Source organism: Mustela erminea, chromosome 6, assembly GCF_009829155.1.
Source record: "Mustela erminea isolate mMusErm1 chromosome 6, mMusErm1.Pri, whole genome shotgun sequence".
In the NCBI taxonomy this organism is placed as follows: domain Eukaryota; kingdom Metazoa; phylum Chordata; class Mammalia; order Carnivora; family Mustelidae; genus Mustela; species Mustela erminea.
In genome coordinates, this window is record NC_045619.1 from 48,146,259 (window position 1) to 48,290,437 (window position 144,179).

General features: G+C 37.9%; 3 protein-coding genes across 10 annotated transcripts; all 3 read right to left on the reverse strand.

Moving 5' to 3' along the window:
• Positions 1–3,701: 3,701 nt before the first annotated feature.
• On the reverse strand, positions 3,702–18,735 carry SLC35E3 (solute carrier family 35 member E3). Its single transcript, XM_032347081.1, has 5 exons — positions 17,908–18,735; positions 16,930–17,040; positions 12,266–12,424; positions 8,999–9,081; positions 3,702–4,592 (listed from the first exon to the last, which is right to left on the reverse strand). Exons 1-5 carry the CDS (start codon positions 18,307–18,309, stop codon positions 4,406–4,408), a joined length of 942 nt encoding a protein of 313 aa, XP_032202972.1. The 5' UTR covers positions 18,310–18,735; the 3' UTR covers positions 3,702–4,405.
• A 6,834-nt stretch (positions 18,736–25,569) lies between these two features.
• On the reverse strand, positions 25,570–71,215 carry NUP107 (nucleoporin 107). 6 transcript variants are annotated; one of them, XM_032347084.1, is made up of 29 exons: positions 71,013–71,214; positions 70,170–70,307; positions 69,188–69,279; positions 68,661–68,747; positions 67,742–67,857; positions 65,415–65,559; positions 60,852–60,955; positions 57,023–57,150; positions 56,264–56,312; positions 51,264–51,335; positions 50,767–50,855; positions 48,596–48,674; positions 46,157–46,270; positions 44,044–44,134; positions 43,817–43,893; positions 41,328–41,387; positions 40,510–40,655; positions 40,341–40,389; positions 36,914–36,983; positions 36,375–36,493; positions 34,948–34,986; positions 34,474–34,624; positions 34,035–34,147; positions 33,139–33,241; positions 32,497–32,657; positions 31,604–31,729; positions 29,682–29,795; positions 26,239–26,406; positions 25,570–25,888 (listed from the first exon to the last, which is right to left on the reverse strand). In XM_032347084.1, the coding sequence occupies exons 3-29, from the start codon at positions 69,261–69,263 to the stop codon at positions 25,781–25,783; spliced, it is 2,754 nt and encodes a 917-aa protein (XP_032202975.1). In that variant the 5' UTR covers positions 69,264–69,279; positions 70,170–70,307; positions 71,013–71,214; the 3' UTR covers positions 25,570–25,780. The 6 variants fall into 6 exon arrangements, with proteins under 6 accessions (XP_032202975.1, XP_032202973.1, XP_032202974.1 ...); XM_032347082.1 differs by lacking the exon at positions 70,170–70,307 and having other exon boundaries at positions 71,013–71,213; XM_032347083.1 differs by lacking the exons at positions 70,170–70,307; positions 71,013–71,214 and adding an exon at positions 70,572–70,769.
• An 18,426-nt stretch (positions 71,216–89,641) lies between these two features.
• RAP1B (RAP1B, member of RAS oncogene family) lies at positions 89,642–134,309 on the reverse strand. 3 transcript variants are annotated; one of them, XM_032347107.1, is made up of 9 exons: positions 134,116–134,308; positions 100,947–101,022; positions 100,336–100,418; positions 98,927–98,995; positions 97,736–97,792; positions 96,467–96,607; positions 94,210–94,353; positions 93,221–93,337; positions 89,642–90,969 (listed from the first exon to the last, which is right to left on the reverse strand). In XM_032347107.1, exons 3-8 carry the CDS (start codon positions 100,390–100,392, stop codon positions 93,251–93,253), a joined length of 555 nt encoding a protein of 184 aa, XP_032202998.1. In that variant the 5' UTR covers positions 100,393–100,418; positions 100,947–101,022; positions 134,116–134,308; the 3' UTR covers positions 89,642–90,969; positions 93,221–93,250. The 3 variants fall into 3 exon arrangements, with proteins under 3 accessions (XP_032202998.1, XP_032202997.1, XP_032202999.1); XM_032347106.1 differs by lacking the exon at positions 100,947–101,022; XM_032347108.1 differs by lacking the exons at positions 89,642–90,969; positions 100,947–101,022 and having other exon boundaries at positions 93,216–93,337; positions 134,116–134,309.
• Positions 134,310–144,179: the final 9,870 nt, after the last annotated feature.

Here is a 144,179-nt window from a genome sequence, read left to right on the forward strand (position 1 = left end):
ATGCCGGAGCTCCTCAAGGCTTGGCTGTAAATGGTCTTCTTGTTTTGTACATGCTTCCTAGGTGAGCCCATCCTGATCGGTGTTTTCACCCGTATCATTCATACCCCGTGAGCTCCCCTCATACTATCTCCATTCCAACTAAAACATTTCCTGACTTCTAGACCTGTGTATCTGATTATTTGACTAACATTTTTTTAAAAGATTTTATTTATTTATTTATTTGACAGAGATCACAAGGCAGAGAGGCAGGCAGAGAGAGAGGAGGAAGTAGGCTCCCCACGGAGCAGAGAGCCTGATGTGGGGCTCGATCCCCGAACCCCGAGATCATGACCTGAGCCAAAGGCAGAGGCTTAACCCACTGAGCCAACCAGGTGCCCCTTGATTAACATTTTTAACTGGATGTCGAAACCAAGATGACAGTGTATGAACTCATCCTCCTCCCCCTTCCCATGCCACACCTTGTCTTGTTTCACAGAAGGCACCATTCTGTCTTGTTTCACAGAAGGCACCATTCTGTCTCAGCAACACCAACCAGACCCAATAATCGGTGATTCCTGACTTCACCTCTCCCATGCCCTCTATTTTCAATCCATCTCCAGCCAGGTTGATGCCATCTACTAAATTCTCCTGGATCTGTCCACGTCTATCATCTCACTGCCACCAGCCCTTCAAGCTATCACGTCTCGGTACATTGCCTTCCAGCTGGTCTCCTAGCATCCCTCTGGTTCTCCTTCATTAGTTTCAAAACAAAGGGGTTGATTGCGACAACACTCAGAACACTCCCTGTTGCTCAAACTAGATTCCTAACATGGGCTGCAAGGTGTTCTATGGTCCAGAGGTCAGCCTTCCTTTCCAGGCTCATGCCACACTGTACCTCCCCTTCCTGAAATGTAGCCTCTCTACTGCATCCCATTTGTAGTTCGGCTCATCATAATTCCTCCAACCCATGGGCCTTTGCATGTGCTATTATTCCTTTTTACCAGAATGCAATCCCCTCCCTCTACATATCTAACTTCCATAAATCCATCAGAGCTCAGCTCAGTCGGCTTTTCTTCATGGGCACCCTCACAGACAGCCAATTCTGGACCAGATTCTTGTTATATGCTCTAGAGAAGTACGTGTTTAGCATTTATCTGAATTTGTCATCATAAACTCACTTCGTTTTTATTGAATGCCTTATTTTTAATGTCTTTTTTTATTTAATTAATATTTTCTCTGCTAGAAAGTATAGCAAGTAAATCCAGTTCAAGTTTGGGACTAGAAACGCCAACAGAATGTATCGAATAAGTCTCGTCTCCATTCTTTCTATCAGACATTCACCTTTGGCCATTCTGTATATTCATTCACCCAACAACTACTTACTGATGGAGTCAGTGGAATTCTTGATTAATGCTATTGCTTTTATTTTTTTAAAAAGATTTTATTTATTGGTCAGAGAGAGAGAGCGAGCACAAGCAGGCAGAGTGGCAGGCAGAGGCAGAGAGAGAAGCAAGCTCTCTGCCAAGCAAGGAGCCCGCTGTGGGACTCGATCCCAGGACCCTGGCTTAACCAACTGAGCCACCCAGGCATCCCAGTGCTGTTGCTTTAAAAAACAAAAACAAAACAAAACAAAAAACTAGTAACTTATAAAATGACATGGTTTAAAAAGCATTTTTAAAAATGAAACAGGAGAGGGGCACCTGGGTGGCTCAGTTGGTTAAGGGGCTGCCTTTGGCTCAGGTCATGATTTTGGGGTCCTGGGATTAAGCCCTGCATTGGGCTCTCCGCTGAGCGGTGAGTCTGCTTCTCTCTCTGCCTCTGTGATCCCTCTCTCTCTCTGATTGCTTTCGCTCTCTCAAATAAAATCTTTAAAAAATTTAAAAAAAAAAGTAAATAAAAATGAAACAGGAGAAAGCCTGTTTCATTTCAGAGACAGAGTTCTCCTTTAAGGTATATTATTTTTTTTAAGATTTTATTTATTTATTTTAGAGAGAGAAAGCATGATTGGGGGTAGGGGTAGAGGGAGGGAATCCCAAGCATGGGACTGATTCCCCACTTAAGCATGGAGCCTGGCACTGGGCTCCATCTCAGGACTCCAAGATCAGGATCTGAGCAGAAATCAAGAGTCAGATACTTAACTGACTGAGCCACCCAGGCACCCCATGTTATGACTATTTTTAAAAGATTTCATTTTTTAAAGTAATCTCTATACCCAACACTGGGCTCGAACCCACAACCCCAAGATCAAGAGTCACATGCTCCTCTGACTGAGCCAGCCAGGTGCCCCTGTGTTAAATTTAAAGTAGCATGAAAATTTTGTATTAGATTCTGCATTTTTGGGAGCTGCACAGGCCAGCATTACCACTGCAAACACACACAGGTGCTCTCCTTCTTTCACCGGTTCTATAAAGTTCTGACACACAATATGCAAGTAAAAATAACAGGTTCTCTTTATTTGTAACAGGTAAAAACTGAAGTTCGGCCATTTAACACAGAATTAAAAACAAGTACAGTTACATCTGTAACAAAAAGACAGTGAGGGTTCCTCCACAGCACAGTTTCTGTGGCTGCGCCCAGTTATTCCTCCAGGAATTTCCTTTTCAATGGGAAGATCATCTTCAGGGCAAAAACTGTTGATGAGACTCCAGTTCCAGTGGTAGGAATTTTATTCATTTATATATACACATACCCTGACCCGATCTTGCTCTAACCTTTTTATTGCCTTCCTACTGACATCAGTCATTTATTATAAGCCTGCCCAATATGATTACACCCCCCAAGTATTTACAGTTAAAAAGAATTTCCGCATAACACAAATCAACTCAGTTGTTCATATGGAGAAGTCACGTAATCCTTGCTGCATGGAAATACTTTTCTCCAGCTTTAGGGAAATAATTATATGTTAATTTAAACACATCCAGAGAACATTTCTTAGACAAACATAATGCCTGAGGCTCATCTGGTAAGAAAGATAGCTTCCTAGTTCTTAGCACAATAAAGTACATCTTTAGAAACTGAGAAGAATTAAAGAATATTTAAAACAAAAACAGAAAATCACACACACTAGTCACTTGACAATTGACCGATACCTTGAAATTCTGTCAAAACAGATTTTCAGTGAGGTTTTTCATTTCAAACAGGCCAGGGGAAAAAAAATCCTAAAAGGTATATGTAACATTTTTAAAAGAGTTATTTATTACAAGAGGGACTGTTGTCAATATTGTGAGAAGTTACCAACAACAGCTTTTAATGCTCAACTGTGAAGAAGCTGGAAGGCAGAAACACATTTTGCAAGGAAATGTGTGGCACTACATTGCCTTCGGTCGAAACCCTGTATTTCCCTTGTAAGCTAATTTAAAAAAATTATCTCCTTAATAACTAATGGAACTGGTTAAATATTGACTATTTTTCTACTGCTCTTTAAAAGCTTTCCACACATTTTCACCACGTTTCTGCTTAATGTTTGAATAGTATTTGCCCTGACTTTTGCAATGACAATTTTCCTCAGCCACCTTAGAAAGAGAATCCACTACAAAGCTTTCAGTGTCAGAGAAAGCTCCATGCCAGCCTCCGGTGTGGAAGGGAGGGTGACAGCAAGGAGGTGACAGCAAGAAGTTACCGAAAGGAAATGCTCAAAGAGGCCAAGAGAACAAATGGGATAAGACACTTGCTCAGTTCCATCCACCGTCTCCTCTTTGGGCCATTTAAACATGGAGCTGTTCTGTTTTTTTAACATCCGATAGTTTCTAGAGTTCACTGAGAGCTCAGAAACAAGAGAATACTAATAGCAACTGCAGTGTTCTGGATAACATGTAACTTCTCCTATCCATTTTCTCTGAAAAAAATGGTACTTTTAGATTTGGATTTTTTCTTATGGGCTTCTTTCCTATGCTTTGCTTTCTATACATGCTATTTCATTCCCGTTAGTGAAATAAGCAGGAAGTTACACTAGACAAACTAAAATAGAAACGCTAGATTTAAATTCTGACTCGAACACTTTGGCTGAAATTATAAAAGAGCTCACACTGGGGGCAACCTATAAGTAAGCAGAGGAGTCCTTGCTGTCCTTCCTTAGAAGGGTCTGAACACTTACAAACCACGATACATGTGTAGTGCGGTGATCTGGACCCCTCTGTCCCTATTATAGAACTTTAATTTCATGTATTTCATTTGGTATAATCAAATCATCCGACAGACTTCATATAACCAGTCCTGGAAAAGAAGCATGAGCCATGGTCTTAGAGGTATTCTAAAAGAGAAAGTCCTATTTATGAATAAAATTTCCTTTGTGTTACTTCTTGCAAACCATCATTCAGTGAATTTTGCGATACAAATTTTTCCTCTTCTATGAAAAGTAACTTGCACACTCAATTAACATTTTTAAAAATCTTCCTGGGGTGACTTTCTCTTCTCCACCAAAACCTAATTATGGACGCTGTACCAGTTTACTCTTACTTCCTTCCTGTTCACTGAGTTTAAAATGGGTATAGGCGAGAATGCCGAATAATGTGCATAACATGCCGAGACCCTGATTAATTGACAATGGATCCTTAAATAAAACATAGCCTCCAAATAAAGTAATGCAGAACTTGAAGTGTCCAAACATGTTATAGCTGAGGTTTTTGGCTAAGGATCAACAAAACCAACAAGGTAGATTGTGACAGCCACACACTCACACACACACTGAGAAGGGAAAGCAAGCTAGATGTTACATTCACACGGGCGCGCACACATTCGTGTGAAACAAAGCCTTCCCGTGGCTGGAGAACTGCAAGAAGCACGGACTGATTCACACAACTGCCTGAAGCACGGACTGATTCACACCCCCCACCTCTCCGCCCCCGCCCCCATACAGGAAACAAGGACTTCGGCCTGGGTCAATCCCAGGCTTCAGCAACAGGGACCCGAGACTGCCTCAACCACCTCGACTATCTCTCTCCAGAGCAAAGGGGCTATGCTATAAGGCTGGAAAGGAATTGGGAACAAGGTATAGAGAAGCTATTTTGCCCAGCAACTTATGACTATGTTTTACAGTGCTCTTTCTAATAAACTTCCCCTGGCAAATGCGGGAGATGCGCGTGGCACCAGAGGGCAGACTCAAGGTAAACACACCCAGCAGGACTCTGTTTGGGAGGGAAACGCAGGGGGCCATGCTACCTGCGCGTGTCCCCTCACATCATCAGGCATAACATTTACCTTCACTGCGGTATCATTCTTCCCATCCTGCAACTGTTAGGGCCCAAGGATTTCAAATAACTTAGATCACCGCATTGGGAAGTGGCAGAGTTGGAGTCCGGACGTGGACGGGTCTATTTAACTCCGACTTCACGTTCCAGTCTGGGGTGCGGCCGGCAGTAACATGCCACCAGATTCAGGCTTTCCAGACCTCTGTGCTGAAGACAGACTAAACACGTACCAAGCCTTCAAAAATCAGGCTTTCCATATTTCACACGTTTTTCCACATAAATCAGGACTTCACTATGTTTTCAGATGTCTACTGTGTAGCCGGCTATTCTTCCAGTAACGCTATTCGAAATAGCTACCAGGGGCGCCTGGGTGGCTCAGTCGGTTGAGCGTCTGCCTTCCGTTCAGGTCTTGATCCCAGGGTCGTGGGCTCAAACCCAAAGTGGAGTCAGGCTCTCTGCTCAGTGGGAGGCCTGCTTCTCTCTCCCCTTCTGCTTGCTGCGCACCACCCCCCACTGGCTCGTGTGCTCTAGTGCTCACTCTCTGTCAAATAAAATTTTAAAAATCTAAAAAAAGAAAGAAAAGAAATAGCTGCCACTCTGTGCCTCAGCTTCCCTGCCTGTACAATGGAAACTGATAAAAGCGACCTCACGGATTAATTAAGCTAATATATGCACCCTGTGTGTCAGCAGCTGTCAACACCAGCATTTATGCATGATACACACCTGCCGGGGGCTTGGGGCATCTTCTTGGGGCAACACTCCCTGCAACCCCGACCTGCAGATGTGACCAGCGCTGACTGATGGCAGAGGAGAGTGACAGCTGCAGGGCCGGGCCGGGCCGGGTGTGCACACCTGGGCCTTCTGACCTCTCCGCTCCTGCTCTGTTTTCTGCCGGTTCCTTCCGGGCAGGAGAACGCTGGCCGTGTGACCAGGGGATCTATGCTCGCCTGACCCACCAGATGGCATTTCCTGAGGGACAGAGGCTCTTCCCCAGGAGCTAATTCTAACCGTTAGGGGACAGGCTTCATTTTCCACAGGGAACTATCTGAAAGCCACTGGTTCTAACACTTCAGTGTTAGAATACTCCTCAGCCCCTTTTTAAGTAGCTCATGATCTGTGGAAGACAGTTATGTGAGAAGGAAGGCATATGTAAAGAAAATTCTTCAGTGAGGTAAAAATAATAATAATAATAAATTAAAAAATATATATATACATATATATACACACACTTTCAATTAAATAAAAAAGGAACACTCTACACCTGATATTTCCAATTCCCCTCTCTAGTTCCCCTCACTGCCCCAGTCAGGCTTTCCCCCGATGCTCAGAAAGCTCTTATCAGAACAGCAGCGCCCTCCACCTTCCCAAGGCCCCTCCTCAATTCCTGGCCTTCCTCGGCTTGACCTGTCAGTGGCATTCAACATGGCTGACCCCCTCCTCCTCACCCAGGGGGTTTACAGGGCTTCCCTCCCCTACCTTGGTCGCTACTCCACTGCCTGTTCCTCTCAGCTCTGGAAAGTCGACACGGATGGGACCCAGGACCCAATCTCTGGGCGGCTCTTCTACTTGTTTACTTGATAATTGGCCTCCCTGCTTCAAACAGCCTCCACACAGGACACCTGACTGTCCCTGGAACAGCTGCAGCTGAGATCCCGACCTTGAACTCTCAGACTTGCTCTCCCCACAGCTCCGCACCCCCAAACCTCCTTTGGGCTTTCTACTTCAGCTGCGGCAGTGCCATTCTTTCAGTGCAGTGCTCCTCAGCCGGGGTGACGTTGCCACCAAAGAGGACTAGGCATCTTTCGGCTGTCATAATTGGGAAAAAGGGGGCGCCACTGGCACCCAGCAGGCAGAAGCCGGGGTGCTGCTGAATATCCTGGAGTGCACCCGACAGGCGTCTGCAAACAAGAACTGTCCAACCCACACGGTCAACTGCACTCATGCTGAAACACCCGCTTCAGGCCGTCCTCAACACTGTAGCCCAGAGTGATCATGTTAGAATGTAGATAAAAGCTCGTCCCTTCTTTGCTCCGAGTGCCAACAGCTTCCCATCTCAGGTGCAAGCTCTGCTCAGCCCAGCGCCCTGTTCTGCTCAGAGCCTTACTATTCCCCACGCTGCGCTCTCCCTGCTGCAACCTCGAGGCCTCCTGGTTGCTCGTCAGGGCCTCCCCGCGGCTCCCTCTGCCAGGAACACTCTTCATCCTGGTCTGCATGGGGCGGCTTCATTTCCTCCAGGTCTTCACTCCAAAATCCCCTCCCTATAGATGCCCTCCTGACTCTCCCTGTGAATTTCAACTCAGTCCCTAACATTTCAGATTCTCTTCCCTGCTTTACTTTTTGTCCTTGGCACCTCACAGTATCTGACACTGTACATGTATACGTGAATTTTTTTCTTCTTTAGTCTCCCTCACCAGAAAGGAAACCTGGGAGAGCAAGGATTTTTGCTCACGCCTGTATCTCCATGCCCAACATATGGTAGATACTCATCGTGGAAGGACTTATTAAGTCAGTGCATGGTTTATAGTGGTTGTTCAATAAACATTGGTTGAGGGGCACCTGGGTGGCTCAGTTGTTAAGGTTGTCGGCCTTTGGCTCAGGTCATGATCCCAGGGCCCTGAGATCGAGCCCTGTATCGGGCTCCCTGCTTAGCCAGGAACCTGCCTCTCTCTCTCCCACTCCCCCTGCTTGTGTTCCCTCTCTCACTGTCTTTCCTCTCTGTCAAATAAATATAATCTTAATAATAATAATTTAAAAATTTTAAAAAATATTGGTTGAATGAATGAATGTTCTTAATCAGGGCACAGCACTGGATGCCTTGATTCGGCAGCAGGGGACAAGGTCGGGGACTAGACTCTGTGGGTCCAAATCTGGATACCAGACTTCTCAGCCATATGACCTTAAGCATATGACTTAACGTCTCTGCACCTCTGCTTCCTCCTCTGCAAAATACAATGATAGAATTTATCCGACAGAGCTGCTTTGAGAGTCCGATGCCTACTACATCTGAGGTGTTTCTTTCCAACAGAGCCTGGTGCAAGATAAATATTTACTAAATGTAGGTTGTTTTTTTTTTTAAATCATTCTTATTATAACTGTTGTATTTATTGATAGTTGACAAATAGGTTGCTTTTTTACTTTGGTGACATCTCAGCATTCACTCATTTAAATAGATCAGCACACTTGGATATGATGTTACTAAACTACCTCTCTGAATTGGGGAAATCCTTCTTTGCCTTTGCTTAAGAGTGGAGAAGGAGTGAAACGAGAAAAGAAACAGAATGACAAGCAAAATGTTACAAATGATTCAGACCTTTGAGGCCTGATTTCATTTCTTGATTGGGAAGTAATACTGAGAAAAACAGGCACACCCATATCCAAATAAGTACAAAACCATGTTCAAAAGTCAGATGTCAATGGTCTGAAGTTATCTTTTTGTTTTTGGATTGGCTGTACCTGTACTTTAATACTACAGGGACTGAAAATTGATAAAAACAAAAAACAAAAAACAACAAAACCCAGCGTCCATTCCATTATCCCCTCAACAAGTATTTATTTAACTCCACTATAGGCCAGGCTTGGTGTTCTATGTTGATTTTGATAAGGGTAAAGGTCACTTACTGCATAAGAAAACTAACCTATTTCCCTGGCTCACCTTTCTTTAAGTTTCCATAGAGTCTAATGTGGAAAGATACAGGAAAAGACTGAAGATCAGCCTAGCTACTCAATTTAGAACACGTAATAGTAAATGCAAGACTCACAGAAGGAAATGAATGTGACAGAGTTTGGGAAAATAGAAAAGACAATGCATTCATGAGCCGTTAGGAAAAGGATACGTGACTGGTGACGTGTTCCCAATGATCCAATATATCGATAAGTTCACCATGAAAGCTATTACTCCAGAAAGCAGCACCATAAGCTACAAACAAACCCAAAGAATCATTAATGTAAAGCAGTTGCGATCATTATCATCATCAAGTAAAAATCCATCTCATTAGGCATTTCTAAAAACTTAAATAACCACCATTAAGAACAAGAGTTTTAAAAAAATCCATTTGGGAGACGGCAAGAATTGAGGGTAAAATAGAAGAACAAATAGTATTTGGAAATGTAATTGTCTACAAGGTGCAATAGAAAATTCTCCAGTAACATCCTGGTTGAATGCAAATTTCCAGGTTCACTTTTCTTATCCATCTGAAGAAAATTTATTTTGTAATAATTTCTAATTATAAAAGTAATACACATTCCATATAGAAAAATCAGAAAATAAAAGATAAGAAAAAAGGTAAGGACTTTTATCATCCTAACCACCCACCACTGTTAATACCTTTGTATGTATCCTTGCAGATGTTTTTCTATTAATTGCTCATATTTATCCTTATTTAAATTAAATCAATGGGTGTTCAGTGGTTTTCCATGACCTTTTGAGGAACAGAATAGGGTCTTGTCCTCAAAGAGCTTGGAAACCACTTGACGGCATACTAAAAATCATGATAATCATAGCTGGCACTTACCCGGCACTTATGATGTGCCAACAACTGTCCTCCATGTTTTACATATATTAACTAGTTTAGTCCTCACAAACACCCATGAGGTAGTAAAATATTATCCCTTTTCACAGACGAACAGAGGAAGGAAAAGCACTTTGCCTTAGATCACACAGTAGTACGTGGTAGGGTTGAGGTGAAGCCCAGGCAGACTGATTCTGGAGACCCAGTATATAACCCATTCCACTGTGCCACCTCTTAGCCACAAGAAAGCCAGTGAACTCAGGGAATAGGTAAAAGGGTCTGGAATGCTGCCTCATGAAGAGACGAACACACAATAGATTTTTTATGAATCTCTAGGCAGGAGATATCCTTTAGGGCTCGGGGAGGGAGTGGATGTTTGGACCTTGAATGCATGTACAGATTAGACAAAGAAGGGGTAGGACTCCAAGCAGTCGCAACAGTAGGGGCCAAAGCACGGCTGCAAGAAAGCACAAGACGTGTGTGTGGGACGTGAAGAAACTGGCTTGGCTGAGGATGGGGGACAAAGTGGCTGAGCCCCTGTGGGCCCCTAGTGCATCCATTCAGACCTTTCTCACTGTTGTATTTAAAAGATTATAAAGTCATATTCTACTTCCAAAATAAGAGAATCAGATAAAGTATCAGTTATGATTTGAATTATTAAGAAATATAAATTCTAAAGAAATAATGTCGTATTTGAAGAGTCCTCTGTCCCCTGAGGCTTTTATCAGCTTTTAGATCACGGAGGTCACAGGAGGACTGAAGGAGCTGGATTTGTGTCCTATTTAGGTAACAAAAGTAACACTTCATTTGTTTTACCACAGTGAGTCCGTTATATTTTCAACGAAGAGCATTAAAGACTTAAAAAACTGTTTCTAGAAATATACTGTTGTTAATTTTATTGAGTTGACAGAATGTTACACAAGTACTCCTTGATGACTTGAACCATCACTGAAAACATAATTGCCGGCTCTACTTTGAGGCAACGATGCCCTCTAGGGACCTTAAGGAACGAAGGTGACTCTTTTCTCACTCAGTGGACTCAGACTGCTATGCTCTTAGTTCCTCTGACTTTTTGGGGGCCACTTTTCTTCTTCGACTCTGTCAGGGGGCCTATCGCAGAAAGCCCCTCGTTCTGGTTTAAGCTATCTATGCTGCAAGAGTGTGAAGACCAGGTAACCAAGACGGCTAGCACTTTGGTAAAATTAAGAGGAAGTACTACCTGAGAGACGGACAAGTGATTTCTACCGTGGATAAAAGGTTATATGCAAAGTATGTGAACTGGAAACCATCAGCATTTGCTCACAGGCAGCGGAGCAGAGCACCTGAGAACGTGGGTTTTGGAGTCAGCATGCTTGGTCTGCTGACTGATTGTGGGGTCTTTTTTTTTTTTTTTTAATTTTTTTTTTAACTTTTTTTTTTTGTTTGTTTATTTGACAGACAGAGATTACAAGTAGACAGAGAGGCAGGCAGAGAGAGAGAGAAAGGGAAGCAGGCTCCCTGCTGAGCAGAGAGCCCGATGCGGGACTCGATCCCAGGACCCTGGGATCATGACCTGAGCCGAAGGCAGTGGCTTAACCCACTGAGCCACCCAGGCGCCCCTGATTGTGGGGTCTTAAGTCAGCTCCTTACATCTGCCCCTCAGTTTCCTCCTCCTCTACCCTAAATATGAGGATAATGATAGCAGTCACCTAATAACGTTGTTATGATGATTAAATAAGTTAACATTTGCCAAGTGTTGGAGTTGTTCTCAGGATAGAGTGAGGGCTGTGCAAGTTTGAGAAATGATCACTATCAACAAACAAGCTTTTTCTGCGTACTGTGTTCCAAAGGTTAAGGTTGTGGGAAGCAGAAATTCCTTCCCTAAGGAGGGGGGTTGTACTTTCTAACTTAAAATGTCCCCAAAGTAAACCTCCCTTTGATCTGGACATTCTGCTCTTAGAACTCTATTCCAAAGGAAAAAAAAGCGCCAGTTCCCAAAGATATATATAATAAGGCTGTCTACTGCAACACCAGATCTATGATACGGACACTGAACAGAACGTCTGAAGAGATGTTCATGAGGTACGAAGCGAGAAAAGCAAGATGCAGAAAATTATTTTCGTTATGACCCCACTTTTGTCAAAGAAATAAACATTTAATTTATGTATATACATGTGTGTACATTTAATTTATGTATGTACATGTGTGTATGTGTACTGTTTACATGCGCATGGATAGCACAGAGCAAAATATGGAAGAGCACACACTAGAATGTTAACAAGACTTACCTCCAGGGGCAGAGATGGGGAAATGAAATGCTGAATGTGTGCGGGGAGGAGGGCTGGGGAAAAGGAATCCATGATCAAAACAGCATTTATGACACGAGTCCGTGTCTATAAAATTACACACACACACACACACACACACACACACACACACACGCTGTGCCTCAGTCTCTTCATCTAAAAGAGAATCCTTCGCTTGCCTCCCTTCAAGGGTAATTATGAAGATTAAATGTGAGAATGGATCTGAGATCGTGCTCTGAAAACTAAAAATCGCACTAATAGCAGAGGGATGATTCTCTTGTTTCTTAGCGAAACAATGAGAACTTACCAATGCAGACAGTGACCAGGGGCCAAATATTCCTCCTTCTCCGAACACTGGCTCGAAGAAGGGCACGGCGACCAGCAACATGGCGGAGGACATGGGGGCCTGGTAATACAAGAGCTGCATGGAGTTCACTTGCAATTCATGCTGCTTGGCTCCTACCCACTGAAAATCAGGAGAAGAAAGGCTTGAGGTTAGGAAAAAGAACCATCACCACTTAGTAAACAAAAGATGTGACTCCAGTCACCAGGATGGGAACATGGGGCAGGGCTGAGGGAAGCAGAAATGCCTAATTCTTCTACAAGACTCCAAAGATCCATTTTTTTTTAAAAAAGATCAATAATATACAAATGTCCTTGAAGCACCCTGGATGAAAGGAGCTTTGCAAATTCAATGTATGACAATCTATTTTCTTTTCGATTATAAAGAAGGAGAAAAAATATCCTCTCTTCCCTGCTGACCCTAGTAAATGGGGCAAGTCAATGAATTCATATGGGGGGGGCACGAATATCAGATCTTGGGAAAAGGAGTGGACATTTAGGTGACCAGCAGGAACAGAGATGTAGTGTTAGACTTCACGTCTTTCTAAAACTGCTCCCCCACCCCTCAAAAGAAGTAGGGGGTAAGCAGGGCAGACTAATTAGGGATTGACAGGAACCTCAGCGATCCTGGCTGCCGGTGTGGGTGGCTAGAGTATTATGTGAGACCTTTTCATTAATGTAAGAAAACCCAGACAATGGCAGAAGGAATTTTCTTCTTTCTGGATGATTTTACTGTGAGTAATCCCCCATGAGTACACTAGAAGAAATTAGGTAATTGCAAATCATTTTAAAAGACTGTATCAGGGGCACCGGGGTGGCTCAGTTGGTTAAGTGTCTGCCTTGGGCTCACATCATGATCTCAGGGTCCTGGAATCGAGCCCACATCGGCGGGCTCTCTGCTCTTCGGGGAGCCTGCTTCTCCTTCTCCCTCTCCCTGACACTCACCCTGTTTGTGCGTGGGCTCACTCTCTCTGTCAAATAAGATAAAATCTTAAAAAAATAAACAAATAAAGATTGTATCATTCAAGAGGTGCCCGCGTGGCTCAGTCAGTTGAGCGTCTAACCCTTGATTTTGGCTCAGCTCGTGCTCTCAGGGTTGTGGGATCGAGCCTAAGTTGGGTTCCACACTGAGTGCAGAGCTGGCTGGTCACTCTTCCTCTGCTCCTCCCCCTGTTCACTCTCTCTCTTTTTCTAAAATAAACAAAATCTTTTAAAAAGATTTTTTAAAAAAAAACCTATATTATTCAGGAGAACCAACACCTCAAAACCTCAAATCCCATCCATCCTCAAAATGTTTCACAAATATAACTAAAAGGAGGCTTTAAAGAAGGCCTGACAGGACTGGTTGAATACGATCTGGCAGGAACAGCCAAGCTTTTGAATAACTGCTCCTACATAATTCTTTTTCCTGTAGATCTGGGTATCCTGTTCTATAAACTCGAAAGCTATAGAAATACACCAAGACAAAAATAGAAGAGCAGGAAATTGGAAACATACTCTGCCCGCCTTCGCTGAGAGTCTTCTGTGACTACGAAGGACAAAGAACCAATTCTTCTGCGGCCTGCTCCTGGGAAGGGTACAGGGAGCAAAAACGGAGGCAGAGTGTGGATGCCCGCCCCTCGGTTTCTTTAGCAGCCTCACTGGATAGCTGCGTGTGTGACAGAGAACCGCCTGGAATGGTGGCTCTTCTCAAGGCCTCCATTTCTCACTACACTGCTCCCTGGCTTCTTCCCACCATCACTCTAATGCAACTGCTCCCCCAAAGGGCACTCTCACCTTCAGAGGTGACATCCCTCTGCCCTCTTCCTGTGGGGGCTGTCTGCGGAACAGGCAAACGTCTCCTGGAAGACCTTGACTTGTGGTCTGCACTGTTTCCTCACTCACGTCTTCCTTCATTGACTATATGTAAGGCAGATGTCCCATCTTTTTCTTTTATCTCCCTGACTGATCTCACTTACACCTGAAGACATCTCCAGCTCTGACCTCCTTTCTCAGGGCACCGCGAGTCCCCAAACTCCAACAGCTTACCGGCTGCCTTCACTTACACGATCTGCAGGGACTGTTCTAAAGCCAACTCAGTACTTACCTCCCCAAATTAGCTCCTCCTGTGTTGCTCCCATCATTAAAGACCTCATCTCCCCCAAGGATGAGATGCCTTCCTTTTCTCATTCTACATTCTGTCCGGTACTGCTCATTCCTTCTCCAAAAGGTTCCTGGGCTCTGTGTTTTCCTCTGCATGTGTTTTCCTCTCCCACTTTCTGTCCGGTGCCTTCCTGTCTTTCCCTTGAACCACAGACAGCCTCCTAGCTGCTCATCTGTCACTGTCACCAGTTACTTCACTGAAACACAGGTAATGATCAAGTCACTCCCCCGCTCCCCCAATCTAAACCCCTTCCTGGCGCCTGCAGGATAAGGAGCACACTTCCTCAGCATGACATTCAAGACTGTGCCATCTGGTCTTGCCCACCCTTAAGCCTCAGGTTTCCACAAGGCAACTAGAATCTCACCAAATCCATCAAGTTCTCCAGAAATGCTCCGTATGTCCACACATCGTTGCAAAGAAAGACCTCTGCTGTACTGCTCTGCTAAGCAAATTCCTGTGGGCCCTTCCATTTAAATCGCTAACTTTTCCATGAAGTCTTAACCTCACCACTCCCTTGTAGAACTGCCACTTCCTCCTGGATGTTCCGTGGAACTTTCCTCAGACCCTGAGCTACACTGCGATTAGCGCTCTACATGTGTTTCTACCATGCTGGATTTTAGTTGCTTTTCATCTTTTTATCTTCAAGGCTGAACATCAAGCAAAAGGAATGTCTGCTGAATGAATGCCTAAGGGAATCTGCCATCTTTCCACAACTAAAGCTATTACCTTATCACTCATCTTTTAACTCCTTTGATTGCCCTAACACTATAAGAAGAAATAACTTAGAAATTACACCTGGATACAATGGGAAACTACAGCCTTTTTTTTTTTTTTTAAGATTTTATTTATTTATTTGACAGAGATCACAAGCAGACAGAGAGGTAGGGAGAGAGAGGGGGAAGCAGGCTCCCCGCTGAGCAGAGAGCCCGATGTGGGGCTCAATCCCAGGACCCTGAGATCATGACCTGAGCTGAAGGCAGAGGCTTAACCCACTGGTGCCACCCAGGCACCCCGAAAATACAGTTTTAAAGTGAACTTTTGGGGAGTCCTTAACAGTACTTTTACTGTTTACTAATAATAGAAAACTCTGCCTATTAGTTTGTCCACAATCATTCCTTAGTCAATCCCATTTCAAATATGTACCTGAGGGATACAGAATCCTAATCTACAGTATCTATCTTTGATTCTAATCTACAGTAATTTTGAGGCTTGTGGGGAAAATGGTCATATTGGCAAGGACAGTGAATACTCTGAGTTGAATTTATGTGTCAGGAATACAAGAAATTCTGATGTTCAATAAATAAAATTTTTTGTTGTACTTAGTAAATAAGTAATCCCTCTTGGGCAAAAAAAAATCTGCTTAACAAAAAAAGAGGCACAGGAATGTTCACTTACTGTATCTAATAACAAAATTTAAACTCACTGAAGTATATCTAAGCAAACCTTCTTAAAGCACAAGGGTGAGCTTGCTCTAATTCTTCTCTGTAGTGAGAGTATCTTGAAGCCAAATGACAGCACAGCGTGGTCTTCCTGACATTGGTCTCTTATTTACACAGCTCCTTCCCACTTAAAAATGTACTCAATCCCACAATGTCTATACAACAATGTTTCTGAAATGATCAGTACTATAATGTTTCAGATGCTAAGGCTGTATTCTTAAACCTGTAACATTCATAACAAGAACACCTTAGTTTATAACCAGCAGATATTTGTGGGGAAAAAAAAAAATCAGTTACACAATTTGGTTCTGACTCCCCATGCAGGCACACACAGAATTTCCAGTCCAAGGTTTTCAGTATAGAGAAAATAGTTTCACAGCACCCTACACCAAGTTATTTTTCCCCACTACCTAAGAAACAACAACAAAAAATACTTGCTGAGATTTTACGGTAATGAAGTGAGTGGATCCAGGCATAAATTTTTAATGAGAGCCTCCTATAGGCAAGGCACTGGGATACAATAGTACCAGAAGTGAAATACCCATTGCTAGAAAATATGGATATAGACAAATCATTGGAAGGTGATGTACAAGTACTGTCAGCAGCATATTTTTTGAGGAAAAGATTTATAAATCTCAAATTTTCCTTTCCTGTTCAAATTTTGGAAAAGGACTTGCTCCTTCATAGTAATCTTATAATTAAAGAGTAAATCACAAATTTCACCAGTAGTCTTGGTTTCAAGAATGAAGTCTTATTACTTATTTTGTAAAGATTTCCCAGATAATGCTACAGCATCCTCACAAACTCAGACTGTGAAGCACGGATATTATACACTTACAACAGGTAGGGAGGTACTTGGTGAGCATCAAACACCAAAGTTTCTCTGACTCCTTTCTTCTCTTCACCTTGAGTCAGACAATTTATGCAATTATGTTTTCTTCCCAACAGTCTATTGTCTCTATACTGTATTTTCTAAACCTTGGGATACAGCTTCAAAATTTATGAAATCTGCTAAAAAGGCACATAAAGAAAAAAAAAATTACCAACCACTTGATAAAGGGATGTAACTAAAACACCAAGAGCAGCAAACACCATTCCAAGGAAATTAAACTTCACATCGTAATAAGAATTTAGGATTACACCTAAGGTTATAGGAATCTGTAAAGAAAAAGAGGCAAATGTTGTTCAGATTAAATTCATGAGACATAAATGTAGTATTTCTTTCATGTTGTCTTACAAGGTTAATCATAAAAACATCACTGGGAAACAATGAACCTCTATAATTGGATTTTTTTTCATTTGAAAAAAACTGATTTCTTCAAAATGAAATAAGTTAATTCTATATTTATGTTCATATTTAATTCTACTTAAAATTCTGGGTAAAATTAATGAGTCAATGCATTGCAATTTGCAACAAACACATTAAACCTGCAAGTACAGAGGACCCCCCCCTCAAACTAGTGTCTAAACAACCCATAAGCATGAAGGTTTAACAAAAGCATTAAGAATTTAAATACTGTAAATTATTAAGTACTAAAATTATCATCTCCTTTTATTTAAAGACACAAAAAACCTCTGCAGTATGTCGCTGCAGACATACTCAGAGACATATTGTATATTGAATCTTTAACGTTTACCATATAAGATTTTATTCAACTGGATCAAAGGAGGGCCATTTTTCAGTTTGAGATTTTGCAGATATTCTGAAACGCTGAACTGCATAACGCAATACAGCTTTCTTTTCTTACCAATCACAGCATTTACAGATTTCCATCAAACAGTAGTTACTAAAACTTAAACAAGCACACTCTTCTGGGCTAAGAGCCCAACAGAGTGCCAAGATGACTTTATTCACCTCTCCCAAATAAACCTGAAGTTCACATGGCCACAGATGACTCATTGGTGGATTTCAAGACGATGGGGAAAGAGTGTGGCACAAGGCTAAACATTCGAATTTCCCGGGGAGAAAGACGGTCCAGGAGATGGACTGGTAAAGGTGCGCCTTGCCAAGCTGAAGCTACTCACCAGCGTGAGCTGTATTTTGGTAGAGAAGGTTTTCTTGTAGCAGAGGGTCTGGATGACTATGATGACCGGCGTGGTCATGGCCTTGGCCAGCTGATAGGTGCCTATGGTGTTATTCTGCAGAGAGAGGTTGGTGAAGACCACGAAGCCACAGAAGCTGAGGGCCAGGAGGAGGAGTTTGGAAGGCGGTAGACTTTTGGGGGCAAAGATGTCCAGCTTCTGGCAGATGTACAAGCCCAGCCAGGTGACCACGAAGTGCACCAGGGTCAGGCTCATGTTAGGGAAGCCGTGGTGCACATAGATCCATTTGTTGAGAAACACGATGCAGATGGACACCAGGAGGTTGAGCAGGAGCCCAGCGGCGATGCGCCCGTTGCCTCGCATTCGGTCCGCAAGCGATGCCATAATCCCGGCCAAGCCGGGGCCCTCCAGCCCCGGAGAGGGATGCCCAGCCTGCCTCCCGCTGCTCTCCCCCTCCTCCGCCGCCGCCACGTCCTCTCCGGCTTCACGGTCTGGCCCGGGAGAGGCATGCACTCTCCACGTCCCGGGCGGGCAGCAGCCTCAGCCGCACACACATGCTCCGCCGCCGCCCATTCAGCTGGTGACGACGCGGCAGCACGTCCCGCGCGCCCCGCCCCGCTCCGCCCGCGACCACGTGGTTCGGGGCGCCCGAGCTTCCGCCCCCGAGGTGTGGATGGGGCGGTCTCTACCCTGCACAGGCGCGTTGGGCTCGGCGTGAGATTGAAACCGCGTCCTCGGTCCCCTACCTCCTTGGTGGCCTAACGCCAGCTCTGGTTGGGTCCGTCTGGGACCCCTCTCTTGATGTTGCACTTCTCCTGGGTGTCAGTTGACTCACTCGCTAGACAGCTGCTTTCAAGCTGGTGGAGTGCTGACGCTATGGGCCAGTTTTATGTACGAGACAGGTTCATAGCCAAAGAAGGGACAGCATTACTTCTTGGAAGCTTATTTTTAAACATTTTTTAAAAAGATTTTATTTACTTATTTGACAGATAGAGATCACAAGTAGGTAGAGAGGCACTTATTTTTAAACATTTTATCTTAACAATCAAAACATACAAAAATAGCATGATGAACTCATACTTATCATCGTTAGTACACCATTTCGATTTTCTTTTTGAATCAATGTTGGGGCTTTTAATTGTTCTTGAAAAATAGCCGGCTAACCTAAATGTCCTGATATACTTGGTTAGCGTTGTATATAGTGACCTACCATATTTAAAATTTATTTTTATCTATTGTCCTACCACTTACTGTAAAAACGCATTTGGGTTTTTTGTTTTGTTTTTGTCCCTTGATTAGTCTTGCCAGTAATCTGACTATTTTAAGCTTAAGTTTTTATTTTATTTGGAGAGAGAGAGAGCGAGAGCACGCAAGCACATAAGCAGGGGGAACAGGCAGCAGGAGAAGCAGGCTCCCTGCGGAGCAGAGAGCTGGATGGGCTATGGGATCCCAGGGCTCTGGGATCATGACCGGAGTCTGAGCTGAAGGCAGACGCTTAACCGACTGAACCAGGGATCCCATAGTTTGACTATTTTATTGGCCTTTTCAAAGATTACTTCTAGTGATTTTGATTCAGGTTATTTCCTTTTTTCTTCTTTTTCTCCCTAATTCCTTGAATAGAATGTTCAGTTAATTTATTTAAAAATAAAAGGACTTTGGGGCACCTGGGTGGCTCAGTGGGTTGAGCACAACTCGTGGTTTCACTCAGGTCATGACCTCAGGGTGAAGAGATGGAGCCCCTAGTCTGGGGTGCTGAACTCAGCTGCCCAGAGTCTGCTGGAGTTACCTCCCTTCTCCTTTCCATCCTCTTTGCTCTTCCCCATGCTCACTTGGGGATGGGCATGCATGCTCTTTCTCTCCCTCAAATAAATAAAATACTTGAATAATACTAATAAAAAAAAAAAAGGACTTAGGCTATGAGTTTCCCTCCTGAGAATACCTTTACTCACAGTCAAGACAGTATAATATTCTCAGTCCTTAATTCCTTTTTTTTTTAAGATTTTATTTTTATTCCGACAAAAAGACAGTGAGAGGGAATACAAGCATAGGGAGTGGGAGAGGGAGAAGCAGGCTTCCCACTGAGCAGGGAGACCTATGTGGGGCTCAATCCTCTTGGGATCAGATGTGTAGCAACTGAGCTACCCAGGTGCCCCAGTCCTTAATTCCCAAGTAGTCTGATTGACAATTTTAATTTCCTCTTTGATGTAAGAATTATTTAAATATTGAGCCCCTGTTTTGTGTCAGGCACTAAATTTGGCACCTGGAAGATAGTGTGGAGTAAAGCCAGACAAGACCCTCTCCCTTAGAACTTAGTGAGAGGGGGCGCCTGGGTGGCTCAGTGGGTTAAGCCGCTGCCTTCGGCTCAGGTCATGATCTCAGAGTCCTGGGATCGAGTCCCGCATCGGGCTTTCTGCTCGGCGGAGAGCCTGCTTCCCTCTCTCTCTCTCTCTGGCTGCCTCTCCGTCTACTTGTGATTTCTCTCTGTCAAATTAATAAATAAAATCTTTAAAAAAAAAAAAAAAACTTAGTGAGAGAAGACTGGTAGTAAACAATGATCAACTATGATAATGAATATTTTGAGGTAATAAAATATGGTCCTGTGAAGTTATAATACAATCAGATCTAAACTTGGGGAGAGGGAGGTGGTCAGTGGGTTCCCCAAGGAAATGAATCTTCAAGATACAATAATGAGAATTACCCAAGGTCTAAAGTCTAATTTTCCTAACATGGTCTTCCTGATAAGCTTTTCTTCCTATCATGCCACCAAATTCTATGGATTCTTACACCATGTGCCCTTCCCACTGTTTATATTGCCATTCTCCCTTCCAATTTGGACCCACAGAACCCTCTAATCAGTGATTTACAATGTTTACCCTCACCTGCTTGCCAGTTAAGGGCCGTGGCACCCTGTCTTCATTTAGTCTACTCAATTGTCCCCTGTGCTTATAGATTTGGACTGTTAATTTTAGCATGGATAATAATCTTTCACCATTCAATATTTGAAAAGTTACAATATGAGTTCTGAAAGTTGGGTTAAAATGTAACAGTATCAAGTGGAATTCAAATGCCTTTGGGTTAGGGTTACTGAGTCTAACCCCATATTTGCCATTTAATCCAGATTTCTACTGTTCTGGAAACTGCCCTTCTCCAGACTGATTTAATGATTAAGCAGCTTTCTTGACCTTCTTCACAAAGCACAGTAGTCCTAATCTTTACTTGTCCTGAAATGGGATTATAATCTTTATTCTCATTTACAAATGTTGAAAATAGAGGTTAATGGCTGTTATCTTGCAGCTGGAGGTATGAGAGTAAGATTCCAACTCAGATTTCTCTGGTTCCTGGCCCACTTCCCCTCCTTTTTATTTTGGAAAATTTCAAACTCGTGCAAAGTTAAAATACCCACCACCTGGTTTCACCAGCTGCCATTTTCATGTGTACCTACTCCTCACCTCATTTGTTATCTCCAAAGAAAATTTACATTCACTCAAATGCAATAATCTAAAGTGTACATTTTTTTAATAAATGGAGGCGCCTGTGTAACCCACACCAGTTAAGATACAGTATACTTCCATCACCTCACAAAACTCCCTAGAAAATCCCCACCACCCCATGCCCAAGAGGAAATCACTTTTTTCATTTTTCCTTAACCATGGTTTTGACTGTTCTAGAACTTCATGTAAATGGATCGTACAGTATGTACTTCTGGTGTCTAGGTTCTTTTGCTGGGTAGAACAGTTCTTTCCTTTTTATATTGCTGAGTAGTGTTTTGTATGAACATACTGCAGCTTGTTTAGTCATCCTATTGATGGTCATTTCCAATTTCCAATTTGGGGCTATTATAAATAATGCTGCTATGAATACATTTGCACAAGTGTTCTTTGGAATTTAGTTTCATTTCTCTTGAGTAAATAAATATATGAGTGAAATTTCTAGGTTAAAGGATAGGTGATTATAAAAAAGTCAAAACTTTTCCCAAAGAGTGTACCATTTTATATTTCCCCAGCAATGTATCAGTCACAGTTGTTCCACAATTTGGTGGTGTCAGTTTTTTATTTTAGCCATTTTGATGGCTATATAGTGTTATCTCCTTGTGGCTTCCTTTGCATTTCCCATGACTTGAGCACTTTTTCATGGGTTTTCTGATTATGCATATTCTCTTCCTTTACGAATCGTCTTTTTTTTTTTTGCGCCACTTTTTTGCTTTATTATTTAATTGAAAGAGTTCTTTGTCAATTCTAAGTAGGAAGGTTTTTTTGGTCAGATATATTTTTGCAAATATTTTCTTCCAGTCTGTGTCTACTCTATTTATTTTCATAATGGGGTCTTTTTTTTTTTTTTAAGATTTTATGTATTTATTTATTTGTCAGAGAGAGAGAGAGAGAGAAAGCACAAGCAGGCAGAGGCAGAGAGAGAAGCAGGCTCCCCGCTGAGCAAGGAACCCCACATGGGACTCGATCCCAGGATCCTGGGATTATGACCCGAGCTGAAGGCAGCAGCTTAACCGATTGAGCCACCCAGGTGTCCCCATAATGGGGTCTTTGATGAGCAGTTTTATATTTCAATGAAATAATATTTCCTTTATGCTTATTGCTTTCTGTCAATAGGAAAAATCTTTTTTTCTTGTATAGGAAATCTTTGCCTACTCACAGGTCATTAAAGATTTTATTTTTCTTCAAACCTTTAGTTTTAGCTTTTATAATGAGGCTTATAATCCACTTCTAATTAATTTTTGTGAATAGTATAAAGTGGGGGCCATGATTCATTTCTTTTCCATATGGATATTTAATTGTTCTGTCACTATTTAACTCCACTCAAATCTTTTATTTTGAAGATTTTTATATCTACAGAAAAGTTGAGATTAATAAACATGACTGTGCCCTTCACATAGATTATGCAGTTAATATTTTGACATATTTATCTGTGTAGACTTTTAAAGCTAAACCTATTTTTAAATTTTTATTTATTTTTAAAAATATTTTGGGGCGCCTGGGTGGCTCAGTGGGTTAAGCCGCTGCCGGCTCGGGTCATGATCTCAGGGTCCTGGGATCGAGTCCCGCATCGGGCTCTCTGCTCGGCAGGGAGCCTGCTTCCTCCTCTCTCTCTCTGCCTGCCTCTCTGCCTACTTGTGACCTCTTTCTCTCTCTGTCAAATAAATAAATAAATCTTTAAAAAAATAAATAATTTTTTTTAAGGATTTATTTGACAGAAAGATCACAAGTAGGCAGAGAGGCAGGCAGAGAGAGAAGGGGAAGCAGGCCCCCCGCTGAGCAGAGCCCAATGTGGGACTCGATCCCAGAACCCTGAGATCATGACCTGAGCATGAGGCAGAGGCTTAACCCACTGAGCCACCCAGGCGCCCTAAATTTTTATTTATTTTTTAAGTGATCTCTATACCCAACATGGGGCTAGAACTCACCACCCCAAGATGAAGAGTTACATGCTCTATCCATGTCTTGCCAGCCAGCCAGGTGCCCCAAAGCTAAACTGCTTTAAAGTGCAGACTTCATGGCCTTTCATCTCTAAATATTTCAGTAGGTATCTCTTATTCTTTTTAAAGATTTTATTTATTTGCCAGAGAGAGAGAGAGAGAGAGAGAGAGAAGAAGCAGGGGGACTAGAAGCAGGCAGAAGGAGAAGCAGGTTTCCAGTTAGCAGGGAGCCCGGAGTGGGACTCAATCCCAGGACGCTGGGATCATGACCTGAGCTGAAGGCAGACATTTAACAACTGAGTCACCCAGGCGTCCATCGGGGTGTATCTCTGAAGAATAAAAGACACTCTCATATCTGGCCACAATTATCACACCTAAGAAGATTAATTCAGTCATACCAAGTAATATAAAATCTATCTTCTTGCTGAAATATTAGTTAGAATTGTGTTAAACCTGTTTATCAATTTGGCATCTTTACTATGTTGAGTCTTCTGTTTAATGAATATGGTATGTCTCTCCATTTTGCTCTTTTTTGGTTTATCAGTATTTTGTATTTTCAGCATACAAATCTTATACATATTTTTTAAGATTTAGACTTCCAAGTCAGTTCATACTGCTTCACCTCATTTTTTTAATGTATAAAAATTAGAGAGGTTTTAGAAAGTAAATTTCCTCTGGATCGTTCTTGCTAGCATAAGAACTTGAGGCGGAGTCCACTGCCTCTACACCTCTCCAGGGCTGATGCAAACAGTTGTATCATGATCAACTCCCGCTGTGTTCGGTACAATATCCATCTCTGATTTAAGCCAGAATACCCCAAGCTAATTAAAATCACCTATGGCATATTATACTTAAATATACAACTTCCAGGACCCTATACCAGGCCTCCTAGCCAGACGTCTCTAGGGTGGCATCTATAAATACATCTTTAAGAAACTGCTCAGGTGTGGGGTGCCTGGGTGGCTCAGTCGTTAAGCATCTGCCTTCAGCTCAGGTCATGATCCCAGAGTCCTGGAATCAAGCCCTGCATCAGGTTCCCAGCTCCACTGGAAGCCTGCTTCTCCCTCTCCTGCTTCCTCTGCCTGTACTCCCTTTCTCACTGTCGCTCTGTCAAATAAAATAAATAAAATCTTAAAAAAAAAAAAAAAAAAAAAGAAATTGCTCAGGTGTGGGCACCTGGATGGCTCAGTCACTTACATATCTGATTCTGGATTTCGGCTCAGGTCATGAGATCGAGCCCTGCATGGGGCTCTTCACTAGGCCTGGAGCCTGCTGGAGATTCTCCCCTCTTTCTTCCTCCCCATTCTTGCACGCAATCTCTCACAAAAAAAAAAAAAAAAAAAAAAAGAAAGAAAGAAAATTCTTGCTGATTCATAAATACGCTATGCATTACCATTTCTGGGCCTTGCTCATACTGATTTCCCAATGTGCAGTCCCTCACTCTTCTTGTGCTTTATCTTTGCCCTTGCAAATTCAGTGCATTACTCAAACAGCAGCTCTAATGCTACCTCCTCAGAGCCCTCTTAGCTGGTGACAGTGTCTTACTGCGCAGATTACTTGCATTTTTTTAATGGCATTTAAAAAAAGGTATTTGTTGTATAACCCCTACTAGAAGGGCTGGAGTAGATTCCACTCATTTTTGTATTTCCCAGCTTAGTCAGTGCCTACTGTGTACCAGATACTATGATAAGACTTCATAAGATCTAACTTAATTAGTAGCCAGTTTATTGAATGAGTTAATAAAAAAGAAATGTTTCCAAAATAAAGAAAACAAAAGCGTAATATTAGACAAAACTCTTGCTATATTCATCTTAACTGTAGTATTTAAAAAACACTAAATTTCTGAGGCGCCTGGGTGGCTTAGTTGTTAAGCGTCTGCCTTCTGCTCAGGTCATGATCCCATGGTCTGGGATCCAGCCCCGCATTGGGCTCCCTGCTCAGCAGGAAGCCTGCTTCTCCTTCTCCCACTCCCTCTGCTTCTGTTCCCTCTCTCAGTGTCAAATAAATAAATAAAATCTTTATCTCCCCCCCCAAACCCACTAAATCTTATAAGAAATTACATACCTGATTTAGAAATGAATCTACTTCTCATCCTCTTTATAATTTTAAGATATCAGCATATTTATGCTCACAGGAGAAAAGTAGGATAAGAGGAAACTTAATTTCTTATTACATAAGAGGTAATTCTGGAACTTGTAAGAACAGAAAATTTTAATTTTTATATAATTTTATTAATAAATGCAGGGAAATAGTCATATAATACATTAAATTTTCAAAGTATCATCATAATATTCTGAAAAATATAAAATGCAAATGTGTAAATTTTCATTATTCCCATGACAATGCAAAAGAAAAAACCCAGTAATTACAAATATGTGTATTTTATAAGAAACTCCATTTATCATAGAAATTAGCAGAGTGGATGAATTATGACTGAATTTCATATCCTAATGGATCAAGTCCCTGGTCTAGGAGCATTAGAGAGGACTCTCTTAACTTCTGCAACAATTTCCTTAGTTCTTCCTTAGAAAATACCTGATTTTAAGAGAAGAAAAAAAAAAGTTAAGAATGAGAGCAAGGAAGAATATATGAATTTATGGTCATTTAATCAACCCGATTAGCTTAACATAAGAAATTCCTCTTTAAGATTTATATAGCCAAGGGCCACTATGTTCAAAGCTATTTCTTTGAGCCAGTCTATTTACTTCTAAGTGTTTATGAATATGTATGCATTTTCAAAAAAAGAACAAACATTATAAGTGGACCATTATGTTAAGAAAATCTAAGAACATCTCAAAAATGTAAACACATCTCACAAAATCAAATATTATTAAAGAGCTTATCAAATCACTAAAATTTAAAACTGTAAATGCTCCAGAACTTACCAGATACAGTTTGTGGCGCTCAGAGGAGACCATATCTGCTAACTGCAAGCATTCCTGATACTGACCAGTACTATGCAAAATGGTATGAAGCAGAAAACACAACATCGGCAGACAAAGCTTTCTCAATGAAACCATTTGGTGTGTCCTTTCATGGTCTTCTTCAGCATCCTATAGTCGGACATCAAGTTGTCATTTTAAAAAGTTTAAGGTAAATATTGTTATAAAAAACCCAAGTATTGAATCAAAACCAAAATGCAAAAGGTAGAAGCTAATGGGGTTTCTCTAAAGCTCATGATGCCCATTAAAAATAAAACAAGCCAGGATTTTAATCATGACAGACACACAATTTTTGGTAAAACTGCATGAAGGCAAACAAAACCTAATACAGAGGAGTCCCTGGTCTGATAACAAAAACAAAATGCTTCTGAATTTATATTTTTCTTTTTTTTTAGATTTGTATTTCTAATATCTATTATGTCTTGAATAAAAACATGCTTAAAGCCGTAAGAGAGACTAAATACCACTGGAACAAAACTGGGAAGAGAAAAGAAGCACCGTTTCCCTTGATGTGTACAGATGGAAATACATGTGAGAGGACATAAACTGACCGTGGTGACTGCTGCTGGGGAGAAGGGTCATGAGGTGGGGAGAGGCACACAGGGAGGGACAATGTCACCACAAACTCTTTTTAAGCAAAGTGAATTTATGATTCCTTTGTATAACTTTTCAAAAATAGAAAAATTAAAAGACCCTATAGATTTGAATAATATAATTAATGAGACAGAACTAACAGATACATGAGAAAAACAATGTGGAGAAAACAATTAGCATTTCGAAGTACATATGGGCCTTTCTAAAAAATTATGTGGGCAGTAGTAAGAGTACAGAAACGTACCCAAAACGTTTTCTTGCAACAAATTTGAAATCTAAAAATCATTAAAATAATTTAAAAAGAACCCAGCCTTAACCTTTGTGAAATAATCTTAAAAATAGAAAGAAAAAAAAATAGAAAGGAAATCCACAGAGTTCATAGCATAAGACAAAACAGAGAACAAGACAAGCTGAATACCTGGTCTTTAGAAAAGCCTAATAAAATACCTAATAAAATTTTAAAAAAAAAATATTTTATTTATTTATTTAACAGAGAGATCACAAGTAGGCAGAGAGAGAGGAAGGAAAGCAGGCTCCCCGCTGAGCAGAGAGCCCGATGTGGGGCTCGATCCCAGTATCCTAGGATCATGACCCAAGCCGAAGGCAGAGGCTTTAATCCACTGAGCCACCCAGGAGCCCCCCTAATAAATTTTTTTAAAAAAGTGGATTTACCTTCTTAGAAGTCTGAAACTTTTTGTTGTTGTTTATGACAACTTATATTAATCAGTGTAAGTATCTTCATGGGACAGACTATGTTAAGCTGCTAAAGCATTTTTCAAAAGCAGATGTAAGTGGAGCAAAAAAATGTATGTGGTAATTCTACCAAGGAGTGATTTGTACTAATTTAGGCTGATCTAGGTCAGTTTTCCACACATAGGGAAAATTACTATCAATTGTTCAGTCTTGTTTTGAGATATAAATATATTAACAGTAAATATTAAAATGCATGCATGCGTTGTGTTTTCTTAACTTTGAAAGGGAAAGCACTTTTATTTTATTTCTCAAATAGGCACTCACTACCTTCAGAGGTGGATTTAAAACCAAAGGTCTAACTCATAATTCACATTAGTTGTTTCCACCCAGAGCCTGTTAAGAATGTGAGCACTTCCTCTGAGTCACTCCATTTGTACTCCAACGGCGTCTTTCGCCCCCTTGCTAGGGAGGCAAAGCGGCCCTGGCTCCCAGACCTCTTATCACCTGAAAGTAGCATCAGGTCTATTAGTAATCTGATCTCACAGGATGGATTCTGGCCCCCTGCTTCTTCTAGGTCTTGTTGCTGGCCAAATATCAAAGGGGTGTTACTGGTAATCTGTTCTGCTAACTCAAATGGCTTCCCACACCAGCAGACTGAAGGCTACCAACTGTCCTGAATTATGCCTGATGGGCCCAGCAATTTGCCACAAGGAAAAGAAAATCAATTGCTCTCCACAACCTAAGCTGTTTTTGTCATTCGAATGAACAAAAGCTTTGAAAAATCCTGTAAATGTATAAAATTAAAACATTCTTTCCATTAGGGACATACAGTAGTGCCTTACATGTGAGAAAAATTCATTAACTGGTATGTGTTGCCCACAGGAGTTGAACCGCACTGACATTACAGGTATCTCTAATATGAAGACAGTGCGTTCACCCCAGTCATTTACTAAATGTACCAAACATTTTCTGAAAGCCTCTTATGTTCCAGGCATTAACTTAAGTGACAAACTCAGAGAAATGAAGAAAACAATGTTGCTGCCTTCATAAAGTCTACATCTTAATGGAGGTAGACACACAACAAGCAAATAATATACATTATACATTATATGTAACTGCCACAAGGAAAACCAATGCAGGATAAGAAGAAAGTGATACAGGGTGGCTGGGGCTGGGGAATGGGGAGGGTCTCTAGAGAGAGAACATTGGCCATACTACTGAAGAAGGTAGGAAAGCCATCGGTATAGCTATCGGGGAAAGGGCATTCTAGGTTCTCTGTTCAAAATACTGCACCAAATATTCAAGAATCCAGCATTTACACAGTTCCCCTTTAACAGATCATGAAGTCTGCAGAGGCAAAGCTGATTACTCAAGGTTTCTGTTAAACCACAGGATCAGGCCTCTGTATTTTTTCACTAACATGATAGTTACCTTCAGTATCCTTCCTTTCCCCTCTACTCACTCAGCTTCGACATCATTTTTTAGGAATCAAATACCATACCTTTCAAGTACCCTGTCTAGACCTCTTCCAGGTAAAACCAACCTTTTCTTTTCCCGAACTCACAAAATACTTAATCTGTGCTTTTCTTATGGCATTTAGGTACTTTTGTAACTAGTCTCAACCCAGGATATACATTTAAGCTCTCCAGCAGATTAAAAAAAACCAAAAACCAATAAATCCAGCCCTATCACAGACCAATTAAATCAGAATCTCTGACAGTGGAGCCCAGCATTTAAAAAAAGCTGCCTGCCCCCACCAAGGTCATTTAAATGGATAGCTCAGAGGTGAGGGTCATGGCTACTAGACTTATCTTTGTATCCTTAAATTGAATTGAATTCAAATACAATTAAATTTTTAGATCCAGTAAAAAGTTACATTTTAGTATCTTGAATGAATACATTAAATCTGAAGAAATAAGTTTACTCAATAGTCCAAGATTTCTATTCCCTAGTTATTATTTTCAGTCTAGGTTTAAATTAAGGGATGTTCAGTTACAAGAACAAAGGATATATAAGATCCATAGGTGCTTCTACTTAGAGAAAGAACCTTTGAAAATAGACTTTTCCTTTTTTAGCTATATACAATGTACAGAGCTTACCTCTCTAACATCTACCATCCACCCTCCATCAACAAACAACAAGACATTGTACATTTTCTCCTTCACATCAGCAGTCAGGGCATCCAAATGTCCTTTCCAAATAACATAATCCATCTGCAAAACAAACACAAGACATTAACAGACTAAAACCAATAAATAATGTATTTGTAAAAGTACATACAGGAATATTTACATGGAACATCATTCTAAAGAGTTCACTTTATTGAGAAGCATGCAACTCTTGACTTCTGGGTCATGAGTTCAAGCCCCACATGAGTACAGAGATTACTTAAATAAATACATAAAACTTAAAAAAAATAAAGTTAACTTTAGTCAGCCAAATACAAAAATAATCAACAGACTGCAGTGAAATAAAACACTAAAATGTTAACTTCATAAATGAACATTAATGTCACCTGAGGGTAATTTTCATGTTTGGTTAATAAGCTGCAGAAAACTAACAGGTGTCTTTTTTTCCAATAGCATTAACAGAAAGATCACCTGTTACAGTAAGAATAGAACTGCTGAAGAAATTACCTCTTTAAATATGACCTGATCAACTCACAGTTATATGGTCAATTAATCTTCAACAAGCAGGAAAGATAGTCCAATGGCAAAAGACAGTTTCTTTAACAAATGATGTTCGGAAAATTGGATAGCCACATGCAAAAGAATGTAACTGGACCACTTCCTTACACCAAACACAAAAAACAAATTCAAAATGAATTAAAGACCTAAATGGGAAACCTGAAACCATAAAAATCCTAAACAGAGCAGCATAAGGGTGGCTCAACTTGTAGGCACCCAATTCTTGGTCTCAGCTCAGGTCATGGGATAAAGCCTGGCAAAGCAAAAGGCTCTGCACTCAGTGGGGAGTCTGCTCAAGATTTTCTCCTTCTACCCCTCCCACTTGTACTCACTCTCACTCTCGCTCTCTCTCTCAAATAAAATAAATAAATCTTAAAAAAAAAAAAAAAAACCTAGAAGAGAGTACAGTAAAGATCTCTAAAATTGACCATAGCAACACTTTCTAGATATATCTCCTGAAGCAAGGGAAACAAAAGCAAAAACAAACTATTGGGACTATAGCAAAATAAAAACCTGCACAACAAAGGAAATAATCAACAAAACTAAAGGGTAACCCACTAATGGAAAAAGATATTTGCAAATAACATATCCAATGAAGGCTAGTATCCAAAATATATAAAGAATTTCTGCAACTCAACACCAAAAAAATGAAATAAACCAGTTAAAAAATATTCAGAAGACCTGAAAAGACATTTTTCCAAAGAAGACATACAGATGGCCAACAGACACAGGAAAGATGCTCAACATCACTCATGATCAGGGAAATGCAAATCAAAACCACAATGAGGTATCACCTCACACCTGTCAAAATGGCTAAAATAAAAAACACAAGAAACAACAAATATTGGTGATGATATAGAGAGAAAGGAACCCTTGTGCACTGTTGGTGGGAATGCAAACTGGTACAGACACTGTGAAAAACAGTATGGAGGTTCCTCAAAAAGTTGAAAATAGAACTACCCTATGACCAGCAATTGGCACTACTGGGAGTTTACCTAAAAAATATAAAAACACTAATTCAAAGGGATACACACGCTCCTATGTTTACTGCATTCTTTACAACAGCCAAGTTATGGAAGCAGTCCAAGTGTCTGTCCATATATGAGGGGAGGTGGTTGGGGGATGGGTGAAATAGGTAATGGGGATTAAGGAGTGCACTTGTGATGAGCACTAGGGGATGTATGGATGTGCTGAATCACTATTTTGGACACCTGAAACTAAGAGAACACTGTAAGTTAACATACTGGAATCAAAATTAGAAAAAGAAATCTGAAAAAAAATGTGATCTGTATTTTTAAAGTGCAATAGATAGGTCTTATATAAATTCAACTTACTTCATATTTCTTTTCTTTGTGTTCATGAGCCACTCTTTCAGTAAAAGTTGCTTGAGGTATCAAAGTAGGTTTCTGTGGAGCTGAATTCATATGCTTAAACCACTCGTTAAAGGTTTCATTGGCTTCCTAAGATGTAAAATAAAATATAAAAAATACGAAACAAACACAAGTTTTCCGTATGTTCTACAGAGCTTTTAAAATCTGGTTCTTAGAAGTAATTTTGCAACATCAAGAAACAGAACTGTTCAACATTTATTTTTTGCACCCAAAAAAACCACTGTGAATAAATATTTTGTCAAATGGTGAACACCAGCAAGGTACATGTATATTGTGTTTTCTGGCACCTAGTCCTATCTCAAGCACTCCGGTCATATACGTATCTTGACACTTACCACTTTGTGATGTTTACTTGTCTGTCTTCTTCACTAGCCCATTAGCTTCTACAGGGCAAGGACAGACTGCTATCCACAGATGTCCCCTAGAACCTAGCCTGATGTAATCACTTCATTTTTTGTTGAAAGCATCTTAAATGAGTATGTTGTTATTTTAGGTATAACAAATTTAATTGTTTCGCCTTTGTCAGTTATTGACCCCTTATCCCCAAAGAAACACTAAAGTTGATACAAACATTCAAAGAATTGCAAGGACACTAAGTTTTAGACATCACCCACTCTATGAAGTGAAGTTCTTGGTCGGTTAGCATGAATTAGAACCTTATGCTGATGAAGGCCGGACCATGATCTCAATGCTCCTGTGGATCAATCAGTACCACAGTCACAAGAGAGAGAAGATAAAAAGTCAGTCACCACTATTGGATGAACAGTTCAAAGTCTGAGAGTGAATCAGAAAAATCATGAAGGTAGACACATTTGTGATTTTCTTTATAGGCTCACCAAATAAGCTCTAATGCACAAATGTTCTCTGATAGCATTATCATCTTCGGCAGGAAGTGGACTTTCCATTCCTTGTTCCTCCCACTGATTATAGATTTCCGCTATAGAATCCTGAGGAATTTTCACAAATACTTCTTTTGCAGCTTCATGCTTTTTTGATGCTGTGAAAAAGAGGCACAATTTTTCAATATATGTGAATTGCTGTATAGTGGTTTCTAAAGGAGTCAAATTAATTGGTTTGCAACTTTTACAGTCAGCTGTAAGCATCTTGAGTCCCAAAGTAGTTTTATTAAAGGTTTGGGTGATTCTTTGTACTTAATAGCCAGGCTTTTTCCTTATTTCAGTGGGTCAAGTCACAAAAGGATTCATTTAATGCAGTTGCTTCTACCAACTTTTGTGTCTTAAGGCAATTACATTTTTCAAAGCCTTGAGATTATAAGAAACACTGATTAGGACAATGATAATGTTAATTTTGTTTCATTATACTAGACCTGATATATAAGAATGGCTGTTTTGTCACCTGTCCCCCTCCACCGGAAGGATTAGAAAAACAAACAAAGAAAAACCCACAACAAAACAAAAATTTAAGAATATATAAGTTTGAACAAAAGCCTGAGAAGAGAATATTAAAATAAAGCATACCCAAGAATTTTCTCATTATCGCATTGCCTTGTTTAAGTGCTTCCGCCCTCTGTGCTGGGTCAAATACCAACCAGTCAATTACGTCAATTTTTAAACGGTCCTCCTATTCATTTATTTGAAAAAAAAGAAACATTGATTGTACCTTTTTCTAATATATTCTAGTTAGTAGAATTAACTTACATCTAGTAAACATGATCATCCCTCAAGTTATATGAAATTATGAAAGAATCTAGCTTTCCTTAGTTTCTTCTCACACTTAGTAACTCAAATTACAAAAAAGGGATGCCTAGGTGGCTCAGTCAGTTAAGCGTCTGCCTTTGGCTCAGGTCATGATCCCAGGGTTCTAAGATCGAGTCCCACATTGGGCTCCTTGCTCAATGGGGAGCCTGCTGCTCCCCTTGCTTGTAAGTTTGCTCTCTCTCTTCCTCTCTCTGACAAATAAATAAATAAGTAAATAAAATCTAAAAAAAAAAAAAAAAACCCTGAAAAAATTACAAAAAACTTCTTGGAGTATGAGTCTGAAATTAAGTATTCTATGTCCCACCAACTTAACCAGGTGATTCCTTAGCGGCTACTCTAAAATGGTTTTTTGTTTTTGTTTTTTTTTTCCTGAAAATAGGGTAAGTAAACTACTTAAAGAGTTAGAGATTGATCAAGTGTCTAGAATAATCCAATAATCCAATAAAGCTTCCTTTAACACAATACTACTGCAAGTAACTTAAATCCCTTACATAAGACCTTAAGTCTGCTGCCAATTTTAAAATTTAAAAGGTTTTGGCTGACAAAGAAAAATTCTTAAAGAAAGGAGGCAGAGTATGTTAAGGAGGAAGTTCACCAAAGAGCCACCAAAGAGGGATTAGGAATTAGACACACAACTCCCCTGCACCTTATGTTACCTCAGTAGTGCTGGTATCTAGGGCTGGGGCCACATCATGATGACTGAATTCACCATTATCTTTCTTTCGGATATTCTCGACTACAGTCTTTGTTATAGCTGCAATATCCAAATCTAAGGAATTTTTTTAAGAGACAAAAACAAGAATTAATCATTTACAGTAATATTCTCTAAACAGTCACAATGATTTGGTAAACTGGAATTAAAATTCTATAAAAATATAACATGTACAATATGAAAGACATTATAAAATTGTAAAAGAAAATGCCATAACAGGGATATTCTACATGGGTTACAGTTTATTCCTAAAACAGAATTTCATCAAAAATTTCATTCTTTTTCTCTCAAGAGAAGATTTAAAACTATAAAGATAAGTGTTACTAATGCCAAAATGATAACTTGCCTGTGAAACCCAACAAAAAGTTCTCAATCATTTTTACCTGCTTCTTTAGCCAGTTCTAGGCAATGGTGGCGCTGCTCAAATTCTGTAACACCTTCCAAAAATAATGCATACTGGGCTACAGCTAGGTCTTGAGGCAAATGACAGGTATAAAATGCTATAAGATTTGTATGCTTCTCATTTATTAAAAGCTAAAAAAACAGGAAAAGATCAAAATATGTCAATAATAACAACAGGTTCTGGGATCAGCAGTGTTTTTTTAAAAAATTCACTTCAAAATTTCAAACATTAATGAGAGATTCATATAGATGTGGATTTGTTCTACTGAACAGAATGATTTTAAATTCTAAATAAAATATACTTAAGATAATTAAAAGATCTCTTACAGATTCTGATGACTTCCCCACCACTGAGCATTAAAACATCACCATTCTGATTTTTGTTTCCACCAAAAAAAAAAAAAACACACACACAAACAAAAAAAACAATCAAATTGTGGATTCTTAAAGTTTACCTGTATGTAGGTCTTTAAAATTTCAATGGAAACTTCTTCCTTCATAGAAAAAAGGATATAATTCAATTATAAACAAAACTGCTTATATGTACCAGCAAGGTATCTAATAAAAATTCTACTAGGTGGGACGCCTGGGTGGCTCAGTTGTTTGGACAACTGCCTTCGGCTCAGGTCATGATCTCGGAGTCGCGGGATCGAGTCCCGCATCGGGCTCCCAGCTCCACGGGGAGTCTGCTTCTCTCTCTGCCCTTCTCCTCACTCATGCTCTCTCTCCCTGTCTCTCTCTCAAATAAATAAATAAAATCTTTAAAAAAAAATTATAAAGATTTAAAAAAAAAAATTCTACTAAGTGATTGAATGATTTTAATATTTACCATGGAGCAATGACTACATGCGAGGCTAAGTGCTTAGCAAAGTTTATATGCTGCCCAAATGAACCTTCCATAACTCTTTGTGAGTAGTTACTATCATTGTTCACAATTTACAGAGGAAGAAACTAAGAGTTTCTAAACTAAAAAAACTACAGAGGTTTTTATTTTACCCAGAATTACATACTAGAAGCTGCTGAGTAAGGATGCAAACCCAGGATTCTTACTCCAAAGTTCAAACTTTCAACTACTGTTTATCATTCTGCCTCCTATAGGTACTAAATGTTACCATCATTTAGGAAAAAGAAACAAAAAGAAAAAAGAAAACAAAGGTTTGAAACCTCACATAGAAAAAGTAGTCTTGTTCAGTTAGCTTGGTGGGTTGATTTAGAACTGGGTACTGATGAGGATAAAGTTATGAATTTATCAAAAACCACATAAGGCACATGGGTTGCTCACTCTGGATGAGCATCTGACTTCAGAGCCTGTCATAATCTCAAAGTGCTGGGATCCAGCCCCACACTGAGCTCCCTGCTCAGTGGTGAGTTGGCTTGTCTATCTGTCCCTCCCTCAGCACATTCACATGTGCTAATAAAATCTTTTTTAAAAATTACTTAACACACACACACACAAACCTCCACTGGTATTCTGCATCCAAAGACTAGAGCCCTAAAGGGTCATCCACAGTGAGTTATCACTGAGTGACCATACAAGACTGTCTAGAAGACTTCTATGCCAGGGCGCTTGGGTGGCTCAGTCGATTGAGGGTCTGCCTTCAGGTCAGGGTCTTTATCTTGGGGTTCTGGGATTCATATCTGGGGTTCATGTCAGGCTCCCTCCCCATTCCACTCCCCTGGCCCCTCCCCGCACGTCTCTCTCTCTCTCAGATAAATAAAATCTTAAAAAAAAAAGACTTCTGCACCCTTACCACCATTTCTAGGAAAAAAAAAACCAAAAAACAAAAAACAAAACACCCCACAAAAAAGTAGCATGTTTTCCTGTTGAGAGGCATACAGCATCACCCTTGCAAAGGACAGTCAATTGTTCTTTTTTATTTACTTTGATCTGTAGTCCCAGAGTGTGGAAAAACAAAACGAGGTGAGTCATGAAGCGGAGAAGGTGTCCAGGTAGATTGTTTCTGCTTTTGGAAAGCCATTTGTTAAATTCATTCATCAAATCTACAAGACATCAAAGCAAAAATTCAGTAATAGGAATAAAGACAAAAGAATAGAAATAAACATTACTCAGGATATTTACTGTATTCCTACAGTACTATGAAATCACTACCTCATTGTTAATAACCCCCATATAAAACAGACCCAGGATTAAATTCAAGCTCTATTATCTAACAATTAATAGCTGCATTCAAATAGGCTGATATAAAGATTAAAAGATGCGGTGAGTCGTGTACTGTTTTGATAACTTTTTAACGGGCTCCCTGCTCAGCAGGGGTCTGCTTCTCCCGCTGACCTCTCTCCTCTCATGCTCTCTTTCTCCCTCTCTCTCAAATAAATAAATAAAAAAATAAAATCTTAAAAAGAAAGAAAGAAAGGAAACAAAGAACTCATAGAAAGCAAAACAAAAGTATAATATCTTACCATCAATGTCTCCCAGGATAAGGAACTTTTGAACTATATGATAATGTTCTTGATTCTCTTCCAAAACTCTCTGAAAAAATTTTTACATTTTCCATAAATCTCCCAGTGATCATTCTTTAGTATGTATTCATTAGTAAGCCAAAGGTCAACTTTTGAAACAAGAAAAGTTGCACATGAGGGGTCTTAGGAGATGAAAACAAATTTGAGAAAGTAATCTTTGGAATATACTCAAGCTGAACAATCGCTGAAAGCAGAGAATTGTGTTAAAACAATTTAATCTCTGAATATTATTACTTTCATTTTTTATATTTTATTATTGTTCTTCTGGCACTTCATGGTGAGCCAGAAAGGAAGGTCACACGTAACCTAAGCAAAACAAACTATAAGATTTCTCCAAAAACGAAGAGCAGTTGTTGAAAGCATTCCTTTGTATTCTCTTCTGCAAAGGGCACCATGCATAACAGAAGCCACCAAAATAGTGATTAGACAGTAGAAAAAACTGTAAGTGACCTTCTGTTGCACTGAAGCAAATAGTTTATTTCTTTTTTGCCAAACACGTTTTAATTTTTTATTTCATTATCTAACTTTTCTTGCAGCATTCATTCTTGGTTACGTTCAAATCTTTGCTCTATCTGGAACTGACTTTAAAATGTGGCATGAGGTAGGGATTTAGCTGTTTTCCTCCAGACAGAAAGTCAATCATGCCCATATCATGTATGTAAATAAATCCCTCTTCCTTTGAAATGAAAAATCACCTCTGTCATCTATAAGTGTTAATACATATTTGGATCTAATAACAATGTCTGTGTTTCACTGATCTATTTACTCATTCCTGTGTTAAGTGCATATTGTTTTGTTGTATAATTATTTTGTTTTATTATTAAGTAAGGCAACTAGTGCATATTATTCTTTTTCAAGTTTTCTTGCCATCTTGCCATTCTCATTTATTCTTCTTTTTGTAAAATTCTCTGTTTAGAAATAATCCTCCAGGGGCACCTGGGTGGCTCAGTGGGTTAAACCCTCTGCTTTCAGCTCAGGTCATGATCTCAGGGTCCTGGGATCGAGCCCCACATAGGGATCCCTGCTCAGCAGGGAGCCTGCTTCCACCTCTCTCTCTCTGCCTGCCTCTCTGCCTACTTGTGATCTCTGCCTGTCAAATAAATAAATAAAAATCTTAAAAAAAAAAAAGAAAGAAAGAAAGAAAAGAAATAATCCCCCAAAGATTAAGTTTCTATGTTAATTTTGGAATGGCTTACATTTACATCAAATCCTCTCATCCAGGAACATGGTACATCTATTTATACTCATGTCTTCCAATAAGATTCAACAGTTTCTTTTTGAAAGTCCTCAAACCCTTAGTTAATTTTATTCCTATGTATATTATGGCTTTGGTCAATAATTTAATGGGACTTTTTTTGGGGGGAGCACCAAATCCTTTTCTAATTAGTTGTGAAAAATACAGACAGGCTATGATTTTGGGGGGTAACTTTGTATTGAATTTAGGTACTTAAAAATTTCCTTCTTCTATGAATCCTAGTAACTGAATTTCTAGTAAATTGAGTTTCTAGATTTATACTTTCATCATATGTAAATATTCCCCTCTTTCTAATACATATATCTAATTCCTAATTCTAATATGTAAATATAATTCCTAATTCTAATATGTATATCTATTCCTTTACTTGTTTTATTTTTAATTAGCTGGAATCTCCACAAAATAACAGACTGGTAAGAAATACTTGACAGAAGAAGTATTAATTTCTTTACTATACAGTTATACATAGTAAAAAGGAAAAGATAAAACTCAACAGAAAAACAGGTAAAAGATGTGAATAGGAAATTCACACATGGTCAATAAACACAGGAAAACTTGCTCAGCCTTATGAATAGACAGGGAAGTAAGAGCAGAACAGCAAGTTCCTATTTCCCACCTAATCTGATACATTAGCAAAAAATTCAAAGTGTGACATCTGGGACTGGTGAGAATGCAGGCAGATGGCTGCATTAATAAATTACTTATGGGAGTATGAATTAAATGCTACAACCAGGTAATTAATTTAATATATATCTACTCTTTATTTCAGCAACCCTGCTTTTAGGACACTTACCCTAAAATAGGACTAGTAGATAAGCATATATGTATATAACAATGTTCACTGCACTGCTAGAAACAACCTAAATACATCAAAAGAGGAATGATTAAAAAGAATAGGTCAGGTTACCCTAAATCTATATCCCCTAACTTGGAGAAAGTATCATTAAAAGAAAAAAACAAAAAACAAAAAACAAACAGTTGGGGTGTCTGGGTGGCTCAGTTAAGTATCTGACTCCTGATTTCAGCTCAGGTCACGATCTCAATGTTATGAAACTGAGCCCTGTGTCTGGCTCCACGCTTGGGCTCTGCGCTGGGCATAGAACCTACTTAAGATTCTCTTTCCCGGGGCACCTGGGTGGCTTAGTGGGTTAAGGCTCTGCCTTCGGCTCAGGTCATGATCTAAGGGTCCTGGGATCGAGCCCCACATCGGGCTCTCTGCTCGGCGGGGAGTCTGCTTTCCCCTCTCACTCTGCCTGCCTCTCTGACTACTTGTGATCTCTCTGTCAAATAAATAAATAAAATCTTAAAAAAAAAAAAGATTCTCTTTCTCCCTCTGCCCCTACCCCTCCATGAAATCTCGCTCTCAAAAAGTTAATAAATAAAGACAAAACACTCCTCCCAAGTTGGAGAGTAATGCAAGTAATATGATGCAAAAAAAAAACCAAGAAAAATCAAAATCATATCTCGGAATTAACTACATTATTTACACATATTTGTAAGATTATGGAGAAGGAGAAAGATATAGAAGACTATATAGCTATACATTTTATCATCTCTGGGGAATGAGAATAACCATAAAATGGTTGGGAGGAAGTTACTTTATAGTTTTTATACTATATAGATTTTATTTATACCTTTGGATTATTTTGCTACATACTTCAGTTATTTAAAATTATTTATGAGAATATTACCTAAAAATATTAGATTATTTTAAGATCTAGGAAATGTCTTGTTCATTTTCCATTAACATTTTCCTTTTTCAAAAAGAGATAAATTAGGGGTGCCTGGGTGGCTCAGTGGGTTAAAGCCTCTGCCTTCAGCTCAGGTCATGGTCCCAGGGTCCTGGGATCAAGCCCCACTTCAGGCTCTCTGCTCAGCAAGGGAGCTTCCTCTTCTCTCTCTGCCGGCCTCTCTGCTTACTTGTGATCTCTGTCTGTCAAATAAATAAATAAAATCTTAAAAAAAAAAAATGTCTCTCATTTAGATAAGAGATAAGGAAAAGGAGAAAATATAACAGTTTCAGGTTATTTTTTTGCTTTTCAGATACGTGGCACAACAGCATAACATTGTTTCCTATTCTAGTTATCCTAAAATGTTCTTACTAATATTTACCTTTTTATCAGTAGCTTGAAGTTCTTCAAATACCTTTTCTAAGGTCCAGCTTTAAAAAGAAAATAGGAAAGGATAAAACAATATTAGTAATATGAATAAGGGCTACAAAATAAAACTTTACAGAGCATACTGCAAATCACCAAGACAAAAAACAAAAGAACAAACTCACTTTGCTTCCAAATACTCCCTAGGGAGTTCTTCAGTTTCATCCAGATTCACTACCGATGTCCGGATCTCCTGTTCTACCAAACTGTCCACCATCACCCGAAAGTAGGCCCACACTGTGTCTTCCCAGGTGTCACAGACGGGAAGCAGCTTTTTCCCCATACCAAACCAGAAACACATATATAGTCAACAAGGGGTGGGGAGAGCAGTGACTTCCATTGATATGGACTATAAAGTCATTTTAATGACATAAAACATAGTGGATTGTAATATACATACCAAACAGCCCATTACCCAACTCATACCAATCTTTTAAAAAGTTTTAACTATTAAGATTTCTTCCATACTCAGTTCACAATGGCATCAATTTTCCATGTTGGATGTAAGATGGTGTTTCAACTAGTTATTACAACACACACAAATAGCTATAAAATGCAGGGGGTGGTGGGGTTTGTAAGAAACACACATACACAAACATAGAACAATCCCAACAGTCACTATGCCTCAGTGGTACACTTCTGTATAAACTGAGGGGCACTATAAGTCACCAATAAATGTGTTTTGTAAAAATATATACATGTATATTGGAATTAAATTTATAATTCTTAGAAATTAAAGTCTGGTTCCATTTATTAAAACATCATTTGGTGTATGGCATACATGAAATTAAGCAACTCAAGTCACTATTCTATTTCATGATTTTGCTGTCACTGCTACTCTTAGAAAATAGCTTAAGCTTATAAAATTTATTATATATGAATATTAGAATATGTATCTGATTTTGATCCACAGGGGAAAAATGAATTAAAGTAGATTACATACCTGCTTGAGATTTCCACTTAAAGCTGCATAAATTGCCCTCTCGTATCTATTAAAAAGCTCCTGAAATACAAGGAGTATAAATGTGAAATACGGTTTTTCTAAGGATGTACATTTTTTCATAATCTGGAATTTTATAAGTCTTCTAAATGGCCTTATTTATTCACTTGATAGTTTCTAAACTTTAGTTAAAGATCTAGTGGGGCAGTAAGGACTCCTTTGGGGCGCCAGGGTGGCTCAGTTGGTTGAGTGACTGCCTTCAGCTTAGGTTATGATCCTTGAGATTGAGTCCTGCATTAGCTTCCTGCTCAGCATGGGGTTTGCTTCTCCCTCTGATCTTCCCCCTCTTATGCTCGCTCACTCTCTCTCTCAAATAAATAAATAAAATCTTAGATAAAAAAAAAGAAAAGGACTCCTTGGTTTGCTGATATAGGCAGTGCTGAAATCTTCAGGAAAAATCAATCATCTCAATTTCAAATATAGGATGAAAGATCCAACTCTAACAGATGCTTTGATTACTTATCATAGTTAAATTTTATTCCAGATAGATCTGGAGTAGCTGTTTTCCTCTAGGAAGCTCCTAAATGCCTAATACTACTTGATACTTACAGAACATCAAAACAAGGCACCTGGGACCTGTCTTTTATCAGTCTGCATTTAATTCCTAAGCAGGACTAATTATGTTTATCAAATTAGTTCATTTTACTATCAGATTCTATTGATGGCACTTCCTGTTTTCTTATCATCTAAATAAGACTTCAAAGACTCTCACTGTTTACCTGAATCCTCTTCTGCCTTTGTTTCCAATCACCCTTTTAACCACTCTTGTTCCTTCCTTTCCACTATCAATATTATCCTAGGACAGGCCCTTAATACTTAGTGTCTAAATAATTCCAACAGGCTCCTAACTAGTTTCTCAGCCTTTGGTCCATTCAATTTTTAAGCCTATTTTTTTTTCACTATCATGTTAATCTCATTAAAGCACTGTTACCATGTGCTCTCAAAGTTTTGATGGTTCACTACTATCAATGATATATACTCCTTCTTTAGAGAAACACTTGAGGACCACCAATGCCTGTTCTTTTTTTTTTTTTTAAAGATTTTATTTATTTATTTGATAGAGATCACAAGTAGGCAGAGAGGCAGGCAGAGAGAGAGGAGGAAGCAGGCTCTCTGCCAAGCAGAGTCTGATGTGGGGCTCAATCCCAGGACCCTGAGATCATGACCTGAGCCAAAGGCAGAGGCTTAACCCACTGAGCCACCCAGGCGCCCCCAATGCCTGTTCTTAATTTAACTTTTTCAATCATCTTTTCCATTAGTTCTGTTCCAACCCTGGTTTTGAAAATGTGAATTTGTTCCAGTGCAACTGATCTATCAAGGAACAACTTAAACGTAATGCAATTTCTCATAACACAAATTTCATCTACAAGAAACACTAGGTGAATGCAGAAAACCAACCGAGCTGAATGGAGCCAGTTATAAATACACAAAACTAACATATCTCAAACATCTACCTGCCACCTCACTTCATTAGGTATATTATAAGCTAACTCCATCCATATCAAGAGTTACAATTTTCATTTTAATTTCAGCTAACCTCCTTCTACACCTCACAGTAACTCACAAGCTGCAACGCCCTGACACTCAAATGCACAAGTAAACTTCAGTGTTTTTTCAAGGTAAAATGCCATATTTACTGTAACATTTGTGTATTTCCTGTTTAACAGGGTCTTAAGATTTTATCTTTTGATGTGTTGCCGGTGGTTTTTGAGTACTGTGCTCGAAACTCTATTTTCCCCAAAAGGCCTGTGGGTTTTCTGCAAAATTTTGCATGCTGCAGTGATTTTTTTTTTTTTAGGAAAGCACAGGTCATATGGTATGGTAACAGAACTGACTCTATTTCCTTTTATGAGCCCTCTGCTCCAACCTGATAGCCCTAGACCTACCACCTTCCGTTAGGTTTTCCAACTTACATAACCTACCAAGAATTCCTTCCACTTCTTTTCATATCCAACAACTCAAATCCTAATAACTTTTTAAACTGCAATTCAATTCTCTTCCCTGGGAAGCCAGATTTAGCCCAAATGCTTATTCTCTGAATTCATTTGATACAGTCTTTCTATTTTTACTTTTTATCAGTATTTAATTCTTAGTACTTAGTGTCTGAATAATTCTGGATAACAGTTAAACCTCCCAACCCATTCGTCAATTTGATCAGAAGTTTTTTTTTGAAAATGAGCCCCTGCCTGGCTCAGGCAATGTGATCAGAAGTTTTCTGAAAACTTCTTGGCTCAGTTAGTAGAGCATGCAACTCAATCTCAGGGTTGTGAATTCGAGCCCACAACTGGGTATGGCGCCTACTTTAAAAAAAAAAATTTTTTTTTTGGAAACAGAAACCTTAGTGTTCTACCACTCTAAATGTTTCACAGCACCATCAGCAGGCTTGCAATTAATTAAAAATCAGTATCAATAAAGGTTTTCTTATATCTTACATCTTCTGCCATTCTCCAACAACTTATTTTCCAAATGATTCTATATGGATTCCCTTCAACAGGTTCTAATTCTGTTCCTATAAAACAGTAAAAGAAATAAAAATTTACAGTTTAAAATAGAGAACTCCTATTTCAACAATTTCTAAAAACAAAAGCTATGCTTCATAAAGACTGGCATTTAAGCTAAATATATCATCTCATTCTGAGAATCAAATCTACTAAAATACCTCCATTCACATTAGGGTCATGGTAGAGTTTCCAGCCTTCAAGTGTTGCAGCTCTCCATGCTTGACCACAACGTTTACAGAGTCGTTGTGCCTTCAGAAACAAAAAGGGGCAGTCAGTCATATAACCAGAGTTAAAAGCATTTGTGACTTAAAGAAAAGTATAAGCAGGGGCGCCTGGGTGGTTCAGTCAGTTAGGCATCTATCTGCCTTTGGCTCAGGTCAAGATCTCAGGGTACTGAGATCAAGTCCCACATCGGGCTCCATGCTCAGCCAGGAGCCTGCTTCTCTCTCTCTCAAATAAGTAAATAAAATCTGGGTGTCTGGGTGTCTCAGTTGGTTAAGTGACTGCCTTTGGTTCAGGTTGAGATCCCAGGGTCCTAGGATCGAGCCCCATGTCGGGCTCCTTGCTTAGTGGGAGACTGCTTCCCTCTCCCCCTCTCCCTCTGCCAGCTGCTCCCCCTGCTTGTATTCTTTCTGTGTCAAATAAATAAAATCTTTAAAAATGAATGAATGAATGAATAAATAAAAGTATAAGCAATATACTTCAGGATTAGATAATTTAAAGCACAATTATTTCAAAGGACAATGTAGGCAACTAGTACTGGCATTTCACTCTGCCACCAGCAAGCATGTCTCTTCTGTGGTCTCCACCTTTCTTTCTTTCCCTAATAATCCTTTTGGTTTTGGGCTTACTAATTGGCTCCCACGGTGCCTACAAGGATTTAGTTCCACTAGAGACAAATGGGGCTTAAGAGATTGATATGACCACTGATCTAAGCAAAAGTATTATGAAAACCAGTCTCTATAATGACAAGGCCCTAGTGCTCATTCAGCCCACTGATATTTATGTTAACTGTGACCAAACAGATGAACTTAGACTAATCAGCTAAACATACCAGTGAGATAGATAGCATCATCTCTTTAGGAACTGTCTCTTTCCCATTTAGTTCATATGGTTTAGGTAAGATCCTATGATTCCACCTCTGAACTCTAGGATTAGGGATGTGACCTAACAAGAATCACTCCCAGGGCTCTTGCTAGAGATTCTGGGAAGAAGACATACTCCTTCTGCTGGAAATGCTAACTGACAAAAGGATGTAAGCCTAGGGCTGCTGGCCATCAGTGACATGAGGCTTCTTGAGAATGAAGCCACACAGAGAGGGACAGAGCCAAGAGCCTGGGAAAGAGATGGTATCCTAGTGAGTCCCCGGATCCTGCTTAAAACCAAATATAACCCCCTATACTTCCCTGTTCTACAAACCAATTCCTCCCTTGTAAATAACCTGAGTTGGGTTTCTATCACTTGAAGCTAGAGAACCCAATTAATATAACCAGTTATAGAATACCCTCCCCCAAACATCATTCTGGATGTGTGGCTATTAAAAATTATAAATGCTATGTAGTAACATGGAAAAATGTTTTGATATGCTATCTAAAAAAGGAAGGATAAAATAAATCAGATACAAAAGAACAAATATTGCATGATTCCACTCACATGAAATAGCTAGAATAGGCAAATTCATAGAGACAGAAGTAGATCAGAAGTTACCAAGGGCTGAGGGAAGATGTAATGGTTTCATAAAATTGTAAATGCAATTAATGGCACTGAAATGTACACTAAAAAATGGTTAAAAGGACAAATTTTAGGGCATGTGCGTGGCTCAGTCGTTAAGCATCTGCATTTGGCTCAGGTCAAGATCCTGGGGTCCTGGGATCGAGCCCTGCATCGGGCTCCCTGCTCTGTGAGGAGCTTGCTTCTCCCTCTCCCACTTCCCCTGCTTGTGTTCCCTCTCTCACTGTACCTCTCTCTGTCAAATAAATAAAATCTCTAAAAAATAAAATGACAAATTGCGTTATACTTTACTACAGTGAAAAAAATAAATAATGCAATGTATCAAAACTATTGACTTGCATATTTTAAATACAAGATAAGGGGGGGCACCTGGATGGCTCAGTGGGTTAAAGCCTCTGCCTTCGGCACAGGTCATGATCCCAGGGAAATACTGTGGAAGAGATAATTGCATCGAGGAGACAAACTAGGTGGTCACAAAGATCCCTTCCAACTTGAAGAGTCTATGACTTTGAAACTGAAGCAGCAGGATGTATGACTTACCTCTTCTGTCATTCCAGCACGGATTAAAGTGAAAAGATACTTGAGTAATCGGACTTCATCTTCTCTATCCAGATCATCAAGGGGCATTTTCTGTCTAATAGGAGCATCAGGGTCCTATACGCCCCCCCCAAAAAAATCAATGATAAATTCTTTGTACCTACATATATTTTGAGTATCACCAAGAGATGATAAATCTCCTGAGTTTATATACTGAAATAACTTTATTTACAATTTAGTTAAGTAACAAAAGGAGTGAAAATATCACAGGTATTCCAGAGAGACACACAACTATCTGCTGCCCATTCAGAACAAACTCTGTTGGCCCACAAAGGTACAGGTCTAGTCAGGCAAGGCAGTAACACTACTACGGCAGCCTAGCCAGACAATTCTAAAAATGCTACTTATCATTCCAGCTGACACGAGCTGTACCCTGTTGTAGCAATTACACAACCAAGTTAATTCTAAACGGAATTGAGGACACCTGGGTGGCTCAGTCGTTAAGCCTCTGCCTTTGGCTGACATCATGAACCCAGGGTCCTGGAACTGAGAAGCCTGCTTCTCCCTTTCCCACTCCCCCTGCTTGTGTTCCCTCTCTCGCTGTGTCTCTCTCTGTCAAAACTAAAAAAAAAAAAAACAAAAAACAAACAAACAAAAAAACTTAAAAACAAAACAGAATGAGGCCTAGATGGAGAATGAGCCAGAGGAAAACTAAGGGAGTCGACAGTACATTCTGTAACTTGAAAATGCTTAGCTAGTACTTTGAGATCATACTGAGAAGAGAACCCACTATGGAACTAAGATCATATAAAACACACCAGTGTCCAATAAAAAAAGTTTTAAGAACAGATTTCTAGTAAATAAAATCCACCTAAAACAGTTATTCCCACCTACTATTTTTCATAAATAGAACAAAATGTGCCTTTAAACATTTGGGATAACATATTGTCCTCACTTTTGCAGTAAATAGCACATGTGATCTTCATGATGAATTTTAACTGAAAAACTATTTTAATGTGACTCATTTCAAATGCTACTAAGTATACAGTAATATGAATATTGATTCAGAAAATAAAGTTTATAATAAGGAAAATAGCTCTTTCACAAATATTCTGCAGACCAATACAATCATTCAGTTTTCGAACACAGTCTCTTTCTGCCAAGAAGGAAATCACCACTTTTCAGATGTTAAGATTAAATGATTTTTAGTTGCTTGCTACAGAGTAATTTAGCTATGATTATTGCAAGTTCTTCTAGTAGTTTCCAAAACAATTTTCATCAACATCACTTTGGTACCCAATGAAATTCTATCAATTTTTCCAGTTGTTACTTATTTCTCCCACTTTTCATTATAAATATTTAGTGCACGTGTCTCCACCTGTCACAAAGCTCTGTTCCTTTATTTCTACAGGAATTAGACTCCTGTTCTCTTCAATTGTACTGTTATTCCTATTACTCATATCCTGGAATGACCTTTCTAACGTCAAGCTTTCTTCCCCCTGCTTTTTATATGTAAGAGCTTTCTTCTTTCCTTTTTTTTTTTTTTTTAAAGATTTTATTTATTTATTTGACAGAGATCACAAGTAGGCAGAGAGGCAGGCAGAGAGAGGGAAAGAAGGGAGAAGCAGGCTCCCCGCTGAGCAGAGAGCCTGACACAGGGCTCAATCCCAGGACCCCAAGATCATGACCACTGAACCACCTAGGCGCTCCCCCCCCCTTTTTTTTAGGTTTTATCTATTTATTTGCTAGAGACAGACAGCAAGAGATAGCAAGAGAGCACAAGCAGCAGGGAGGTAGGTGAACAGAAGCAGGTTTGCCACTGAGCAGGGAACCCGACGTGGAGCTCAGTCCCAGGATCCCAGGACCACAACCTGAACTGAAGGCAGACACTCAACTCAGTTCAGCCACCCAGTCTCCCTATAAGAGCTTTCATAAGTCATCACCTTACAGTTGAAGGGTCAAACCTTACTGTAAGACCAAAATTAATTTATTTTTAAAGCTGGGAAATCACTTTCTGAACCTTCTTCTACAATTTACAATTCATGGGCCACAGATATGCTCAAATACATTTGGTCAAATTCAAATGCAACTGAGTAGCTTTAGAGTTAAATGGTATAATGCAAACTTTTGGGAAACCAAAACTAGGATCTGTGTGAATAAAAATTCTCAGACTTTAGAAAACAATTACAGGGGGCACCTGGGTGGTTCAGTTGGTTAGGCGACTACCTTTGGCTCAGGTCATGATCCTGGAGTCCCTGGACTGAGTACTACATTGGGTTCCCTGCTGAGCAGGGAGTCTGCTTCTCCCTCTGACCCTCTCCCTTCTCTCTCTCAAATAAATAAATAAATAACTCTTTTAAAAAATAAAAATAATAAATGAATTAATAAAATAAAAAACAATCATGGATCCTTGAAGACAACTTTCATTTCAAAGAAACTTACCAATTCAGTGACAAGGGGACGGACACTTCCTATGTAAGAAGGTAGCTGCCGCTGTTTCAGGGTATGCAGGGTGTTTTCCCTATAAGAAAAAGTATAAAAGTTCTTACAGGAGAAATTTTAGTAGGTCTATTTAAGAAAATAAAATCAAGTCAAAGTAAGAAAAAGAGAGTACAAACTCAGAAATACATGCAAAAATGCTAAATAGAAAGAGGCATTTGAGCTTAGATGACTAATGATGCAGAATATGTTTCCATGTCTTTATAGGCCATTCATCTGTCTGTTTCTGTGAAGTATCTGTCAAATCTTTGCCCTTTTTTACTGCATTATCTTTTTCTTTTTTTTTTTTTTTAAAGATTTTATTTATTCATTTCACAGACAGAGATCACAAGCAAGCAGAGAGGCAGGCAGAGAAACAGGAAGGGAAGCAGGCTCCCTGCTGAGCAGAGAGCAGGATGTGGGGCTCCATCCCAGGACCCTGGGATCATGAGCTGAGCCCAAGGCAGAGGCTTTAACCCACTGAGCCACCCAGGTATCCCTGCATTATCTTTTTATTGAGTTGTAGTTCTCTATCAGCTACAAGCCTTACATGTTTCTTCCAGTATATGGCTTGCTCTCTTTCATTTTCTTGATGATGTCTCTAATGAGGTTTTTCATTGATGAAGTCCAATCAATCTTCCCTGATTATTGCTTCCCACGACCTAAGAAACTCTTGTCTATCCCCAAGTCACAAAGATGTTCTCCTCTAAAAGCTGTGTGGTTTTTAGCTTTTGTGATCCACCTTGAATTAAATGTTGGGTATGGTGTGAGGGAGGTGTCAAGGCTGACCTTTTTTTTTGTAGCAGTATCCATTTTTTTATGCATGGTGTGTTGAAAAGACATTCAATACCCCCCACTGGACTGCTTTAATGCCTTTATTGAATACCAACTGACCATCGAAGCGTAGGTCTGTTTCTGGGTTCTATATTCTGTTCCACTGATCAGTAAGAAAAGGAGACTAACCATAAAAAATTGTGCAAAAACCTTAACAGAACATTTTACCTAAAATTTTTAAGTTTTAAATGAAAATTCTAGGGCGCCTGGGTGGCTCAGTCAGTTAACCCTCTGCCTTCGGCTGGGGTCATGATCTCAGGGTCCTGGGATCAAGCCCCGAGTCCAGCTCTCTGCTCAGCAGGGAGCCTGCTTCCCCCCACTCTCTGCCTGCCTCTTGGCCTTCTTGTGATCTCTGTCTGTCGAATAAATAAATAAAATCTTTAAAAAAAAAAAAAAAGATTTTTTTCCTGGAAAAATCACAACCTCTCAAGATTTAATTTTTAACAAACACTGAATAGCACTAATCTCCTAGTTAAGCAAAGATATAATGATGGACTTGCAGACTTTGTAACAGGCATAATGTTACTGAACTGAAACACAATTTGAACTTTTTCAAGTCTTAAAATCAACTGTCCCTTTAACCTAGGGATGCTTCTTGGCTTCAAGATCCTAAAATAATTTAGAAGTATTAAAGGATGCAGTGACCAAAGTTTTTTTTTTTTAAAAAATCACAAGTAGCTGTAAACATAGCTGAAGTATCTTTTTGATGATCGAATTACAATTATTAAGAAAATATAGCCAGGTAACTGTTTGAAAATATATATTAGACATGTCATTATTCTGTTCTCAAGGTTTTCTATCACATTTAGAATAAAGTCCCATAGCTTTACCCTGGCCAGCCTATAAAGATCCTATAGTATTTGACCCTCTTCAATCTCATTTCCTACCATACTTTTCTTTGCTGTGTTCACATTGGCCTCCTTGTGTAAATACTTTCTGTTTTCTGATCTTTGCAGTTTCTGTTCCTGCTAAGAACGCTTATCCCCCAGATGTTTGTGTTTTGCCTCCTCTCACTCACTACCTGCTACATTCTTAGAGAGGCCTGCCCTGATGACCTCTTCTATTTAAACTTGCACCCACTGTCATCCTCTATTAACTCTGACACTTTTTTTCAAAGCTCTGATTTCCAACAGGCTACGTATTTGTGGTCTAAAGCTGTTAAATGATTATGACACCATAAAGGCAGAGTTTTTAATCTGTTTTGTTGACAGGCTGAATAAGCAATAAGAACTGAATATGTGCTGAAAGATAAATAAAAGCCAATGTTGAGTGACTTTAAGAATAAATGGTTAGTAACTTACCAATACACTGATTTTGCATAAAATTCAATATTATCAGAAAAATCTCCGATCTCATCTTTGGCAATACTCTCTAGCCAATCCACCACAAGCTAGGAAAGGAAAAAAAAAAAAAAAAAAGAAGAAGTATTAACTATAAAACCTGTCAGTGTTTTATTTGAAGTGGTACTTCCATCCTTAATTTAAAAAAGGTTTCTATTTAAAAAAAATACCAACTAACAATTTTTCCAACTACTTTTTACTTTTTTAAGATATACAAATATGGCAAAAGAAAGATACTTTCTACAGGAATAATACAATTCTTAAAAGGCTATTCCTGCAAATACTAGGGCTATTATTCAAAAATTGAAGAACAAGGTTCTTAACGCCTTTTAATTACAAGTAGAAGATCAAAAAGAAAAAAAAGTTAATGTTTTAAACTTAAAAATCTTCAGTTCTTTGTATGTCATTTAGTTTTTCTCCATGTTTCATAAAAAAGTATTTCAAAATTTTAGTCATACCTGACTTTGTCGGACAAGTGAATCTCTCTGAAATAATGCTTCCACCACCACTTTCTCACTGGCATTAAGAGCCTATTAAAAAATTATTTGAAGGAGAGGAAAAAAAAAGATGATGTTCTAGGAATATTATTTTAAAACAAAGGGAAAAGTGAATCTGACATAATTATATTTAATTATGCATAAACATTTAACCATACAACAAATCTGTGTATTCATGTTTGAAAATTTTTCCTAAGTAAATCTCAAACTGCTAGATCAATTTGCAGCTGCTCTTACTTGATACTTTAATTCTCTGGCTACACTTCAAATTTTAAAACGTTACTTCCCCAGAGATGATGTTGTGGGGAAAAATAAAACACAGAACAAATGAAACACAAAAAAATCTTAATAAAGGGCAGTAGGTAGTCATGTGACATATCAGAAAGTAAACATTTAAAAACTTTAAATTCTTTTCATCTTTTTTTCATCTTACATAGCAGAAGTTGATAGGTAATAAAACTTAACAATCTAAGGGTCTTTTTTTTTTTTTTTTTTTAAAGATTGTATTTATTTGACAGACAGAGATCACAAGTAGGCAGAGAAGCAGGCAGAGAGAGAGGAGGAAGCAGGCTCCCTGGTGAGCAGAGAGCCCAATGCGGGGCTCGATCCCAGGACCCTGGGATCATGACCCGAGCTGCAGGCAGAGGCTTTAATCCACTGAGCTACCCAGGTGCCCCACAATCCAAGGGTCTTAAGACTGACTTTAAAAGACAACTTCACACAGATATTAGCAAGTAATATTAAGCAGTGTATCAAAACGTTTGTGATCAGTAGATGCACGGGTCAAATCTATTAATTAATCCATCTTATTTTGGGGGTAAAAAAAGGAAAAAGCAACATGAATACCTTGATAGATGCCAAATGTCACTTGATAAAAAATAACTTTATAAATTAGAAATAGAATATTTTGCCAATATAATAGACTATCTTGTTGAAACCTATAGCAAAGTAACTATAAAGAGATATTCCTTCAAAATCGAGAAGATAAGGACACCTGGGAGGCTCAGCTGGGTGGGCATCTGACTTCAGCTCAGGTCATGATCTCAGGGTCCTGGGATAGAGCCCCACATTGGGCTACATGCTGAGTGGGGAGTCTGCTTATCCCTCTTCCTATTCCCCCCTCCCCTGCTTGCTCTCTCTCTCGAATAAATAAAATCTTTAAAACAAACAAAAAAAATAAAATCGAGAAGATGAAAATAATTTCTGTAATTATTCAACTTTACTTTGAAAGATCTAGCTAATATATAAAACCAGAAAAAGAACTAAGTATTAATAAGTATGGAAAAAACATCAAAGTCAGTCATCACTATTTGTAGATAGAAAAATAAAACAATCAATGGAAAACTATTAAAACTAGTAAGTTCAGGGGCGCCTGGGTGGCTCAGTGGGTTAAAGCCTCTGCCTTTGGCTCAGGTCATGATCCCGGGGTCCTGGGATTGAGTCCCGCATTGGGCTCTCTGCTCAGTGGGGAGCCTGCTTCTCCGTCTCTTTCTGCCAGCCTCTCTGCCTACTTGTGATCTCTGTCAAATAAATAAATAAATAAATTCTTAAAAAAAAAAAAAACCACCAAAAAACTAGTAAGTTCTATAATACCTAAGTATATGATAATCAATCTTCCCATATGTGCATGTCACTTGGTTAGAATTAAACAGTGTTTGTGGAATGAATAAATTAAAAGACTGAAAAGATGTTAGAAGTATTTTAGGTGAAGAGCAGATTAACAGACATGTATGACTGAAATCATTTACTATAAAAATGTGTATTTATTTTCACTTTTAATTTATTTATAGTTGCTTCAAACATATAATCAGAAAATAAAAAGCAATTAAACCCCCAAAGACTACCTGGTCTTTATGATTTTAAAGGCATATTTTTATCCCATCTTTAAAGAACAAGTAGTTTCCATGTTCTTTAAATAGAGTATGGAACAATGATGGGAGATATATGATCTTGTTCTGGAGAGGAACATAATTCAGACACCAAAACTGGATAAGTAACAAAAAAAGAAAATACATTTGCAAAAGTTCTCAATAAAATATTAGCTAAAAAATTTAGAAGTCTATTTAAGAATATATCATAACAGAGTTTATCCTACTTGAAGATAACTCAACATAAGGAAAATGCAACTACATTAATGCCACTACATTAATAAATTAAAGCAGATATTCATGGAGGCTAAAACACATCTGAGGGGCACCTGGGTGGCTCAGTGGGTTAAAGCCTCTGCCTTCGGCTCAGGTCATGATCTCAGGGTCCTAGGATCAAGCCCCACATAGGGCTCTCTGCTCAGCAGGGAGCGTGCTTCCCCCTCTCTCTCTGCCTACTTGTGATCTGTCTCTGTCAAAGAAATAAATAAAATCTTTAAAAAAAAAATCTAAATAAATAGAGGGGGTGGAGGGATAGGGTAACTGGGTGATGGACATTTAGGAGAGGAAATGATATATAATGAGCACTGGATATTATATAAGTCTGATGAATCACACACCTGTACCTCTGAAACCAATAATACATTGTATGTTAAAAAGATGTAAATAATGGGAAAGATATGATATGATCATATGCAGATTCAACATGTAAAGATGTCACTTCACCCCAAATTTACAAATTGAATAGCCACTTCAATAAATATCCCAATAGGACTTTCAAAAAAATAAAAATTGCAAAGTTCATTTGGAAAAAAGTGTGCAAAAATGTATTTTTTTTTTAACTTTTTATTTATTTATTTGACAGAGAGAGATGACAAGCAGGCAGAGAGGCAGGCAGAGAGAGGGGGAGGAAGCAGGCTCCCTGCTGAGCAGAGAGCCCGATGCGGGGCTCAATCCCAGGACCCTGGGATCATGACCTGAGCCGAAGGCAGCGGCTTAACCCACTGAGCCACCCAGGCGCCCCGCAAAAATGTATTTTTAAATGAAGGAGACTTATCTTGCCAAATACCAAAACTTCTGAATTAGAGACTCAGCTGTATAATACTGGTTTTCAAATAAATCAATCAATAAAAGAGAAAGAAGATATATGTATAAATATGATAAATACATTTGTTTGATAAGTGGTGCTGGGACTAAATGGATATCCATCTGAAAAAAGTTAAATCTCTTTCTTACTTCAGAGACAAAATTAGTCTAGGTGAATTCCAAGACCTTTTTATGAAGAAAATGAGATTTGGGTTTAGAAGAAAACACTGGAGAATATTTTATTTTATTTACTTATTTATTTTTTAAAGATCTTATTTATTTATTTGACAGAGATCACAAGTAGGCAGAGAGGCAGGCAAAGACAGAAGAGGAAGCAGGCTCCATGCTGACTGGAGAGCCTGATGTGGGGCTCAATCCCAGGCCCCTGAGATCATGACCTGAGTGGAAGGCAGAGGCTTTAGCCCACTGAGCCACCGAGGTGGCCCTGGAGAATTACTTTAAAAATAGGTAGGAAAGGCCTTACTTAACAAGACACAAAATAATCAATGACAAAGGAAAACCTGACAGATGTGAACACAAAAAAGGGAAATATCTGCCTGACAAAGACTCCTTAAAGTTGAAAGACAAGTAACAGAAGACTATCTTTAACATACACGAGGAAATAATAACTGGAAAATAAGTAAAGGATTGAATATACAATTTAGTATAAGAATATTAATGCTTAAGGGGCACCTGGGTGGCTCAGTAGGTTAAGTCACTGCCTTCGGCTCAGGTCATGATCTCAGAGTTCTGGGATCGACCCCTGCTTCCTGCTTCGGGCTCTCTGCTCAGCAGGGAGCCTGCTTCCTGCCCCCCCCACCTGCCTCTCTGCCTACTTGTGATCTCTGTCTGTTAAATAAATAAATAAAATCTTTAAAAAAAAAAAAAGAATATTAATGCTTAAGAATGAAGAACACTCCACCTTCCTAATGATCAATGATATGCATATTAAAATAACACACTTTTTCTCCAATTGGCAACATCAAATGACTGATACTAAACATTTTCACCCACCATCAACATATTCCATTGGGAAGGCAATATGACAATCTCTATCAAACTTTGACCCAACAATTCACGTCTAGAAATGTAGAAAATTTTGGAATATACAGATAAATTGAAGAATATTCATGGCATTATTGACTGGTATAGCAGAAATACTGGAAACAACCTAAATATGTTCATCAGAATGTCTGAAAAAATTATGGTTCACTTATACTCTAGCATATTATGAAAAAATAAGCTAAATCTACATGAACTGACATAAAAAAATACGAATATTGATGAATAAAAAGGAAAATCACTATAATATATAACAGAAATCATACTATACATTTGAAAAAAAAACAGCAACTATGTGGGGGCACCTGGGTGGCTCAATCGTTAATCATCTGCCTTCAGCTTAGGTCATGATCCCAGGGTCCTGGGATGGAGCCCTGCTTCAGGCTCCCTGCTTAGTGGGAAGCCTACTTCTCCTTCTCCCACTCCTCCTGTTTGTGCTCTCTCACTGTTTCTGTCAAATAAATAAAATCTTAAAAACAAAACCAAAACCAAAACCAAAAACTATGTGAATGTATATACATATAAGGATACACAGAAAAGCGGTAGCAGAAAGACTTAAGAGTAAGAGAGATAAAATTTTACATTTTACTCTATAATATAAATTGATATTTAAACATTTTATGAGATTATCTTTACTTGGAAAAAAGATTTTTTTTGAAGATTTTATTTATTTATTTGACAGAGAGATCACAAGTAGGCAGAGAGGCAGGCAGAGCGAGAGGAGAAAGCAGGCTCCCCGCCAAGCGGAGTCCGACCCGGGGCTTGATCCCAGGCCCCTGAGAGCATGACCTGAGCTGAAGACAGAGGCTCAACCGACTGAGCCACCGGGGTGCCCCTTTACTTGTAAAATTTTTAAAATGAAGAAACTCAAGATGGTCAAAAATAAAAATCTATTACTAAAAACCATTTTAAGTTTTAAATATTTATAGAGGAAAAAATTAAGCTTACAGTAACTGCAAATGTATTTTCCTCTTCTAATGCAGACTGTACTCTGTCTCTGAGGGAAAATAACACAAAATTAAAAGCCTTAATTTATATATGAAATCACCTCTTAAACTACATATTTATACAAACTTGTATTCTAGTCAGCATAAATGAATGAGTTTCCAGTCAAACTTAATCATTCTTTAAAAACAAAGTTACAAGCAATAAATATCTTCTGGATCTGATATTGAGACCTGAACAAAACTGATTCTAAAAATACACAGTGCAAAAAGACTTTCTTGGCTACCTACTAATGCACACACACCTAACTTTTTAATATAATATTTTCATATGGCAAAAATTAAATAATCTGATTTCCTCTCAAGATTTTCTCATCATGATGAAAAAGCAACAGAATGAGAGCCAAAAGTCTTCTGAGAGCAAGAATCTGAGAGCAGGAAAACATGGTTAACTTCTTTCAAACTGATACTTGACATAAAGTCTGTTTTTCAGTTCTTTTTCTTATCTATCCTCTCCTAAGTACTCAAGTATTTTCAGCACTTTCCTTAAACCATTATATATATATTCTTGGGAGCTACCGGCTTTATGACCTAGTATTCCCTCTTCCCTCCTAACTCAGTCCCAACAATGATCTAATGACAAGGCATTCAAAATGATAAATATCAAAAACAGCAGAACCTATTTCCAAACACATACTACTTTCACTTTTGTCTTTTGGTTACTGTGTGTTTATGTTACTGAGTCAGTCCTACAGAGTTTTACCTATACAGAGAAGCCAGCAGCCTCCACGTGACCATCTCCTGTTGAAGAAGCCAGAGCATACTGGCTGTTTTTGAGAACTTCTGAAGTCCAGGTGTTGCTCGGCTCACTATTTTACTCAGTATGTTCACCTGTCGTAAAAACAAGAGATTCTCTTTCATTCTAAGTCATAACTTTGTGTTCTTCAACTGCATGGTGCTAAAACTAAATATATACATGTATAAATATACACATATACACTGTATTATAAATTGTTCCTGCCTATCTATTGCCTTTTTTAATTGAATGAAATATAACATTCCCACCAGAAACAGCCTTTGAAGTAAGGTATGCTTATTTGAGTATTTATGTAAAAGTTTTAATATACTCTAGAGTTCAGATTCAACATTAACAGCCATGGGTGTATTTTTTTCATCCTATATACCTACTCAGAAGATAAGCTAATTCTAACCTATACCTGACAAAATCATAACATGAATAGCATGGCAATGAAAATTAAAAATATCTTCAAATTATGACAGAAAACTTAATACTGTATAACAAATCAAGAAAAAAATTTTAAGATTGGTACTGAGGGATGCCAGGTGGACTCAAGTCGGTTGGGCCTCTGACTCTTCATTTCAGCTTGGGTCATGGACTTGGGATCAAACCCCTAAGCCGGGCTCCAGGCTGCATGTGGCGCCTACTTGGGACTCTCTCTCTCTCCTCTCACTTCACCCCTCCCCTTTAATCCCCCCTCAAACCCACGGGTGAGCACTCTATCTCTTAAAAGAAGGAAAAAAAAAAAAAAGATTGGTACTAAAACATTGTCATTTCTAAACAAAACTTAACTAAAATCCCTCCTTGTTCTAAAACAGTAGTTTTTAACCTTTTTCAGTTGAAGCACATGTGAAAATCTAATGAAAAGTGGGTATAGGGGGCGCCTGGGTGGCTCAGTGGATTGGGCCGCTGCCTTTGGCTCAGGTCATGATCTCAGTGTCCTGGGATCGAGTCCCACATCAGGCTCTCTGCTCAGCAGGGAGCCTGCTTCCCCTTCTTTCTCTGCCTCTCTGCCTACTTGTGATCTCTCTCTGTCAAATAAATAAATAAAATCTTTAAAAAAAAAAAAAAAAGAAAAAAGTGGGGATGGTCTCTCCAGAAACACACATAAAACTGTTTATCAGAAAGTTTAAGGACACAGGGTAAAGGAAACCCTTCTCAAAGGTCACGAATAGTAGTACTTCCTTATCTTACCAAAGTAAGTACTTCCTTATCTTACCAAAGGGAACTAGGAAACAGGAGCTCTATCATTCAGAAGATGAGGAATTGCTACCATGCAATTTTTCTCTCCATTCAAAAAGCATTCACAAAGTAATGGCACTCTTATCTTAAGGGCAATGTTTAATAACAGTGTTATCTGTACTTCTCATTATTACATTTTCTATTGGAATCCTAACTCCAGTAATTCACTAAGTGATTATTATTGCTTTTGTTATTTAATGAAGCTACTGCTTTTATAATAGAGCAATTCAGATTATTGAATTAGTATTATTATTGAAATATTATTGAATATTATTATTGAAAATAGTATTAAATGCTCAGAAAATATTGGCTATTATTTCAATCATTCTTAAATGCAATAGTTATTTGAAGTCCTTTTTTTTTTTTAGTTTATTTACTAATTTTTAATGTAATCTCTACACCCAACGTGGGGCTAGAACTCAAGATACCAAGATCAAGAGTTGCATGCTTTTCCAACAGAGCCAGCCAGGCGCACCTCCTTTTCCTTTTTTTAAAAAAAACAGAGTTTTTTTAACAGGCGCCTTACTGGCTCAGATAATTAAGGAGCCAACTCTTGGTTTTGGTTCAGGTCATGACCTCAGGGTTGTGAGATGAAGTCCCATGTCAGGCTACATCCTTGGCATGCGGAAGGAATTTGCTTGAAATTCTTTCCCCTTCCCTCTCCTCATCCTTTCTTTGCTACTCCCCCAGCTCACATGTGGACTTGCTCTCTAAAATAAATAAATAATACAATAAAAGAGACAATTTTTTCAAGCAGTTTTAGGTTCACAGCAAAACTGAGTGGAAAGTACAGAGTTCCCAGTGCTTTCTGACTCCACGTGTAACTTCACCCTTATTAGGAATATCTAGTACCAGAAGAGTACATCTGCTACAGCAATCAATGACCAACACTGACCTGCCATGATCATCCTGAAGTCCCCAGTTTATATTAAAGAGCTCACTCTTGGTGCAGTATATTCTTTTTTTTTTTTTTTAAGATTTTATTTATTTGTCAGAGAGAGAGCACAAGATGGAGGAGCAGCAGGCAGAGGGAGAAAAAGGCTCCCTACTGAGCTAGGATCCTGATGTGGGACTCAATCCCAGGGTCCTGGGATCATGACCTGAGTGGAAGGCAGATGCTTAAACAACTGATCCACCCAGGCATTGGTGTTGTATATTCTACGGGTTTTGACAAATGTACAACAGGTATCCACATTATAATCTCATACAGAGTAGTTTCACTCACCACCCAGTTCCACTTTTCATCCTTATTTTCTCCATCCCTGGGCAACCACAGGTCTTTTTATTCTCTCCAAGTTTTGCCTTTTCCAAAACGTCATATAGTTGGATTTAAACAGTATGTAGCTGTTTCAAAGTGATTTCTTTAGCTTAGTAATATGTGTTTAGGGTTCATTCTTGTCTCTTCATGGCTTGATAACTTATTTCGTTTTAGCATCAATCAATATAGTCTTTAAGTACCACGGTTGATTTATCCATTCACTTACTAAAGGACATCTTTTTTGCTTCTAACTTTAGGCAATTACAAATAAAGCTGCTATAAACATCTATATGCAGGTTTTTGTGTGGGCATGTTTTTAATTCATTTGGTAAATACCAGAGTATGAATGTTGTTGAATCATAAGATATGAGTATGCTCAGTTTTGTAAGAAACTGAGAAAATGTCTTACAAAGTGGCTATACCATTTTGCATTTCCATCAACAATGCATGAGTTACTGCTGCTCCACATCCTTGTTGGCATTTAGCGTTGTTAGTGTTTGGGACTTTTGCCATTCTAATAGGTGTACTGTGACATCTCATTGTTTTGATTTACAATTCCATAATGACACACGATGTTGAACATTTTTTCATATGCTTATTTGCCAACTGTGTATCTTCTGTGGCGTGCTGTCTATTAACATAGTTTGTCTTTTTTTTTCTTTTTTAAAGCATGGAGGCCAACACGGGGCTTGAACTCACAACCCCGAGATCAAGACCTGAGCTAAGCTAAGAGTTGGACGCTTAACCCTAAGCCACCCAGGAGCCCCATGTCCATTTTTTTAATTGGTCTGTTCATTTCCTGATTGTTGGATTTTAAGAGTTCTTTGTATATTTTGGATTTTCCTTTTTAAAATTTCTTTTAGGGGCGCCTGGGTGGCTCAGTGGGTTAAGCCGCTGCCTTTGGCTCGGGTCATGATCTCAGGGTCCTGGGATCGAGCCCCACGTCGGGCTCTCTGCTCAGCAGGGGGCCTGCTTCCCTTCCTCTCTATCTGCCTGCCTCTGTCTACTTGCGTTCTCTGTCTGTCAAATAAATAAATAAAATCTTAAAAAAAAAATAAATAAATAAAATAAAATTTCTTTTAAAGCAGCAGAATCCTTTTGTTTCCAAATAAATCTTTTATGGAACTTCAATATGTAAAAAGCAGAGCTGCTCTGGCTAATGTCCCAACCATGCCACCCCTGCCACTATACCCCTAAGGCATCCCCTTTAAATAAAGTATGGAAATTCACAGGTTGAGGCTGTTCAAAAAACTAAGAGTACTGAAGTCTGACCAAACTTAGTGCAAAACTTACCTGACAACTACAAATGTTTTCATACTCTTCTACAAGGTCAAAAACTGTAGACGAAGAGTGCTTTAAAAAAGACTGCAGGAAATCAGAATACATACTCATGGATGCTAGAACACATAAAAAGAAAAGGAACAAAAAGTTAAGTGACATATTCCTAGGTAATTCTGTTTCTTTGAACACTTAAAAACATAGCTACACATCCCTTTTTTTCCTTCACTTCTGTATTTTCTTAAAAATTTTAACTGTGGTAAGAAAAATATAACAAAATTTACGATTTTAACCTCTTTTATGTAGTTAGTGGCATTAAGTACATTCACACTGTTGTAGAACCATAACCACCATCTACCCACTCTTTTCATCTTACAGAACTACAACTCAGCATAGCCCAAGCAATCCTAAGAGCAAGAAAGTGGAGGCATCATACTTGATCTCAAACTATACTACAAAGTTTTAGTAATCAAAACAGTATGAGACTGGCATAAAAACAGACACACAGACCAATGGATGAGTCCAGAAATAAACTCCCACATAACACAATCAAATAATATTTGACAGAGGAACCAAGAATACTCAGTGGGGAAAGGACAGCCTTTTCATTTTTTAAAAAAGATTTTATTTATTTATTTGCCAGAGAGAGAGTGAGACAGAAGAGTATAGGCAGAAGGAGCAGCAGGTAGAGGGAGAAGCAGGCTTCCTGCTGAGCAAGAAGCCCAATAGGACTCGAAGATCCTTAACCAACTGAGCCACCCAGGTGTCCCAAGACAGCCTTTTCGATAAAGTGTGCTGGGAAAAGGGTGACCACATACAGAAAAATAAAACTGGACCCTATCTTATACTACTCATAAAAATTAACTTGACATGGATTAAAGACTTAAATAGAAGACCTGAAACTATAAAATACCTAGAAAAAATATATAGGCAAAGAGCTCTTTGACATTGGTCGTGGCAACAGTTTTTTTGGATATGACACCAAAGTACAAGAAACAAAAGCAAACTCAAAAAGTAAGACTACATCAATCTAAAAAGCCCTGTACAGCAAAAGAAACAATTAACAAAATGAAAAAGCAAACACACAACCTCTGGAATGGGTGGAAATATTTGCAAACCATGTATCTGCTAGGAGGTTAATTCCAAAATATATAGAGAACTCATATAGTTCATTAACAAAAAAACTCCAGTCTAACTAAAAAATGGGCAGAGGAACTGAATAGTATTTCTCCAAAGACCTACAAATGGCCAAGAGATATATGAAAAGATGTTCCATGTTAGTATCAGAAAAAAACATAAATCAATACAATGAAAGTATTGCTTCACACTGGTCAGGATGGCTATCATTAATAAGATAAGAAAAAACAAGTGCTGTGATGTAAAGAAACGGGAACTTTTGTGTACTATCGGTAAGAATGTAAACTGGTATAGTTTACTACAGAAGAGTATGGAGGTTCCTCAAAAAATTTTAAAAAGAACGACCATATGAAACAATAATCTCACTTCTGCATATATATCCAAAGAAAATGAAAACAGAATATCAAAAAGGTATCTGCACTCCTATGTTCACTGCAGCACTACTCATAATAGCAAAGACATGGAAACAACCCAAGTATCCATCATGAGATTAACAGGTAAAGAAGTGGTAATACATACCACTATGTATGTAATATTCAATACAATTGAATATTATTCAGCCATCAGAAAGAAGGAAATCCTGCCACTAGTGACAATGTGGATGGACTTTGAGGACATTACGCTAAGTGAAATAAATCTGACAGAGAAAGACAAATACTATAAGATAACACTTACACATGGAATCTTAAAAATCCGAGATCATATAAATAAAGGGTAGAGGAGTGGCTACGGGGCAAATAGGTGAGAAAATTGGAGATGTTGGTCAAAGGGTACAAACTTGCGGTTAGATGAGTAAGTTCTGGAAATCTAATGTATAGCATTGATTACAGTCAACAAATCTGTATTATATACAGTTCGAAGGTATTGAGAGACTAGATCTTAAATGTTCTCATCACAAAAAAGAAATAGTATTTCTGTGATGTGAAGGTATGATGGAGGTATTAGCCAACACTAGTAATCACAATGCAATATGTAAATACATCAATTTAATGTTGAACACCTTAAACTTAACACAATGTAGTATGTCAATTATATCTCAATTAAAAAAACCCCAAACTGGGACGCCTGGATGGCTCAGTTGGTTAAGTAGCTGCCTTCGGCTCAGGTCATGATCCCAGCGTACTGGGATCGAGTCCCACATCGGGCTCCTTGCTCGGCAGGGAGCCTGCTTCTCTCTCTGCCTCTGCCTGCCATTCTGTTTGCCTGTGCCTCGCTCTCCCCAACCCCTCTGATAAATAAATAAAATCTTTAAAAAAAAAAACAAAAAAAAAAAACCAAAACTCTGTACCTGTTAAATAATTACTCCATTCCTCTTTCCCACAGTCCTTAGCAATCATCATTCTATCTTCCAGGAGTCTGATTACTTTAGGTACCTCATATAAGTCGAATCATACACTATTTGTTCTTTTGTCACCTACTTATTTCATTTGGCAAAATATCTTCAAGTTTCATTCATGTTGTAGTACATTGTCTGAACTTCCTTACTTTTTAAGGCTGAATAATATCCAGTGTATGTATATAACATATCTATTTATCCATTCATCCATCAAAGGACATTTGGGTTGCTTCTACCTTTTGGTTATTATGAATAATGGGGCTACAAACAATGATACACAAATTTCTTTGTGATCCTGATTTCATTTTTCTGCGACATATACCCAAAAGCAGAATTGCTCATCATATGGTAATTCTATTTTTTGAGGAATCACCATCTGTTTTCCATAGCACTGCACAATTTTACTTTCCCACCAATAATGCACAAGGGCTCCAATTTCTCCACATCCTTGCCAACACTCATTATTTTCTTTTCGTTTGTTTGTTTTGATTTGGTAGTATCCTTCCTAATGGGTGTGAGGTGGTCTCATTTCAGTTTTGATCTGCATTTCCCTAATGATTAGTAATGGTGAGCATCATAACATATTCGTATTGGCTATTTTTATATCTTCTTTGGAGAAATGTCTATTTAAATCCTTTGCCCATTTTTAAGAATTTTTTTTTTTTAAAGATTTTATTTATTTATTTGACAGAGAGAGATCACAAGTAGGCAGCGAGGCAGGCAGAGAGAGAGAGAGAGAGAGAGAGAGGAGGAAGCAGGCTCCCTGCTGAGCAGAGAGCCCGATGCGGGACTCGATCCCAGGACCCTGAGATCATGACCTGAGCCGAAGGCACGGCTTAACCCACTGAGCCACCCAGGCGCCCCCCTTTGCCCATTTTTAAATTGTGTTGTTTTTTGTTGTTGAGTAGTAGTTCTTTCTACATTCTAGATATTAACCTCCTATCAGATATAAGAATTGCAAATATCCTCCCATTCCATGGGCTGCCTTTTCACTCTACTGATTGTATCTTTTGATGCATAGAAATTTTAGATTTTGATGTAGTCCAATGTATCAACTTTTTTTCTTGTTACCTACAAGTCTTTTAAGAGCCTGAAGATGTGTTAGGTATTAATGTGATCTATCCACAATTACTAAGAAAATGTGAACCAAAATTTAAAATATCTGAATTGCATTTTAAATACATAACAAAGAAGCTGAGACAGAACAGATACTAAGATGACATGGTCTACTCAGGGAAAATACATACACTCTACTAAAGTACTGTATGGTATTTAAGGTCTCATCCATTACTCATACTAAAAATGAACATTTTTTGTATTTTAAAGATTCAGTATAAAGGATTTCTGAGTCACTCAAAATTTGAGTACTTATTATTGGCAGATACTACAAGGAAGCAGTGGTTAACACCATGTTAAGAGAAGTGCTGTGAAATCAAACTGCTTAGTTTCAAATCCTGGTGCCCTCAATTCTAAGCCAGGTGAGCTGAAGCAGGTTAACCACAAAGAGCAGCAGTTTCCTTTCCCCACAAATGGGAATCGTTATTGTAACTCTTTAATGGATTGTTACAGGAGATAATGTTCATGCAGAGGTAAGCACACAGACTCTATTATGTTAGCTTATGATGATGATAAAGTGAAGAACCTCTGTAATAATGACTACACACAGACACATGAAAAGCATACTTTTTTCCAAAAGGGAATGGTAATAACCAACCTAAAACTAGAAAGGTCACAATACTATTTGAAAAAAAACAAAACAAAACAAAAACAGCATTAGCACCCACATCAAAACATATCAACGGTATTATCTGAAAACTAAACCTAAAAAAAAAAAGAGAGAGATGTTCTTCCAACAGAACAAATGTGAAAAGAATAAAGATGAGACTAGTCTACTCACCTGACAAGGTATTTACACAGAAGCAAGATGCTGTAGCTGAGAACTCAGGTGAGGTTCTCAACGTTCCAAAGAGACTACATCAAATGACTCAGGCATTACTAATCAGCTTAACAAAAACTATGTTAATGACATTCACAAGGAAGAGATAGCTTCCTTCACCTTAGTAAAGGAGCAGGCTACTTCATTAAAAAGCTCAAAGCCATCTTACCAGCTTCACCAGGGTCATCCTCACGTAACATAACAGCACTCAGAGTTACATCCTCTGTTACACTGTGAGACTCCGTGTTTGTGAGGGTTCCTGATCGCTGTGACGTGAATGCAGTGGTCCAATTACTGTCATCCAGATTAGTTACCTAAAAAACAAAAAACAACAAACAACAAACCAGGAAGATATAAAAAAGTAATGAATGACCTACTGCCATTGAGGGAATAAAAACTTTAAACTATTGCTAAATTTTTTTTAAACCTCTATATGTATTTTTCATATTTAAGAGATAGCCATAGGCTATTTTGTTAAGGAAATCACAGCTTTCATGACTGTTTTCTTCTTTGTACTATTCCATATATATTTTTTAAAGGCAATAAACATTGCATTTGTACTACTGAAGCTGATATTAACAGGTAAATCCTACTGCTTTAAGTTCATATCAGTTTTTCACGACTGGGAAACTGTAAGGGACCTATGACGCAGTCTTATCAATATATAAATGGTAATAAAAGGGATGACGGAAGAAATTACAGATTAAAAGATGAGACATATCAAGCATATGCAATGTGTTTATTTTATATGAAGCCTAATTTAAACAAACTTAAAAAAATTGCCATAACCAAGGAAATATGAATACTTAATGAAATATAAACAATAATGAAAAAATACATACAAAATGGAAATTTGAAATGATAAAGGAATTACTGTGTGTGTGTGTGTATATACAGTGTTAGATGTGTTAATAGGAATGTGTTAAAGAAATATATTCTTATGTCTTGGGAGACATATACGAAACTATTTATAGGTAAAGTGGTGTGAAATCTGGGAGTTGTAAAGTAGCATAGAAGAAACGCTTGTGGGTGTAGATGAGACAATATCAGCCATATATTGATAACTGGGCAATGAGAACATACATGGGGGCTTACTCTACTATTTTTGGACATGTATAAAATGTTAAAAACATGTCCCTATTTTTAAAATTCACCTTTATTTAAAATTCATCTTTTTTTTTTTTTTAAAGATTTTATTTATTTATTTGACAGACAGAGATCACAAGTAGGCAGAAAGGCAGGCAGAGAGAGAGAGAGAGAGAGAGGAGGAAGCAGGCTCTCCGCGGAGCGGACAGCCTGATGCGGGGCTCGATCCCAGGACCCTGGGATCATGACCTGAGCCGAAGGCAGAGGCTTTAACCCACTGAGCCACCCAGGCGCCCCTAAAATTCATCTTTTTAAGCCAGAGAAAGCTATCTGAAGGTTTAAAAATTTTAATCTTTATTTTTTTTTAAATTGCCTTTATTTAAAATCCAGGCACAAGCAACAATAAAAAGTATATTTAAACCCAAACATTTTATAATAATCAATACATATTTTCTCTGTCCTGGGTTTTAAGACAGTAAGAATTTTACTATTAATCTTGCAATTCTGAAACAGTAAATAATAAGTCATCTTCTTTTGTTTAAAACCAAATGTGGTCAATTCCCTCATGTTTTCAAGCAACACTGCCAAAATGAACCGGATTCATATGCAGAGTAAAACTGCTCATTGGCTAGATCACTGTTAGACATTAACACAAAATCTGTAAGACAATAAATATTTTAAAGACAGGAGAGATTTAACATGTAAAACCATTCTTCAGAAAACCTAATCTAGACAATTTCAAGTGTGTGTAAAAATCCCTGTGCCTTTTTAATAAGCAAAGAGGCAAACATAGAAGGACCATTTTTATCTTGTTTTTAAGCACTAAACTAGCCATCATACTCTACTACTCCAACAGAACTCTTCTGTTTCTGTCTCAGTTAGATACAATCCTTTCTTTTTCTAGAGGATATTTTAAACACCTAGGTCAAGTCGATCTGTATTAGTTTATATGGTATTTCAATATATATTCAATTTTCAATACTGTACCACAGTAATTCCTGAAGAGCATCTCATGTACTTTTCCCAACATTTCCCTTTTCTTTCCTTTAATGCAGCGTCTCTCTTCCTTATGCTACTCTTCATCCATTACTCTTGGCTTCCTACTCTTCCATGCTTCAAAACAGGGCTCAGCTTTTATAGCTGTCAGCAGCCCACCAATTATTTCTCAGGATCAGCAGACTATCAGATTAACACAATCTATCTGCACCTAAATGTTTTTGGCGTCACAGCTTCCACCTGTAACATGAGATGCTTCAGGTTTTTCTGAAAGCCTAACCTAAAAATTATTTCAGTCTCTATCACCTACTTACTCTTTTGATGACTACGACTTCAAATCACACTAAAGGCGTTTCAGCTCAATATCATACTTTTGCATAAACAGAGAAATTTTCAGCCCTGCTTTCTACATACCATAGACAGGTTTCCCAAGAACCCTGAAGACTGTGTAAGCCGGGGAGACCTGCCTCCTGTTCCAAGAATGCAGGAAACATCTGGATGCCTTAGTGAGCTTCGGCCGGGTGGAGTAACTACAAATAAGAGGTTAGTAAAAAGAACCTAAAGTGCATGAACAGTGATCACGAAAACAAAACAATTAAACAAACAATAAATAACTTGTCTTTTTTTTTAATTTTTAAAATTTATTTAAGTAATCTCTACACCCAAAGTGGGCTCAAACTCATAACCCCAAGATCAAGAGTCACATGCTCTACTGAGTCAGCCAGGTGGCCCCAATAACTTTGTTTTCAGTTACATAGATTCTAACCAAGTAAATACTTTAAAAATATTAACATTTCCGTCATATGAAGATTTAACTTATTTCTCTAAATTTCAGCTTTTGGTACTATTGAGCCCATCAGGAAAAATTTTTACTACAAATAGAGATGCTTTCGTTAGAACATAACCAAGTGGTTAAAAAAAAAAAAAAAAAGGACACGACTAAGTCTATGAATTCTTCATATTCCAATTTTATAAAGCATTCTGAAGAGGCCATTTAGTGTACAGGGCATAGGCTTTGAAGTATACAATCACTGATTGAATTTTGATTCCATTACTTACATATTTACTCAGCCATGCTATCCTTACAGAATAGTTTGTCCAAGTCTCACTTTGTTTTGGCAAAATAGAGATAATTATGTTACAGTGACTGTGTATTTATGTAAAGTACAGTACCTTGTACATGGTAAGAGTTCAACAAATAGTAACTGTAGTCATTATTATTTGTTCTTAATTATTGATACTGTAACCAAAGATTATATTATGTGCATTGTTCAGTCTTAACCTACAGCTACCATTATTATTATTAAATGCTTTAAAGGCAAAAAAATCTTACAAGGTGGTCGAAATGAACTGGGAGTCCGAGGGATAACCTGGTTTCTTGGTGTAGTAGTAGCAAAAATTTCATCTTGGGATGGCCGAACTATAGAAAGTGTTAAGAATAGTTTTCCACATAGAAAAGACACCACTAAAGATCAAATTAACCATATTTACACTACATAAAATATGTGAATACATATTTTTTATGGCTACCATTTTGTCTACGCAAAAAGAGTAAATAACTCCCACTACCATTTAATTTTGCAGATATCAGTCTTAGATTACTACACATGGTCCTTACCTAATCTCAGCAGAAGCTATAATATGATAGTAAAACAGAATGCCCTATTTTCAGGGTAACACAAATCTTAATCTCCCTGAATTTCAGCATTTACCAAACAGATCTGGGAACTTAAAAAATTTAATTCCACAGCATTTTATTATAATAGCGAGTTTTAGTATATCTCATAAAAAGAAAATTCTATAATCCTGATTCCAAGCATATGGCAACTTGTATAACAACACTTACAATGAAAAGGATACTTAAAACTCTTTTTTGAGCACTCTGTTTCCGAGCAGTCCGAGTCACCTCTGCCTCCCGGATCACAGGGGATGACATCTCGCCATAGCCACTCCTAAAATAGTGTCATTAAATTCATGTGAATGTAGCATTTGCAAAGAACTTTATCATCACTGGAGCAAAGGACCCTGGGTCACTCAAGGTATAGATCATCCTAGGAGCCAAGTCTTTGATCTTTTGGTTGACAGTGCTGTTTCCAAATCTTGGTTATCCTTCAAAGTCCCTCCCAAATTTTTCCTGCACAGGCATCTTTGAGTTTCTAGTACTCACTATATTTGCCTATGGAATGATTTCAACACTAGGAATCTATAACACCATTTCACATAATTGCTTCAGGAAGGCAGGTATTTCCTCTGCTAATTTGAGGAGTTCCCTAAAACTGCAGGAACTATCTCTTATAAGGATCTTCTGTAGTTTCCAAAATGTTTCAAACCAGGGGTACTATGAAAAATTCTGTTGTTTGGACTGGTGTGACGGAAGGCTAAGTAAAAAAGAATTCTAGTAACTTGGAGAGAAAACTTCTCCGCAGAGTACACTAATGGTGTCTCTTGTCTCAGTACTATTGCAGTCACAGTGTCCATGATCTCCCACCATTCTCAGTCCAAGGTCTAGAACATAAATTATGTGAATTAAAAGACCTGTATTTTGAGAAATAAATCTAATGTGCTTTTCCTCCACTTAAAACCTTTGGTAGCTCTGAAGCCTACGGAATCTCTCTGGCTTACAGAATCAAGTCCAAATTTCCTTTGTTTTTTACAGCCTAACCCTAACTTACCAGTTCAGCCTTATATTCAGCAACCAACATCTCCACACAAACACATATTGCATATGACCATTAGACTACACAGCACATTCCTTTTCATATTCTTGCACCCTGTACATGTTGTTTCCTCTACAGAGGCCTACGTTTGCCCCTTTGATCCACCCAGTAAACACTTAACTCACCAGAAAGCCACCTGGAGTCTGGAGGCACATTGATCCAGGTTGGCAACTTGGTTCTTCTATTTATTAGCTTCCTAACTGTGACCAAGTTCTTAAGCTCTTTTAGCCCCAGTGTTATCTATGAAAAGAGGATCATAGTACCTATCCTCAAAGATAGGAAAATTAAATTAGCTAGTAATATATTGAAAGCGTTTAAGGAACTCAATGTTGGCTACTATTATTCAGACTAACTAGAAAGTTACTTCCTTTGAGAATTCTTCCTGCTACTTCCCGTGGCAGGTAGACTTAACCGCATCCTCATTTTCTATTCTCATAGAACAGTCAAAACACATCACTTTGCAACACTCGGATGCCTCCTCCACTACACAACCAATTCCCCGTGGCCAAGAACACAGAAAAACTCACCTAAGTCGTACGTGGCTAGCATAATGTCAAGGTCACTGAAAAAACTCAATTCAGTAACTCTGATGCTGGAACTTGGAATCAGAAAGTCTGAGTTGAGAACCCAGTTCCGTCACTGACTGGCTTTGTGATCTCGGGCAGGTCACTCGCATCTCGAACGCCGGGCCACGTCCTATCCCGCCCACCCGAGGAGCGAAAAATGCGCGAAAACACAAAACACGTGCCCGAGCTGCCGTGAGACGGTCATTATCACCGTCTATATCCACCCCGACCCAAGCGGCCTTTCCTCCACCATCTACAGTGACCCCCAGTCCGGGTAAGGAGTCCTAAGGCAAAACCCGGGCCCTCCATGGCTTCCTCTGAGAGCTGGGTTTCGCCTATTTCGTTCCGCCAACAAGCAGGAGGGGCAAGTCTCCGAGCTTAGATAGTACCACCTAAACTGACCTGTCCATGGCCGCAGCCTTCTTCAACGAGAACCTCGCAAACTCCACTCCAATTTAATCAACCCGCTTCAGCCTTCCCGCTTTCCGGAAGCAAACCCTTTGACCCGGAAGCATGTCCTAGAAAAGCCGCCCTAGAGGAAAAGAGGAGGGAGGGAAGAAATAGCTTTCTCTTCCAGCGCACGCGCGACCACTTCCGCCTACAGCCGCAGGTCCGTCCTGCGCAGGCGCGAAGGCTGTGGAAGAGCATGGAGGCGCCAGGCTGGGCGGGGCAGGGGGCGGTGCCTGAGGGGGGTCCGGCGCGGAGGCGGGGCGGCCACTTTGCCTGACGGGTATTTGCAGGCGTGGTCCAAGCGCCTGGTTATCCTGAAGGGAAACTTGAAATGTGTTGACAGTCTAGGGAAATGTGTGCAATCGTTTCCTGGTATTCTTAGTAAGAAGGAACCGTGGACTGGGAATGCAGACGTGTAGACTCTGCCCTCCACCTCAGGCGTCTCTGTCAGTCTCGCTATACTCACCTTGTTCGAATTTTAATGTAAACGCCCTACAGTTCTTGAAATTCTTTTCCATAACGGTTATTTTTTACTTGATATTTTTCCCTATTGAGGAGAAAAGGATCAGCTGTCCTAAAAAGCATAGTGATATGTAAGTGACGAATCACTAAATTCTACTCCTGAAACTAATAGTTTCATTTAAGTTAATTGCAATATGCAGTTTTTACTTAAAGTTTTAACTTAAAGTTTAAATTTAAACTTGAATTAAATAAAAAAATTGAAATAAACATACAAAAAAAAAAGGATAAAGGGTGACGGTATTGCCCTCTATTTCAAAGTACCTCTATAGGCAAAAGTAGTATATTGTGGCCTTGAAGGAATGAGTCCAAGTTTTGCCTTCCCTGTTTATATTCTGCTGCAATCCTAGGTAGTGTACTGGAAGTCCTCTTATACTGGATTCCCACTAAAATCACATGATATTTTTGGGGAAAAAAGTGAATTTAGGCTCTATCTAGGCTTGCACCATTACCGCCCCCCCATCTGTAGAATGGAGGTAACACCTTTATCAGAGTTATCACAAAGATAAATGAGATGCCAAATGTACGCTTCACATAGTAGTCCTCAAATTCTCCTCTTTCAGAAACAAACTGTAAGAGACTCTTAACAATAGAGAACAAAGTGAGGGTTGCTGGAGGGAAGTGAGTGGGATGGGCTAGATGGGTGATGAGTATTAAAGAGAGCACTTGTTGTGATGAGCACCGGGTATTGTATGTAAGTGATGAATCTCCTAACTCTACTCCAGAAACCGATCTTGCACTACTAAAATTTTAAAAAGTCTACTCTTTCAATAACCTATTTTATGAGTCCAACTCTTGCTCTCTCTCACTCTTCTTGTCTCCTAATATTCCTGTACAAAAGTGCACCTGTTCTTTTATAGAAAGCGAAATCTGGACCTAATGATTTTGTGGTGCTAGAGCAAATTTATTCACAGTGTGAGCCAGGGGTTCAGATTCTTGCCATGTGTCCCCTGGCAATTGAATTCCAATGTGTTCTATTCATATAATGTATTTGAAGTGACTGACCATAAGACATACAATAAGAAGAAAAAGCAGTTTGGGCAAAGGATTAGCCCAATGTTCAGTTCATAGGAAAAGAGAAAATGCTTGTTGAAGAGTGCAGGGAGGGTTTCTGACACACTTAATTAGTAGGCATGAACATCATACTACCCCCAAAATATTTAAAAATATTTTGATTATCTGCTTTAAAACTATTGTGAATAAGGGTGCCTGGGTGGCCCAGTGGGTTTAGCCTCTGCCTTCAGCTCAGGTCATGATCTCAGGGTCCTGGGATTGAGTCCCATGTTGGGCTCTCTGCTCAGCAGGGAGCTTCTACTCTCTTGCTCTGCCTGCTACTCTACTACTTGTGATCTCTGTCTAATCAATAAATAAAATATTTTTTAAAAGTACTTTAAAACTATTTGGAATAAACTCCCTGTGTGGTGCATATTGTATATATTATAGCTTTATTTTTAGAGATCCTGATTTCAATGATAGAAATTCACTATTGCTAACTTAAGCAAAAGGGAATTTACTAGAAGCCTATCAGAAACTCACAGAATTGTTAAGAAGCTGGAGAAAAGGCTTGGGAACAGCTGCACAGGAGCTAAAGACCAAGAAACAGCAATTCCAAGAGCACTCGGACCCAAACTATCGGATCTGGAGCACTCTTTCCTCTCCCTTACCCCCAACAGTTGAGGAAGAAAATCATGACTTGTTTATCCCCTCCCCAACTTTTAATTTTGAAAACTTTCAAACCAATGTTAAAGCTGAAAAACAGCACAATAGGTGTCAATACAATGTAGGAAAGATGTTAGGGTTCAAAGCTGACGTCCAAGAAAGAATTCTTGAGACGTCTCTGGTGCAAAAAGGTGGTTTTATTAAAGCACAGGGACAGAACCCACAGGCAGAAAAAGCTGCACTGGGGTTGTGAGGAGGAACTGATTCGATAGTTTCAAGTTGGGAGGGGGTTAGGGATAGCACAAGCCTCCAAGGTATTTTGGAAACAAGGTTTCTAGCACCCTGAGGGACTAGCTATGTTAGGAATGGTCAAGTATCATTCTCTAGTGGACCATGTGCTTGGAGAATGATTCCTAACATGTATCTTGGGGGGGGGGGGTGCAGTGTAAAGATAAAGGAATGTTCCAAAGGAATTTTTATAAAGTAGACTTACAGGATCCTGGGGGGAGGGGAGGTCAAGCTAAGATTGCCTTTTGCCCTTAGCAAAATATTAACATTGAAGCAGCTGAGTCCGTAGGGGAATGTCACTCTGCCTGTTTCAAGGACTTGTCTGATGCTTAACTGACTGAGCCACCCAGGCCACCCCGGGGGTTAATATATTCTGTACCTACAATCATTTAGGTTTACTAAATTACTAACATTTCCCCACAAATGCTTGCTCTTTTTATTTTTTGCCTGAACTGTTTGAACGTTAGTTGTAGACATCTTGACACTTCACCCCTAAATGCTTCAGAATGCATCTCCTAAATCAAGAACAAGCCATTCTTCTGCCTAATACAGTAAACACTCAGAACACCTAACATTGACAGAAAACCATAATTAACATATTCAGTTTCCTCCATTGTCTCAATAATGCCATTAAGAACAGCCCTCCTCCCAAACAGGATCGAATGGAGGATTAGGCATAGTTGTCCACTTTGTTCTAATTTCATTTAGAATAGTCCTCCAGAATCTCAGACCAAGTTTGCAGGATATTCCTCAATTTGGATTTGCCCCCATTATTTTCTCATGATAAGCATTTAAAAGAAAAAATTTTTTGGAAGGACAAGGTGTGGGAATACTACATCAGTATTGTTAAGTGTTTCTTACAATCGCATCAGATGGCATGTGAGGTCAGTTGGTCTCTGTTGCATAATCTGCCATATTCCCTCAGAAGAAAGCATTCTTACACCTGGTTCTTCTTTATGGCTGTCCTCTTTTCAGTCTTTCCCTTCTCAGATCAATTTCTCTTTTGGTAAATTGTAAGCAGCTGGTTGTGGTTTTCTTACTCTGAATCCATGTGACTTCTACCTGAGTGTCACATCCCAGCTCCACCACTTCCTAGCGATGTCACGTTGAGTGCAAGCGCATGCCTCAATTTTTCTTTTTGGGTGTAATAATAGCGCTAGATCATAAGGTTGTTATAAAAATGTAATGAGTTAATATGTGTAAAGCCTTAGAACAGCACTAGGCATTATAATATGTATGGCATATTATATATGTCCAAAAATGATCTTATTCTTCCTCTAATAATAATTATCAGTTCATTTGGCAACATCAAACTCAAGACATAGTGATAGAGGCATTAGCAACATAGATTGAATTGGGCTAGTCCTGATCCTGTTTCTTCTGTGATGTTGCAGTAACAGCAGAAGCGTATTTCCCTGTCTAGATCAAGAGCTCAAAATAATTAACTTCATACTGAATAATATAAATTTGACTGTTAAGTCTCCTTTTGTTCTCCACAGAGAGCAGTTCAGGGGATCTAATCCTGAAGAAGCCTTTATTCATCCATTCACAATTTTTTATTAAATGTCTACTACGTACTAGGCACTGTGCTTGCACCTGGAAGATATACATTGGGGGGAAAAGGAACATTCACTCAATTAAAAAAAAACATGTAAGGTTACATACTCAAACGTAGTTATTTGGTCATAACATGGATAACATAAATATTCTAAATTACTATTGTAGTTACCAAATAAAATCTGGTTATTATTTTCTTAAAATACTCTTACTGGAGTGTCTGGGTGGCTCAGTTGGTTAAGCGATGGCCTTCAGCTCAGATCACGACCCCGGAGTTCCAGGATCAAGTCTTGTGGTGTGGCAGGTTCCCTGCTCAGCAGGGAGTCTGCTTCTCCCTCTACTTCTCCCTCCCCCTTTCCTGTTCTCTTTCTTTTTCTCTCAAACAAATAAAATCTTTAAAAAAAATAAAATACTCTTACTTAAAACCTATTATGAAGTTAAACTATTCCATATTACAAATTGATATTGGTGCTTGGTTGCCAATATTTTATTCTTTTTTCCCCCTTCATCAACCAGCTCTTTTATTTATTTATTAAATCAACCAGCTCTTTTATTTATTTATTAAAAATTCTTGTAACATAGGGGCACCTGGGTGGCTCAGTTAGTTAAGCATCTGCCTTCAGCTCAGGTCATGATCCCAGGGTCCTAGAATTGAGCCCCACACCCCACTTTGTAGGGAGTCTGCTTCTCCCTCTCCCCCTGCTCATGCTCTTTCTCTCTCTCTCTCTCATAAATAGAATCTTTTTAAAAATTATGGTAACATATATATAATATATAATATCTTAGCCATTTTTAAGTGTGCTATTCAGTGGCATTAAGTATATTCATTATTGTGCAAGGCAATGTTTAGTATATATATACCAAAATAAACTCTAAATAATGTTTTATTTAATTAGTCTCTCTGCTCAAAATGTATTAGATCTCGGTAAGTAGAATGAAATTTTGACCAACATTTTATGCATAAGCAGTAGAGATATTACGAAGTAGTTAAAACATCAATGTTGTGAAACAAAAAAGAGCTTTGCTGCAAGATACAAAGTTGGTTCAGATCAGGAAGCAAAAAAAGATGGAATAAAATGTTAAATTAAAAAAAAAAGAAGTTCATAAGTCAGGGAGAAAAAAATACTTAAGTGTGAGGTATAAACTGTGCGCTCGAAGATTCAGATGTGTTCTTTGAACTTCATGTATAGGAGAAAAACTAATGGAAAAACAATGAGACACTGATAGGATTCTAGACAAGGATGTGGTTGTGGTAATAATAACGGGAAGCTATTTACTGAGAACATTATGTCTTTTCAGATATGACATTTTTTTCTTTTTCTTTTTCTTTTTTCTTTTTTTTTTTGCAGGGGGAAGGGTGATGCTGTCTGGTTTGAAGAAAAATGCTTTACTCCAAGGTCAAGCAGGGTCAAAGTTTAAATGCAGAGCCTGCTTGACATTGATCTTTCTTCCCAACAGAGCAGTGTAGCGGGTAGGATCTTGGTCAGTACCCATTTAATGAGTTATTTCACCTCTCTATGAGTCAGTTTCCTCTTCTGTAAAATTGAGAAAATGAGTATTATCCTTAACAGTTTGTATTGGTAATTAGATGATATTCACATCGCAATTTGAGAGGTGGTACAGAACACAAAAACTTCTTGTCTTGAATCCTGGCTCCCCCTGTCAACTTGGTGGAGCCTTGGACAAATTATGTCTGTGCTTCTGTATAACAGATTGGACAGATTTATTGTGTGGATTAAATCAGTTTACATATATAAATTGCTTAGAACAGTCCTGGTATATAATAACCAGTCAATAAACATTGGCTAATATTATCACGCAGCACATACAGCAAGCATTCAATAGAAGTGCTGGCTCTTTTGTTCAGCACCAAGAGCGCAGGGAGCACATCTGCTTTTTTCACCTCTACCTTTTGTCATTTAGTATGTGCTCAAATTTTTCTTGAATGAGTGGGTCATTTCCAATCAATACAATTGATTCAATTCCTCAAAAAATATTCAAGTAAGAGTATCTATATTTGTATAATCCGATTAAATTTATGTTCATTATGTTATAGTCTATCATAGATAGATACTTCACGGTACTGTCTACCACTTCAAAAGATTTCTTTATCATCTAAATCTTGTGAAGCTTAAAAACAGGAAGAACCCTTGAATAATTTATGTGTTACAGCTTCTCTTACTCGTTTAAATTGTGTTCAATCTGAGGAGCAAGTAGAATGATGAAATGTGAAACTTTGTAGCTTTGAGTTACTCTTATTGCTGAATTGTGATTTAAACATCGATGTCTGGGAGATTTTTAACATAAAATCATAAATATATTATTGCTTCTTAGAATTCTAACAGTAAGGGTTAGCTCAATATAGGTTTGATTGTGGTTTGGGCTTCTAGGATCTTAAGCATAGTCAGTGACATTTTCAAGGTAGTGGTGAATTTGCTGACAAAAAGTTTGCCAGACAAATAAATCAATTGCAATGACTCCTCCTTACAGACATCTCAGGCTTCATCAATAGTGGAAATGATCTTGGGAGCAATTGAAAAACTAAAATCGTTATTCCCTGTTGATACAGGACATTCTCCAACTAAACCACAATGCAGTTTATGCATTTTACTTTGCTGTTTTCTCATACTTCTCTGCTTGGCATAGAAATCCTGTAAATCAAACACATTTGTGTTTCTGAAGAATGATTTATTAGGGCTCTGGAGAGAGCATTGCTTTGTTCTGTTTTCTCTAAATAGCACGATTTACACTCTGTTTAGTTTTATTATGAAAAGAAGGTAGCTAGCATGAACCTTACCCATAAATTCAACTGGGTAAGAAAAGTCATATTGAATTGTTTTTCTTATATGGTATTAGTTCTGACTGAGCCCTCATCCTGCCTGGCCTTGTGGGTTGAAGGCAGGAAATTCAATCTCACACATCACGGGTGTTCTCTCCTCTTTTCTGGTGTTTGCACAAGAGTCCAGGGAGCAGCTTCTATAAAGCTGAGAACACGGATAAGGGCATTTAGCCTTCCGTCCAATTTCCCTAGTGCAGGTCATTGTCCAGACCTCAGTGTGTTGGCTGAATACGGGAGGCATGTGATGAGTGAGATGGAGATACAGAGTGAGACAGAAGAGGGCAGGGTGGGGGAAGGAATACAGAGAGAACGAACACACATTATGATCTGACTAAATGATAGACTTTAAGAAACACTATAACAAATAGTTAAAAGTTTGAATAGGCAGTTTACCAAATATGTACCATTATCTTTCTTTATAAAGAAACATTTTTCTAATTTAGAGAATCTATCAAAATATATCCTTCAGAGGATGCATTATGCATCCATAACATTATGAATCTATTCCTTTTTTTTTTTCCTAGAGTGGGGAGAGCAGAGGGAAAGGATGAGAGAGAATCCCAAGCAGGGTCCACACCCAGAATCTGGAGCTCGGTCTCATGACCCTGAGATCATGACCTGGGGCAAAATCAAGAGTCAGGGGGCACCTGGGTGGCTCAGTGGACTAAAGCCTCTTCCCTCAGCTCAGGTCATGATCCCAGTGTCCTGGGATCAAGCCCCACATCAGGCTCTGCTCAGCAGGGAGCCTGCTTTACCCTCTGTCTCTCTCTGCCTGCCTCTCTGCCTACTTGTGATCCCTGTCAAATAAATAGATAAAATCTTTAAAAAAAAAAAAATCAAGAGTCAGACGGTTAACTGAGCCACCCAGGTGCCCTGCTATGAGTCATTCTTCAACAACAAGGTTTTCAAGGTGCTATTTTAATTATCGAAAACATAGAGTATCTGGTTCGTAAATCAAGAGCAGGAGTTGACTTTAAAAATACTCCGAATGTATTTTGAGCTACAAATATATTGACATATAAGAACAAACTACACAAGTAGGCAGAGAGGCAGGCAGAGAGAGAGGAAGGGAAGCAGGCTCCCCACTAAGCAGAGTCCGATGCAGGGCTCCATCCCAGGACCCTGGATTCATGACCTGAGCCGAAGGCAGAGGTTTAACCCACTGAGCCACCCAGGCACCACTAAACTCCTTTGACTTTTTGAATGATGATTTTTTTCCCCCTGATTTAAGTATGAAGCTATGATGACTTAAAATTTTTTAAAACTTGGGACGCCTGGGTGGCTCAGTTGGTTGAGCCACTGCCTTCGGCTCGGGTCATGATCCTGGAGTCCTGGGATCGAGTCCCGCATCGCGCTCCTTGCTTGGCAGGGAGCCTGAGTCGTTCTCTGCCTCTGCCTGCTTGAGCACTTGTAGTCGCTCTCTCTCTCTGACCAAAAGAAAAACAAAAACAAACTTTAAAACATTTAAAAAAAATGTTTTTTTTAAACTTATTTTTACGTAATGATAGTATAACACCACGAGGGGCAAACAAATAATTCAAAAGTCACTCATATTACTACTGATCTGCACAGTGATTTTTATTTTTGCAAATAATCCCTACATGTTTACATTCATATTTTATACCTAATAATGACATTCATATAGCTTTTAAAATTTATATTCCAGAAACTGTTATTTACCTGCTACTGAGGATGATGCCCTATATCATCATCCCTATGATGATGTGAGGATGCCCTATATCTTTGTGTTCCTGTTTTTTCTTTTCCTTACTGATGTATTTTTGCTTTTTTTCTTCCACCTACTGAGACCCCCCTAACTTCCCCACCTCTTCCTCATAGGTAACCGTGTTAACAACCGGGTATGTATCTTTCAGTACCTTTGTCCACTTTCGATACCTCATAGAAATCCCTCTAAGACAACCATTAAACATCACACTCATTTTGAAATGCTACATAATGTTCTATGTTATGCCTGAAACATAAACTATTCGATTATTCTTCGCTGATGATGTCATTCACCCTGTCTCTCTTTTTTCTTCAGCAGTGTGTGGTACTAGTCTTGTGTATATTCCCTTTCACATTTTTGGTGTAGCTATCAGGAGTAGGATAGCTGAGTCAAATATACTTGCTTCCAATTTTAACAGATATTAGCAGATAGCAAATTAAAATTTCGGTTTACCCAAGGGCTCTACAATGCACATTGCCATCAGCAATATAGGATTCCTCTCTTGTTCTCTAAACTCCTTTCTGAAACTAGAGTGTTAGCTCTAGTGAGCTCTAGTGAATTTGGCCCATATGTTGGGTTCTTTGGTACTTTCCTTTGCACTTCTCTGCTCTAGTTGAAGCATTTGTTTTTGTATGTTTATGAGCTATTTGGATTTATTTGCTCTTCTCTGAATTGCCTGATAATATTTCATCCAGTTTTCCTTTGGATTGTTTCTTCACAATTTCTAAGAACTTCGTATTCTGTATTTTCCCAAATCTGCTTTGTATATTTTGCCAAGCAAATTGTATATATGTATATATATTCTTTAGGTATATAGAAATAGATATTTTTAATTTTATGATAATTTAAATATATAAAATATTTTAATATAAAAATAGATTTTCTTGAATTTACTAAAAGGTCTTCTTTATCTCTAGACTACACTTCTAGTCTCTTAGATTTTCTTCTAAGATTTTTGTTTTACTCTACAGCTTGAAAAATTTTAAAACATCTGAAGTTTGCTTTATACAGGGGTTAAACTTTTATTTTCTTCAGATGGATAGCTAGTTGTGACAGCATCATTTATTAACATTCTTTCCTTTGAAATACATTTTTCTTGGGGTGCCTGGGTGGCTCAGTTGGTTAAGTGTCTGCCTTTGGCTCAGGTCATGATCCTCGCGATCGAGGTCATGATCCTGGGATCGAGCCCTGCATGGGGCTCCCTGTTCAGCAGGGAGTTTGCTTCTCCCTCTCCCTTTACTGCTCCCCCTGCTTGTGCTCTCTTGCTCTCTGTCAAATAAATAAATAAATAAATAAATAAATAAATAAATAAACAAATAATTTAAAAAGAAAAAATATTTTGCTCATATATTAATTTTTGTTATACACTAGAATCTACTTCTGAACTCAATTCTATGCTGATTAGTGTCATTCTTTTTAAATTATTTAAAAAATTTATTTATTTTTGTCATTGCTTCTTTCACTTGAATTTTAAGATCACTCAGTTAAATTTCAATTTCAAAACTTCACCCAGTTAAAGTTCAAATTGGAATTATATCACATTAAAATATTAATTTGGGGGAATTGATTATTTTATGATATTGTCTTCCCATTCAAGAATATAGTATTTGTTCAGAACTTGATTTATGTCCTTTATTAGGACTTTATAATAGCTCTTCCTTATTAGCTTTATTCCTTGAGGGATTTATAGTTTTTGTCATAAATGTTTACCTTCATATCAACTTCCAGGTGGTTACTGTAAATATAGACTAAAGCTATTATTTTTTGGCATACTTATCTTGTATCTAGCCACTTTCTTAAGTTCCTGAATAATTCCAACAGACTTTTTTTGAGCTTTTGAGGTATTCACTTGTTTTTTTTTTTTTTTTTTAAGACTTTAAGTTATCTCTACACCCAAATGGGGCTCAAACTTACAACCCTGAGATCCAAGAGTCGCAGGCTCCACCAACTCAGCAAGCCAGGCACCTCGAGATATTCACTTATAATAAGAGCAAAAATAAGTTCATCTTCCAGTGTATAAAATGAACATTTAATTCCACCGATTTAATGTTTCTGTTAGTAGTATTAGGGGACACTAATAACCCCTATTGCATAGCATTGTTTTGAGGACTAAATAAAAACATGTAAAGTGCTTAGAGCAGTGACTGGCATATAATAGGGGACCCAAGGAATGATTATTACTTCCAACTATTAGAGCTTGAGTTCTTCTTCAATCTAAAAAGGTCTCTTTCATGGAAACACTATACCAAAAAACAAGAATTAAAGAATCATTTGCTAGTTTTTCTTGTTCTTTCATCATTCCCCATTTTAATTAGTTTTGGGTAAACTGGGTGACAGCTTTCTTAAACTTTTATTTGTGCTTCTCTCACCTTGACAGAATAGCAGGAAAGGAAAGCAGAGAAATAGCCTATGTATGGAATGATTCCATAGATTATTATGTAATAACAGGTTAATAATTAAAATATAATTATTACAGTTTTACAGATTTTCCTTAGGAAAAGAGGAGTTATAGTCAAACTAGGTTTAAGCCTAGATGTTGAAAAAAATATATATATACAGAGAGTGGGTTTCAGAGTTTATTTTGTGCAGGTCAAGGAGACCTGCCAATCTTTTGCTACCTAGAATTCATCTTTCTTCTTCAAAGTGAGTTAAAGCAGTTGAGCCAATTGTGACCAATTTTACTGCTTCTCTCAGTGAGTTTTATGAGGAGCTGAGCTTTAAAAAAAAAAAAAAGGCTCTTCCTTATGATGTAATAGCCTATGGGGGAGGAACTCTTGGGGACATGCAGCTCTTCTGCCAGTGGTGGAAGAGGTGGCATTGCAGATTTCCTTCACTTTCCAGGGCTGACATAGTTCGGCATTTTACATCCACCCTGTTTGGATGACTTCCTGAGACTTGTCCTCTTTACCCTCCTTGAACAAGCCTTGGCAGAGGGCCTTGGACAACAAAATCATTAATGCTACATCTGACATTAGCCACACTCTGAGAAGGCGAGAATGCCTTGACAGTAAGAATATCCTATACTAGTTCAGAGTAGAAAGAGGGGGTAGTGGGTGTCACTTCCTTCGCTGGTGTCATCCTCTATGACAGCATTGGTGGAATGAAATTAGTGTTACGGCAGTGGCTAACAACATTCTCTTTGTTCCTGAAAAAGAAAGAGCTAGCTGTCAGGTGTTTGCTACATAGTTAATTACCAGCTGGTCCAGCTTCTGCAAGGAGTTCAAAATGTGTTTCAGGAATTGATACTGTATTTTAGTCTAACCATATAGACTCTATTAAGCCTGCCAGTTAAAATCTTTTCTTTACTGAAGTCAGAAAATTCAAAGGAACGAATGAGTGAAATGACAACCTTTTCCAAAATAGTTCAGTAGAGAATGACTAAATCAACTTCTGGGAACCTTAGGTTTATATCTTAAACATGTAAACCATACAGATGGTTACTGTCTCCTTCTACCATTACTTCAAGTAATTAATGCATAAAACTTACCTGGAGATGGTCCAAATTCAGTTTTGGTAAGTGATTACACAGACGGAAACCTCACCCCTAATGTAAGATGTGCTAAAAATTAAAAAAAAAACCCTATTGGACTAAATCCCTAATTTGCTTTAATGTTCAATGTACTTCCTTCTGTTCAACCAAATAAATTTTTGTTATTTAATTCATGCCTGTCCATCACTCCCATTTCTAAAACAAGAAACAGCCCAAAAAGTAGTAAACGTTAAATTCAGTGCAGAAGTTGAGTAAAATCTAAATCATGACACTGTTTGCTTTTGGAAGCGCTCCTTTTCTTCTAATATATATATCATGTACATCTGATTAAAGGTGGGGTGAGGAGGAGGGAACATCCTCAAGACTGAAAATGAAAGTAAGGAAATAAAGTTCGTTATTTATATCACTTCTAAATCTAAGTCAGTAGAAGGGGAAATTTGTCACCACTGAAAAATATAAAATATGTAGACAAGATGTATGCTAACACATAAGTGGATGGTAATTCAGTGGGATAACAGTAATCCATGGGTACTATGTTGGTTTTGAAATTGTGGAACTAGCCCAGAATAGACCTATTATGGACTTCTCTAAGTCTCATCTGATTCTAGGTTTCCCTCCAAAGAATCTCTACAGAGTAGCTCAAACCTGGGGCTTTTCCTAGGTGGGCTCTCGCAAGGGAGATCCCTAGGCTTGCTGATTCAATTCAGTATGTTTGGGGGTGATCCTAGAGTAGACCCATGCTGGTCTTTGTTACTGTAAAATTAGAAAAACATGCAGTAGGCTGATAATGGCTCCCAGATAATGTCCAAGTCCTAAGCCCTAACCTGGGATGTTATCTTTATTTGCTTGTGGATGTAATTAAGAACTTAGAGATAACATTTTCCTGGATTACCAAGGGGGGCCCTAAATGCCATCACAAACATCCTCCAAAGAGAGGAGATACACACAGAGAAGGTATGAAGATGGAAGCAGAGGTGGGGTGAGGAGGAGGGAACATCCTCAAGACTGAAAATGAATGGTTGTAGCCCAGCACCAAGGAATGCCAGTGGCAAGGAACAGATTCTCTTCTAGAGCTGCTAGGGAGCAAGGCCTTGCTGACACTTTTGCCTTTTGGCCTCCAGAAGTGTGAGAAAAAGTGTTCATTTAAGCCACCAAACTTGAGGTAATTTGTTACAGTAGCCCTACAAACTAATACATACTGTTCAACTAGAATATGAGTATCTTTCTAGAGAGCCATAGCAATAGATCAACAACAGGTAAGAGCCCAGTTAGTAAGAGTTTATCTCCCTAACACATTTCGGTGGCTAAAACACCAAAGTGCCTTGTAAGAACATTGAGAGGAGCAAAAGTGTTTTTATTATTGAAAGGTATGGGGAGAAATACTTCAATGGGATGTATTTGAAAGGCATCTCTTGCTTTTGGTTTGAATTTGAAAAACAGGTCAACATTGGCTCTGAAACATTTTAGTCACTACACTGACATCCATAGACCTGGTACTAATTAGAGAATGGTATTTCCAAAACCATCCTACTCTCTCATATTAGTAGCCAATTCTCCACCAAGAAGTAGAGAACATTATCTTGCTCCTTGTGATCAAAGATGCTGTATTCTCAGGCTACGGAAGGCTATTTGCTACCTTCCCTTTGTAATACCCACGTAGGCCAGGCCTTCCTATTTCACTTTCTCTGTGCTTAATCCTTATGAAAATAAGGATTTTCATGGTTTCATTTGGCTCCTATATGTCAATGACTCCAAGACTCAACTGTTAAAATCTGCCTCTTCTCAGAATACACTCAGTAAAATTATTCACTTCATATGAAGTTTGTCTCACCAAAAAAAGTTCTTTTGCTCATGCACTAAAAACAATTCCTCGCAGGCGTCTCCATTTTACTGTTACTGGGGCTCAATCCCTTTGGTCCCGTTAATATAATCAAATATTCACTCTTTCCTTCAGTCCTCACATCGAAGTCTTGACCAATTCTCCAGTTATACCTTTAAGAAATTTCTCCAGCGGGGCGCCTGGATGGCTCCATAGGTTAAGCATCTGCCTTCAGCTCAGGTCATGATCCCAGGGTCCTGCGATGGGAGTCCTGCCTCAGGCTCCTTGCTCTGTAGGGGAGCCTACTTCTCCCTCTGCCTGTCCCTCTCGCTCTCTCTCCCTAATAAAGAAAATCTTTTTTCTTTTCCATAAAAATGAAATTTCTTGGGTTTCCCTTCGCACCATGGCTCCAACCCGTCATTTCATGCTCACAGACCCAAGCAGCCCACAAGATGGCTGGGTTAACTCTGGTTCTACCATTACTCCTCCCAGGGCTATCTTTCACACAATTATCCAATCTGTTGTTGCTTTAGTCATACAACTCCCATTTACAACAGCAGAGTAGCTCCCTGATAATTACCCACTGTGTTCTCTACCCCATTGATTGTACTCCATTTCCAGTATGGAAAGATACTAGTTTTTCCTGCCAGCCATATCGTTCTCCATCACTGGTTAATTTGCTCAGAGAATCTAATTAAAACTGACCTGAGCAAAACAGAAATATATATCAAATAGTCCATACATTTAAAAACAAAGTACAATTTGTACTGTTAGTCATTATTATTAGAACAGATAGTAAGTACAAACTATCTGTTGTTAGACAGGAATTACTAGATTTTTACTTTTTGGATACTTTTTCACTGGTCTTCCCCATCACTGATTTATTAAATACCTTGTCAGCAGGGTCTGGGCTTATTCTATCACTTACTCTTTGCTACTTCTCTATGCCCTCAGTAGCATACTATCTGACAGTAGCAGAGTTTCCTGTTCTGAACTTAGTGTTCACAGGGGATACAGACTGTAACAGTAGAAGCAGAAATCTGAATGGGTAACAATGGCAGATATCAAAAATTAAAGACTTTGATCTCTGCTTACTTTAAAACTGCCATAAGCTTTTGACTTAAGTGAAAATGTTAGTCACATAAAAATCCTGTAAGGTATGTGTTTAGTTTTCAGAAAAACAAAAAACCCTGGACTTTGGCCCAAATGCTGAATCTGGGTAATTATTTATGTCATTGTATAAAGAAAATCAGATTAAACAAGGTTCATAACAAGAGAGAAACTCTTTCCATACCCTTTCAGACAAATCAGAGAAATTACTGGCTGCCTATAGATAATCTTTATGCAGGTTAAAAATGTTTTCCTAAAATCATTAAATTGTCCCAAATGGAAAGCTGTGAGACAGTTAATAGACTATTACCAATTGAGCTTTTTTCGTTTGCTTAGTCTTTTATTCCCCCGATAGAATGTATGTTCCATGCAGGCAGAACATCCCTGCTAGATCCCTAGCACAGGAACAATGCCAGGAACATGGCAGACGTGCAGTACTGAATACATTTGTTGATTCTTGGATACAAAAGTCAGGCAGGTGTCTCTAATTTTGGATAAAATCTTTAATTCTTAAGCTCAGTACTCTATAGGCTACAAACAAGGATGTTTTAAGGAAGCAAGTTCAAAGTATGTGTGACATTGTGGAATACTTTTTATCTGCATTTAGAAAACAGAACTTTTAAGCAGTATTTTACTTCTAACTTTCAAAGGTAAACTGTCAAGCCTACAAACTTAGCTGCTCCACTAATAGGCTTATTAGCCAATTTTAACAAGTATTATCAACATCCCAACAAAGACTTATGCATTTTTCTATCAAGTTATGGGAAACCAGGTTTAGTTCTACTCAGAATCATTACACTTCGCTCATGAATTCATAAAACACCAGATAAACTGTGCACTGTTAACAAATTATAGAACAGATTAAAACACAAATTTGAGGGTGCCTGGGTGGCTCAGTCAGTTAAGTGTCTATCTTTGGCTCAGATCATGATCCTGGAGTCCCTGGATCAAGTTCTGCATGGGGCTCTCTGCTCAGCAGGGAGCCTGCTTCTCTCTCCCTCTCAATTAATAAAAAAACTTAAAAAGTTAATAAAAAATCTTGTCTTAATTTTAAATTTAAAAAATTAAATCTTAAAATCTTAAAAATCTTAAAACCTTCAATCTTAAAAAAGAAAAAATTTGAGTCGTATTGGGGTGGCTTAGTCAGTTGAGTGTCTGCCTTTGGCTCAGGTCATGATCCTGGAATCCTGCGATCAAGCCCCATGCCCTTGGGTTCCCTGTTCAGTGGGGAGTCTGCTTCTCCCTCTGCCTCTTACCTAACCACTAGTATTTTCTCTTTCAAATAAGTAAGTAAAATCTTAAAAAAAAAATCTTTGAGTCCTATAAAATTACAAATTGTTAAGATTCACCAATAGTTCAGAAGAAGCCTGAAAACACTCAGATTTTTAAAATAAAGTCATTCTATATTTCCAAGATTTAAAGGGGTAGATGGAGATTAAATTCAAAGAAGACACAGACTGAAATAAACCAAAAGAAAAAACACTGTGGTGGTAAGTTTTGATTCTAAGTTTGCTGCCCCACATCTAAAGATGAGATGATTAAAAAAGCAAAGCAAAATTTACTTCCATTAATTGGAGGTTTTAGAACTTTGTATCCTAATATCTGCATGTGATAAAGTTTATATATGTAAGAAAAAAGCAGCTGCATTAACATAAAAGTCAAAGCAGGGGTTTTTACATTTTTTTTTTTAAGAAAAAAATTAGGTGAAATGTCACTAAGTTCCTCCTAAAATTCAAGTTTCTGCAAGTATCTGTGGGGACATGAAGAAGAACTCATAGGACTTTTCTGAATGAATTACAGTATTTTTCAGTGTAAGCACCAGAAAAGTCGATCTACATGATCTGCATTCCTAAGCTGTAGCTACTGTTTTGTATGAGACAATGATGCTTTTTGCCAAACCACAATCCTATTTCTAGTAGCAAAATATAAAATAAAAAAAAATGACGAAGCGTGTCACTTGCATTTACTTCACTCTCTAACGCTTCACGAAGTAGGTGTTACTATCATTACCATTTTACAGATAAAGGAACAGAGGTACCTAAGTAGTGTTACATGCGAGGAAATAGCAGAGCTGAGATTAGAAACCCAAGAATTCTGGTTCCAGGGGAGCCCAGTCTTATTCACTAAACTGTCCATTTTGTTCCCCTAAAACTAATCTATAACTAATGTGTTGCTTACCAGCAGGTCAGTGGTTTTCAGTCAGGTGATTTTGCCCTTCAACATTCCCACCCCTGAATCTAACTGGAGAACACTTGGCAATGTCTGGAGACAGTTTCAGTGGTTGCAACTTGGGGGCGGGGGTGGTACTACTGGCATCTAAAGGGTAGATAACAGATATGCTGCTAAAAATCCTATAATGCACATGACTGCTCCCCAACAACTCATTATCCAGCATAAAACACCATACTGCTGAGGCTGAGAAACCCTATAATAGGGCGGGGTCCTAAATTGATCTCAGTTATTGCTCTACACTCAGACCTAGAACACTTATACTTATCTGAATATTTGTTTTCGAGAACCTAGAACTCAGGGGTGCCTGGGTGGCTCAGTTGGTTAAGCGTCCAACTCTTGATTTCAGGTCAGGTCATGATCTCAGGGTTGTGGGAACAAGCCTAGCGTCAGGCTCCCTGCTCAAAGCAGGGTCTGCTCGAAGATTCTCTCTCCCTCTCCCTCACCCTAAAATAAAAAAAATTAAAAAAAAAAAAAAAAAAAAAGCCTAGACTTCAGCCTGGTGCATAGCTGGTAGGCAACAAACATTTATTAAAAATAACTGAATTAATGATGGTACCTACAAAGGTCAAATGGGTATAACCGGATATAGTAAACTGAAGTGATTTTGTGCTCTATAATGCCACATTTGGGGGGGTTTTCTCTTAATGGCTATAAATAAAACCAGTTCTGCCAAGACAAGTCTCTTAACTAAGTGGGTCTTCTGAGAGAATATTTTTTTTCTTTAGATACATGGAACTCCTTGAGTTAAATTTGTAAGGAATAATACCTTTTTCTTCCTAAAATGAAAGCCTTTAAATGTTCCATTCAAATAGGATGTATCTTTAAGAGATTAACAGACACCCCTAAATTAGATGATATCACTAGCTGATTGTGGATATGCTTTAGTGACTGGCAAATACTTTGAGAAAGATTAAGATTTGTTTAAAAACTTCAAAAAGAATTGAATTATAGCACACCCAAGGAAAAGACAGATCATCTATAAAGAAATTAGTTCTTGAGTCCACTTCAAAGATCTTTATAACCATAACATTCTAAGTATAACTTCATCTTATATATTTTTAAAAATCCGTAAGCATAACATCTATCAAAGTATTTTCAATTCTTTCTCCTACACCTCAAAGAGCTACTGAACATTACCCAAAAAGCATGTATTCGTCAGTAATACTGCTTGATTTACAAAATTCTTCCCCCCCTCCAAAATTCAAAAGATGGTTACGTGGATATTCAAACACTACTGGGGGAAAAAATCTGATATCTTTCACTCATTATTTCTGTAATCAATGAATCAACCTGGCTTGCCCAAATGTTAAATTATGAAACCACACTATGTAAAATGCACCTGTTACATTTAAAAAGAAGTTAAACCCAAATTTATTTGCTAGCACTGTTAAACATTACACAAAACATTCAAGTGGCAAGTAATTATAATGCAAGCCCTTGCATGGCAATCCAAATTTATTGAACTACTGATGCTAAGTTATACAAAATTGCACCACTTTAATTAAGGCTTTTAGTTTACATTTGGCCACCTCAAAGTAGTTGTAACATTAGGTTGGTCAATTTAAATACTGTGGCTCCCTGTTGGATAGACACACAATCTTTACACCCAAACGGTTAATGCATACAAAGCAACAAGGCATTGTTAAATAAAACAGCAATAGTTACTGCAACTTAGGCCTTGTGACCAATTACACATGATTAAAATTACTTCCCACATTCACATCCACAGTACTCGTCCACCATTTAACATCTCAACCAAAACGTTACACATGTGAAACAATCACTAACAGGCAAAAATACTAAACCTGTATATTTGGTATTGCAAATACACTTATGCATGAGCAAGCAAGGGATTCACAGTGAGAATCTACAGCTGCAGAAGCCTGAAAATGATTTACAAAAATTGTTAAATCATTAAAAAATTGTTTGAAAATATACACTTCTTGTTGTAGACCCCCACTGTACACACAACTATAAACATGGTTCCCTATGTAAACAAAAAAGGAAACATATAATAAAAGATTTGAAAAGTCTGGACATTTCCTTCCCAACAGATATTAAAGGCAATGTCTTTAATCTAAGACATTATACTGAAAGGACTATCATATTTTAAAGACAAGATCACTGTCTCCACAGGTTTTTTTAAAAATTAAAAAAACTATATAGCTGTGTTAATCAAAGCGCTTATTTGTACAATACAATGATAATGACCTTGAATTTCTTAAAAAAAATTACAATAAGCTACAAGTATCAAAGAAGCGAAGTTATCTGGAGTAGTCTATATAGGAGCTCTTTGGACTTTCTTTTATTATGCTAAAATAGTGGTGCTTTTAGGATTTACATTATTGTACTCTCCAATACAAAGTACGGGGTATGTTAAAGTATACAGTACACCATTTTCATACATGTACAACATTGGTGGATGAAAAATGTCTCTTAGCAGTAATACTGGATTGTAGCCTCTGGTTTTACCAGCTGCATACTCTAGGACTATTATATAAGTAAAAATCTCTCTTGTGATACTGGAAAGTGATCAGAATGTGCAAACTGATGTAGTAGCTTTCATCCGCCTCTTAAAGGGTACCACCACAGAAAGTCCATTTAAGATGTTGGTAGGTTTAACAAAGTTGGAATGCTGGCACTGTTGAATTGGGCAACAGTTCTTCAGACCTGTTGAAAGGAGAAAATTAAATTGAAAACATGGCGTTGAAAACAGCAGACTACAGATCCATAGGTATACATTAAAGCAACAGTGTTTTATGTGTTAGAAATGAATATAATACAGGCTCTTGTCATTACATTCATGACAATGTATGACAATGCACCACACAACTCATAGCAAGGGAAGCATAGGTAGACATTTTCATCTTTTCAGAATGACTTCATCTACTCTGCTGCCCTCTTTAAAGTCAGTCAAATTAACTTTTAGACCCAGAAAGGGAAGGTACCTTAGTGCAAATTTCTGTGTATTATCTTCCAAAGATTCAAAGCAGAAAGACAAAAACCAAAAAAACACATTAATATTTTAGGTCAGGTCAACTTTATTAGAATTAGGATTAAAAAAGATAGCCATATTAACAAAATGAGTGTTTCCAATCCTAGAATTACATCGTAAGTATAGAATGTACATCTAATCAGGGTTTCTAGTATCTGAAAATCAAAACCTTTCTTTACTCTTCCAGAAAGAGTAGCTACAAAGCTGGTTCAGAGACGTAGACAAAAAATAATTTATTTCATGATGGCTCTTTATAGTCGACAGTTATAAACGTTCTGATTTCATATTTAAATAAATTCTATCAACTTGATGGATGTTAGAAAAAGCTGGTATTGTACGAAAATCCTATGTAATTAAACTTCAAAAAATTGTGAGCGATATAAAAAAAGGTAAAATTAGAACTCATTGTCTTCCAAGTATTTATTTACTTTGGATGATTTTCTGCATACACTCCTGGGCTAAAGAAAGTTTTCTTTTTACTGTTTTTCTGGGATTTAGACTTGTTGCAAGTTCCAGAAACAATGTTAATATTGATATGGCTGTTGAGGCAATTTTCATAAATGCCTTGAGCTTTAAGTCCTCAGTCTGAATGAGTTTGGTAAATTTTCTAAATCCTAGCAAACCAACTGTGGCAAATTAGATAGGACAGATTGGAGTATATGAGTTTACACACATGTGTGCTCCTAGGAATGGACATGTGGTGAGGATTGAGAGGATTATCAGGAATGAGAGCATGTATCTCTAAACAGAAAGCCTTAAATAAAGAGTAGGGACAAACTCTCGAAGATTAAAGTGTGCTACCATAGAGGGTCATTTACATTTAATCTTCAAGAGGTCCTTGAGGAGAGCCACAAATATTACAAGCTCCCAGAATAAGGGCAGAGTAAAATATAGTTTTAATGGTAAAGGAGCAATAAGCCATTCTTGTTGGCAAAGAGCAGCAGCTAATAGCTGAAGGTAAGTTTACCAAGTACCAGGCAGTGATCTGATTTACAAGTATTAAATCATTTAATATGACTGTTTTCAAAAACCATATAAAAATGTTGTATGTTCAGTTTTCCTTTGCTGTCTCATCTCTGAGCTGTTTCTGTGGTTTTCTCTGCCTGACAACTCTTCGGATATCAGCTTAGATGTCTTTTACTTTGACATATTTTCCCTGAGTCCGCAGTTTACATCTGACTAATTTTCGGTTCCAGTTATTCATGCTCCTGTAGTACCCATAAGAGCATAACGACTAAGCATAGGCTTGGGAGCCAGTTCATCACTCAAATTCTGAGCCATGCACTCAGATCATAGGATTCAAATTTTGGCTCCTATATTTACTAACTGCAGGGCTTGAACAAGTAGTAATCTTTTTATGCTCTAGTTCTCTCATATGTAATATGGGAATAATAATAGTTCTTGCATCATAGGATTGTTGTAAGAATTCAATGAATATGTGCATAATAGTTAAGAGTGCTAGCTAGCATATGATAACTATGTCAGGGGTTCTTATTACCAGTACTGTGCTGGACTTATTCTATCCCTCATTTATCGTATTTTTCAATTGTCTAACTCTTCCACTAGACCTGAATAGCTTAAGGCAAGGAAAGAAGGTTGGTTTTGTTCATCACTGTACTGTCAGCGCAAACCAGTGTTCCAATGGGGCATAAGTATATATTGGATGAACTTACCTAGAATATTCACTTATGTGGAATACCCTACTTTTGATGATGATATATAAAGGAAATAGTTATTTTAATTACTAGGATATCATTCTAACTCATGGATACCTTAAAGAGAAGTAATCTCGGTTTTTTTGTTTGTTTTTTTAAGAACAACAAAACATTTTATACTTGTTTTCTTGAAAGAGTGTCCTTAATGAAGCTGAGGTTAAAAGTTAGAGGAAAAGAATATAAAAATAGAGGAAAAGATAAATTAACATACCTGGCTCAGAGCTACAATGCATCTAATATATTAAAGCAGCTGACATGTTGACTTTTTGCGGGCCTTCCCAGGCACTGGAGTTTTTCTGTTAATTTGCCGCACTAGGTCATAAAAGATCTGCAAACAGAGTTGGGTTGTTTTTTTGGTTGTTTTTTTAATTAGGAAAAACCCCCCAAAAAACAAAAAAATGGAAAAAATAAACTGAAAACCTGAACTCCACGTATATATATGAACTCCAACAAATATTCTGTTCAGCTAAGGACTAAGTAAAACTAGGTAGTTATATAACTATCAAATACTTTTATTTTTTGGGAGTGCTAAAATTTCTCTCCTTAAAATAAGAACTGAGTTAAGGAGCAGCAGAGATCTTACTGTCATTCATTAGAACATTTAATATCATTCAAAGAAAACAATCCTTTACTCTTCAAATCTTCCCTATGTTATCTTTACCTACCACATGACTTAAGCCCCTTCAAGGCAAGAACCATGCAGGCCTTCTTAAATTTGTCTCCATCTTTTACAAAACATCCTTCATTGCTACATATATACACCTGAATACTTAATCCTGTCTTTCCCTCCCCTAACCTTTTCTGTCCAGTCTTCCCTTTTCTTTTTTTAAAGACTTTATTTACTTATTTGAGAGACAGATCATGAACAGGTAAGAGGGGTAGAGGGAAAACTGACTCCCTGTTGAGCAGGGAGCCTGATGCGGGACTTGACCCCAGCACCCTGGGATAATGACCTGAGCAGAACAGATGCTTAACTGACTGAGCCACCCAGGTGACCCAGTCTTCTTTTTCCTCTGAGCAAATTCTAGCACTGTTGCTTATTAACATACATATATTAACATAAGATTTTTGTCTATAAGATCAACAAAGCACCCAGAGCAAACATTAACCTAAGGTTGTGTTAATACACACACATTATTTTTTCATTAATTTTAAATGTTGAATTCCAAATCGAGTTTTTTAAAGTGTATTTTACCATACCTCATTAACATTTATTTTTGATTTTGCAGAAGATTCTAAGAACGCACAGTTGTTCCACTGTCTTGCTAGGTTCTGACCTTGTTCCTTTCCTACAACTCTTTCATCTTCCAAGTCACACTTATTACCAACCAGGATCATTGGAACCTAAAAATACAAAAAAATTGTGAGGGTAAAAAAAAAGTAAGTATGTTATATAAATTCAAAACAGAAGAATTTTTTAAAAAATTAACATATAATGTATTATCTGTTTCAAGGGTACAGGTCTGTGATTCATCAGTCTTACACAATACATAGTGTCATCCACAACACATACCCTCCCTAATATCCATCACCCAGCCACCCCATCCGTCCCACCCCCCTCCACTCCAGCAACCCTCAGTTTGTTTCCTGAGATTAAGAATCTCTTATGGCAAAACCAAAGAATTCTAAGAGTCAACCCTAAGGATTACTTTATATGCCAGAGAAAAATATTGAGTAACTAAAAAAATTTACAGTTTAATATGAAAGCCTGTTAAGAATCCTTCACGTGGAATTTTTAGAAAACTAGCTATGATCTACTTTTAAGAAAGGAAAAAAAACCCTTAAAATTACGTCCCAATGGATTTATAACTAAATATAGTTAGCAAAACACAAAACCTTTTAAAAAATAAATTATAAGAGAGTATTACTATAAAAAGCCAATACATTTCAAAATTTTATTTTATTTTATTTTATTTTATTTTTTTTTTTAAGATTTTATTTATTAATTTGACAGAGAGAAATCACAAGTAGACGGAGAGGCAGCCAGAGAGAGAGAGAGAGGGAAGCAGGCTCTCTGCTGAGCAGAGAGCCCGATGTGGGACTCGATCTCAGGACTCTGAGATCATGACCTGAGCCGAAGGCAGCGGCTTAACCCACTGAGCCACCCAGGCGCCCCATTTCAAAATTTTAAAAGTCTTTCTAAGGGATGTGAAGTAACTTCAAGTTTTCTGGTTTACTGACATGCATTTATCAAATAATCATTCTCCATTTCATGACACAAAAAGGAGAAATTTGGAAAGCCCTGAAGTAGAATTTTTAGTTTCTCATATAATATATATTAAAAAGCCAGAAAGTAAAATCATCCTAAATTATTAAATATTTAGACCACCTTAATCATTTGATGTCTATTTTACAAAGACACGATAGAGAGAAATAATACTTATTCTGAAAAATTCCCATTAATCATTTGGAGGCTGGCTTTCTAGAGAATTTTTGGAAAAAAGATCCAAATTAGGAATATCAAGAATTTTGGTTTTTAGGAATAGACACAGAATTTTATATTCATACTTATTTAATGTAACTGATAGAAGAAGAAAACTAGTATCAGAGACAATAGAAAATATTTACTAATTGAGAAATGGTAACTGAGCTATAAATATGTGAGCATACCCCAAAGTTCTACTGTTTCAGAAGTCTAAGAAATGGCAACATTTCCCACAGATGCCTCTGAACCCTCACAATATTTGCTTATAATTAAATTATATATGTAATACAGTGATTTTTTAAAAATGTGGTTCTTGGACCTCAGCAGCATCAACACCATCTGGAAATCTGTTAGAAATGTAAAATCTTGAGCAGTATTCTTGACCCACTCAATCAGAAACTCTGGGAGTGAGGCTTGGCTATCTGTTTTAACTAGATTTACAAGTGATTTCGATGCAAGATCAATTTTGAGAACCACTGCTATCTATAGTATGATAAGGAATTAAAGTAATCCTTCTGAAGTTTAATACAGGGATTAAACTCCATTATGGTACACGTAAGGGACATGCAAATTAATGTTAGAATTTAATGTACTGGTTGGCTTCCTTTTAAAAGTATTATTATGTTAGTTTTCTGTCAGTTGCTTGAGATGTGTTCATATGTAGTTTTGATTCTTGTTAGAAAGGCTCTTAGGTCTACCAGAAATATACCCAGACATCTATTAGTAACATCTGCCACCCACATCTTTCCTTCTGCCCCACCAAACACATTATTTAAAAATAGGAAGGGTATAACGTTTATTTTACACAGGCTAAGGAGAGAGGAAAGTTATTTCTCACTTTCCACATTATATATATTTGAAAATATGCATGAATGGTAAAGATATATTTTTGCCTTCTAGGAAAAAAATTGTTTGAAATCCCCCTCCCCAAAACACATGAACTTTAAATTCCATTTAAACTGAAACTCTTAAATTGGATATCACTACACTGAGAGTCTGAAATAAAATATATTTATTAGGAACTCAGCTTACATCATCAGTGTCTTTAACTCGAAGAATCTGCTCTCTCAGATCTTGTAAATCATTAAATGTGGACTGTGCTGTGATGGAATAAACTAAAGCAAAGCCTTGTCCATTTTTCATGTATAAATCTCTCATTGCAGTAAATTGTTCCTATAGTAGAAAGAAAGCATCATTAAAAAACAATAAAGTTCTGACAGTTAATTTGACAATTTTTAAAGTTTATAATTAGCGCTCAATGAAGAATACAGTAGTGTTATGTAACATTTCTTAAAATTATAGTCTGTGGCAAGATGTGATTTGAAAAACTATTTCATGAAATAAGTTTTTATTTAACAATAATACAACCAAAGCAGATTTATCCGCAATAAATATACTTAACTGGGAAAGAAACATCCTTTCCCCAAAAGCTACTTAAGACAGCTTTTTAATATATAATATGTAAGGTACCAAAACTGAATTCCCAAGTTACTCACAGCTAGTTCACAATACTCTAGCTCTACAAGGCTCACCAGCACGCTTACCTATATCTTGCCATTTCCTCACACTTTTCCTCCTTCACTAGACTGTGAACCTTTATAAGTAAGAATATTGTCCATGGCAGGTATCAGGTACTCAAACATGAATGAATACCATATATCCAGAATAAATCTTCCCTTCACCTTCAGATACCAACAAATCTAGTTGGTTTATAAATACTCTGAAGAAAAGATACTATTCAAGTTACTTCACAAAGCCACTGAGAAATAAATGTTTACTGAAGTATTTTCCACATTAACTAAAATACGTAATATATTTTGACTTGTTTTTAAAGTACTATGAGACTGAAAATTTTAATTCAATTTCTTTCTTTCTTCCCCCCCTCCCTTTTTCTTTGAAAATTTTATTTATTTGAGACAGACAGAGAGAGCACAAGTAGGGAGAACAGCAGGCAGTGGCAAAGGGAACAGCAGAAGCAAAGAGAGCAGGAAGCCTGAAGAGGGGGCTCGATCCCAGGACCCTGGGACCATGACATGGGCTGAAGGCAGCTGCTTAATCAACTGAGCCACCTAGGCACCTCTCATTCAAACAAATTTCTATTTATTTCTTCAGTAAATGGCCCACTGCAATTACAAAGCGCACACACACAGAACTTAAGAGAATAAGAAAAATAGCTATAAGATTTAATGCAAGTTGTAGGCTTTTAAGTAAGTTTAATGAGCATTTGTCTATAGAGTACTAGCATTTACAAGGTCAATACCACAGAAGTTGTGCACATACTTTCATACTTGTTTTACATACCGTTCCTGCAGTATCCAAGATTTCAAGCATACACTGTTGTGCATCTACTTCAACTTGCTGGAGGAAAAATTAAAATATACCTTCATTCTTTAATGTGTAAAAGAGTACCTTACTATATACAAAAACTAGTATGATATTTAAATAGCGAGATTACTGTAACTTTACAACTAGTTTTATGCAATACCTGAATAGAACAGGAGAAAAAACAGCTATATAATCAAGGTCCACTGACCCCCAAATTGTATTAGGTGCAAAAACCATGTGTTCTCAACATAAGGATACCTCTAAGATCCAAGCTCTGTGTGAATCACTCAGAACTTAATTCTGGGGAGGAAAAGATTTCAAAATAGCTCAAAATTTTTTAAAACCAGTACTAGTTTCAGTAAGATCAGAAGTCATTCTGTCTATCTCAACACTGCCACGCTTTATTTAGATATACCTTCATTTCTCTAGATAACTACAATCCCCTTCACCGTATTGGAACAATGTTCAAAGAAGCAAAAGACACCCAGCAAATAAGTTATGTATCCTAGTGACCCCTTTACACCTAACATTTCCTTGGAAAATAAGTTATTTAGAATTAGATTTGGAAAGAAAAGAGTAATACTGCCTCAAGGCTTTCCAGTTTCTCTGGTAGACTGCAGACACAAAGGGAAGAATACAAACAGTATCTACATAGCAGCTGGGGGGGGGGGTCAAACTGTTACATAAGGTGGGGAGAAAACTCTCCCCCTAAATTAAAAATGTCTGCATATTAAGTTTTATTGTCACATGTTGTATCTGTGGACATAGAAACAATTCTATTATTAGTAGTGATACTTTAATAAGAAGGGAGCCTGACAGTGTTCAGTTTTTGGTGGTGTTTGGGGTGGAGGGACACAACTATCACTTGAAATGGATAGCCTAATTCTGAAGTTTGTGTGTCAAATTACAATTTTAGGGTCAGGATAAACTTAAAATTCTCTGAGGAGGGCAGGGAAAGAGAGAGAAAGAACACATACGAGCAAGTGTTTTTACTATTTTCATTAACTGGTACGGAAATCGAGTGTTTTTTCCTACTAATTTTTAAATAAACTCTTGCTTCTTCCTCCGACTTTGTAAACAACATTCAGCAATTACAAAGCTAAAACTAAGAACTTATATTTATAGTAAAGTCAAAAGCAAAAGTCTTCTAGAGTAAGTAACATATACCTTTCTATAAGAATCTTCTATCGTAGGATCGTATTTTTCAACAAAAATTCCTTGAACAAACTGTACAGTCTGGAAAAAAAAAAAGAATACCATTTACACTTAAACAAGAAATTCAAATCTGTACGCTTTGCACTATTGATTTCACATAGCCAGTTACATCACTGATGAAAATATAACCACTACTACATTTAATGTATGCATTTGGTGAGTAAATTACCTTAGAAAGCTTTTTAAAAACATTAATAATCACTATCCTCCCTTTTAGGTAATTCTAACTTTAGAGCTCATATATTTAAAATTTATTTATTTTCTTTTTAGAGAGGAAAAAAGTGGGGAGGGGCTTTAGGGGAAGGAGAGAGAGAATCTAAAGCAGGCATCATATGCCCGGTGTGGAGTGATCTGAAGACCCAGAGCTGAAATCAACAGTCCAAAGTTTAACCTTCACCTACTGAGCCATCCACAGGTCCCATATTTAAGCAAAATTTTAAATGTCTTCTATTTCAGTCTTAACAGCTTAAATTTGAATTTTAATTAGAAATGGGCTATTTGTTTCATGTACAAAAGTACATACCTTCAAGACACCTCCTCATCATTTTGGATATATTTACAAATGAAAAAGCAGCTCATGCCCCACTGCACACATTTCTCAGTTTGATTCAAACTTCAAGTTCTGTGCTAGGTGGCCATTCTAAGTGGCTGAGTGAGATGGTCAATCTGTTTTACACTGGGGCTTTATTAAACTGAACTACTCATCAAGTCATTTTCCTTAAGTTTCTCTCCTTTCCCAGCCACTACTGTCAAACTGTCTTTTTTCTCACTAAATTATTACTTTTAAAATATTTTTAAGTAATGTCTACACCCAACATGAGGATTGAACTCACAACGATCAAGACATACATGCTCTTTCCACTGAGCCAGCTGGTTCCCAATTGCTACACTATTTTTTCCCCCCACTACACTATTCTTGATACAGAAAGCATGGCCGCTAAAATAATGTGAAAACTGGACAGTCACGGGTTGTATTGGAAAAAGGTTTTTTAAAAGCTTTATTTAATATTTTCAGAAAATACATATTATAAGCCAAGTCACAATAAGAAAGACCAAAATGCATTCCTACCTGGCTCAGAAATACAGATGGACACATATTTATATGCTCCCACTCTCTATGCTTAGCCCAAATTGTATTCTGGCATATCCCATGCTGGTCTGGAACCAACAGACCAGAAACAATATGATCTACACAGGTCCAACTAGAAGTGGACTAAAATTACAAGAAAAATACACTGCCTCTAAAATCACTGAGATTTCACTTTAACAAATAAATGAAGACAAATAGTCAAAACCTAAAACTCAACAGAAAAAGAACATGTGTTGCAATGAATAGCTTAGGTACGGTGATAATGACTTACCAGAGCAGATTTTCCAACGCCTCCTGAGCCAAGAACGACTAGCTTATACTCACGCATGGTGCAAACTTGTCAAAAGCTAGTACCTTATAAGGAAAAAACAGAGAGAGAGAGAGAGAATTCTTAGGTAATATATCTTTGTATTCATGTGCTTCTTATATAAATTAGATATTCAACCAAATAGTTAAAAAAATGATTACCATACTAATATACGCATTTGATAAACAGACTTACTAAAAGGATGCTACTGGTAGGGCTCTTTATATCACATCAGAGGTAAAAAGAAACCACAGAATTACTGACGTGACTTTAGCCCTAACCTAAATTCAAACAGAATAAAATATTTGCTCTATTTAAAAAAAAAAAAAAAAAAAAGGGAGGGGGCTGAAAAACAGCACGAAGGGGTATATTACTGGTTACAAGATGGCAGTAACAGGCATGTTTAACTCCCTTTCCTGAACTATCTGTAACCTTGAGTCACAAGTAGCTGAGTGCCTACTAAGTGTGGGGATATATACAGTCAATGAACAAAAAATTCCTGTCTTTCCTAAGCAATATTCCAGTAAAGATAAACAGGCTAAAACAAAGGTCTGCAAACTAATCCAGTCAATCACCTTTTTCTGCACATAAAGTTCTGTTGAAATACAGCCATGTCCATTTATTTGTGTAGAATCTGTGATTGCTATCTTGCTGTAATGGCAGAATTTAGTAGTTATAATATAGGCCATCTGGTCCACAAAGCCTAAAATATTTACTATCTGGCATTTACAGAGAAAATTTGCCAAACCCTGGGATACATGAATGGTAAATGAGTTAGCCGAGAAAAAGGACCAAATATCTATTCCTGAAGTGGGGGAGGTACAAAAAGTCTGAAAATGGTTAGAAATCAGAGACAGAACTGAAGAGTATGAGTCCCAGACTGAAAAACTATGGCTTTCAGTAAGATGAAATAGTGGAAATCAAAACAAAACCAAAAAGAAAAAACCCATACCAAGGCTTATTACCATCAAATTTCAGTACATGAAAGATAGAGAAAGAAGATCCTAAACGTTTCCTGGCTAGGGAAATAATAACAAAGCTCTTACCATCCTAGAAAGAAAGAATTGGTCAATGGCCATGGGACAAAAGCAGCCACCAGAACAGATTCTAAATCTTCTTAATCAAGAAATGACAGTTCTGTAGTCATAGTAACAAGTAACAACCATAAACAGAGCCCTCATTAAGATTCTTTTTAAAAGATTTTATTTTTTAGTAATCTCTATACAAAACACAGGGCTCAAAGTTACAACTCCTGAGATCAAGAGTTGCACACACTGAAGCTTACACCAGCCAGGTGTCCCACACTTCATTAAGATTTAAAACCCTTCTACCACCCAGAAAGTTCCCAACGTGCCTCTTCCCAGTTAATTAACTTGACACCCTTTTTCTTGACTCTAGTGGCTGCTTTATTTGTCAAAGCCACAACCTCTTCTAGGAAGAACTTCATTTTTTTTTTTTTTTTATAAGCTCCCAATATAACCTTTACTTTTTTTTTTTTTTAAATTTATTTATTTGAGAGAGAGACAGTGAGAAAGAGCATGAGCGAGGAGAAAGTCAGAGGGAGAAGCAGACTCCCCATGGAGCTGGGCGCCTGATGCGGGACTCGATCCCGGGATTCCAGGATCATGACCTGAGCCGAAGGCAGTCATCCAACCAACTGAGCCACCCAGGCGTCCCATAACCTTGACTTTTGTACTTATATCGGCAAATGACAAATACTGTGATATTGACAAGTGTGACTTAACCAGACTTATGACCAACTTCTGAAATGCCAAAATTAGTAGCTTAAGAGGAACTGCAACTACAGAAAAAATTATGAGACAAAATAACAATCAACAGTCAACTTCTTTAATTGATATTCCAGGGCCTCAAAATAAAATGACTAAGATAGTCTTTCTTTACTTCCCCCTGCTCAAACCTCTGGAAGCCTACTCTCCTTGATTTATTCTGTCTCTAAACTACCCACACAATCCTATTCCTTTTGTTCTTTCCCTTTACCTCTGAAATGAACTACTTTTCTTGAAGGTTTCTCAGCAAAGGAACAATTTTATTAGCCTCTTTAAAAGGCAGAAATATAGAAACAGAGTTTAGACATGAGTCTAGATTTAGTTGAATTTATAGTGAGGATTTTCTTCAATCTCAGGGAGACTGACAAATTTGTTTCAGAACTTCAACTTAATCACTAATTACTTAATTTCCTCTTTATAAAGAAAAATGGTTAAAAGCAGAATAGGAAAGACCAGACTCAAACAACTCAGCATATTTTTAAAAAATTAGTCTTGAGAGATCAAGAATCTACTTAGGAACTACACTATTTTAGAAGTCTTTCTTAAAGGTAGATGGGTCAAGATTTAAAATTGTAAGCAAAATAAAAATGACTTGATATGAAACAAAATAAAAATTGATGTCAGGAAACTGTAAAATATATTTAGCTGAGGTAAAGGAAGACATGTTTGTTCTTTCTGTTAATTGGGCTCAGACCTGAATGGAAAACTTGAAATTAAAAAAACCTAGCAATTTAGGGGTGCCTGGGTGGCTCAGTGGGTTAAAGCCTCTGCTTTTGGGTCAGGTCATGGTCCCAGGGTCCTGGGATCAAGCCCCACAACAGGCTCTCTGCTCAGCGGGAAGCCTGCTTTCTCCACTGCCAACCCCCCCCCCCCAGCCTACTTGTGATCTCTGTCTGTCAAATAAATAATAAATAAAATCTTAAAAAAATAAACAACAAAAACAAAACTAGCAATTTAGAAATCTATAATGGGTGAGATTTTTAAAAGACCCTTACAAAGTGAAAAAGCTAGAAAGAAAAACAAAACATCTTTATATTCTAAGAAATGGGAGCCTATGAGTGAGGACACATTTTATATAATGCAAAGAGAAGAGTCACAGTAAGGATCAATGTTCCATGTTTACTAAGCAAGAGAAGTACAATGATTCAAAATCTGTCCCATAATGCTGCTCCAAGGAAAACTTGAGCACCCAGCAATTCCTGCCCTTTCTCCACTGGAGGTAGACGTGGACTAACTACCTAGAGCCACGAGTGGGTGATGGAAGTGTTCTAACACTGGTTGTAGTGATGACACACAACTGTATAAAGTTACTAAAATCCCCAAATGAAAACAATGACACAAATGATTGAATTAACATAAAAATTTCCATTTAAAAATAGACTATAAAAAGTAAACATTTATGGAATTGCATTTCTTAGTGAGATCACTGAGACCTGTTTCCCCAATTGCTTCATTTATCTATAGTAAATATTACCTGTTGCTAGAATTACAATCAGGTTCATCCACATTATTGCTTCCATCAGTAATCTGTTCCTTCTATTTCTTATGTTAAAAAAAAATATATCCAAAGAAAATACCCATCGTATGGCTACATGACATTTTCTTTACCCATTCATCAGGTGATGAACATGTGGATTATTTCTGGCTTGTGGATATTATAAATAATACTTATTGGGGGACCTGGATGGCTTAGTCAGTTGAACATCTGACACTTGATTTCAGTTCAGGGCATTTTGTGTCAGGGGAGGTGGTCCTGAGACTGAGCCCTGTGTTGAGTTCTGTGCTCAGTGGGAAGGCTGCTTGGGATTCTCTCTCTCCAGCTTCCCCCTCTATCCTTCTCCCCACCTCTCTAAAATAAAAAAAGTAGTGGTTGTCTGTTTGTTTTGATTTTAGTAATTCAAACAGTAACTTTTATTACAGAGAGCCCTATGGTCATAGGAAATTTAGAACTGAAATTTTAAATTTTGGTAGAGAAATATGATAAAGTTGTTAATAAACTTTCAAATCCAAAACTGGTGGCAAACTTGCCAGTAAGAAATTTTTGTAACAAGCAATACTGGGGTAAGGAAATTCAGCTGAGCAAAGTCACTTAATTTTTATCAGTATTTCCTTACATGTCTAAAAAACTAAAATATTTTTATCTAAATCCTGATAAGTAACAAGGCTAAGGGTATTTTTTTCCTTAAAAAAAAAAAAAAAAAAAAAATACCCAGCAGTATGATAGCTAAGATTTGGACTAAAATCTGCTTTTCAAATAGATGCTTTCTACTATACCAGCTTTAAATTGTTTACAGATTCTATGATTGAAATAATGTATTTCAATTTCAGTGACTGACTAGGAATGGCCATTATTTCTGTTTTTAAAAGGACTCTGTGGTTGTATCTAGTTTTCGCAGAAAAGACAACCCTGTTCAGTAATGTAATGTCTGTCATTAGCTTTTTTGGCAGAGAGGAGGGAAAAGGTGCTAGCATCTACGTATTTGTGAGCTGTGGGCAGGACCTTCCTGTTCAAGTGCTCTTAATGCCCACGAATGAGCACTTGAGAGTCTGAATTTCTAAAATTTTAGGCACAAATTTGAAGGGGAGAGTTACATCAGAATTTCAAAGGGATTTGTGATAACTGTTGTTTGAGACACTGAGAATAACTGTTCTCTTTCACAGAATCCTAAAGAGGGACAATTGACAGCACAGCATAGTGGTTCACAGCACCCAAGTTTCAAATCCCAGCTTTGTGTAACCCTGGCAAGTCATGAAACCATTCAAAGCTTCACTTTCTCTATAGAGGGAAAATGGCAACAATAATATCTACATGATAAAGTTGTGAGGCAGATACACAAGAAAGTAAACTCCAGAAAAATATGGAGTTTTGTCTGTTTTATTTCCTAGAACATGAACCAGTGCCTGGGGCACTCCTGTCACTATAACCAGTTTGGATCAACTTAACTATACTATAATTCTTTAGCTGTAGACTCTTAAAGTTTACTACCATATTCTACTAAATCTAAGAGGCACTTAAAAAAATACATTTTAAGGGTGTCTGGATGGCTCAGCTGGTTGTCTGCCTTTGGCTCAGGTCATTCATGATTGCAGGGTCCTGGGATTGAGCCCTGTATCAGGCTCCCTCCCTCCCTCTGCGGCTCACCCCCCTCCCCCGCCCTTTGTGTACATACTCTCTCTTTCTCCATCAAATAAATAAATAAAACCTTTTAAAAAAATATATTTTAACATCTCTGCAACTAGAATGTGTTACAACCTCCCTGCCATGTCAATACAAAAGGAAAAAGCTAAGTACATGTCAGTATTCTGAATCGTTTAAAGAAGTAGTTCAGGGAGAAAGACTGGGAAATAATCCTCTTGCAAGTCTTTAAAAAACAGATTATTTCACAAAAAATTCTGTAATATTGGTGTTATCTCTGACCCTTAATATTAATTACACAAGTCAATGAACTTTACTATACCTCAAGTTTTGCAGACTGTAATTTTGACAGCCTAGGGAGAATCTCAGTACACTTTAGGAACAGTGAGAAAAATCCCGAGATTGTAATATAAAATGAATTTTAATTCCCTTGAATGTGTAAAACAGATATGTGATAATGTGGGGGATCATTTTTCTTCTACTTTTTTTTTTTCTGAGAGTTTTATTACTAATAAACAATTAATAAAATATACAAATGAAACCAAAAGTAAAAGAGGAGTTGTGGAGTTGTCTTGTAATTAGCTCATGTTATTATCATTTATGAATGCTGATAATCATTGGCATTTTAATTTTATTCTTTTAAAGATTTTATTCATTTATTTGACAGAGAGAGGAGACAAGCAAGAGGGGTTAACACGGGGGAGTGGGAGGGAGAAGCAGACTTCCCACTGAGCAGGGAGCCTGATGTGGGGGGGCCCAACTCCAGGACCCTGGGATCATGACCTGAGCTGAAGGTGGACACTGAATGACTGAGCCACCCAGGTGCCCCAATCATTTTTATACAGTGGTCATTAGTAATGCAAAAAACACCAAGTTTAGACGGTCATTCAACTCACAATGAGTAGTAATTATAATACTTACGCTGGCAGAGAGAAGTATCTTTCAGATAAATATACTATTGGTGACAGTGCATGTTTAAATAAAACAAACAGGCAAGCTTAAAAGAAGAAACAATTTTTAATCCTATTTTTAAACCTTAATAACTAGTATGCTTGTTCTTGAAAGGGGCTAAGAGGTATTTATTGAAAATTACAAAATTAAACATTGTTTTAAGTGCTCTACAGAAGAATTATCAACATAAATACTGACAATATTTACTCTAACAATGTAAATAGGAAATTTTTTTTTTTTAAAGATTTTATTTATTTGACAGAGAGAAATCACAAGTAGATGGAGAGGCAGGCAGAGAGAGAGAGAGGGAAGCAGGCTCCCTGCTGAGCAGAGAGCCCGATGCGGGACTCGATCCCAGGACCCTGAGATCATGACCTGAGCCGAAGGCAGCGGCTTAACCCACTGAGACACCCAGGCGCCCGTGTAAATAGGAAATTTTAAACACTTTCCTCTCTGTTGTCAAAGCAAAATTTATCTTTATATTAATTAGCATGCCAAAGCGTCTACCTAGAAAGAAAAGATAAGTAAGGTAGCAAAGAATTTAAGTTCTAAGTACTTTAACTGGTATGCCACAATCAAAGGATTGTATTCTGAAAAGCTTGCTGGTTTACCTTCTTGTACTTCAGGAGAAAATAAAGATTAAAACACAAGAAAAGATACAAAGTAAAATTAGAGTACTTGATATTAGAAATTACTAAGAGTTCTGGTAACCAGGTGTTACTGCCACTTGGAAGAAATAGGAAGTACAGTTAAAAACATTTCACAAACAACTAAAAAAAAAAAAAACAAAACTACATTGAAAGAAATCGTAGCAACTTTCAAGAAATTAAGGGCAACAGCATGAGAAAATGTTAGATGAAAATGCCATCAGCAATGGGAATGTCCTGGTTAAACACTGCCAAAAATTATGGTGCTATTGGTCAATTGTGAAACATTCTAGTTTGACTTTTTATTTTTTATTTATATTTATTTATTTACTTATTTATTTATTTGACACAGAGAGAGAGAGAGAGAGAGAGAGAGAGAGAGAGAGAGAGATATCACAATTAGACAGAGAGGCAGGCAGAGAGAGAGAGAGGGAAGCAGGCTCCCTCCTGAGCAGAGCCGGATGAGGGCCTCGATCCCAGGACCCTGAGATCATGACCTGACCCGAAGACAGCAGCTTAACCCACTGAGCCACCCAGGCGCCCTAGTTTGACTTTTTAATACAGGTCACGGGCTTTGGTTGGTTTATATATGTTCTTTTTTTGTGGTATTCCTTGTAAATAATGGCATTTATTTGTAAAATTTAGGTGCACTCTGAAAATTAAAAGCAAAGTTAAGAATTGCTAATTAAAAATAATATGCCTAAATTAATCTGCATTTGAACTAAGCTTTAATCTATTAAGTCATTAATTAATGGGACACTCTCAGATCCTCATTTTCTTCTGGTAGTTAAACAGGTAAAGAATGTAGTATATATGCAAATTGAGAATAGTGGTTTACGAATAATGCCATTTCTGACTTCATTAGCAAGAAAGTGTAACTTCCACAACAAGCAGGCATTTACACAATTATAAATATGAAGCATGATTCACATTACTTCTCCAACAATCTCAGATTACAGATGAAGCAAACCAATTGGTTTAATAAATGAATTGAATAAGAAATACTTGGGGGGAGGTAAAAGTTGCATTAAAGATTGGGTGAGGGGGGCATGAGGGTGGCTCAGTGGGTTAAGCCTCTGCCATCAGCTCAGGTCATGATCTCAGGGTCCTGGGACTGAGCCCCACATTGGACTTTCAGCTCAGCAGGGAGCCTGCTTCCCCCCTCTCTCTCTCTGCCTAGCTCTTTGCCACTTGTGATCTCTATCTCTGTCAAATAAACAAATAAAATCTTTAAAAAAAATCTCTTAAAAGAATTGGGGGAGGGTATTTTTAGGAATTTTATATTTACATGTAAAGATTTCTAATTTTAATTACTTACATAGAGCTTCTAAAATTTGTATGACTTACAACCAACTTCTGATCAATGAGAGTAACTGACACATCTTAGATTTTGCTGTATTTGTTGCAGAACAAGCACTTGGATACCCTATTCACTAATTTAAAAGGTTATTTTATTATTACCTTCTACAACTTCCTCCATTTACTCTACAGATCTAGTTTTACTGGCATTTTTTTTTCCCAGTTAATTTAAGAAGTTTTTTATTTCTAGTCTCAAAGATAATCATAGCAAAGACATGAAGGGACAAGAAAACAAAACCTTCTAGGGCTCCTTGCCAAGTCAGGTTTCATGGGCTGCTTTGTAATTGCCTTAAGTGAAAGTTGAGGAAACAGATGCAATCATAGTCTACCTGAAGTTCAGTAAATATATCCAAGATAGTACTTCATCAACCAGAAATGAACTGGAATTTTCACACACACACACACACAAAAAAAAAGATGCTATGATTCTGAGAAAATTCTAGAGACTTTTGAGTCAGAAAAAATAAAAATTCAGTAAAATTTTAATCTAAATGTGTTCATTATATAAAAATACATATCCCAAAGCAAGTAAGTGACTTGATTATCTACCACTCTGTATTACATGTAATTTTCATTAATAAGACCTAACACAGACCCAACTTCAAATATTATTGACCCTCATTATGAACCATAAGAGTAATTCTAAAAAACACTGTGGAAATAAAGCATAAAAGAATGATGGATGTATTTTAAAAAACCATATATATGTATGATTACAGTTTTGCATATATATATTTTCAAACTATATACACAGTTCTAGTTTTTAACATCCATTCATTTACTGATGGCACACGGGCTGCTTCTATAATGCTGCATTAAGTACAGGAGTGTGCATGTCCCTTCAAATTAGTGTTTCTGTATTTTTTGTGAAGGAGATTAAGAATACACTTATCTTGATGAGCACTGACAAATATACAGAACTGCTGAATCACTATATTGTGTACTTGAAACTAATTTAACACTGTTAACTACATTGGAATTAAAAAAAAACCTAACAACTCATAGCTTTTACTTAGTGTTAACATTTACTGAAGACCTACTCTTGTCCAAGCTGTGCTAATACCTGAAGATTAAAAAAAAATCTAAGAAATGATGACTTATACCAATATTACTATAACATTTAATATTAAATATCAATAGATAATGAGTGCCTACAACATATTAGGTACAGCTCTACCTAATGGGAATGAAGCAGTGAACAAAAGACTCTGTCCTCAGAATTTACAATGGGGTGTGGGGGGACACAAAAATCAATATAAAACATGTTAGAAGTGATATAAACACTATGGAGAAAAGAAATAAAAGTAAGGTAAGGGGACAGTGTGGGAACGGAGGGATCATCTTGCACAGTATGGTGATAAAGGACTTCTGTTAAGGTAAAGGTATTATACACGTGAGCCTCTAACAAAGGTTTGAGCTGCATGGGTCCACTTATATGCAGATTTTTAAAAAAATACAGTACAAAGGAGGGAGAAATGAAACAAGATGGGACCAAGGAAGGAGACAAACCATAAGAGACTCAATCTCAGGGGGCGCCTGGGTGGCTCGGTGGGTTAAGCCCCTGCCTTCGGCTCAGGTCATGATCTCAGGGTCCTGGGATCGAGTCCCGCATCGGGCTCTCTGCTCAGCAGGGAGCCTGCTTCCTCCTCTCTCTCTCTCTGCCTGCCTCTATGCCTACTTGTGATCTCTCTCTGTCAAATAAATAAATAAAATCTAAAAAAAAAAAAAAAAGAGACTCAATCTCAGGGAACAAACTGAGGGCGGCTGGGAGGATGGGGTGGCTGAGTGATGGACATTGGGGAGGGTAGGTACATGCTATGGTGAGTGTTGGGAATTATGGAAGACTGATGATTCACAAACCTGTATCTCTGGGGCAAATAATACATTATATGTTAATAAAAAGGAAATAAAAAATAAAATACAGAGAAAAAGTAAATAAAAAGTTTAGTACTGTAAATCTATTTTCTCTTATGATTTTTTTTTAATATTTTAGTTATTTATTTGACAGACAGAGACCATAGATAGGCAGACAGGCATAGAGAGAAGGGGGAAGCCAGCTCCCTGCTGAGCAGAGAGCCTGACGTGGGGCTTGATGCCAGGACCCTGAGATCATGACCTGAGTGAAGGCAGAGGCTTAACCCACTGAGCCACCCAGGGACCCCTCTCTTATGATTTTCTAAAAACAATTTCCTCTAGCTTTTTTTGTTCTAATAATACTGTACACAATATATATGACATAAAATATGTGTTAATCAATGTTATCAGTAAGACTTCCAGTCAGAAGTAAACTATTAGTAAAGTTTTGGGGGAGTAAATTATATGTGGATTTGACTCTTAATCCCCACGTTGTTCAGGAATCAACTGTATAGCTCAGTACCCAAAGCCCCCTTTCAATAGACTGAATTTGTGTTTTCAAAAAAAGTTTCTAGCATTTGGCTTTATTCTGTTTTTTAGTTTCAAATCAACATCTCTAGTAAGGTAATATGCCAGTTAATTTGTAGCTAAAGTTAAATTTGGATTTGGGAAAGTCACAGAGATCTGTCTAGAATCCATTGGAGAGCTCATGGCTAAAATACCCCTTCTTCCTCTCCTACCAGGAACAAAAACGGGATTTCTGGAGCAATCTAAATGTAGGTGGTCTTATGAGATACCATTATTCAATATGCACAAAATGCCCCTCAGTCATTTCCTTTGCCAGCTCTATAGGGAAAGACATTCACAATCCCATCTCCAGCACCACCCCCTCCACTGTTATGTAGCAAGAATACTACATACACATATCAGGATAGATTCTGACTAGCAAATACTTAGAATGCAATTCTTACAAGGATAGTGTCAAGAAAGATTTCTAAAGTATTCTTAACTGTCCCAGCCCACAATGATAGTTCCTCTTTCTGAAAACCCACACCAAATACTTCAGCACTTGATTATATACTGTCTTGTATTGTTTTCTAAGAAGAGACAACAAATTGTAGAAAGGAACATTATCTCAAGGTTTAAGAAGCTTGGCTTTATTTAAAAAGTTATACAATTTGAGATAAACCACTTTGTGCTCAATTTCCAGTTTCCTTGTTTGGAAAATGAAGGAACAGGGAAGGGGGAAGTACTGTACACAGAGTTGCCCTAGATGAGACATCAATGTCTGAAGCTGCAAGGTGTTAATATTAGGGAATGGTGTGAATTGTGGCCAAGGGGAATGAATGCTTATACAGCTAAAGTCATTCAAATTCTAAAAAATGTGAATAATGTGAAAACCAGCAAAATCTATGTAAGGTATGATCTGGACTGTGAGTCACTACTTTTCTACTTCTAGACTAAATAATCTCTAAGGTCTCTTTCAATTCCAAAATGTACTGTTACATATACCAGGGTTCTGAAGAATTATATATGGACAGAACTTTTTTTAAAAGTATCTTAATATTATATTCTCTCTTCTTAATTATTACAAAAAAAGATATAATTCTATGTTGGTACTAACATTTAATGATAATGTAAATTTTTTCCCCTAACTTCATAATGGTAGTTTCATATTACAGACATTTTAGGATTATTATCTTTCAAACTTAATACAGATAAAACTAAAATAAAGGGGCTGAAAATACAGGGCAACCTGCAGATTCATAGGCTGCTCTAACATGGGAAAATCCATTGATCCTAATGGGCATTCAACCGAGGCAAGATGTAAAGGCTTTCCATATTTTCTTCTTATTTCTGGCATGCTAGTCCAACCTGCTCTGTACAAGTAAGGTCTTTTGAACTAACTCAAGATTGGGGATGGACACAAGGTACTCTCTTGCCCAGGGTGGTAAAACATGGAATCTGGAAATAAGGGAACCCTAGAATTGACTACCTATGTAATTTACCAGAGGGTAGGCACTTATTCTCAGCTTGTGTCTTAGTGTGTAAAATATAGACAACATAGACCAATTTCACAGACTTAATGGACAGATTAAGGAAGAATGTATATTGTCTATAAGAGTTTTAAGTGTTAGTCATTACTATCATCAACTAGATGCACAGTACTCCCTTATTTTTTCCTCAGTTTGGTCTAGAAATGTTTGTTGAATCAAGGAATGACTAGAGATTAATAATTCAGTTCCAGCAAAGGAAAGAACTGTTTAGATCTTTAATAAAAGACCACAAATAAGTTACCTTTTGTATGTAAACTGCCATCTGAGTTCACATCAATTACTGACAGATGTCAAGAATCTCAGCTGAAAATGAACTATACAAATCTTGAAAAAAAAAAATTAGTCTTTATACTTGCCCTGTAGGAGTGCAATTCCAGTAGAAAAGAAAATGCTCTGAAGCAGGAAAAGTATTTTAAACAGCAACTTTTGGATTCCAGAGACACCTGCTCTCAACCTCGTAATCTAATTTATTCTTTTAATCAACCTCATTAGTAAATGTAAAAAGGCTGTAAGAATCAAATCCTTAAAAAGTGGTGATATTCAAAAAGCATAATTCCTTTCCATTAAAATATGTCATACAGAGTCTCCAAATAGTTATAGTCAAATTTGAAAATTTCCAAAACTATGGTAACTCAAGTAATCCTATCCCCGTTATTTTCCTACAACACCCACCCCCAACCAACCATTTTTGAAATTCTGTGATCTTAAATTATAAATAAAGGACTAAGTAAAAAACTTAACTACTGGTTCCTGAAGTCAAGTGACTTCTCCCACTGAACACTTTCTGGAAGAGACGATATTTGATTTCTCCTTTCCGCCTCCAACTCCCAAAGTAGTATTTTAGCAGCTGAAGAGGATTACTTGTTCTCTTTGCCCTCCTAAATAAAACTAACTAACTAAAATGTCAGGAGAACTCGGTACTAATCTGTTGGGAGACAATGAGAGAATTCAAAACTTTTTAAGCAGATTTAAAAATTATTTTTGGAGGTCCAAACACTACCTCTCATACTCTCTTTTAAAAATAAAACTAACAATGGACTACAAAATAAACAGAAAGCTGTTAAAATCAATGTTACTTATCATATTTACTTTCTGAGTTGTGTCTCTTGTAATGAGGACAAAAGGGAAATGCTTCCAATCTTACATTCTGCTGAGAAAAGTCCTCTCTGTGAACTAGATTTCTAAATCCTGTCAAGTGTATAATTTGTAGTCTATCAAACTGTTCATAGCATTTTCTCTAACCTGACTGTATTTATAATCTCAAGTAGGAAAAAATTCTTCCCTTGACCTTTTCATGGATTAATATTGCCAGTAAATAAAGCTTATTCCATCATAAACTATGACATCCAAGTTAAGATCATGTTTTCTAGCTTTATTACTGGAGTTACTACCTTTCGGTTTAGTACTTGATCATGTCTCTGAGAAATTATAGTACAACAATTTATCAGTAATATGACAAATGCAGAAGAACCTGTTTCTTAGCTTTCTCAGCAAAATCAAGGGATAAGCTGGTAGCTAAGTGACAAAAAAAATGAAAAGTCTTACACGTTAATGTTTTGAAAACAGGAAGAAATAAAGTTGGCTCAAAAATGACCTATTAGTTTCTACCAGATCCCTCTAAATATATCGAATTTATGTAGAACTCTCCCCTGCTCCCAAGAGTTCTTTGAACATGACCTAAGAATTAACCTGTCAGGGTTTTTTTTTTTTTTGTCCATCAGATCTAGCAGTAATTCTATAGGTGTACACAGTGACTCAAAGATCTGCTGTGTATTCCAAACATAATTTAGGTAAATATGGATAGGAGTATGGAGATTAGCTTTACTACTGGCTATATATCTTAGAATCTGAAACACACATGCCTTATTTAACAAGGTTTTAAATTGAAAAAATGGTAAGACAGGAAAATGTAAGTGTTAAGAAGATAGGCTTTAATCTGATTTCCTAGACTGCCAGTTCTAACTATTAGCTAAGTGACCCTGGTCATGCTATTTAGCCTCTAGGTCCCTGGTTTCCTCATCTGAAAATGGGAGTAATAATATCTATTTAAAGTTTTTAAGAGTCAAATAAAATAACTTATCCCATGAAAATGTTTAACAAAATGCATAACACACAGTAAGCAGTGTTACTTTTTATTTTAAAAATCCCATCTATTTACAGTGTTCAACCTGAAGCACCTCCAGTGCCTCAAAAGCACAGTATATTACAGGAACCTGTGTACCTGGGGGAACTGTCACTAACACTTCTACTTTCTCCATTCCGTTACCAAGTCTGGTCCATTCTACCTTGGCATCTCTGGAATCAACTGCACTCTCTCCCCCCTTCATCACCCTCTAAGGGCCTTCATTATTTCCCAAAGAGGAAAAGGCGGGGGTGGGATACAGGAGGCAAATATGAAGGAGAATATTAACTCGTCAGACACTTGAATTTCAATGACCAGATTAGAGATATTTTAGTTTTGACTGTGAACACAAAGAGGTAGGGCATGCTAGAAATTTGAGAAAAAGGCAGTATATGACAACTGTATTTTAGAGGCCTTTATACCCCAGAAACCATTAGTTTAAAACATTAAAATGGGGGGAGGGATAGGGTGGCTGGGTGATGGACATTGGGGAGGGTATGTGCTATGCTGAGTGCTGTGCACTGTGTAAGACTAATGATTCACAGACCTGTACCCCTGAAACAAATAATACATTATATGTTAATGAAAAAATAAATAAAACATCAAATAGAGTGTTTGGACTGTGTTACCTCACAGTCAAGCAGGGTCTACAGAACAAAGTGCTATGTATACATGTAAGAGAATTCTCTGCCTAAAAGGGTATGTCAAGCAAGGCTTCACTAAATGGGTATTTAAACCAGACCAGTGGATATTTTAAACAGGGGAGTTCACTGGGAAATGAGGGCATTCTGGGGGAAAAGGATGAGGAGTGCATGGGGTCCAAGTGGGGGAGTAGATTGAAGAGGTAGGGAACCCTCTTAGCTTAAGAGTTTGACCTGTATTCTTCTTCTTCTTTTTCAATTTTTATTTATTTATTTGACAGACAGAGGTCACAAGTAGGCAGAGAGGCAGTCAGAGAGAGAGGAAGGGGAAGCAGGCTCCCTGCTGAGCAGAGAGCCCAACAGTGGGGCTCCATCCCAGGTACCTGAGATCATGACCTGAGCGGAAGGCAGAGGCTTTAACCCACTGAGCCACCCAGGCGCCCCTGTCCTGTATTCTACCAGAAACTGAGAGACAAAGAATTTGCAAGTTGGGAAATGATATGAACATATCTGTGCTTTACAAAGATCACAGAAACTAAGTATTTGTTTTCTGAATTCTGGGAATTCAGTAAGAGGTTGCCACAGCTGAGAGACAGTGACCAAGGTTAGGGTAATGACAGAAGCAATCAAGAGAACATGGTGAATGACTAGATAGGTAAGGAAAGAAATATATGATGCAGCATGATCAAACATGGATAGGGAGGCCATTAAATCAGATTGGGGACTTAAGAGGAACAGACTCGGTTCAGGAAGTACCTTTTATCTTTTGCAATAGGTTTCAAAGACAGCAGAGTAAAAACTTAACAATAGTATGGACATGGTGGTAGCATCTTATTCCTAAAGAGACTGGAAAGAAGATGCTCACTGTCTGTATTCAAAAGGTTTCAGGCATAAAACAGAACACTGATTTTTTTTAGCAAGATTATAAATGTACCAGGCGTAATTTGTTCCACTCAATATCCCTGGCTTATTAATGTGAAATATGTAATTTATTTAGATGATCAGAAATCTCAATGTTAAGGTTTATAGTTTCAGTCGTTAAGTCTTCATCAAATGAAATGTGATGGAGTTTTTTGCCAATTTATGAGAAACAGAAATATGAACAGAAAAGATTACTACTGTACAAAACCAAAAACCTTTCTGGGCTTAATGAGTATCTCAGGGCAAAATACTCAGTGACTAACTTGTGTTGTACAATAAACCGTAACACAAAAAAATCATTTGCCCACAAAATGCCACACAGTGTCTTTACACTTGTTCCCTTTTCCTCTTTATGGGAAGCCTTTTGTAAACAGACCAGTAACTATCTTAGATTTTATTTTCTCATTTCTTTAGGAATAAACAAAAAACTACTGTTATGGTGACACCACTGCCAGTGTTTACTTTCTTTTCTTAAGATCTAGCCTAAAAGAAAACTTAACTATGAAAAATCAACTAGAACTACTATAAGCAAAGTACAGATTCCCTCCTTCTTTTGTGGAAAAAACGCCATTCTTTTTTACCTTCAACCTAAATTTTTCCATGGTCTTGCCTTCTCAAGTCTTTTCATAACCCAAATCTGATCTTTACATTTCTATATAGGTATATAATGTAGGATACATTTGTTTTAAAGGCACAAGTAATTTTTCTACAACAATATGGCCCAAGACATAAGCTGGCAAGTCCATAGGTTGGCAAAAAGAACCATTAAAAAGCTAAAATAACATCAAAGGATTCTATTCACATTCTTAAAACAAGAAAAATAACAAGAGGGTAACAACCAAACAAACCAGTCCAGAAGAGTCTATTTTAGCCAAAGATTAATCAAATTAAGGATGCTATTATTATTCTACATAGCCCCAAGAGGTAGAGTTAAAATTTAATCATTACAAAATGGGAGGGAACTCAAAACAAAAGAAGGAGGGGGGAAGAGGGAAGGAACTGGGTCATTAATGTCCTTTTTGGTATAAAGTTATCAAAATTTTTAATGGCACTTTTCCAACAATACCACCATGCATAGTGTATTTCCCAGAATAGTTAAGTCACTATTACCTAACTGCTGATAAAACGTAAAAGGATTTTTAGTAACTTGGAAGTTATACCCCTGCTATTATTAGAGAGTTCTCAGCCATGGACTTCTCTGATCTTTATACATGAGCATATACAAGAGATAATTCCAGCAAAGGTATGACCATCCTAGACATTTCTTTAGACACATGGTCTCTGCAAAGCAAATCTATGAGTAAAGCTTAAACTGGTGTAAAGCGAACTAAGGAAAACTTCAGGTCACCTCAGACTTTGCCTTATCTAATAAGGTACATCTAAATAAAGCATTAATCATCTGACAGAATATGCCATTTTAAATTAAAAAGTTGGGTAGGACCACCTTCTGATAAGGTCACCAATGATATACAAATATATTCCTTAATGGATCAATTAATTAAATATACTTTTATATTTTCATTTGAACATTAGAAAATGTTCAAAATCATAGAAACTTAACAAATAAAAGCCCAAGTGCCCCAACACCTTCCTCCAACCAAACCAATCACCCAGTTACTAGGCATTTATTACACTTCTTAAAACTGTGCCAACACAGAGACAAGCAAAGGAGATGGCTACATCATAAAGTGGATTCTAACCAGCAGTCCTGATTTAGCACTTAAGTCTCGTGTCTCAGGAAATCCTCAGTCCTGAGCAAATCAGGATGGTTGCTCATCTTAAGAGGAATATATCTTAATGGGAATTTGTTTCCTCTTATGTTTCATAATCTTCAAGATATGAAACTGGGAAGGCTTAAAAAACATCTTGCAAACATTTGGGGCATTACATAGCTTGTCTTTTGCCACAACAGAATCCTACTCTTCTCTGAAGTAAAATATGGACATTAAAAACCAAACTGTGCAGCACTTAGCACAAGAGCTACGTTGAGTGTTTACCGTAAGAGACACTATTTGTATAGTATTTACCAACTTAAGGTGTATCTTGACATGAGTTTTCTCATTTGGATACAAGACTAAGGACATTTCTCAGGAAGAAACATAGTCCCTTGCTTAATTAGGAGTACCTTTCATCTAATGAGTATTTTAATATGCCTTAAGTGCAAGTCACTATGAAGGTTACAAAGATAAACAAAACATACTTGCTTTCAGGAAGTTTATAGTTTTGTAGGAAAGATGAGATAAAAATATGAAAAATATGAGAAACAAAAATATGAAATTTGAAGAGAGGTCAAGAACAAACTTATGAAGAAGGTGGCAAATGAACAAAAGGCACAGCATTTCAATAGGAAAGAAAACATTAGAGAAAAGAAAAGTGAAAGCCAAAAGCACAGAAGGCAGCAAAATGTAGGAATATGATTAGACTACAATAGAAAGCACAGTCTGAGTGATCTCAGGGTACAAATAGGTAAATAAAACCAGCAAGAGAGTCAGTCTACAGTCAACATAACATAGATCTCTGAGTACTCGTCAAGAACGTGGTCTCATTTTATAAGCAACAGTACTGGATGATTTGAAGAGAAACACAACCGAGACTGAGAAAACTAAACTACTTTTTAAATGAACAAAAGCAGTTCTAACAGAAGCCTGGACAAGACATCTAGAAATGTTAAGCATTTTATTGAAATATAATAAATATACAGCTTACTTTTAAAATGCATCAGTTTGGGGGCACCTGGGTGGCTCAGTTAATTAAGGGACTGACTCTTGATTTCAGTTGAGGTCATAATCTCAGGGTCATGAGACTGAGCCCTGTAGCGGGTTTTGCACTCACTCAGCAGGGGGACTGCTAAGATTCTCTTCCCTCCTCCCAACTGCCCCCCACCAAAACAAACAAACAAACAAATAAATAAATAGCACAGGTTGTAACAAAAACCTATAATGAGATGATAAAACTAAAATTAAGAAGTCAGAAACAATATACTGCATGGAGTAGGAAATTGCAAGAGACTGAAAAAAGATCGCTAAGTCAGAGAGCAATTTTAGCTTTCTTTTCTAAGACTGTATGAATACTGTGTACCTACCTACCACGGGCAGTGCAGATATCAGATGCATGTCAAGGCTATTTTCCACAACAGAGTATTAGCTATCACACCATGTGATGTCCAAAGCATACTGAGATTTCCTTTAGCTAATATTGTTACCACATATCATGGCACCACTTAGCATATTTGCCTAAGATCTCATTTATATGGACAAATGGAACAGATTTATGGGGGAGGCCATACTTTTCCTCAAAAAACTGCTTTGGATCTGTCCACATGCATAAAAAATACCAGTTAAGACTTAAATATCTCAGGGGGACTGGCTGGCTGAGTCGGTTAAAACATCTAATTCTTGATCTTGGCTCAGCTCATGATCTCAGGGTTTTGAGATCGGACCACATGTCAGGCTCTGCACTGAGCATAGAGCCTGGAGCCTGCTTAAGATTTTCTCTTCTCTCTCTCCCACTTCCTCACCAACTCCCCCCTCCCACATCCACTATCTTTCTCTTTAAAAGAAAAAAAAAGTCTTAAGTATCTCAGGGCAAGGGATATAAGTGTAAAGTTAATGGCTGCATAACCAGCACTTAATACACTTGGCATAGAGAAGGCAATTATCTGTTGAATGAATCAAAACCAGTTTCTTGCCCTAGAGGAGAGGCTGGCAAACTCCAGACCTCAGACCAAATCCCATTTACTGCCTGGTTTGTTGTTGTTGTTGTTGTTGTTTTTTTGTAATTAAAGTTTTGTTGAAACACTGCCATGCAACTGCATATACTGTTTATGGTTGCTCTGGTAGAAATGAATGGTTGTGACAGAGACTGTGTGGTCCAGTCCCCAAAGGCTAAAAATTTATTATTTGGTCCTTTAGAGAAAAAGTTTGCTTATTATCTACCCTATATGGTAGACCCTGGATGAAATAAAGATAAATCTTGTCTATTTATTCACAGGTGGCAAATGGGTTTTAGCTCAAACACCAATGCAAAATTAAACAGCTATCTGGAGTGCAGTGTTGAGAATGATTCTGAGACCAACTCTGGTCCCAAAGGGAAAGAGTATAGTCTCAATTATCAATGACTACAGGGGTTTAGAGGAAGGAGAAATAGGGTTACAACTCTAAAAACATTCAAAACTTTTGCTGTAGAATACTTTTATCCTAACGAACTAGCACTGTTGTCTGATAGTTTTACAAAGGTGATTAGCTGCAAAGTAATATGCAAATCCTCTCCCCACCCACCCCAACCCTGAAGGAATCACTGAGAAGCGTATGCCTGAATCCTAAAGACTGTCTACCAAAAACAATGGTCTGGGTTCTGGCACAGTTGATGTTGCTCATTTTTACTATATTCATTCATTCACTCCATATTCACTCATTATTCACTTAGTCAACAGATTCAGTGGTTTAAAACTATTCCTGAGAATGACTGAACAGTATTAGGGGAACCTATGGCAAGAAGGTAAGTCCCCAACATGCCCTAAAACTCCCATCAACTTTTATAGATAAAACTGTAAAGAAGGGCATGCTGAGTAAGTACTTTTACATTAGAAGCTGAATCTATTAAAAATTTGCCTACTTTGATTCTGGAAGTAGTTAATAAACAATTTCCTACTGAAGGATTCATGCTACTGGAGCTCTGCAGTTTCCCTTGAATTTTAGAAAATTCCTTTGTTTGCTGGATGTACCTCAAGTACGTGCACCCTAGCTGCACGGGAGGCTGGGAAAGCTAGTTCTTGGCATTTTTACTTTCTACAAAGCAAGGTTGTTGACCAAGATTCATTTACACCCATGTCTTTTCAGACACTGGTAATTCTCGCTAAAAATAAATGTGAACACACACATCCATACGTCTATATAAGATATTTTGAGGCAGATACTATGTTTCTGTTAGATAAGGTCTGGCCCATACGGGCCACACCCTAGCCTGACAAGTAAGGAGCCATGCATGGGATATCTGAAGAGGTGAAAAAACCACTGCTGGAACTGGTAGGAAGGAAGATCTCAAAGTCAGATCACATTTAAGTCTCAAGACAAAGAAGCCTAGGAAAGCTAAGGGATATCACAGAGGTGGTCATCAGTGACATCTCCCATCATAGTAGGAATTATGTATGTGTGCACACATGCCACACATTTTTTTTTTTTAAAGATTTTAATTTTACTTATTTAACAGAGAGAGAGAGAGAGATCACAAGTAGGCAGGGAAGCAGGCAGAGGGAGGGGGGTAAGCAGGCTCCCTCTGAGCAGAGAGCCTGATGCAGGAGTTGATCCCAGCACCCTAAGATCATGACCTGAGCCGAAGGCAGAGGCTTAACCAACTGAGCCACCCAGGTGCCCCGTGCATTAAGTTTTCAAAAGTACCTTTAGAAGACTGATAACACCTCCCTGTTCCTCCTAAAGACCCTAAGACCTGTATCCCTAGCAAAGAAAAGTCAGGGTTCAACAGAAACAATTATATTCATCATTTTGCTTTCAAATAACTGTCCCAAAATTTAATAAAGAAAAAGAGAGTCTGTTGTTCTTCAGGTCTGCAGAAATCAGATTCTTCAGTAAATTTAAATAACCTGCTCTTAATGTCTCAACTTCCACAAGTCACAGAAAGAGATATGATCACTTCAAAGGGATGACCAAGAAAGCTAACCATTATTTTTCTGTTCCAAGCTGAAGCCGTATTTTTTCCAAGTTTGCTGATTTGTCATTCAAGAATTTAACACTAACACCAAAGGTGCTCAGTAATGTCTTCTGAATAGGATGCAGAATGAGAGAACTACATTAGCCAGAAATATCCCTATTAGGGAAAATATCTGCTTTTATATATTTTAAGCAATATATACTAAGTACAGTTTATGATCTGTTGGGGCAAAAGTAAAAGAAATCAGAAGTGAGGCACTTTAGTACTAGCAGGTAAATTAGAATTTATGGGTAAAGATTCCAGAATAAACCACACCTGATTTCATAATGGAAGACCACCACAAATATTTTTTAATATAAATACTCAGATTTTACAAAATGCCACCTTCCACAAGGATGGGAGGGGAACATTGTTTAAAAGGGGAACATTGTTTAAAAAACCTATTTTACAATCTGTTTCAACATAAGGCTGAGTTCAGAAATAAACAGAATTAGTGTGTTCCATGAGAGAAGGAATAAATGACTGCAAAAATATTTTATTTTATTTTACTGTTAACCTCCTAACTAGGATTAAATGACAAAGCTTAGTATGATTGCCCCCAAATGCATGAGAAACCATATCTAGAAAGCCATGATTTAGACTGTGGGTTCATAATTTGCATGACTAAATTACAATCTAAATGAAATTTCAAGGCCAGGACATTTCTAATGGAAAATTCCCTAGTAAACCTGCCAAAAGTTCAGAGGAGAAAAATTAACCAACTTACAAAAAAACAGGGGAAGCAGAGGTAGTTCCCATAATTTTCTCTGGTAATTTTAGTATCTCAAGCTAAGCAGTAGTTTAGGCTAGCTACTTAGTGCTAACACTGGCTTATACAACTAACTGCCTTACGAAGTTATTTTTCACAAGTTCTTCCTTTTACACTTTAGCATGTTCAGTTTCTTCAAAGACACTGATTGAATAAAATAAAGGCCATTCATAAAAATAAAATGCATGCCACACTTTGAAGCCCTAAATATACTTCTATTTGGCTTTCTGATACATTACTTCACTTAACTTCCAAAATTAGGTCAGTAAGCATTTTTTTTTTTAAGTCACTTCAGAACTTGCCTTTCTTGGCAATTCTATAAAATAGAGGTCAGTATCCAAAAAACAATATATACATGTTTGCATTCCTGGAAATTAGTATGTACCAAATGAATGGATAAAAGCAATGAGAACCAAAGTCTGGGTGTTAATTAGGTTGTTGGAATAAGGAGAGCATATAGGGAAACCATAAAAAGTGGGCAGGCACTTTCTGTAATCAATTCTGAGTTTCAAAGAAGCATCTTCAGCTACTTCCTTCCTTCAATGTCAAAAACGAGTGATTCCATCAAGAATCTTTAGAGATTACGTTAGTCCTGTAATAGTCTTATTTCAATCTTCTAGACTGTACTCTAACTTAACAATGAAATGTATTATATAACTCTTAGAATCCTTATGAACTGGGAGACAAATCACATGATATCTTAAAAGACTTAAAAAATCTATTAAGAAATTGTGGCTAACATATGAACTCTCAATCATTAAACATTTTAAAAAACCATTAATTATGTTCCAGGCACCAATATACACTTCCCAAATATACACCAATATACAATTTCCAAACATTTAATGGGACTCCTAGGAATTAGCTGGTTTTCCCATAACCTTAAAGATTCATAGGCCTAAGCAGTGCATTCCATCCTGAATCTGTGTCAAGAAGAATTCCTTGGCAGAGAGGGTTTGTAAGCTGACTGCTTCAAAGTAACATTTTCAGATCCTGATATCCTCCCCAAAGACACAAATAAAGAGTAAAGCATTTCCAACAATTTCAGATCCATTTCTCACAGTAGGTAATTTTTTTTATACAGCAAAACTTCACTTAAGCACTATTATGAGGCTATTTATAGTTTTTATTCATCCCATTTAGTGTGACTGTTTATGTTTCACTTAAGAAATATTAATTTGATTATTCTTACTAAAATTCAAGACAAATCTTTCCACAAAATTTTGAATTCCAAAGATCTGAGACCAAGAGTTTTAAGGGGACTTGTAATCTATTTCATAAACATCTACCACAGCAAAACACTCCTTTGAACATACTTTGCATATTCTAATTTCTGTATTGTTGCCCACCCTGATTCACTGTTAGTCTAAAACTTTTGATATCATGTACATACTCTTGATATCATGTACACATCCCACCTCATTTATAATTTCTTCTTTGACTACTAGAGCTTACGACTTTTTGCTACTCCTTTGACTCTAAAAGCACTCTTCTGTATCACTCATTTGGGTATGAATTATTATTATTTTGAACTGCTATTTAAATTTCATATTAACTTTTAATGCCTTTGCTAAAAACCTCAATTTAATCCCAACATCCAGTAACTGAGAACAATTAGCTCTCAAAAACATGCAGTCACCAGGGACAGAAGCCCTAAATAATGAGGAATTATAGTTGGAAATAGATGTAACACTTCAAAAAATTAGTGTAAGTAGCCTATGATGGGAAGTGATAAAGAAATCATTCAACACCTTATATATCCTTTTTATTAAAATAAAAAATGTTTAGCACCATATGCCAGTTATTGGGATAACCATTTGAGATTGTGGTGGTGAAGTGACATTGCTTTCCTGCTCTCTTGAGACAAAAAGTTTGAAGGGCAAGAGAGAATAAATGGGTAAGTGTAATTACAGATTATGATAAGAGCTAAGAAGATAATGAAGGGGATGCTCCTTTATACAGGTGATCAGGAGAAACCTCCCTTAAATGTACATCTGAGCTGAGATCTAGTGCTAATTAGCAGAATGTCAGAGAGCTAGGGAAAGATCATGCTAGAGAGCAGCTGTAAACACCAAACCTCAAAAGACGGTGGGCGGGGGCACCTGGGTGGCTCAATCAGTTAAGCATCTGTCCTAGGCTCAGGTCGTGATCCCAGGATTCAGGGACCAGCCCCACATCAGACTCCCTGCTCAGCTTCTCTAAGTCTGCTTCTCTCCCTGCCTCTCACCTGGCTGGTGCGCCCTCTCCCTCAAATAAATAAGTAAAATAAATAAAATCTTAAAAAAAAAAAAAAAAAGATGGTAAAGGGCTTCTTGGGTCAAGATCAGAAAGAAGTCCAATATGGGTAGAGCTTAGTGAACAATGGAGAGAGGAGATAAAATTGGGAAGTAAGCAAGAACTGGATCTGGCTTCTACTTTGAGCCACTAGAGTGGGTGGGAGAGAAGCTTGGACCCGAGGGTATTATATGATCTGATTTACATTTTTAGAAGATGATTTTAAAAATCTAGGTGGAGACTGAGGTAGAGGAGGACAAGAATGGAAACAAGTCAGGAAGGTCTTGAAGGAGTCTAAACAAGAGATGACTGGCTTAAACAAGGGTAGTATCACAGAAACACAGAATTTTAGAGCTCAAGAAGACCTAAACAGCCATTTAATCAAACTGGCTTATGTAAAGATAAATCCTGAGAGAGACAGAGACATTAACTTGTTCTCAAATTTACTACTCATGCTCAAAGTAATCAGCTAAAACTTAGGAGAAAAACAAGTGTCCAATTTAAGCACTGAAGGTTCAGAGAAAAGTGCATTAAGAGTCTGTTGGGGAGTAAAAGTAAACATACTCTCAACTTACACTGTTTACTGATGAAACTTTTACTTTAACCCCATAATATCACGATAGATAGTATCAATTTATCTTCTACCCAGGACCATTTCTCAGGAGACAAGATTTATCAATCACTAAAGTATCACAAATGCTTTTCCAAGTGTGTATCATTCTTATTAATCTGAACTCTAAAGTGAGTGCAGTTAACAGTAGCTTTGCTCATTAGAAAGAGAATCTCTTAATCATCATCTTTATTCTTTTCTGCTCTACTTCCTGCCCTCCTACCTCTCCACTTCCTATTACCATCATCACTTTCATGTAAACAATAAAAAAATGTTATGAATGCTCTTCTGTCCTTAAAAGCTTGCATATCCTGTCTTCTCTTTGTCGAAGGAGGATGAAGTAAGGTGACAGGACTCTTGCAAGAAAGAAAAAAAAGCCTAAATGTAAAAAATCTAAAATAGAGGAAATTACATAAAATTTTTTCAGCTAGCAACTAAAACTGAATAAGCAATAGCCAGTGGCAACCTTCTGACTAATTTGAATGTCCTGAACATAAAATGTGACCTCAGTATGTTCCCTAATTCAGAACAGCTAGAAAAGCTGACCAGGTAATTGTTTAATATAGAGAGAACTAAAGCTTCCTATTAAATTCCCTCCCTCACTGTGGGATTAGCTCAGGCAGGCAGGAATTCCATAATGCTTATTCCTCAAAGTTACCCCAAAGTTAGCATTTTCACACTTACTCCTCTAAACCACTCCACTCCAGGCGTCTGCCTCTTTGTCAATTCTGTCCTTAACAACCGTAAGAACTCAGACTCAACTACTCTTTCTTCACAGAACACACTCATTTTATTACCTCCAGGGGAATAACTGGCACTAAATTTCCAAGAAACTAAGTACAGTATAATCTACAACTTACCTATCTTCTCTCATACTCTGAAACTTTTTAGATGAACTGAATGGTTAGCCTAAAAATCCTTTAAAATTCGGAACTGTACTATGACAAATGGTTTATAAAAATAGTTGTTAACAAGGATTGCTACGACTATTCTCAAACAAGCACGAACAAGAAACTGTTTTCGCCCAAAAGGTAAGGATATTATAATTTGTTTAAAAAATATCTGCTAAAGGTAGACAACACAGCAAATACTCAGGTCAAAGAGACATTATTAAACTTGAAATGGGAGAAAGTCCATAGCTTTTACTACAGGAAAGCTGCTAAATAACCCTAAACTCCTAAGAAAGTCAACTATCAAAAGCTTTTTTAAGGTTATATCAAAATCTGGGCACACAAGCAATCTATGTGCATGAGATATCAGGTGTACAAGTATTAAAACCAAGAAATAGGCTTAAAAAATACCAACCACCTAATTTATTACACAGTTCAAAAGGTGAATGGAATGCTCAAGGAGAAGACTATTAAAAGAGTCAATCTAGGAGGTGCTGGGTGGTCTAGTCAGTTAGGTCTCCCACTCCTGGTTTTGGCTCAGATTGTGATACTCAGGATCATGAAATCATGCTCCATGCTCAGCACAGAGTCTGCTTGTGATTCTCTCTCCTCCCGCTGCCCCTCCCACTCATGCTCATGCACCCTCTCTTTAAACACATCTTTTAAAAAAAGTCAACCTAAAATGATTATGTATTAGTAAGAGATTTCAAGATGAAGTGCATGAAAATACTGTCTCACATACATCTCTGGTTCCTATTCTTATCTTCCCCTCCAACAAAAATATAAACTAAATAAATCAAAGACATTATACATTGAGAGCAAAGCATGGAAAAATGAGTAAACAAAAAAGTGAATGTAAACACACAGCTGGGGATATTTTAGTAGCCTTTTCAGATAAATTTGGATATTCTCCTTTGATACTATACCAAAACCTGACAACAGGTTCCAATATATTGGAAAGGAAAACCTTACCAATAAACTTGAGGTCTGCTTTAACATTAAAATCCATAGGTCTAGCTAGAACTTAGGAAGGATTTCTTATGCATGCATGATTTTGTAACATCACGCATTCACTGAACACTTGGAAAATACTTGTATAAAGAGTTATGTGGATCTTCAAATATTGACACCTTATATATTACTTTTAAAAAACCATGTTCATTAACATCACCAATATCTTCAGATAAATTTTCTAAATATTGGGAAGCAGTCAAGAGCACTGTGTATGATACAAATTTTTCAAAATTCTAATTTTTCACTTGAAAACTAGAACTTTACCACTGACCATAAATAGTATTGATCTTTTCCTTAAAGCAACAGGCTCATTCTGTTTATTTCCAAGAAAATGTCAGCTCAATACCCAGGTCCAAATAACTCTGAATAGTTTTTCAGTCATTCCTTCAAGGAAAAAAAGTATTTATGAAGAAAGCGGCTGGTTCAGCTTGCAACTGCAATAATTACACAAATGCTTTTCCTATAGACAACCATTTTCACCCTCAATATGGCAGGAAAATAGTGTTTCAAGCATACTTTCCATTTTGTCATACTATATTGAAATATTATGTGTAAGAGCCAAGATTTGATTAAAAAAAAACAACACCATTTTTTTTTTAAAACTTCTTCATCAAGTGCATTTAGGTGAAAGTTTTTTATTTTTTAAGGCATGGCAGTGAAGAATACAACGGTTATGAATACAGTGTGGTGTTCTGACTTGATTTGTTCTAAGGAGCAGAAGTTTTATTCACCACTGCTTTTGTACCATTGGTACAAATGTCAATGCTGTGAAAAGGCAAAGAACATCTCAGTATTATTGTAAAAATAGTTTTGTATTTGCAGACTCCTGAAAATGTTCAGGCAATCCCCAGGATTCCCTGGGGTAAATTTTGAAAATCCCTGAACCAGACAATTTGTTAAGCTGTTCACAGTCACAATTATTCTTTCTTAGTCCTTATTCATGCCTTAATGAATAACTTCAATTGGGAGAAGCGATGCTAGAGAGAAATAAAAGTTTCACAGAACAAAAACTAATACTGTATTAGTATCTCTTTTATAATCATTTATGGATAATACTCCACTTAATCCAACAATTCTTTAAGTATAAGCCACTGTTCCCACTAAGGAACCAAGGAGGTAGGAAAGGTTCAGAAAAAGGAGGTACGAATTTTGCCTACAAATTCACTGTTCTGGTGGTATTAAAAGTGATATTGATTTTTTTCTTTATACTCTTCTGTGTTTGAAATATTTTAATAAGAAAATTCAAAAGACATACACTTAAAAACTCAGCCAGTCTTACACATACAAATTCAATGCAATATCTCAAGTTGCACAATTTCAAGAAAAGAAAACAGACACATATTACATGCTTCATCCCTATCCTTCTTTATTATTGTCCAGTACAGAATTCAAGATTACCCAGGGATTCCTGAGTTTTGTTTTCAAGGAATGTAACCATAACTTATCAATCTTAGTTAGCAGCTACTTAACTTTGCTATCATTAAGTAGTGATAGTAATGTTTTCACTATAACCTTAAAACACAACGTTTAACAGCTGGATGCAATATGCATACCACTTTGACACCCCAAACCTACTAATTAAAGAGTTTATATTTATAGCTTTTATTTTACTGACATCCTCAGTCCCATTTACTGAGAACTCTTAGAAAGTCTCCCAATTTTTTTTTAGAATAAAGTGAGCAGGAAAACTATATTCCAATGTATAAACTTTAGAAATATAAATTTTAGTAGACACAGATAATTAGGCTTTTATTTTATGTAACATTTTCCATTTCCTTTCCAGAAGCTTTTGCCAAAAATTGCTATTAAATGGACAAAACAGATTTTCTTTCATCTTTTTTCTTTTCCACAAGGCAAAGAAGAGGAAAGGAACAGGCAGAGATAATCCACTATTGGGACAACCAGTTCACTGTATATTTTCAAAATAAAGTTACTTAATAAAATGCTAAGTTTTGAATATAAGAAAAAAAATCTATTAAAAGTACATATTTAGACTTTCAAATCAACTACTGAAAAATTCAGCAAGATTTATAATGTAGTGAAGGTGATTCCAAGAAGTCAATAACTGAATGCAACCAAAACTATTAACTGTGTTAAATAAATGCTCTCTTCTTTTAACATCTTTATTGAGTCTGGGGTGCCTGGGTGGCTCAGTTGGTTAAGCAACTGCCTTATGCTTAGGTCATGATCCTGAAGTCCCAGGTCCCTCCATGCTCAGCGGGGAGTCTGCTTCTCCCTCTTACCCTCCCTCCTCTCATGCTCCCTCTCTGACCCTCTCTCTCAAATAAATAAATAAAATCTTAAAAAAAAAATCTTTATTGAGTCTACTTATAGAACAGTTAAAAATATTCAATTCCTCACCACTGGAAAAGATTACCTAGCAAATTATCTCATGAGATCAGAATCTGGTTTAAATTTAAATTGTCTCATTGGTTATATGCATAAAATATATGAAGTATATAAAGCAGCTTAACTATAAAATCATAAAATAGCGTAACTACAAGGATAAGCTTTAGAAACCAGCTCAATGTAAAATCCAAAATCAGAATATTAGAGAATTATTCTCTATGGTTAGAGAGACTAGGGTTCCTAATTTATTTATTTATTTATTTATTTATTTTTTAAAGATTTTATTTATTTATTTGACAGAGAGAGATCACAAGCAGTCAGAGAGGCAGGCAGAGAGAGAGGAGGAAGCAGGCTCCCTGCTGAGCAGAGAGCCCGATGCAGGACTCGATCCCAGGACCCTGAGATCATGACCTGAGCCGAAGGCAGCGGCTTAACCCACTGAGCCACCCAGGCGCCCTAGGGTTCCTAATTTAAAAGTGAACATATTTCTAGTACTCAAGTACCTCAAATACCATCAATTTTAATTATATATTCCAGAATATTGTTCTGTACAATAAAAACCAGATGGAAATTCTTCAGTTCATGTTGCAGATATTTTTTCCTTTGATAAGTTATTAAATATTATTTAAAACATGGGTGTATTTCCCTAAATGTTCATTTTTTTCTAAGTTTTAAGGCTCTCTGGAAACAATTTAAAAATTCCTGATCCTCTATTAATGCTGAGCAAAAATTCTTTCTAAATTGCTACTGAAATAATCAGTTGCTGTATACCCTTAATTTGACTAACACCAGGAATAAACACACCAGTGTGAGGAATGAAATAGTGGTATTTCTTTTTGTTTGTGCAACATTTTAAAAAGTGGTTTTAATTTTTTAAAGGCAGCACAGAAGTTCCTCATAACCCTTCTTCTTATAAAATAGAAATTTTATGACTAAGGGATTGTTTTTTTTTTTTCATTTTTTATAAACTTATAATATAATTTTATTCCCAGGGGTACAGGTCTGTGAATTGCCAGGTTGACACACTTCACAGCACTCACCATAGCACATACCCTCCCCAATGTCCATAACCCTACCTCCCTTCTCCCAACCTAAAGGATTGGTTTTAGAATCCAGAGTTCAACTAGGCTCAAAGTACAACAGATTATAAATATATATATATATATATATATATATATATATATATATATATAGCATGCCAGTCTTTCTTGCAAATGGATAAATTAATTCTGTTCTTTGTAGCTACTGCTTCCAATGTATTCATGAGATTTCCAAAGAATTAATAAATTAACAACAATCCTCAAATGGTAATTAGTACCTTTGGATACTATTGCAAAGTATCTAAGAACACTGAAAAATATTAGGCTTTCAGCATATGGTACAGCATTACACATGGTACAGTGTTTCAGCACATAGTACAGCACTCCTGTTTATTGAAAAATTTGTCCAGTGTTAACAATGAATCATTACATCAGCCAAAATGTCTGTTTTTTAAACTTTTTCTACAAGAAATTCAACTTGAAAAGGCTAATAGTAAAAACTTCACCCTAATCTCTAAGACTAAGGAATCCTCAAAAATGACAAGAGGGGAAAAATAATCAAGGCATTTATTTAATCACAACCTTGTGTGGTCTACAAAGTTTTAAGATCTTATCAAAGTTTTTCTACAGACATGTGACATCACTGCCACAACAACAACAAAAAAGCACTTTTGACTATTTAGTTCATAAATACTAAACTATTCCTGGTAAATCATATATAGAAAGTACAGATCAATACCCACCCTCTTTATCAATACACACACAGGAGCATATTATTGATTAGTCTAGGAAAATGACACGTGCCCATCAGTGAGATCTTGGGTATTCAATAATAAAATTGCTTATTTAAAATTACACATTTGGGAAAAAAATAAACACCTGTGTAAAATCGCCAAATTTTCTTTGTATTGAGATCTAGTTTCACTGATTAATTTTACCCCCTTAACAAATATTCATCAAGTACCTACTACAAAAGTGAAAATTGAACGTGAGCAATTTCTCATCCAAATTTTAGACTTTATATTTAAAACAACACGTATAGTAAGTTACTGTGTTACCGACCTCTGGAAGACCTTCTACTCGTCTTGAATTACACTAGAAAATGCACTTAATATGATATTTATGTACATGATCGAAGTTTTACAATTAATTCTTTTATAACATCTCAACAGATGCTCCTTACATGATGACTCTTTACCATGGGGGTTCACTTTCCCTTTCTATGGCTAAGAGAAAATACTGGAATTCTATATTGGAAATCTAGTAAGGATCAATTTGTAAAGTCAAAAGGATTCCAAGCCAATGTGGAAATGTTTCTTTTTGAAGGAAGACAAAGTTCTCTTCAAATAATATTCCCATATGTTCACTACAGTTAATTCTTAAGTCTAAACACTTGCTATCTGCACAGACAAGGCTCTAGGAACTAAGAATACAATGGGGAATATAATGGTCCCTACCCTCATTGCGCTTACATTTAAGAAACTGGTATTACCTAAGTAAAATGTACCATGCCAGTGCTTTGGGGCATTCAAAGAAGACATCCTGTCCTTGGACTTTACAACTCAGTGAATTAGGTAACAAAAATCAAATGAATAATGATAACAGAACAGTAACAGAATGTTGGAAGTGACAGGTGTCTAGAAAGAAAGAGACGACGTTTCATGGAGTGAAGCCGGGGGTGTTATGGGGAGAACGCAAAAGTCAGAGTAATTGTTTTCAAGCCCTCTATCACATTTTTAAAAATTAAGCCAGTTTATTATTGGGTTCTTCAGTGGTATTCGGCTATCTGCACATTAAAACTAAACGGGCTACAGGCGTTTTAAAGATTTACTTTGTGGCTTACTCAGAGAAGGCAACCTCACAATTTATTGAGAATTCAAAAAAAGAAAATCCAAGTGCAAACACTGTGTCACGTAGAGTTTAAAAGCAGGAAGGGCTCAAATAAGACCATTATTCAGGGCTCTGTGTCCTTAAAGTTATTTAACCTCCTTGAGTATCAATTTCCTCTCCTAAAACCTGAAAATGTGGTTCTTCCACACTATTTGACTAAGATACTAACATTCTGTATATGACTGTTATCCTGTAAAAATGTAATTCACTATAAAAATATTCTATTTCCTCCTCCTGGTTCTCTATTACATACTGTCCTAAAAGTCAGCAAGGCCACTAACTAATCTTATCTTTTCTAGGCCTCAGTTTCCTCCTCCATAAAATGAGAGGGTGGGACTGGATGACCTAAATAGTCCCTTCCGGCCCTTAAAAAGTCCCATGACTCCATAATGACTCAAATACTATTCAAAAGTCAGCTTTTAGGAGTTTGAAGTTAAATGAACGTCCGCCTCTTTTACAGTTACTTCTTGCTAAAATAAGGTTTTGTTGAGCAAGTCTAAACAGCATTGTAATTACAAAAAAAGAGTAAAAAATTTGCAAGTTAGAAGCTTAGCACTGGATATATATTAGATGCTACCAGCAAAACGAAAATCCAGTTAGACTGAATTTATCTTAAAATATTACAATCACAATATTCATTTAGTGTCGACTTTCTACCCCGTTAAAAATGTAATTTCCCGTTACTGTAATACAGAACTGCGTACGTTCCTTCCAAACGTTTTGCAGAGCAAAAATGTTTTGCTAAACTTATGGGGGGGGGGGGCGAAGGGGAAGCAAATCTTGTGCTTAAACTCGCCAGGATGATCTTTTCTCCAAAAGTCATCAGTTCTTTTTAGAAGAAAAATCCAAATAGCCTGGTTAATTTGGGGTAGTTTTTAAATAGAACTCATGGTGCTGACAGTTTTAGGATTAGACACATTGAGATGGCGAAAAAGAGAAGACGAGAAACTTCCTGGATTTTGTCTCCCTCTGTAAAAGAAAAGAGATTTCCTCTTGCTGACGAAGGGAAAGGCCCCTTTAACAGTTTTTCCCTACGCGGTGGTTGCTGCCAGACTAGGTGGGGCTCCCTCCGCTGCCTTCCTCCTGCCACTTCCCGCAACAAATGGAGCAAACCAGTCCCGTTTCAGGCAAACTTTTTCCCTGTCAGGCTGGAGCCTGCAGGGCGCCGGGGAGTGGTTTCCCCCGAACGCTCCTCGTCCTGGCTCGGGGCTGGGGGAAGCTGCGTCTTCTCAAAGGACAACTTTCTGGTTTCCGTTCTAACTTCCACCCACACCCAGGAGGGCACCGAGGTGGTCAGCGAGGGGGCTCCGGGGCGGCGGACGAGTGCTCCGGGGAGCCGGAGGGAGACGGAAGGTAGCGAGAGAAGCTGCGGCGGCCGCGGGCAGGAGGGAGCGAGCGGGTGTGCGTGGGGGGGGTCCTCGGGCTCTCACTTCCTCCGCCATATTTCAGACATTTGACCCCTTCCGCAAAGCGCGCTGTTCCCCCGCGGCGGCGGCTCGTCCCCGCCGGCCCGGGAGACAGCGCGCTCGCCGGTCGGGCGCCGGGCCCTCCACCACCTGCCGCGCGCCGTGAAGCCGCCGCCGCCGCCGCCAGGGTCCCTGACCGCCGCGCGCGCCCCGCCCGGCCCGCGCCGCACCCCACCCGCTCCCCTCAGCCGGCGCCCGGCCCCCGCCCCGCGCGGCCGCCGTCGCCGCTCCCCTCAGCGGCCACGCACGCACTCTGCGAACCTCTCACGCTGTCACCGGGTCCCCGCCGCCCGCGTCGCTCCGCGCGTCGCGCTCCCTCCGGGTCGCTGCTCCCGGCGCCACGGCGGTCCTGCCGCTGTCGCCGCCGCCGCCGCTCCGGCTGGTTTACACGCCTGACTCTGGGCGAGGTTTGGCGGTGTCGCCTTGACGTCAGGCGTTCAGCCTCGCTCTCGCTTCCGTCCGCGGGCGGGGCGCGCGGGTGCGCGGCCGGGGAAGGGGCGGGGCCGAGGGGCGGAGCGAGGGGAGTCGAGGGGTGGGGCCTTCCGCGCCGCCGCAGCCCAGGCCGGACACACGCGGGCCCTTTCGCGGGTAGTTCTGGGCGGTGTTTCTCTCCCACGTCTAGTGCCCCCTCAGCTTCTCCTGGGCCACCGGGCTAGGGACAGATGGGCCTGTCGACTTCCCTGACCTCAGCGGGTTACAGTGACGCGAATGGTTTAAAAGCCCTCCGAAACTTAAAAGGTGCTTCTAATGAAACTAATAATTCACTCACTAACGCCACCCAACAGTTGGTGCTCGCGTATTCCTTTGTGCTGGGAAAAGTGGCTGGGGAAGTAACAGAGCGTACAGTTTCCACACAACCTAGATCTCACACCAAGGAAACCAGGCCAGGGACCTTCCATAGCTGAGGGTAATGTGGGTGGGGGCCAAATTGGGCAAGGTCCTTTTCATTCTTGAAAGGGTTTTTCTCCTGACAAGTATTTCATACACTGGTGTCTTAACCTCCGTGAACTCTTTCCAAATTACCTTTCCAAACTCGGTTAACAAATCGAAGATCCCAAACAACTTGGTACTCTGCCTAAATCAACTATTTGTAGAAATAAAATAAATCGCATATTTAAATATATGAGTCGGGCACTTTAAAGGGTTACTCGTAGATAGGTTTATGGTGAAACTGCTGGGCAGTAGAAAATACCTTCTGTTCCAAAAATGCCTTCTTCCAAAAACAGTGGAAACTTAACGAAGGAACTTACATTATTATAGAGAAGACTGAAATACATCTACCCTTGGTACAAAACATCAGCTCTTTTATGAAACAAAGTTTTGATGAAAGAAGAGATTCAAAGAAAGTGCAAAATGCAGAGGAAAGTAGGGGTTGGGAACTAATTGAAAACTAACTTTTGCTTAGTTCAGCTTAACTTTATTCTTGAAATACATTTTGGTGGGGCGCCTGGGTGGCTCAGTGGGTTAAAGCTTCAGCCTTCCGCTCAGGTCATGATCCCAGGGTCCTGGGATCCAGCCCCACATCAGGCTCTCTGCTCAGTGGGGAGCCTGCTTCCTCCTCTCTGCCTGCTTGTGATCTCTCTCTGTCAAATACATAATAAAAAAAAAATCTTAAAAAAAATACATTTTGGTGAACTTTGAAGAACTTGGAAGATTAATAAAAAAGTATGATTAATTTCCCTCCCTTAAAGAATACTAGTAATTGAAAACTAACCAAGTTAAAGAATAAATAAGAATGAATTATAATTATCCTAAGTTTTCTGTAGGTAAGTGCTTTCTAGGTATCTTGCAGTTTATGTTAATTGGATGTTACATATTTCTGCAATTTCTGTTTTGTTAGAAAACCCTTTTTAATGGAAATTTCAAAGGCAAATTTCAGAGAAGCCTGTAGGAATTGTTTTTTTTTTTTTTTAAGATTTTATTTTTTTGTTTGCGAGAGAGCGAGCACCAGCAGGGAGAGGGGCAAAGGGAGAGGGAGAAGCACACTCCCCTTTCAGCAGGGAAGCCCCAGGTGGGACTGGATTCCAGGACTATGGGATGAGGACATGCTCCTAAGGGGAACACTTAACTGAGTGGGCCACCCAGGCACGCCAGTCTGTAGGAATTATTATAAATGAATGAATTTTAAATAAAATTTAAGACTTCACTGACTTTTCAGTTATTGCATGGAACGTTGATCAAGTCTGAAAGCCTTAAACTCTCTAAGTTCATGGAAGCAGATGTTACTGGGCTATACCTGTGTTTTTCTCTTTTTCTTTCATCTCTCTTTGACCTTTAGGCAATTGATTTTTTATTTTTTTTTAAAGTCAGTTTTATTTATTTATTTTTTAAATAAAGATTTTATTTATTTATCTCACAGAGCGAGAGAGACAGTGAGAAAGGGAATACAAGCAGGGGAAGTGGGAAAGGGAGAAGCAGGCTTCCCACTGAGCAGGGGGCCGGATGCGGGTCTTGATTCCAGGACTCTGGGATCATAACCTGAGCTGAAGGCAGATGCTTAACGACTGAGCCACCCAGGCATCCCCAAAGTCAGTTTTAGAAGTTTGGAGTTAGGATTATTTAGAATTTAAGGGAATACTTATTTTAATTAAGAATACTTTTCTTAAAGACTAGAAATCATTACACTTTTTAAAAAAGCATTTATTTATTAATTGAAATAGAGAGAGCGAGCACCAGCAGGGGGAAAGGCAGAGGTAGAGAGAAAGGGAGATACAGGCTCCCGGTGAGCAGAGAGCCCAAAGTGGAACTCAATCCCAGGACCCTGGGATCATGGTCTGAAGTTGAAGGCGGACGCTTAGCTGACTGAGCCTCCCTGGTGTCCCGAAATCATTACTCTTGTATTAAACTATTATCTTTATACAGAGAATGCCAGAATCTTCATGTCTTGACCCCAGACTCATTTTTGGGTTTGGAGTCCAGGTTCCTGTCTTCTTGAAATCTTTACCAGGATATTCCACTGGCAACTTCAACTGGTCATGTTTGCAGACTGAACGGTCATCTTTATTACCAGACTAGTTTCTCCACCTTTTCATTTGTTAATTGTATTACCATCTTTTAAATTAGCCAGTGTCCAAGCCTGACACTCCTTTCTCTGCCTTTCCTCAAACCATCAGTGAATTAGCACATGTATTAGATAATAATTAATTTCTTTTTTTAAAAATTTTATTTATTTATTTGACACAGGGAGAAACAGTGAGAGAGGGTCTAAAAGCAGGGAGAGTGGGAGAGGGAGAAGCAGGCTTCCCGCTGAGTAGGGAGCCTGATATGGGGCTCCATCCCAGGACTCTGGGATCATGACCTGAGCAGAAGGCAGATGCTTAATGACTGAGGCACCCAGGGGTCCCAGTAATTCATTTCTACTAGTACCACACTTGTTTAGATTGGCACTACCTCTCAACTCCTGGACTTTAGCCACACCTTCCTACCTTGCCTTGTGGCCTCTGTCTGGTCTTGCTGTGATCTCTTCTCCATTCTGTAGCTAGATGAATTATCTTAAGCATCCTGAGCAAGTCACTCTCTTCCTCCAAGAGCCTTCAGTTACTCTGTTGCCCTACCAAAATAAAGTTAAAATCCTTGTAGTGTGTCTTACTCCTCCTTCTCACTTAAAACTGCCTTATAGTCAGAGTGGATTTTTTCATCTTGCCCAAAGACAGTGCTTTACTGCTCTGGTATGTATAGGTGATTTCCTCTGCCTGAAATGTTCCTTCCCACTCTTGTCCACTAATCAAGGTCCGTTTACTTTCTCTAAGAAAGAACATCTTTCCAGTCAAATATGGTCTGATATTTTCAACTGAATGTGCTCTCTTCTCTTTGGAATTCCCGTAACACTCTATTGCTCCTTTCTTTGGTCACTTGTATTCTACTATCCTACTACAGTAGGGGTTCGCAAACTTTTCCTGCCAAGAGCCAGATGGTAAATATTTAAGGGTTTGGGGGCCAGATGATCTTTGTTGTAGCTACTCAACTCTGCCTTTGTTGTGCAAAACCAGTCATAGGATACATAATGAATGAGTGTGACTGTATTCTTTTGTTTTAGATTTTATTTATTTATTTATTTGACAGACAGAGATCACAAGTAGGCTGAGAGGCAGGTAGAGAGAGAGGAAGGGAAGCAGGCTCCCTGCCGAGCAGAGAGCCCGATGTGGGCTCAATCCCAGGACCCCGGGATCATGACCTGAGCCGAAGGCTGAGGCTTTAACCGTGTGACTGTATTCTAACAAAACTTTATTTATGGACACTAAAATTGTAATTTCATATAATTTTCACATGTCACAAACCTCCTCCTCCTTCCCTTCTTACTCTTCTTCTTTCCTTTCTTCTTCCTCCTCCTCTACTTCTTCTCCTCCTCCTCCTCTTTCTCCTCCTTCTTCTTCCTCTTCTTTCATTTAAAAATGTGAAAACCATTCTTAGCCCATAGCTGTACAAAAACAGGTAGTGGGCTGGATTTGTCCATGTTTGCCCTGCTGTGCTCAGGACCAGCTTCATGAGCCTGTGACAGGGCCCGGAGCTTAAGAAAGGCTCAATGATCAGCTGAATGCTCTAATGTCACCATCTTGAAATTTTTAATAATTTTTAAACAAAGGGACTGTATTTTCATTTTGCATTGGGTTCCTCAAATTCTGTAGATGGGTCCTGCATGGACTAGAAGAGAAAAATCCATACAATGTATATTTCTCATGTTTGGTATGGTGTTTTTCACATAATAGGCACTCAAAATGTATTAGCTGAGAGATTTCTCAGGGTTGTGTTTGCATTGAGCAGTGTTGAAGAATGAGGTAACACCCCCCCCCCCCCCGCCACCTCCTGCAAGAGCAGAATTGTTTCTGCTCACTTTAAAAGCAGCACATCTCCTAAGCTCAGGGCCCCCCTTCTGTATCACCACCACCTGCAAGTGTAGACATCCACAGAAGTCTACTTTCATTGCCCCCAGGGGACTTAGGGGATATATAGAACCAATGCAAGCATGATGCTCTGGTTACTGCTTTTACTGTGAGTAATAAAGTCCTTTGGCTCTCAAAAAAAATGTATTTGTTGAATTTTTTATTCCTAAGGCACTGTGGAATAGTGGAGAACAGGAGAGAGTTCAGCTTCACCGCTTATTAACTGTAGGGTCTTAAGCAAATTCCTTAACATATTAAGCCTTGATTTTCCCTTCTATAACTTGGGGATAATAATCTCTGCCTTATGGAACTGTTGAGATTGAATATAGAAAATAGCTATGTCTTAGCCCCTGGGAGTGAATGAAGCTCAAAATTATTTTTTTCCCTTTTAGGGGAAGTGAATTAATAGGATGCTTGTCCAAAACTCTTGCTTATTTAACTGTATATAGCTGTATAATACTGTATTTAACAGTATTTCTGATTTTTCATGCTTTGCTTCCTTAAAAGTTATACTTCAGATAACATCTATGCCTAGTTTAATTTCAAAAGTCCACATAAAGGAAAGGTTGTCTAGGTGGCTCAGTTGGTTAAGTGTCTGACTCTTGATTTTGGTTCAGGTCATGACTTCAGGGTTGTGGGATCGAGCCCCACACAGGGCTCCATGCGCAATGCAGAGTCTGCTTGAAACATTCTCTCCCTTTCCCTCTGCCCCTTCCCCCATTTGTGTTTTCTCTCTAAATAAATAAATAAATAAAATATTATTAAAAAGGTCCACATAAATAAAGGTCTTATTGCATGTCCAAAATTGGATTTCAAAAACCCTCATATTTATAATTTTCCTAATTAACAGTTAATGATTATTAGCATTAATAAGAGTCATGCTGTTTAACTTCCAATTAAGTATGTTATCAAGAGGCTTGAAAGTCATTAACCTTAAATATTATTATTTCATTCACAAATGAACAATAGTGAAATTTGATCCTCTTAAGGCACTTTCTTACTGTTTTTGTCCTCTGTTGTGTGTATTCATGTATGTATGTGTGTGTGCGTGTACATATATATATATAATATGTATGTGTATGGTGTATATGTAACATGTATGTATATGTATAATATATATACACCAATATATATAATGTTTAGTATATAAATATAGTTCTATTCTTTTGCCGTATCCTGCATAGCTGGGGTTGGAGGTTGAGAAGGATAAGGAGGCTGCTTATTGATGTGAAAGAGAAAAAAACATGGCCTAACTTTCCAGTTAGGTTCATTCTGGGTTTTTTTGGTCAAACATTGTGTTCCAAACTCTGTGTGGTCATTTTTATAAATTCTGCCCTTTATCACACCAGAGACCTGGTAAGAGCCTATTTGACCATTGCTATTATAGGAAAACAATTCAGAACTCATACTCTCTAAGGGTAGTTTGTATGCCTCTAAGATTTCTGTTTTGGGGAAACCAAGTATTCATATATACGAAAAAATGAGGCAGTTTGGTATGTTTTCTACTCTGTGTAATAACCACATATTTGTCTCAAAATAACATTTCAAATTCTGTCTGCATTCTATTTTAGCAGTTGGAGGCTTGACCATCAAACCTGCCTATGCCACATTAAGTAAATCTAACAATTCTATAGTTTTGTCATTGCTAAAGTCTATGATATAAGGAACAGATAGATTGCACTTAAAATTTTCCCCTTTCTTAAGCTGTGGCTAAGGAAAACCATACAAATGACAAGGACATTCCCAGAGCTGGCATGTAAATGAATGTTAAAGGGAAAAACCACTGGAAGAACCAGCTTCATGAAATATCCCCTGTCATGAAATTTTAAAAAGAAATTTAAATGAAGAAAGACTTTAGAAAACCCCATACAAGTACTTTCAGAATTTGGGGCATCTCCACATAAAACAGCTAATGTAATCATTAGGCTTTAAAGTTAGGCATCTCCTCAGACTTTATCATTATGATACAAGTACTTGGCTTCTAGTCAAGTTAGCCTTGAATCCTGTGTCTGAATCACATACCTCAATAATAATGGCCAAATTCCGAGAGCTAGGTTTTAATAACCCATTACGCAGATGAGAAGGCTAAAGCTTAGAAAGGCTACGTGGCCACAGCCATATGAAACTATGTGGGCAGAGCTGAAATTTGTTATCTTTGTCTGCCTTCTTTTGGCACCATGCTGTCCAATTATTCTTTTATTAATGCTGTTCTTTCATCCAGAAAATCTCTCCTGTCTCTTTTGTTCTTATCTAAATCTTAGTCATTATTTAAGACCCAGTGGTTTCTTGCTTCTCTGAATTTCCCTAATAATATTGTTTGTATCACTCATTTGGTACTTATCAGACATGACCTTATTTAAATTGCTTTTGTCTTCCCTCCATCCTGAGATTGCCAAGACCTATCTTCCAACTTTTTGCAGCTACCATACTGCCTGGCATCACACAGTGGAAATAAAATGTAGTTGGGCGGGGTGGGGGGGTCTTGCTAATCTTGGTTAGACCCTCCAAGCGATCAGAGTGGATTTGTGACCTCTGGCAGTTATTTTACCTTTCCAAATTCCTTTTCAGTAATCTTTAAAAGGTGAGTAACTGTATCTATAATGTAAGGCTTTAAACTTTTTTTTTTTAAGATTTTATTTATTTATTTGACACAGAGAGAGAGATCACAAGTAGGCGGAGAGGTAGGCAGAGAGAGAGAGAGAGAGAGGGAGACAGGCTTCCCGCTGAGCAGAGAGCCTGATGTGGGGCTTGATTCCAGGACCCTGGGACCATGACCTGAGCCGAAGGCAGAGCCTTTAACCCACTGAGCCACCCAGGCGCCCCAGCTTTAAACTTTTTAAAAATAAGAGAGCAGATACAAAAATGAAAGTAACACAGAGCAGCAAGGAAGTGCATTGGTTCTGGAATCAGACTGCAAGTGTTTGAACACAGGCTCCATTCCTCTTAGAATGGCAACTCTGTTTCCTCCTTGGTAAAATGCATACAGTAATAGAACTTGCATTATGGGATTACTGGCTGGGTGGATTAAAAGAGTTAACAATGCAGATGGTGCCCACCACAAAGCAAGCAGTCTATAAATGTTAGCTGTCGTCATCTAGAAGATTACCAATAAATGTTGGTTTCTACTACAGCCTCTGGCATATTAAAATTTCTTGCAAACATAGTAAGAATTCAGCAAGCGTTAGTTAAACTTTCCTTTTGCCTTGCTTATGACAGTTCTTCATTAAAGATTGGTTGTGTTCTGGAGTTTCTTCCTGCTAGTAGCTTATAACTTGAAGATACATATGCAGTGGAAACTGTTACAAAGTTTACAACATGAGTATCTTAAAATATGACTTGATTATTAAGGAAGCTTTAAAAAGCCTATTTTAATCCCTAGATACTAAAACACAGTTCTAAAAGTACAGACAGACATCAGAGATATTGCCAGTTTGGTAACAGATGGCCAAAATAGAATGGGTATCACAAAAAGCAAGTCAATATTGAATTTTTCTGGCTTCCCAGTGCATACAAAGTTATGTTTACACATATTCTATAGTCTATGAAGTGTGCAATAGCATTATGTCTAAAAAACAATGTATCTATCTTGATTTAAAAACCCTTTATTGCTGGGGCACCTGGGTGGCTCAGTGTCTGACTTCGGCTCAGGTCATGATCTTGGGGTCCTGAGATGGAGCCCCGTGCATTGGGCTCTACACTCAGCAGGAGGTCTGTTTCTCTCTCTCTCCCTCTGCCCCTGCTCGTGTTCTCTCTCTCACATAAATACATAAAAATACTTAACTGCTAAAACGTGTTAACCCTCATCTGAGCTCCCAGCAAGTCCTAATTACTGATCACAGATCACCATTACAAACATGGTAATAATGAAAAAGTTTGAAATATTGTGAGAATTACCAAAATGTGATACAGACACAAAGTGAGTAAATGCTTTTAGAGAAATGGTGTCAAAAGATTTGTTCGACTCAGGGTTGCTACAAACTTTGTTTGTAAAAAACACAGTATCTGTAAAGCTCAATAAAGTGAAACATAATGGAACAAGGCATACCTGTAGTCTTTCCACTACTTCTAATCAGCATTTATAACACTGTTCCCTCAGTTTTCATAGCACCTTTTTCTAGTGGCTTTCCTCTTTTCTCTTTGGCTTTTTTTTCTTCTCACTTTCTTTGAACTATCTCTTCTTCTTTTTGAACTTTAAGGGTTGGAGTCCCCTGGAGCTTGATCCTAGACCCTCTTCTTGTACACCTTACTCTGGGCAGTTCTGGGCTTTCCCATGACTTTATATGCCATCTAAATGATGGCAGCTCATAGATTTATGTCTGCAGTTCAGAATTCTCTGCTGAACTCTGGATGCATAGAGATTGCCTTCTCGAAAACATTCCTTGGTTGACCTCCCCCATAATTGCTCTTCCTTCAGGAATCCTCATCTCAATAGATGGTAGCAGCTCCCTAAAACAGAAATCTAACACTTCCCTCTACCTTACTTCACATAGCAGATTCTTTACCAAGTCCTTTTAATTCTACTTCCAAAATCACTACAACATGACCCCTCTTCTCCATTTCCATTGTCTGGTTGGTTTATGTGCTTTCATTGTTGTCCCTCCTCCTACCCATTCTCTGAATAGTGGTCTTAAAGATTAAAAGAAATTTTTTTTTTATATTGGGAAGTTTTGAATATACATAGAGAGAGGGTTTAATGAGTCCCCTTATCCAATTTCAACATTTATCCTAATTTTTGCTACTCTTGTTTCATCTGTCTCTTCCCTTAGGGAAAACCTTGCAAAAACTTCAGTATACATCTCCTACCGATAAGAACATTTAAGAAATATAACCATAATGCTATTATCAAACCTAACAAAATTTAAAAGGATTCCTTAACAAAATATAGTAGCCAGTCCATATTTAAAATTTCCACTGTGGGGCACCTGGGTAGCTTAGTCCGTTAAGTGTGTGAATCTTGATTTTGACTCAGGTCTTGATCTCAGGGTTGTGAGATTGAGTCCTGGGCTCTGTGCTAGGCATGGAACCTGCTTAAGAGTCTCTCTCCTTCTGCCCATCCTGCCCTCCCTCTCTGAAAAATAAAAAGTTTTAAAATTAAAAATATTTCCATTGTGATGTATACAAATATTTGATTACTATGTTGCACATCTAAAACTAATATAATGTTATATACCAATTTTATCCTGATTAAACAGAGAAAGAAAGAAAGAAGTAGAAACCAGAGCCTGAAGAGTTAATAAAGATTTTAGTCCAAAAAAATTCCTGATTGTATCAAAGATGAATTTTTACTCTTGGTTTATTAAGTTTATCATCCAAACAAGTTCAAACATTACATTTACTTATTTTGCCTATTAAATCTCTCTTAATCTCTAATAGTCTCTCTTCCTTTTGTTGAGTGAATGACTATTTGTATTTTTCTCTCTTGCAATGTGTCTTTTCTTATCCTTC

Bases quoted from the DNA above. Each gene is read 5' to 3' on its own strand.
- SLC35E3 (XM_032347081.1), bottom strand. From the start codon at position 18,309: ATGGCATCGCTTGCGGACCGAATGCGAGGCAACGGGCGCATCGCCGCT. The intron at 17,041-17,907 runs GTGAGTAGCTTC...TTTTCTTTACAG, and splicing joins CCAAAATACAGCTCACGCTG to ATTCCTATAACCTTAGGTGT. The intron at 12,425-16,929 runs GTTGGTAATTTT...CCTGATTTTCAG, and splicing joins TTACATCCCTTTATCAAGTG to TGGGTAGGAGCCAAGCAGCA.
- NUP107 (XM_032347082.1), bottom strand. The intron at 34,148-34,473 runs GTAAAAATGATT...AAAATTCCTTAG, and splicing joins AGAACTGGCTAAAGAAGCAG to ATTTGGATATTGCAGCTATA. The intron at 33,242-34,034 runs GTAACATAAGGT...ATAAATGAATAG, and splicing joins TAGATACCAGCACTACTGAG to GAGGACCGTTTAAAAATTGA.
- RAP1B (XM_032347106.1), bottom strand. From the start codon at position 100,392: ATGCGTGAGTATAAGCTAGTCGTTCTTGGCTCAGGAGGCGTTGGAAAA. The intron at 98,996-100,335 runs GTAAGTCATTAT...TTTTTTTTCCAG, and splicing joins GCGTTGGAAAATCTGCTCTG to ACTGTACAGTTTGTTCAAGG. The intron at 97,793-98,926 runs GTATATGTTACT...TTTTTCCTCCAG, and splicing joins TAGAAGATTCTTATAGAAAG to CAAGTTGAAGTAGATGCACA.